The 138,716-nt window shown below is 51.5% G+C and overlaps 5 protein-coding genes and 1 long non-coding RNA gene across 13 annotated transcripts in view; 3 read left to right on the top strand and 3 right to left on the bottom strand.

The window, feature by feature from the left end:
• NR5A1 (nuclear receptor subfamily 5 group A member 1) overlaps nt 1-15,287 on the bottom strand; it is a 15,555-nt gene extending 268 nt beyond the window's left edge. The window contains exons 1-6 of the mRNA XM_062011560.1: nt 15,186-15,287; nt 14,604-14,745; nt 10,507-11,147; nt 3,639-3,758; nt 3,013-3,160; nt 1-80 (exon numbers count right to left, since the gene is read on the bottom strand). The exon at nt 1-80 is cut by the window's left edge and continues 268 nt beyond it. Of these exons, the coding sequence (XP_061867544.1) occupies nt 1-80; nt 3,013-3,160; nt 3,639-3,758; nt 10,507-11,147; nt 14,604-14,745; nt 15,186-15,287 (1,233 nt within the window). The remainder of the gene's footprint in view (nt 81-3,012; nt 3,161-3,638; nt 3,759-10,506; nt 11,148-14,603; nt 14,746-15,185) is intronic.
• Nucleotides 15,288-23,498: 8,211 nt separating this feature from the next.
• Nucleotides 23,499-106,163, bottom strand: NR6A1 (nuclear receptor subfamily 6 group A member 1). Of its 4 annotated transcripts, none has more exons than XM_062011737.1 (10): nt 106,053-106,163; nt 89,072-89,131; nt 44,379-44,609; nt 40,992-41,047; nt 38,889-39,046; nt 37,846-38,073; nt 36,956-37,210; nt 32,700-32,821; nt 30,345-30,497; nt 23,499-29,367 (listed from the first exon to the last, which is right to left on the bottom strand). In XM_062011737.1, exons 1-10 carry the CDS (start codon nt 106,117-106,119, stop codon nt 29,279-29,281), a joined length of 1,419 nt encoding a protein of 472 aa, XP_061867721.1. In that variant the 5' UTR covers nt 106,120-106,163; the 3' UTR covers nt 23,499-29,278. The 4 variants fall into 4 exon arrangements, with proteins under 4 accessions (XP_061867721.1, XP_061867722.1, XP_061867724.1 ...); XM_062011738.1 differs by having other exon boundaries at nt 37,846-38,070; XM_062011740.1 differs by lacking the exon at nt 106,053-106,163 and adding an exon at nt 96,076-96,112.
• On the top strand, nt 71,126-73,266 carry LOC133627303 (uncharacterized). The gene is made up of 2 exons (XR_009820071.1): nt 71,126-71,247; nt 72,498-73,266. It is a non-coding gene; the product is annotated as an uncharacterized LOC133627303 (long non-coding RNA).
• A 786-nt stretch (nt 106,164-106,949) lies between the features above and the next one.
• Nucleotides 106,950-115,353, top strand: OLFML2A (olfactomedin like 2A). The gene is made up of 8 exons (XM_062011832.1): nt 106,950-107,032; nt 111,784-112,047; nt 112,245-112,352; nt 112,467-112,652; nt 112,765-113,026; nt 113,123-113,347; nt 113,487-113,672; nt 113,920-115,353. The coding sequence occupies exons 1-8, from the start codon at nt 106,967-106,969 to the stop codon at nt 114,519-114,521; spliced, it is 1,899 nt and encodes a 632-aa protein (XP_061867816.1). The 5' UTR covers nt 106,950-106,966; the 3' UTR covers nt 114,522-115,353.
• A 5,844-nt stretch (nt 115,354-121,197) lies between these two features.
• On the bottom strand, nt 121,198-123,020 carry RPL35 (ribosomal protein L35). The gene is made up of 4 exons (XM_062011472.1): nt 122,816-123,020; nt 122,432-122,568; nt 121,949-122,030; nt 121,198-121,403 (listed from the first exon to the last, which is right to left on the bottom strand). The coding sequence occupies exons 1-4, from the start codon at nt 122,816-122,818 to the stop codon at nt 121,254-121,256; spliced, it is 372 nt and encodes a 123-aa protein (XP_061867456.1). The 5' UTR covers nt 122,819-123,020; the 3' UTR covers nt 121,198-121,253.
• Nucleotides 123,021-123,065: 45 nt separating this feature from the next.
• SCAI (suppressor of cancer cell invasion) overlaps nt 123,066-138,716 on the top strand; it is a 39,076-nt gene continuing 23,425 nt past the window's right edge. For 4 of the 5 annotated variants that reach the window (XM_062011469.1, XM_062011467.1, XM_062011466.1 and 1 more), the window contains exons 1-3: nt 123,066-123,477; nt 123,642-123,686; nt 135,992-136,123. In XM_062011469.1, the coding sequence (XP_061867453.1) occupies nt 123,425-123,477; nt 123,642-123,686; nt 135,992-136,123 (230 nt within the window). In that variant the 5' untranslated portion in view covers nt 123,066-123,424. The remainder of the gene's footprint in view (nt 123,478-123,641; nt 123,687-135,991; nt 136,124-138,716) is intronic. The other variant, XM_062011470.1, reaches the window with a different exon arrangement.

Below are 138,716 nucleotides of genomic sequence, written 5' to 3'. Positions count from 1 at the left end.
CACGGTGTACTCCAGCAGCGCCGCGTTGGCCTTCTCCTGAGCATCCTTCGCCAGCGTGTGGTTCTCCAGGTACTTCACGTCTGCAAGGGAGGAGGGCAGTGGTGAAACCCTGTCAGACCCACCTCCTGTCCCATTCGTGCCAGCGCCCCTTGCTCAGGAGGAGCCCTGCGCTCCTCACCCCTGCCCCGCTGCTGAAGGGGGATGCCCAAACTCCCTGGCAGCGGGAGGGCCGATGCCCCTCTGCCCTCGCTGCCCAGGAAGCTGCAAAGCCAAAACTGTGTTACCTGCTGCACCCACACAAAGGGATCGTTTCCCTCAGCCCCCTTTAACCGCTGAAGGTCGAGGAAGCGGCTGCATTAATCCCCCCATAAGCCTGCTCTGAGCAGCGTGGTAACCGGGCTCAGCAGCCTGGAGAGCGCCAGTGCCACGGCCGGGCTGCAGGGGCGGCCACACGCTCTGTGTGTGGGCACAAAGCTCTGCGGGCCCTGCCAAGATGCACTTTATCAGATCACCCTTCCCTTTTCACTCCTGCTGCACATTTGCTCCCATTGTGGCCGTCTCCCTTCCAGCCGGGTTGTTGTTATGAAATCTCTTTATCTGCATAAGGTTATTGTGCATGTCATTAAAAAAAGAAGTTATATTGATAAATGTCAAATCTATCCCCTCAGTTGGCTCAACAATAGCTAGTTCTACACGATGAACTCACCTGGTTCTCTGAAAGACCCTATTCACTGTTTAATTGAATATTTGAATAATCTTTTCATTCCTGCAAGGAATAAAGAATGTTGTCCAAATAACATTGACTCACTTCATTTAGAGACACTGCAGCAGTTGCAAAGACTGTCCTGTGACAAAGCCTCCCATCACACATACAGATATGCCTGGGATTATTTCTATGCCCTCAAGTGTTCTTCCTATTCACAGCTCCTTTTGTTTGGGAGAAGCTGCTGATAAATTGCAAACGCTTAAGGGAATGTGGGCTATAAAAGCCTCTCTTCCTCCCCTCCCCAAGAGTAGCTGCTTCATGAATGTAAGTCATGAAATCGAATGATAGGTCAATCCATTAAGGCTCTATTAAGCCCTTCTGTAGAACAAAGCTAACCTGTGCCGTCCTCATAAATATTGCTATTTTGAGAAGCCCTAATTTTAATTAAATCTCTTTACCTGCTCAGGAGAGAAATCTATTTAGAACTCAAATGGCGGCTCTTGTGAGCAGGGCTTGGCTTTGACTGTGCTGTGGCAGAGTGGTAAATGTGGAAATTCTCTTGTTAAAGGCAATTACGTCCTGCACATAATACACAGCCCCATCCTCTACAGCTGAGCCTGCGAAGGGCAAATTACTCCAAGTGAGCTCTGCAATACGGAGAGAAAAAGTTGGATTTGGGGCAAAAAGGATGGATGGGGGATAAAAAAAAAAAGAAAACCCATCGATTTGATTGCATGTCCTCTCTGGAAGCTGCTGCTCAGGGCAAGGGGAGCCGCTGCTGCTGCCCCGGAGGACACTGCTCCTGCTCACGGGGCCGTGCCAGGGGATGCAGGGCTGGGGGTGGCACGGGGGGAATGCCTCTCCTGCTGCTGAGCCCGTGGGGCAGCGGCTGGGAAGGTCCTGGCTCAGCACATGAGCCCCACCAGCTCCTTTATTTCCCATCCTGGGCACTGTTTGTGCCACACCTTATCACTGCTTCAACGGCAAGTTATCGTTATCTAATTTCTCTGGCTTTCAAAACAGCTCTGGAGGAGAAGAAAGCTGCGGGAGGAGATGCTGCAGGTGCAGGATGGGACGGCAGCACAGCTCCTGTGTCCCGAGACACCATCCCTGCCAGGGCCCCACAGCTGCCAGAGCTGCTGCTAACGGGGGCACAACCACAGCAAATCCATGTCAGATCCTTCAGACCTCACCGGCCCTGAGCCCGTTCCCTGGGATCAGGGAATGGATTCCTACATGTCAGTGCTCCCACTTAACCCCAGAGCAGCAGGCTGGCTCCTCAGCAAAGGTTACACACAGTGATGTGACCCCTCCCTCAAGCACAAACTACCAACCCCCCAGCAGTGTCTTTACGGCACAGCCTCTGGCACAGACGCTGGCACAGCCCCCCAGACAGGACCCCGTGGCTGCAGATACACAAGCAGAGGCCGAGGTGTTGGAACAGGGTCAGGGATGGGGATGCAGACTGGGCTGCCCCAAGCTGGGCTCACTGTCCCAGCTCAGGACCAGCACCTGGATGCACCCAAGCACAAGTTCCTGTCCCTGTCCCATCCAGGTGCATGGTTAGCTGCAGCCATGGAGGTGTGGGAGGTGAAGCAGTCACGGTGGCAGAGGTGCCAACAGGAGCACAGCAGCCAGCTGAGCTCCTCACAGGCCTTGCCACCATCCTTGTGCTGGGAGATGAGATCTCTTGCCAGGAGGGGGCTGAGGAGAAGGTGTCAGCACCAGTAATGAAGGCAGCCGGGTAGCCCGGTGTCCCCGTGGAGCTCAGCACCACCCACAGCCACAACACCTCACGAGGTCTGAGAGCAGGAGAGCAGCAAGGCAGCCCCAGGGACGCTGTGAGCTTTGGCAGCAGCTTCCCCAGCTCACGCATATTTTGTCTGGGTGAGGTGGGACCGTGTGAACCCGTCGCCTGGCCGCGACCGCAGGCTCCGGGGCTGAGCCTAATCAGAGGCGCTGCCCAGCACGGGCCCTCTGACGCAAATCCCGGCAGATACAGACTGTCAACAGCCCTGTTTTGCCATGGCCATATCAGCCCGTTGTTTCGCTACCCAGTGCAACCTAAACAGGCTCCAGGGCTGAGGGCAGAGCCCAGCCCCCAGCCAGAGATGCTTCAGACCCCCGAGAGCCGTGGGAGTGGCAGCTCCAGCCCTGCTCCCAGCTCCCTGTTAAAGCCCCACAGCAGCGGCGGGGCTGGGCTCCGGGAGCCTGTGCTCTCCCACCCCTGACCCCCCGCGGCAGCGTGGCCGTGTCTCCCCCCAGCTGACCACCCCTTGTCCCAGAGCTCCCCCCACGGCGCTCACCGAGGCTGAAGAGGATGAGGAACTTGAGGCAGACGAATTCCTGCCGGTCCACCTGGAGCGAGTGCAAGTGCAGGACGAGCTCCTGCGCCTGCAGCATCAGCGTGTTCAGGATGGAGCCAGCCTGGGCTGCAATGGTCGACATGTCCACCTGTGGAAACAAGGGACTGCATCAGCCCCAGACCCCCCAAAGCCCCTGCAGAGCAGAGCACCAGCCCAGGGCTCTGACTGAGAGTTAGGGGCATCAAAGCAAAGGCTGACAGGTGAAACAGGAATGCTGTTTCTCCAGGGCCACTCAAAAGAGAGGGTCCCTTTGCCAGGTGCTGGCACTGCAGGTATCCACATCTCCAAAAAACACCCCTGGGCAGAGAAGAAGCCTCTTCTCACGATTCGTCTCTGCAAGTGCAGGTGTGGCTGGTGATCTTTCCATGAGATACATCGTTCCTCAGAACCAGAGGCTGGATGGCACGACAGGATGGGATGGGATGGGATGGGATCCTCTGCACAAACCGTCCCCAAGTGCAGCAAATCAACTGGCCCACCCCATGCTGGGTTGGCCACACTGAGCCAGCAGTAAGAGAACTCCCCCCGTGCCGCGTCCTGCCCCAGGGGCCGTCCCCAGCACTCACCTCCTGGCCAGTGACCAGCAGCACGCTGTGCTCCTTGCCGTGCTGCAGCTGCCGGTACACGTGGTCAAACACCAGCAGCTCACTCCAGCAGTTCTGCAGCAGCTTCATCTGGTCGCCCACCTGGAACAGAGCGGAGCCGCGCCGCTGTCACCGTCACACCGGGGCACGGCCGCAGGCACACTGGGCTGGATGGGGCCGGGCTGTCCCGGGCCCTGCACCCCCCCTCCAACCCCCAGCCCGGTGTTTGAGGATCAGCCACACGCCAGCCCTGCAGCAGCACTGCCTCAAGCTCACACCATCAGCTGCTACCTTAGTGTTGGACCTGAGCAGGACTCATACCCGTGTCTCACCCTGAGCACAACAGAAAGCAGTTTTCTAGCTGGATGGCATCAGTGTCAAAAAAATTAACCTGTTTTCATTGCTCAAGTGCCCAGAAGCACAGCAAGTCCAGTTATTGGAGCCGTGACACGAAGCAGGGAAGTGGGTGAGGCCCTTTGACACCAGGATGAGCAATGCCTTGGCATGGACACAGCATCACTTGGGTGTTGGAGAGCTGACAAACCTTTCCCTCCCACCGAGGCCCCCAGGTGATTTGAGCTGGGAGACTTGCCCAGCCCCAGGGCTGCTTTGTGCCCATCTCAGGGAGTGCAGGGGGCATCCCTTGCCTCCCTCAAGAATCCATCTCCTCCAGGCAGGATGGGACTTTGTACTCCAGGACTCTGTCCCTGACCCTCACAGCCTGCCAAAAGCCCTGTTTATTAAGAACCTGGAGCCCTCCTCACCCCTGCTGCCTGCAGAGCACTCCCCAAAGTCACACACCGATACACAGGAATGGCAACCTGACCCTGAGCAAGCTCCCAGATGATGCATCTGATTAACAAAACGTTCATTGCAAAGCCCTGGTCTGGCTGCCGCTCTCCACATCTGCCCCAGTCTGCCCCTGCCAGTGTGCCGAGGCTGGATGCTGTGCCTGCTTGTTTATGTCCCTGACGGGGGGGACTGTGGCAGGGAGAGGAGGAGCTGGGCCAGGCAGCTGCGTGGAGGCGGCTCTGAAGCAGCTCAGGGTGTTTGGGTGGCACTTGCTGGCTCTTATCAGCGCAAGTTTTTCCCCACCAGCCACAACCTCCCTAACAACCTCATGCCTGCCACTGCCTGCAGTGAGAGGCTCGGCCCAAGACACAAAGCAGAAGGAGCTCCAGAGCCGTCGGGCTGCAGGCAGCGACAGGCAGGACGAGCTGCCAGAGCCAAGGGGAGCGTTTGGCAGCGCCCTGTGCCTGTTGTCAGGGACTTGGGGCACGCTGCCACCCACCTCGGGCAGCAGGCAGGAGGCACAGCCCTCGGCTGCCTTCCCCACTGAGAACCACCACGGGTCACTGGCAGCATCCCCTCGGCACCGCTCTCCACAGGACCCCAGCTCCTGTCTGCAAAGAGCCGAGCCCCTGCCCTGGGCAGAGCCCCCTCTCCTGCAGGGACAGGGCCGGGGGTTATCAGTAACACCTCCCTGCAGAGCAAATTCAGCGCCTGCAGAAGAGCTCTGCAGTGCCATTGTGCTTGTTGCCTTTAATAGAAGGAAGACAGATGCAGTATCACAGGACTGGATAATACCCTCGTTTTGCTGAAGAGGCTGCAATAAACCAGGGCTGGGAGATTGCAAAAGGGATGGAAGTCAGATGAGAAAGAGCTTTATGGCCTCAGTGGCCGGCAGTGCCCGTGAGCCACCAGCATTTGCTCCCCAGGTGCGGCGGGTGGCCGGAGCCGCAGGGAGGGAGACGAGGTGCCGAGGGCAGCAACGGCGGCTGCGGGTTCTGCTCCTGCCCAGCGGCACAGGCTTGCCTGCAGCACAGTGCCATGGGCACCACGGGGCTGCACGGCCGAGCCCAGCACCACGTCACCCAAACTGGCACAGGAGCCACGGCACACGGCCCCACAGCACAGACCCTGATGGTTCTGCCCAGCTGCTGAACAAAGCACTGGGGAAAAGCTCCTTCTGCATCGAAACAAGGTGGAGATTTTCTGCATAGGTGATGCCCTCAGGCCCAGGGTGAGTGGCTGTAGCTGTGGTGAGCCCTGGCAGGGAGCACAGCTGCAACCTCCAGCCCAGTTCAGTCACGGTGTTGTTTTGGAAGCTCCTTCCTGTGCCTCATTCCTGAGCCAGACGAGCTCTGGAAGAGACAGGCTGAAGGTTTTGCCCTGAAAATGGTTTTAGAAAATTAATCTTTTCCAAATGGAAGCATTTTAAACCATTTTGAGATGTTATTCCTTTAAAAGCTACTAATTGGCTTCTCCCAAACTCTGCCAGGGGGTTCAGCTCCCTCAGCAGAGCAGGGCAGGGCAGGGCAGACCTCTCCCTGCATCCCCTCAGCAGCACATTGTGCCTTGCCTGGCTGTTGTGTGGCTGTTCCTGGGAGCATGGCAGTGCCCTAGAGCCACATGGCCATGGCACTGGGGTCCAGGGATCCCAGCCCTGCCCGTGCTCCCGCTGTGCCTGTGCCCTGGGCTGGGGAGGCAGTGGGCATCCCACACAGCCCCACTCCCACCGCTGCAGGGGGCTCCTGGCTGGAGCTCAGCTCCCCAGTGCCCAAGCACCAGCCTGGCCTCCCAGCAGGAGAGGGCTACTAATGGCCACTCAGAGTCCATCAGTCCTCCCAGCCAGGCAGCACACACACACACACACTCTTGCCTTTAAAAGTTAAGCAAAGGATCTTCCTCCTTTAATGTCAAGGCTTTTCATCAGAGTGCTTTATCAAGGACCTGATGCAAGCTGTCTTTAAGAGGTGAAGTTTGTTTGAAAGCAAGCATTTAACCCATTCACAGAGCACCACAGCAGAACCCTCCCCAAGCAGGGAGAGCCCTTCCCTGCTGCCCACAGCCAAGGGGGCTGTGCTGCTGCTCTGAGACCCACACAAATGTGCTTTCCCTGCAGCAAACGGGCTGGGGCTGCAGCCAGCGGGGAGGCAGCGTGTGGGGGGCATGGCTGGTGCTGCCCTGCTGCAGGGCTCTCATGCAGATGTTGTTTTAAACCTCCTGCAACCCTCCCTGTGGCTTTGCAGGCATGAGGGGAGGAAGACCCTGGAAGGGTTGGGGGTCCCCAAACTGTACCCAAGCCAACCCAGAGCCTGAGCATCCCAAAGCCAAACCCCTGTGGGATGGCTGCACTCACTGCTCCCCACACAGCCCATCCAGAGCCTCCCCCTCCTCAGGTACTGCCCCTGCCCTCAAACATCCCAGCAATCCTGTGAGCAGTCACTCACCAGCAGTCCCACTTTGCTCAGAAGCCCTGGGGGATCCCAGAACATGGACCCTCAGCCCCTCCTCACTCAGCCTCAACACCACAGGCACGAGGAGTCCCAAGAGGCTTCCAACCAACCTTCATCCCAGGTCCCTCTCTGAGCCTCCTCTCAGGTCACTGCTGCAGGATCTGCCCCAGCAGCTCTCACACAGGTGCACAGCACAGGCCAGTTACTGGCTGGGAGGAGGATCCATCACTTAAAAGCAGATTACCATCCCCCAGGCACCTGCAGTCCTCCAAGCATCAGGTGTTAATGATCAGTGCAGCTCCCTGCCTCCCTGCCCAGATACCACCACCATGGGCATCTTACACTGAAATACCACCAAGATCAGTGCAGCAGGGCCAGGATCTCATCTCCTGACTGGCAGAGCACGCTGCTGTAGCCCAGGCTACTGCATGTTGCTGGGCTGCCTGGGCACTATGCCTGTGTGTGCCTGGGAGCCGGGGCAAGGCAGGGCTGTGCTGGCCAGGCCGGCAGCAGGCAGGGAGAGCCGTCACATTTCCCCCAGTGCAGGGGCTGCTAAACATTGCTGCAGCATCCACCACCAGAAGGAGATCTTAAATCTGCCAAAACCGCTCTGGCTGTTGGCCAGGAGATGGGGGTCAAGATGACCCACGCACGCTACAGGCAGAGAAGCGACTGACTACAAATAGGCTTCAGTGCAGCTCTGAGATCTCCGAGGAGCAGTGAGTGGGGAGCAGCACAGCAGCCAGAGCCAGGGACGTGCAGGACCCCCATGGCAACCTCGGCTCACACCCCACTGTGCTTGCTGGGAGGACGAGAAGGGGCTGGGAAGGGGATGGCACCAGCCCACGTCCAGCAGCGACCAGCTGCACGCCCAGCCCAGCCTGCGGGCTGAAACCACAGCAATTGGTTTAACGCTCCCAGCTGTTCATCCCAATCTAAAGGTCACAGCACCCCTGTGTGCACCGTGCTTCTATGTACGTGTGGCAGTAACACCCTGTAAACCAGGCAGGGCAGCAAGGGTGTGCATAAAGCACACCAAACCAGACACAACGTGAGCCTGCAAGCAAGTGAGCATGTGTGTGTGTATGAGAGAGTGTGTGTGTGTGTGTGTGTGTGTGTGTGTGTGTGTGTGTGTGTGTGTGTATTTGTCTGTGTGTGCCTGTGTGTGCATCTCTCTGTCTGTCTCCATATAGATATAAAAAAATTACATCTGAAAGGACAAAGTTGCCTGAGACTCACGACCCAACAAAATATATTTCACCCCCGGCCCATATTTTTCTTCCTGAAGAGCTGCTGCAAATCTTGCCTCAGTCCTGACACATCTCATCTAGACTCAGTTAAAGTTGGTATTTATGGGCGCCAGCGCTGACCTCTCCCCCCTGGGCCCGCGCGGCCCCGCACGGCGCTGCCTGCCCGGCCCTCCATAAACAAGCGGCCCCCAAATCCCCCTCTGCCTCGTGCCGTTATTAGTCCTGCTCCGAAGGCCAGCGCAGTCCGTAATTCTCTGCCTGGTGACACGGGATGAACGCCGCGACATCAGTCTCCGCGGCGGATTGGCACGGGGACCCTCGTTTGTCAGTGGCAGACTGACAGAATTACTGGCCCTTAAATGAAACGATATATCTGGGAAGTTAAATCTGTTTTCAATCTGACTGCCCCGCGCCTGCGGGCGGACGTGGCGTGTGAGCCGATGTCAAGAGGCCGTTAGCCCGTCTGCCCCCCTTCCCCTGGCACGGCCGAGGGGCCTGGGGGGGCTCTCCCTGGTGCCACCCCGCCGGGCGATGGCCAAGCACCCGCTGTGCCGCTGCCCCCCACCGGGCTGCTGCTGTGGGGATGGGCATGGCAACGAGACCTGCCAGGTCCAGGGGGACCTGCTGCCTGGACAGGGAGCAAAGGCGGGTCCCTTGGCCCCCCAGGGTCTGCTCCCTGGGCTCCCCGCGAGGCCTGGGGGAGAAGCCACCTGGCTGCAAAACCGCCTTTGGCAGGAGCACGCGGACGCTGGAGGTGTTCAGGCAGGGGACACCGTGCACGGGGTTTCCATCTCAAATCCTGCACCTCCTCCCTGCCTGGCACCAGCCCAGCCCAGTGCCCTTCCAGCACGGGGCACCACACCAGCCTCAGCCCTTGGCAGGGTGGGGATGGAGACATCCCCTTCACCAGCCATCCCCAGGGCTGGAGGGTGCTGCTGGCATCCCGTGCTCTGGGCACCGGGCAGGGAGCTGCCTGTGTGATGGCCATCGATCTCTGAGATCAGGATTTTACTCCCTGCTTGAGGGCTTTAGGGGGAAGCCATAAACTCTGCACTACCAGGAGTTCATTTACCGCCCCAGCAGCTGTTTGGTTTTATGTGCTGGGCTGGAGCAGAAGCAGGGCTTCAGGAGCTGCAGATCAGCTTCCCAGTGGCTTCTCTCCACATGCCCAAGGGAAAAGCACCGTCCCACACCTGGGAGGACACACTGTGCAGGGAGCAGCCGTCAGCCCTGGCACCTTCCCTGGGCACGGTGAGAGCTGTGCCCTGCTCCTGGCAGGGTGCTGGTGGCCCTGCCCCGGTGAGGCTCTGGGGCTGCCTTTCCCGCGGGAGGAGAAGCGCCTGTCGCCGTGGATGCACAGGGAAACAGCCTCTTTTGGTGGTGCAATCGGGCTGACAATGGAGTTACAAGGCTACACAGCAGCACAGCTGGGAGCTGAATTTACACTGTTTACAATATCTCCTGCAAAACAACAACCACCCTGTTCCCAAAATTCAGGCTGGACACTGATATGATTGAAACAAACCCGACCCACCCCCACAATGCCGCTTCCTGACACTGTTCTGGCGCTATTTTGAGTGGAGAGGCTTTGCCACACTCAGCCCCACGGCACCACGTGAGGTGGGCACAGGGAAGAGCTTGGCCCCATCCTGGGGCAGCCGGGCAGCCCAGCCTCATGCTGGAAGCATGGGAAGGTGCTCAGCTCTCCCACACACCTCTGGATGTGGCTCTCTGGAGGTTTGGCCACATTGCAAAGTTCTCTCTTTCATTTTAACATCAATTTGTGACCTCAGGTCAGCCCAGGCCGTGAGTGGAAAATGCCTGAAAGCTTGGCAAGGTTTGGCGGATGGCAGAAGCTGCCCTGCTAACCCTGCCCTTGGCCCCAGTAAGTATTCAGGGGCATTTGCTGGTGGGGATGGCCCATGGGACAGGGCTCAGCTGCACATCCCCCAGGGCCACTGGCAGCAGAGGTGGCTCTGGAGGGGCTCCGTGGTGGCCCTGGCCAGCCCAGCCCTGGCTGCCTGGTGCTAACAGGCACCCACTTGACAGCATCAATTTTCCTCCTAAAGGCAGAGGAGAGAATTGTCTCAGCTATAATTCCTCAACGTTACATTTTTCAGTTATACCTTGAGCCTGACACCGCAGTCACTCCGTGGCAATGGCCGCACCAGCTGCCCTGCCGTGGTGGATCTGCAGCCATCGCCCCACGCCGACGGCAGCAACGGCACCATGGGCACCTCAGCACACCCGCGGCACTGCCAGCCCCAGGGCATCACCCTCTCCTCACGGCACCCCAGCCCCAGCACCATCTGCCTCCCATCACCCTTCCAGCATCCCTCCCCTCGCCGCGGAGGCTCCTACCTCCAGCTCCTTGAAGAAGATGCAGCTCCGTGCCCACTCCACGATGGAGAAGAGGGTCTGGTCAGCCATCTTGCACATGAGGCCGAAGGTGCTGAGCTTCTCGTGCCGGCCTTTGCCTTGCTCCTGCTGCAGGCAGGCCAGAATCCGTGCCTTCACCTGGGCCTCGTCAGGCTCCAGCTGCAGCAGCTTCAGGATGACCTCGGGGATGTCGGGGGGGGAGCTGCTGGGGTAGGTCTCTGGGTACACGTAGGCGGGCAGGGACTCGTGCATGTTTGTGTAGTGGTCTGGGTACTCGGACTTGATGGTGCGGTTGGGGAAGGAGGGGTAGTGGTAGGCGGGCAGCGGCGCGTGGCTGGGCACAGTCATTCCCAGGGACGGCGTCCCGTAGGGGCTGCGCTCGTAGTCGACGGGAGCCAGGGCAGCGGGGTTGGGTGGCAAGGTCTTGGACATGGCGTGGATGCTGTGGATGGTGGAGGACAGGCTGTAGTCGTTCTGCACCGGGGTCATGATCTGAGGCACCGTCTCCAGCTTGAAGCCGTTGGCACGGATCAAAGCTTTCTTCTGCTGCTTTAAGGCACGGTCCCGCTTGTACATGGGCCCAAACTTGTTCCTCCCTCCGCGCATCCGATCCGCACGCACGGCTGGGGACAGACAGGGCAGAGGCTGCAGTCAACCTGCACGGAGGGACACCAGTGCTGCACGGGGAGGGGGCACTTTGGTGGCAAACAAGGCTTGGGGACAAGGGAGAGACCTTCCCAGAAAGCTGCTGGCAGGCTGTGCTGCTGCCAGCCCGGCCGTGCACACCACGGGTGTGACATGGCAGGCTCGGGTGCCTGGCCCCGGCTCTTGCCTTGCTGGTGTCACCCTCAGAGCCTCTGGGAATCGCGGGAAAGGAAGAGACAAAAGGCTTTATGAAAGGGGCTGGGGGATAAAGCAGCTTGCACTGTTCACAGGTCGAGGGGACAGCCCATAGAGCCCAGGCAGACGAGGGGACTCAACACTCACTTTCAATTTTATGACCCCTGACTGCTCTAGCCCTGGGATGTCCTTGTTTCTGCCAAGCCTGGGACCCACAGCCCTCTTGGGACCCCGGTTTTCCTGCATCCAGGCTGCACATGCTTCTTTGCTGCAAATTTCAGCCCCTTTCCTAGGCAGCACAGCCATCAGGTCCCCCCAGGGTCACTGCACCCCCTGGCAGGGCTGTGCCAGCTTTTGGGCAGGACACTGCCCGTCCCTGACAGATATCAGCTTTGGCCCAGGGGCTCTGCTGCAGCATCCCACTGGCAGAGTCCCTCTGACCGCCCCGGCACAGTCTCCCAGCAGCAGGAAAGCAGATGTTTCCTCCAAAGCCCAAAAGAAACCCAAGAATGTGTCAGTGTGCGAGGCAGCAGGTGCTTCTCTGCAGCAGGAGCCGCGCTCCTGGGGCTGCTGCCCCAGCCCACCCTTAGAAGAGCCTCAGCTCGCTGGAAGCCCGGAGCTGGACGGCGGTGTGCAGGGTTGGAGCACAGCCCGCAGCCTTAGCATCAAAGGGAAAAAACCCTCGGCTAGTTTTGGTCCCTGCTGACAGCAGGCGGGGTCTTGCTTTTGTGTCTCAGCTGTTACCTCTGCCTCTCTTTCGCCTACTTATCCTGAGGCCACTAGAAGCTCAGCCAGCCCCCCCAGAGAGCCAGGACACCTCCCAAACTCTCCTCGGGCAGGCTGGAAACGCAGGAGCGTCACAGGAGCAGCAGCATTTCCAGGGCGAGCAGGAATGTGCTCCCAAGGGAGCCACCCCACGCTTCCTCCCTCATTCTTTATTCATGAAAACAGCATCTTGCTGGGAGCAGGGCAGCCAGAGGCATCCTCTGAGGAGAGGGAGTCTGTGGTTCCCCTGCTCCTGAAAGCCTGCCCACGTGCTTCTGGGACACAGAGAGCTGCCCTAGGGCACTTAACTTCAGGGGTACCAGGGAGACAGCCCAGTCAGCCTGTGTGGTGGCCCTGCTGGGATACCCCAAGGACAGATCCCCAAGGGCTGAGAGCCCCTCACTGAGCAGCGTCCTCAGCCACACACCCAGTGATGCCAGAGAACACCGAAACCTCCAAAACCTTTGGGATAACACAACTCCCACCCCCTGAAACTAATGTGTTTCCACCACGGCTCGAAGCTGGGCTCAGCGATGCCCAGGGATTGCATCCCACACAGACCCTGTGCCCCTGGGCAGGGAGGCACAGGCAGGGACCTCACAGCCCCTCCGCAGCAGCCACCACACACCTTCCCCCTCTCACACGGACACAAAGGGAGAAGAGGCCTTTTAATTCCCTCCTCTGCTTTTTCTGCTGTTTGTGCCTCCCTTGGAATCAGGAACAACTTGCTGGCTGCCAGAAAGTGACCAGTGCACCCCAGCCTCTGGGCTCTGAGTGGAGCTGCCCTGGAAGCATCTACACCCCCAGCACCTCCCCAAAACCATCAGCAGTCAGCCCCCAAGCCCCACACCTGGTGCAGGACCAGCTCCCAGCCCTTCACTTGCCTCCATCTCACCACTGCTCCTGCTCACTGCCTGCTGAGCTCTGTCTCCCCTCACTCTCCTCACCCTTCCACAGGCATAGAGGGGCCCGTGGGGAGGCCTGGGGTGTGGGCAGGCTTGGGCCAGGTTTGTGATGCCCTCCCCAGAGAGGCTCCACTGCAGCTTCCTCTCGGGCACTTTGAAGGGAGCCTGTGTCAAAACTCTGCCTTAAAGCTCAGCCATCTGCAGTTTGCTTTTGTCCCACGGACACAGAACCTCAAGTTCCCTGCCCAAAAATACCAGGAGCTGAGGGAAGGTGGGCTCCAGTTTTAACCAGATGAGAAATGGTCCCACAGGAATACGACTCTCCTCTGAGTGATCCCCTTGAGCTGCAGGGCTTGGCCAAGGAGCTAACAGCAAAAATCCACCAAAAAAAAGGCTGTTTGGGAGAAGAAGCCACGGGCCACAGGAGCTCCACGGTGAGCAAGACAAAAACTACTGGAAAGGGGCAAATTGGGACCATGCCTGTGCCTCCCAGCCAGCCCAAGCGCTGCCCCTGCCTGCCCCAGCAGCCCCCAGCACCCAAATTCTCCTGGCACACGGATCAAAACTGCCAGAGCACACACAGATTGAGTCAGGGCACCAGTAACTCCAGTCCAGGGAACAAAATGAAACTGGGATCTGTTTGGAGACAGGGCTGAAAGGCAGCCCACCCCGGGAGTGTGCAAGGGCTGATTCTGCAGCTGGATGTTGTGTCTGACTCCCGCAGCTCTGCTCTCCTCCCGCCCCGGGCAGCGGCGGCTCGGCGAGCGCAGCCTCCGGATTAACGGCTCCGGGCTCCCGGCGGGCAGAGCCGGGCAGCTGAGGGGCTCAGCCCGGCCGGGCACCCGCTGCTGTCACCCACTGCAAAATGTAAACGATTTCAGGGCAGAAGAGGTGGGGGGGTGGCTGACTCGGGCCGGGGAGGGCTTCCCTCTGCATCTGCTCTTGCTTTGCAGTCACTTGCCAGCGATCTGTCCCCCTAAATGTATTTCGTTGCCCCCCGCTAAGCGTTTGCAGAAACCACAACACAGCACTTGGGGATGTTGGGGCCCGACTCTGATCTCGGTCGGAATCGACTTGTCCAGCAGGAGCGAGGTGCAGCGAGGGGGCTGTAATTGCACTCCCCGAGTCACACAACATAGCCGTTACACTAAAACTGTCACCGAGAGGAAAAATAGAGACAGGACGTGGTGGTTCTGCAGCAGTTTTGTTGCGAGCCCCATCGTTTCCAACGTTTTGCTTAAGCCTCGGCTTCTGGAAATACGTGCTTAAGGAAAACAATAATTTCTACGCTATTTCCCAACCGTTCTGCCAGCGAAGAAAATCCGGGAAAGTTGAAGCTGCAGCGGCCAAAACCCCCGGGGAAACGAAACAAAACCAGAAAAAGCAAAAGCGGGAGGCGACGCGAAAAAACGAAATGTTTTTTAACTTAGGAGGGAAAAACGGAATCGAAGCGGCCGCGGGAATTAGCGGCCCCGGGACGCGGCAGGGAGAGGGCGGCCGCCGCCGGGGGCCCCGCGCAGCCCCGCGCACCCCCGGCCCCTCCGCGGCCGCGGACCGTGCCAGCCCTACCTTCCAGGCGCATCCCCACGGTGAGGCACTTCTGGAAGCGGCAGTACGGGCAGCGCTTGCGCTGGGTCTTGTCGATCTTGCAGTTCTGGCTCTCGGTGCAGGTGTAGTGCTTGTTGTTCTGCACCGTCCGCTTGAAAAAGCCCTGCGGCGGGCGGCGATGCGGCGGGCACCGGCACCGGCATCAGCATCCCGCGGCCGGCATCGGTATCCCGCCGCCCCGGCGCCCCGTCCCCGCCGGCGCTTCCGACGGAGCCTCCCGCCGCGGCCGCGCTCCCGTCCCGCCGCCCAGCGCGAACCCGCCGCTAACGAAAACGGGCGAGCAGCGGCCCGCGGGCGGTCCCGCTGCCCCGGCCCCTGCGGAGCTCCGTCCCTGCTTCCCGCACAGCCCCGGGCGCCTCTCCCGCCAGCAGCGTTCCCCGCACAGCCCCGCTCCCCGCACGGCCCCGGCCGCCGTTCGCCGGTTCCCGCAGGGCGCCGGTCCGTGCGCAGCCCCGGTCCCGTTTCTCCGGCCCCGCACAGCCCCGGTCCCTTTTCCCCGGCCCCGCACAGCCCCGGCCCCGCACAGCCCCGGCCGGCTCCTACCTTGCAGCTCTCGCAGGTGAGCAGCCCGTAGTGGTACCCGGAGACCTTGTCCCCGCAGACCGGACAGAGCTCGTCCAGGTCCTCATCATAGGAATAGTCCATCCCCTCCGGCGGCCCTGCTGCGGGACAAGCCAGCGGGTCAGCGGGACCGGGATGGGAGCGCGGCCGCAGCCCCTGCGCCGGGTGCGGAGCGGGAGCGCGGCGCGGCGGAGACCGAGCGGCAGCTGCCGGAGCCGGAGCCCTTTATAGCGCCTGGAAGAGCATCTCCATGTTGGTGCGGGCGGGCGGCCAGCCCCCCGGGGGCTGGGGAACCTCCTCTGGGGAGAGCGGGTGGCTCACGGCACCGGAGAAGGGGTGGGGGCGGAGGGACCTGCCGCGGGGACCCAGCGACACGGGGCCCCAGGGACACGGGGCCGGGGCCACGCTCTGCCCCGCTGCTGGGGAAGCTGCTCGGCCAGGCCTCGGGGCACCTCTCTGCAGGAAGGGGTATAAAATCCTCCCTGCTCCTCCGGGGCTGGTGCAGGTGCCCCACGTCATCCCCGGGGAGCAACAAGCCCCTCGTGTCCCCGGGCATCCAGCCTGCAAGCAGCAGGGCCAACGTGGGAACCGGGAGTCTCACGGACTAAAGCACAGTTAAACATGTCTGAGCAAGAAGACCCTGCAGTCAGCCCTGTTTGGTGCACAGCCCCTGGGTCCCCGTCACCCAGCACCAGGTCCTGCAGCCATCCAGCTGCGGGGAGATGCTCACTGAGCCCCGGGAGAGCTGCGTGAGGAGCACTGGGGAGCGCAGCAGCTCCTGACACCTCCTCTGTGGCCGCTACGAACGAGGTGATGGTTCAGACTCAGCATGGGCCACCTCACAGGGAGCAGCCGCTGCCAACGGTGTCCTGGTTGGCCTGTCAGACAGCGGCTGTTCACATCCCTTCGTGTTTCAGGATTTCTAATGAGATGTTCCATGACGCCAGCGGGAGCACAGGCACAGCAGCACCCATGCTCCCAGCACGTCCTGTTTATCGGGATGCTCCCAGGCCAGCTGGCCACACGCTGCAGCCCAGGCGCTTGGCCACGGGGAGCTCAAGGCTCTGCCTCAGAGCTGGGCACTGGAGATGAATCCATCCCATCAGAGCTGACTTGCTCAGTCAGGAGACCCTTCATGGCTGCTGCGGGGTTGCAGCCTGTCCCAGCACGGGCAGGAGCCTGCTGCCAGCACAGCCTGTGCGCTGGGAGCTCTGATTTACGGTGTTCTGATGCCGAAGGAGCTGCAGGGAGGGGGTAGCAGCGCAGGGGCCTGAGGCTGTGGGTGCCTGGAGCTCCCACCCAGCTGAGGGCTGTGCTGCTGCCGGCGCCTGCGAGGGGTGGCCGTGGGGCCCACGCGGCTCATGGTACACCAGTCGTCCCTTCCCTCGCCCCACACAGCCGCAGCTCCGCGGGTGCGGCGGGTAGGAAGCGGCGCTGGCAGGGAGAGTGGCCAGCAGGAAACTGGCTCGGCAGAGCATCGCTCCAGAGGCACCAGGAATGGAGCCCAGGCTAAGAATAGCGACAGAGCAGCCCCCGGTGTGGGTCAGGCGCTGTTGGGCCGGGAAGGAGTGTTCCCACTGCCCACAGAGCCCCTCGGCCACGGCCCTCACGCTTGCCGTGAGCTCCCGGGGCAGCTGCCATGGAGCAGGACCTGCTGCCTGGGAAGAGCAGCCCAGGAGGGGCCACAGGTTGGGAGAAGAGCCGAGAGAACAGTGCGAGGAACAAAAGCAACTTGGAGCCGAGCGCTGCAGCACGTCAGCGTGGGACGGGGCAGGGACATGGACGCAGCCAGCGCCGGGTGTCGGTGGGGCCCAGCCGCCTGCCGAGCCTGCTCCAGGGCGTGGGGGCCGCCGGCACTCCCACGGTAACGCGGGGACCCTCAGCCACCCTCCCACAGCCCCTCGGCAGCCGGATCCGTCGCTCCTGGGCGGCAGCGTGGCCCAGGGGCCAAGGCTACGGCGAGGCCTCACTGCTGCCTGCGGAGAGCAGAGCCTCCATCCCCACACCCGCCGATGGGGACGAGACGGGAAGCGCAGGCCCACGCACGGCTCCCTCTTCCTCGCCAAGCCCCGCCATGTCCGTGGCGCTGGACTCGGCCACCGCCGTGCCGGGGGCTGGTGGCGGTGGCCACGAGACGGCCTGGTCACGAGCGGCTCCCCGCACACACGTACTCACCGCGAGGCGCCTGTGGCCCGCTGCGCCGGGGCCGCTGTGGCAGCAGAGCCTGGCCCACGCCGCCGGCCGGGAGCTGCGGCCCGAGGAGCCTCCACGGGGGACGGGCACCGCTGCCCTGCCCTCAGCACCACGGGCGATTTATGGGAGCCGTGTCCGCCGGGAAGGTGTCGGGGCTCTGGCTGTGCACACACCGCCCCGGGCAGGACACCGGCCAATCTCCTCCCCACGGGGGCCAGGCTCAGGCGGGATGGACCCACTTCGGTGCCTTATTGGCTTCTGTGGCCACGTGACCGTGCTGAAAAACATAATAATTAAGCTACAAAACACTGGCCATAAACCAGCATTAGAAAGTGACAGTGGAGATAAGTGGGACCCCCGCAGCAGATAACGTGCCACGGGAGAGAGCCCTGCGGGGAGGTGGAGGGCAGCGGCGAGCGTGCCAGTGCCATGGCCGCGCTGATTTACGGCCCAGGCCGGACAGAGGGGGCTGCGGACGTGGGGCAGGACGCCTGCGGGAGGAGTGGGAGCACATCGCACCCACCCTGCACCAGGACCTGCAGCCACGGCCTCCTCGGCCTCGAGAGGTCTCCTCTGCAGGGAGGGTGTGAGAAGGCTCCTGCACTCACGGGGCCCCATGAGCCCACAGCTCTGAGGCTGCCGACATGGCACTGTAGGGAAGCCGGTGCCCTTGGGCTGGGGACGTGGTGGGGCAGCCAAGCCCCCAGCTGCAGACGTGTGTTTGCTGTGTGTGTCTCCCCACACTCCAGCACCAGGCACAGTCCCGACTCACGGGCATCATGTCAGCACAGGGCTCAGGTTTGCAGTCACCCTGTGAAAACAAGAAGGTGGCAGGGCCAGGAGCTGGGGTAAGAGGCTGTGAGCGAGACCCCCTGTCCCAACAGGGCGGGGATTCACTCCCACCAGCCCCACACTGCAGCCATCCGTCACTGTGGCAGCTCCCTGTCAGTCTGCTCACAGGGTACTGACCTGAAGCAATGACAGCCCCAAGGATGAGCTGGCCAGCACAGCCCCAAGCCCTGTGCCAGCACAGCGAGGGCTGTGCCACAGCTCTGCCCGGCCCAGCAGCTGGGGCAGCACAGCAGGACCCACCGTCCTGGGCTCAGGGGTTGGGGAAAGGCTCATCCCTGCTCGGCATCAGCACAGCCGTGTGGTGTGACCACACCGAGGCGGGGGAGCAGGGACCCCCCTGCCCTGGTGCCGTGGCCGCGGGGACAGGAGCCGGGAGCTGCACAGACCTGCTTGTTTTTTCCTCGCTCTGCAGCTGAAGAGAAAAGAGAAAAACTAATGAAAACAGAGTTCTGGAAGAAGCGCCAGGCCCGGAGCAGCTTCCGCCCCGATCCCCAGCAATTATCAGCCGCATGCCAGATGTTCCGATGCGATGCCAATGTCAGAGAAAATAAATCTGTGGCAGGTTCAAGGTCCCTGCCGGGCCAGCACGCAGCGGCTGGCGGCTCGGCCCCGCGCGAGGCGGGACGGAGCGGAGGGGCAGCCGCGGCTTCCTCCCGCCGGGCATTGTTCCCCCGGGAAGCCCCGGCCTCACGCCGGCCGCTTGCTATTTTTGCAGCAAGGTGCTTTCAGGAGTAAATACGTCCCCGTTGGCCTTGGGCACTTTCCTTTGCACAGGCCCTTGCCAAGGCCGTGGCCCAGCTCCTGCCGTGGGTCAGGGCCAGCTCGCAGGTCGCGGTGCAGCCCGGCGGGTCCCGGCGGTTTGGGAAGGGGCTGTGGAGTGTCTGTGCGGGCTGGGGCTGAGCCACATCCCACTGGGTCGGTGTGAGGAGCTCAGGCACCGGTTGTGCCCAGGCTCAGCAGCAGCTTGGGGGCAGCTGTAACCAGTGGTGGCAATAGCCTCCTGCCTGTGGCTCTGCCCTCCTTCCCTCTCTGTGCTGGGTTTGCACTGAGACACGGGACCTGGACACCTCTGGCAGCTCGTGCTCACGCAGGCAGAGCAGCCAGGCGTGTGGAGCACGTGCTGAAGGCTGTGTGCAGCGCCAGGGTCCCTGCAAGGAGGTGCAGACTGGGATGACACTTTGGTGGCCACAGCACCCTAGAGGGAGGGATAGGGTGGCTCTGGGCTTCCAGCCACAGGGGTCCCCAGGGATGTGCTGGGGAGTTGACGGCTGCTGCTCAGGGCCAAGGACGGGCCCCAAAGCCACTGCCCTGCGGCAGCATTGTTATGGCCAAGGGACCAGCGCAGCCTCTGCTTCGTGCTCCTAACAGGCTCGGACATTGCCACGTCCATCACCAAACCCCAGCCATTGGCCTCACGGCTGCTCTGCCCCATCTCCTCCTGCCAGGCTGTGGTTGCGGCAGCCGGAGCCCGCGGAGCCGCAGCCGCGCTTTGGCTCCCGGCTGATGCTCAGCCTTGATGCTCAGCAAAGCATATCTCCATCCACTCAGCTTATCGGCGGCGGGGCAGCCCTCCTGCCTGCGCCACGTTCCCGGAGCGTGCCTGCAGCAGGTGTGGCCGGCACTACTGTTTGCCAGCTCCGGCTGCGTGCGCCGCCGGCTGCCGCGCAGTCCCTGACTCCGGGCCCCGCGCCGATAACGCGCGCGGCGAGGCCTTTGGTGATCGCGTTCCCCGTGACATTACCTTGTCCCCCGCATTCTTCCGATGCCACGCACGCCTGCGCTCGGGGCCGCGGGCAGCCCCGGCACACCGCCGCTCGGCAGATGCTGCGCAGGCAGCGCCGGGGAGCGCTGGTGGTCTCCTCCCGGGGGGACTCATTGACATATCAGTCACATAGTTGTGCATAATTGGGACTTGGATGCAGCCTCTCTTTATGTTTCCTCTTGGCAGTTGCCAACAACATGAAGCACTCCTGGGTCAAAATGACAGCCTTTTGTTTACTATTCCTGCTTATGTGCCTCATTTTCTTCAAGGATAAGAGCTCTTTATAGGAATCTTTATTGTGATGAGGTTAGCAGAGAAAAAGATTTCTCTCCAGCTCCCTCCCTCTTTCACAGCTGATTAGCAGGGTTGGCCCATGGGGACAGTGACACGGAGCCAGCGCTCGCCTCGAGGTGCCCTGGGCCACGAGCCACGTCTACTCTGGCTCAGTCCTGCCTCGCCAGCACATAGCTGGGGCTGCAGGGAGCTGATGCCACCAGCCCAAGTAACGCTGCCACCAAACCCAACCACCCCCAGGAGCCTGGGCAGGAGCTTACCGGGAGCACTCACCCCTCAATCGTCCCGGCCGTGGCAGCCCGTCCTCTGTCTGACCTCTGCAGCAGCAGTCAGCCCCATCAGAAATGCTGAGAGCAATTCTTGCACCTGCACTTGGCAAACCAAGATGTGAGACGTGTGATGGAGCAGTAAATGGTGACCCACCAGCCTACTGCACACAGTGGACAGTTTCAGGTTCAGAGGGACAGTGAGTGGGCAAGAGATGACGTGAGAGCAGCTGACGACAAGACGGGGAAAAGCTCAGGGAATAGACACAGACAGTGGCGGACATCAGTGTAAATCCTTCCCCAGCCCTGGGAGATGTCCCACAGAACCAGCCCAGACCCTTCCCCTGTTGCTGGGTGGCCCAGTCTCACCTCGCAGCCCTGCCTGGGGCAGCAGCCCTGGGGTGGCACTCCTGGGAACAGCAGCTCTCCTCAAGAGGAAAGCAGCTTATCCTTGAAAGTTACTTTCCGAAGGTCAAGAGTGGGACTGTGACAGAGCAGCCTGACAAACGCATCTCCCAAAGTCCTTGGGCCCGATAATGTATGTCCCATGCAATGTTGACACTAGTGATCCACCAAAGATCAGGTTAACAAGTTTGACGTTAGTGACAGTGTGATTTGTTCAGCGCTGGCTCTGAATTCATAGAGCACTTGGCCTTCGGTGATAAACTATTGCACCTCGCGCATGAGGCTGTGGCAGTTGTCACCAGCCGAGGCACCGAGATGAAAAGGAAGCAGAGCTCTAATCAAAATACAGTGGTCAGTAGAGGTTGAGCTGGAAATTGAAATGTGCTGGTATTTTTCCCACTGCAGCCCTGGCCCGCAGGCAGCCCCCATGCCCCTGCGGCGCGAGGAGCCCAGCGGCTGCCCCGCGTGTGCCGTGCCCCTGCCCCGTCCCAGCCAGCCCCACCTACGCTGAGCTCCGGGGCCGCCTCGGGGGAATGGATCCCGGGCAGTGGAGAACTGCTGCAAATACGAAACACAACAGTGAGGGCAGGAGACGTGAGAGCAGGCAGCAGAGGAGCAGGGCAGGGCAGCTCACCCCGGGACTGGAGTGAGGATGCGATGGACCTTGTGGGAGGAGCAGGGAGGGGGTGGGATGGAGCTGCAGCAGGGAGAGAAATGAGATCCCACAAGCTGGAAGGACATGGCTGCCTGCAACCAGCAGCCTGGCAGGGAAAGAGGTCTGTGGAGGCACTGGGGCCGATGAAAAAGGTCAGGGACCAGGATGGGTGGGGAGCAGCCCCATGGGTGACAGGACAGTTGCTGCTCTCCCTCCACAGCCCAGGCTCTGCTGTAGCCTCTCAGGCATTGTGCAAACACAACGCTCCAGCTCAGGAGAACGGCTGCAAGTGACTGCCACAGGCCCAGGGCAGGGCAGAACATGGCTCTATTCGGTCCTTGGGCAGCCCTGCCCTCGCTGGTGACTCGTGGGTTCACCTGCTCCACGCAGCACCCAGAGCCACCAGTCTGTCCTGTAAGCACAGCCAGGGAGGGCTGAGCCCCTCACCCGCCCGCCCTGCCTAAGGAAATGCCCTTTTCTGTGGTTACAGGCACTCGCCAAGGGCTGAGGGCAGAGACCCCTCAGAGCTTCTCAGCCGACGGACGGCAGCGCGGGTCGGTCTCTCCCGCAGCGGGGTCACAGCGGAGGAAACACCCCACCAGCAGCCAGCTCTCAGCCTGCAGCCCCCTGCCCTGCGGCTGGGGACAGGCTGTGCCCCACACAAAACGTGCTGATCACAACCCAGCAGCTCCGTGTTCAAACCCAGGAGCTCTGTCAGGGATGAGATCCTTCAGCTCAGCAGAAACACGGCGAGGGCTGCAACCCCGTGTGCCAGAACACACTTCACGGCTGTTTCCTTGCGTAAAACCTCCCATTATTAAAATAAGTGGGGGAAAAAAAATCCTAAATGCTCTTAAGCACAAGAGCTCCTAAACATTAAGAAGGAAGGATTTCCATGCTGATGAGCTCGGCAGCCCCGCGGGGGAGAGCGGGCGCGGGGCGGCTGCTCACTTGGAGCCGCTTCTGTGGCAGCGCCGCGTCTCCCTGAGAGCTGCTGCATTAATGGGCACCGAAACGCAACCAGAGAAGTGCTGCTGAGCCAGGAACACGCACCCACCTGCCTGACACACACCCCCTCACACACCCACCTGCCTGACACACACCTCCTCACGCACCCACCTGCCTGACACACACCCCCTCACACACCCACCTGCCTGACACACACCCCCTCACACACCCACCTGCCTGACACACACCTCCTCATGCACCCACCTGCCTGACACACACCTCCTCATGCACCCACCTGACTGACACACACCTCCTCACGTGGCTCCTGCAGCTTCTCTCCAGAGCGTGCTGGGCAAGGATTCCCGCTGTGTTCGCTTGTTTGGGTCCTTCCTCTTGCCTGCAGCAGCTGTGGCCATGAGTCTTGCCCAGTTGTCGGTGTGAACTCTCCTCCCACAGCATCCCCTCGAACTGCCGTGAGCTCTGGGCAGCCAGACGAGAACCCGCTGGGGGATGGTGGTGGCCTGGCCATGCCGCGTGTGCCGTGGCGGCTGCCTCAGGCTGCCGTGGTGCAACGACCAAGGACAGACACCCCATCCTCTCACCTTCTCCCCTGGGCGCTGGGCAGGGCAGGGGGAGCACCATGTGCCTGGTGCACAGCAGGACCCTGGACACCGTGCAAACCTCTGCTCCTGTACCCCCTCAGCTCTGGCCATGCAGACTCCTCCGGCCTCCCCCACTCTCAGCAGAGGCCATGGCCAGAGCATGCTACCACTGCCCAGGGTCCATCCCCACCACAGCAACGTCGAGGCCTTCCCCAGGCCCCCAGATGACTCCATCCCCCACTGTCACCCGGCCCAGGGCTGGGCTCCAGCACCCTGCCGCACGGGGGGAAGGAGCAAGCGAACAGCAGACGCCAGGGGTGCAGAACAGTTCACATTTATTAGTTCATACAGCTAACACTCGCTAAACATGCGTTCAACACTTATTGGTCACATTTCCACAGGTAGTCAAGTGACAGAGCAGAGCAGCAGAGCGGGGGCAGGTCGGCCCCGCCGCGCCAGGGGAGCCGGCCGTGCCACACCAACATTCGTTTGGTCGCAGCGTGGTGACGGGAAAGCGGCTCCCGAGAGGCGGCAGCGCCCGCTGCTCCCCGCGCCCGGCCCTGAGCCTGCCAGCGGTCACCGTGTGTCACGCCGAGGCAACATCCTGCTTCCCTGATTTACACAAGGGATTGTGGGAAAAATGTTTTGCTGGGAGAAACCATCACCTGAAGCGTCAGTGGAAGGACCCGAAGAGCAGCCCCAGCCCGCCCTGGACCCGTCCCGCAGCCGGCTCAGTGCCACACCAGCAGCTGCAGCCTCTGCAGCGGGACAGAGCTGGGACCAGCTCCGTGGCTCCACGGGCACCAACGAAAACCAGACCAGCCAAGAGCCACGTCTGCCCCATGGCCACGGGCAGGGGCTGTGCCGCACCGGAGGGACAGGGCTCAGCCCTCCCTGCAGAGCCCACGGGCTGCGCGGGGACAGGCGGCTGCAGGCTCTGCCCACGCCGGGGACGGCAGCTCGGTGCAGCAGTGGCCACGGCACACAAGTGCACAGCCCAGAGCCTTCTGGCGGGACGGGGCTCCGGAGGGCACAAAGCCAAAACCATCACCCGCAGGTCAAAAGCTGCGGCAGTAACAGGAACCGACCCGACCCATGGGAAGGGAACGGAGTCCAGTCATCACCCCCCTGTCCCTCAGGCTACAAACACTGGCAGTATTTAGTTTTTCACACAATCCCTTTGAGACGATAAACAGGATGTCACACGAGGTAGTTTTGTTATGGAAATTGAGTCAATAATGTTATCAACTATTACAAGACAGTTTATAAATTGAAAGAAAAAAACGAATCACAAAAGGCTTTGTTAAGGTTGATCGTCATCTGGTTTCAGTTTCTGTTTCTTTTTGCCCTTGGGGGCATTTCTTCCCCTGCACCATGTTGCTTCTTTAATAGACTTGTTAGAGGTCTGCTGCACAGGAGCTCTTTTTACATGTGTTTTTTCAAGGAGAAGCTACTGCCTGGATTGGCCTCAGCAGCTCCTGGCAGGGCTGGTGTGAGCTCACACCGGCACATCCTGGCCAGCAAAGCTGCTGGCAAGGCGGGTCTCAGCCCTGCAAGCTTTGATGACACTGCCCGTGGAGCAAAGGGCCAGACAGGGTCTTTGGGATACTCCTGGCAGATGTAACTGAACTAGTTTCATCTGTCAGGACCTTTCTCAAGCAGCTTGATTAGTCTACAACCTTATCAGCCCATGATGAGAAAGTTGCAGTGACTGGAAATTACGATGCTCCAATTCATAAGCAACAAACCGAGGACAGAACGCTGGGACTGGCTGCCAGGGACACATGAGAAACTGCGAGTTGCCCCTTTTCCAGGAGCTCTCAGACACACTCAGCACCCAAGGCAGGACAAAGCAATCTGGACAGACCCCTCCCAGCCACAGCAGCTGATGTGCTTTCAGCAAAAGCACCAAGTTACCAAAAACAATGCATTTTTCCTCAATTCCCCATCCAGCCTCGCGGGCACAGAGGAAGCCGTGCAGCTCTGGGACTGGCAGCAGCTCCCACAGCCCTGGCCAGGCCCTTCTGCCTCTCTGCTCTGCCAGACCCCTGGGGCAGAGCAGACCCCCAGCTGCAGGCTCTTCACTGGCCCCAGTGGCAACCTGCACCTTCAGGCTGCTTCTCCCGTGAGACCGCGTGTAAGCCTTCGGGAGGCAAACTTCCCACAAGCCAAATCAAAGGTTTTTTCCCCCCAAATCTCCATCTGGGGCTTTTGTTCAGCTTTCAACGGCTCCTCCAAACAAGTCATGAAAGAAGCAACTGTTGCAACATCAAAACCAGGGTTTCTCTGGGTCACAGTTTAAATACTTATCCCTGAGCTTCCGTGTGTTGCAAAGAACACACCGTGAACCCAGAGAAACGCCACAGCTTGACACGGACATTCTATGCATTACCCTCGATTTACACATCACCTACAACTTAAAAATTAGCTTCATACTTCAACTAGTTCCCCAAGTTTCCCCCTTTCTCCTGCCTTTCACGTGGCAGGGATGATTGCCGCTTATTATCCTGAGAAATAACAACATTTTCACAGACACCAAGCTTCATAGCTTCAAATCAGAACCAAGACAGAGGAAGAATGAGGGGTCAATAGCACATTCACAGCAGAAGCTTTTTTTTTCATTTTTAAAAGTGTACTAAAGAGAAAAGAAATTCAAGTTTTTTTAAGAAAGGTTGGTTTGAAGGACAAGACTTAAACTTCTCGAGCTGAGGTGGCTGCGGCTCTGTGCAGGAGCCTGAAGAGCAGGGACACGCTCTGCCGGGAGCAGCAGAGCGGGGACGGGCAGCGAGGGGCACTCGGCCAGAGCTCGAGCCTTTGCAGAGGCAACTGCAGGGTGGGGGCAACTGCAGAGCGGGGACACAAGCTTCTGTTCAGCTCCTGGGGTCCTGCCACCCAAGCCAGGACTCGGCCCCCTACACCCGGGCAGCGGCAGCTCCTGCTCTGTACTGGGCAACGAGCTTACTGCTGCGAACAGCAGTGAGGATTCCTCGGTGGAGTCCCTCTGAATGTGAGCCTGAGCACTTCAAATTTATGTCCCAAATCTCTGTTCAGATTAAAAGTAACTCTTCAGCTTTCCATCTGCACAAACACCATGAAGGAGAGGAGGGGGTCAGTCAGCCAATTTATCTTTCAAATCGGGGATAAAAATTGACTTGTCATGGCAGAAAATTCTACCAAAGACTATTATTGTTGATTGATTCCTCTATGACAGAAGGTCAGATAAGCAAGAGCAGATAGATACCAAAGATAATGAACTTCCCCCTACTAGCATTAAGCACAAATAAAATATGAGTCCCTGTAAACCGAATGTTACATGAAGAATGGAAGAAAAATCCCAACCTTCCCAGGGTGTCCTTCAAACCAAATTCACAAATACATCTAGCGACTGACCTAACGTCTCTACATCTCTAGCTACATTCCTACCTCCTCCTAATACCTGAGTTTGCAATGCAACACATTCACTTTACCCTGTTTAAAAAATACAAGTCGTTAGAGGACTTGGTGCAGCAGATATTAACAATGACTGTCCGGTGAGTTAGGTTCTGGATCGGTGTAGCAGCTTCCTCCTTACCTGTCAGTTCAGTCAGGCTTTGCTGCTCCCTAAAACAAATGGGTTATTTGCCAATGGATATTGCTGCCAATCAGCCTCTGTAAAACCTGCTTTATACCACAGAAAGGAGCACACTCCTGTCCATTCATCGCCGTGGATGAGCTGAGGTTTGTTGTTGTTGGTACAGCATTATTCTTGGGAGCCTATTTTGGATAAACAGAGAGTATCTAATAGATTATTTTTTTGTTGGGTATTTGGCAAGAAGATGACCACTTTTATGTACACTAATTAAACAAACTCTTATTCATCCACAGGTTATAATAATTCAGTAACTGTAGAGTTACTCCTATGCAATTTCACCAGTTCCTTGAGTGTATAAAACATCAAGCCAGAGATAACCCGTAATAAAAAGATCATATCAAGCTATTTGGAAATTAAAAGCTGAGAAATACTTTCTAACTTACAAACAGATGTACTAAAATCTTCACATTCACACTTGAGGTATAGGCTGTATGCAGAAGGCTTTCCTGAGAAACACGCGCTCGTCGCATCGTGCAGTCAGAAGCGGACGAGACTGACGGAGCCGGCTCTGGGCTGCGAGCTCTGTCCAGCTGAGCTGCTGCTGCGCCCAGCAGCTCTTACCCGTAACACCCTACTTAAATAATGAAACATGAGCAGCTACTGGACGTTTGGAAAAGGGAAACGGTCGAGCTGGAAGGTGCCCAAGGGGATGGCAAAGGCAGCGGAGCCTGGTCAGCCCGCAGCGGGGCTCCCGCCAGAGGCTCGCCCGGCCCTTCGCTAGCCCAAGGATGTGCCAAGCCAGCAGGTCACAGCATCTCCTGGGCTGCAGCCGAGGGACTGCCTGCTGGGTGATGGGGAAGGAAAGATGACTTTGGTGAAGGAGGTTTGTCTCCTGTTCACCACATTCATTTGGATCTCTCAGTAGCTTCAGTACCTCTGAGCAGCCCTCGCTCTGTGCCACACAGCTGGCGTCAGGACAGGGCAACAAGGTCACAACTGCTCCCTCCAACCCTGGAGGAACAGAAGTTGTTTCCAAAAATATTGTTAAGCCAACATTCCAACATTCATTGATGAACCCTCTTGCTACATAAACAGCAGATTCATATCTAAGGACACAGGGAAGGAAATCCAGCCAGGGCTGCCCAGAAGAGTGACCGAGTCTTTGGAAGTTAACTCACAGCGAAGATGAGAGCAGGGGCATCTCATCCAGCGTCCTCACCACCACCAAGGGCACGAAGCCATGAACTTACTTATGAGAATACTCAAGTTTAGATAAATACCAGCACCTAGCAATCCCTCAAACAACTAACCAGGTGTCATTAAGCCAGTGCTCTGTGCAGTGGAGTAGTGTGGAGGCTGAGAGATGGAAAGTCCACGCCTGGCAACACCTAGTACTGCATTAATACTATTCTTCCTTGTCAGAGGGATTCCACAAGCAGCAGAACACGACTGGATCATGCATTCTCTGAGTCCAGCAGAGAAAGCCCTACCAGAGGACACTGGAGTCCCCTGTCCCTGTTACACAGGTCACGTATAATCACAGGGTATGTCAACTGTTCCCAGAAATGGGCTGCTTGGGGCTGCTGCCATGCAGAAGCCTCCTCAGTAGTCAGATACCACCTTGGAGGAATACATTAGAAGAGGCAATCCTGACTCTCCTCTAAGTAGGTTTTTCCTGCTTTTGTGAACTTAGAATGGACGTTAAGGAAGTGATGAGAAATCACTGGCAGTTCTCTAGCAACAGGAGCACAAGTGTAACGCCAGAAGCCTGCTGTGAACTGCACGATGCCATTTCAGGGGCAGGGAAAGGCATGCAGCACTAGTGAGTCAGGCTGGGGGCAGAGCCCCCTCCCACAGCTGCCTGGAGAGGCCACAAGCCCCTCACACCTCTACCATCCTCCTTGGGCCACGATCTAAGGAAACCTGCATCTGAAAAATACCAGGGGAAAAGAAACCAAGTGGCTGGACAGACTTTTCCTCCCTCTCCACTCCCTGCCTTTTAAAAATTATTATTACACTGAAGGAAAGCAAGCTTGGCACTTGTCTAACACCCGCTTCTCCAAAACCATCCCTTGGGATCCCCCAGCTCGTCGGTGCGGTGAAGCCGTTTGCTCTCTGCCACAAACGCTTCTGGGTACACACCATGGAAAGAGCAGTGTGCGAACAGCATCTTCTCCTTGAGGTAGTCTTAGTCATCTCAGTCCCCAGCCCCCAAATACAAAAGAACTAACCCTAACAAACACTGTAACATTAAACATCTTCACATTCTGTAAACCGCTGGAGAATGCATCTGCTGCATTCATACAGAACCATGTGCATCGTGTTGAAGATCATACATTCAACTCTGTCGTGAAATAAATATATAGGAAAAAGAGTAAAAAAACAAAAACAAACAAACAAAAGATTCTTGCTACGAGGGCAGGGACTCCCTCCACCTCGTCTCCTGCCCGGCCCGCGTCTGCCCCTCTCCCGGGGCGAGCTCCCTGCCTGAGGCACAGCGTAAGGCACCGGCCGGGCCGAGCTGGGCTCACTCTTTGCTCACACTCGTCTTGCAGGAATGTAGAACAGCCTTAAAAAGGAGAGGCAGCTGCTCCAGGGGGACATTCACCATTTTTCCTGGTAAGGGAAAAAAAACAACAAACCAAAAGGAATTACCAGCTACTCCTGAATCAGATTTCAGAGACACCTAAGCCAGCAACGCTGAGGATGGTTTTACCTTGAACCTCTCAGGGAAACAGTTAATCATCCCACTGCTACATTAGACATTTGATATTCATTTGGACACAACAGGATTTATTATTTACTGAATTGAAAGCAAAATAAATGGGCAAAGTCAGATCAAAATGATTTCTCCACAACGAAGTAGTATTTATAGAAACTGGAAAAGACTAAATCCCACCTCTCCTCAAACCCCCTTGTTGATCTCAACGAGTAAATTACGAGAGCTACTCTGTGATTATTGTCTGGTTCGTTACGACGGAGCAGGATGAAGCAGAGGGAGCCTTGACATGGGGAGGCAAGTGTCTCCCTTTGCCATAACATTCAGGAACAAACAACATTTTAGTAACATCAGACCTTGCAGATCTGATTAGTGACACCACCGCATGTGAAAATTCACCTGCGGGTTTCAGGGGCCCAGAGGAGCTGAAAGCCGGGGTGACACGGCAGCGCTGCCCGCTGCTCTGCTCATCAACCACTCCTTAATTAATGGCATTGCAGGCATCTGTTCCTTATGAGATAACGACTGAAGCCAGGATTACAGCCCTTTGAGACAGAACACCTCTGAGTCTGAGAGGAAGAAAATAAAACAAGAGCTGACCAAAGCACTTAAAGGGTGGTGGGTCAGAGCAGGGCACGTCCTCCTGGGAGCAGGACGGAACGCTGCGTCCGCCCACGCCACAGGGACAGCTTGCAAAGAGCCAGTCTGGCTGGGTGAGCTGGGCTTAGAGGAATGGGACAAGCTTCAATAGAAGCAGGTCCCACACAAACATCCTCTACCAAAGTTGACAAGGATTTCACCATTAGAATGCTCTTTTGAAGGCAAATGCCCTAACTCGCGTGTGACCCCAGCGGGACAGAGCTCAGAGCGTTACCTGCGATGTACCGTATCTCCGGCAGACACATCATGAGATCCGGGAAGCGGTTGGGCTGGTGGGGGTATTTGTACTCCGTGAAGTCCTGGCACACGTACCAGTACCGCTTATTCAGCTGCTCCAGCTGGGAGGCGTTAGACAGACCCCTGATGTCTGAAAGCAAACACCATTAGAGCAATGAAAACACAACACCCCAAAGGGGCAGCAGCCTCGTGCTTACTACCGTGTCTCCAGCAAAGACAAACCGACGGCTAGAGCTGTGATTCCATATCCTGTGTGAGCTGGGTCCCTGCTTTGCAACTGCCTCCCAGTGCCCAGCTCTCCCCTGCCGCGCCTGCGCCTCTGCACGCCCGTCTGGGCACAGGATTTCCTTCCACCAAAGCCCAGCATGAGGACGGGTAACGTCCTAAGCTGCTCATCTGCAGAGCTCAGTGGATGCTCTTGGAGATAACAGCTCCAGGAACCTTAAATCCTTGCCTGTCTGGTGTAAAGCAGCTGTGTGTCAAGGCTTAGTCCTCACGGTGGATTCCGTGTAATACTTGCTCAGACAGAAACATGTTGATTTTAGCTAAATCATCTTGGCTGAGGAAAGCACTCAACTCTATAATTCAAGGTATCATCATATTTCTCCCCATCTGCTTATGAATTATGTCGTATCAGCTTTATAAACTTGTCAACTTCTTATTTCTCAACTTAGCTTTGCCAACGTCAGGCCACACACACAAAGGGAAAAGGGACCTTTCCAAGCTATGAAACTGCCAGGAGGTCCCACTGCCATCGCTCAGCGTGACCAACAGCACTGGGACGCTGCCGCAGGTCCCAGAAGGACCCAGCATGGTGGGGTGAGGAAGCTGCAGACCCTCGGTGCAGCCTCGGGATTAGGAGCCCATCTGACAGAAGAGGCATTTATCTACTGCCCAAAAGCTGACTCTTAAAAATAATTCTCAGGTATTTCACATTAAAAAAAATTGCAAACTTCAACTAAAAATAAAAGAAGACAGGAAGTTAATGAAAATACATTCTGGAAAACAATAGAGACAGCTCAAGAAGTGCATTATCCAGTGTCAGGAAACTGCCCAGGGAAGCAAACCGGAACCTCAGCCCAGCGCAGATTGAAGTGTCAGCACTATCTCCTGCTGGAAATGAGTGGGGGAGGAGGGAGCCTGCAGCACATTTACAGACTGCAACTATCTTTCACAGCACAGAAAGACTTTGGGGACATTTATTTCCAAAATTACAGCTGAACACCATCCATTTAGCATTTGCCTCTCAACAATTTCCTTCATTTACAACATGAAGAAACGTTCTGCTTGGCCCCAGCCAACAGCCAGGAAAGAGGATGCACAGGCAGGGACAGACTGAGACAACCTGCGAGAGTGGGGACAGGAACAAGCACCACTGAGGAACACAACTGACTGATTTCAAACTATTTCAGCCCACTACACTTGTCAGGAAGCGACCAGGATCTTCACAGATGTTGAAGAATTACTCTGAAGGGACTCTGAAACATCCAGGCTCTCACAGCAGTCAGGTGTCAACTGTGGCTAATCGACAGGAGGACACGGTCCCTTCTCAGGCTGAATTCTCTGCCTGCACTTAAACTTTCATCAATACTTTTCACTTTGAAGAGTTACCATTAGGTACAGAATCCAAAAAGCAGGAAGCCAGCTAAGTGATCTCAGAATATCTCCTGAAGGTAAACGTTTTAAAGAGCTGGAAAAGCTCTAAAAATCCCCAAACAATGACTTGGTTTAAAAATTCACTCTTTGAAGTAGGAAAACCAACCACAACATTCAGTAGCTGGGAGCCTCTGAAAGGTTGTTATGCAAATACTCAGTGTTTACCTCAGAGAAAAACCACCCATGCAAATTCACCGGTTTGAAAGTGTCATTTAGTGAATTGCCTGAGCAGTTACCTAAAGCAGTAACACTTTCAGATGACACTCTGTTGATGAAGTTTGTTAGCAGCTGCTGACCTTGTGTAACTCACCCAAACCTTATCCTGAAAGGTTTCACCAACCTCTCTGTTCTGTTCTTTCTCTGGTACTGGTACCTTTGGCACATGTGTCAAATGACACACTTACTGTCCTTGGGGCCTATATTTAAAGGCAATACAAACTGGCTAAGCAAATGAATTCATTCACTTCCAGGGTTTCCTTCTGTGGGTCCCCAAGTCTCCCACCCAGCACGGCACACGGTCTGCACCACAGCAAAGGCACACTGAGAGGTTCCAAAGCTCAAGTCTCTTTGTGGGCCTTGGACTCCCTCCTCCCACATCTCAGCAGGGCAGCAAAGACTCCCCAGACATTTCAGAGAATTTCCCCGTGGGGCTGGTACCTTGGCTCTGTTAACTCACCTTGGTTTAGGAAGTTAATGGCTTTCATACACGCGTACTCCTCGTTGCTGACCTTCAACTGGTTAAACTTGCGAAAGAGGTAGATGAGCCGCTCCATCACCTCCATCCCCTCCTCACTGAACCTGGGGGACAGAGATCACACATCAGCACACACAGGGCACGGGCCAGACGATTAAGGCAAGAGGCTTATTAAAACAACTGCAGAGATCTGTGCAGCTTGCAAGAGAATTAAGAATAAACTGCCATCAAAACAGCCTGAAGCCTGATGGTGCCACTGAAGTAGAAGCAAGAAGGACAATGACTCAGTTACAAACCTGAATGCCAGAGCTATTTTAGCTAAGTACCATCTCTTGGCAATTCAGTTCACCAGCAGCCTGCTCTGACAGAGGAAATGGTCTGATGGAGCCAGGAATACTTTTGCCTGCTTGCAGGCACACTGCTTTGCCTCTCTGAGCTTGTATTGCTCCAGATTTCAATGAGGACAGTGACTTTGCACTTCTGGGCTAGCAAGGGGTTTCACTAAGCAGTTTGGGGAATGAGATGAGATTTCATTTACAAATGGAGTGACATTTGTCTTGTAGGACATGAAAATATCCCACAAAACACCCACTGTCCTGTCAGATGCCAAGGGGCAGTAGGTACCTCCCTCTGCCTGGTGTCACACTGCACCTATCTACAACAGAAAGCTGCTCACAGTCACCTTATCCTTACTCCTAATGGATATTTTTGTAGGATAAAAGCACCCCTAGCAATCCTTGGAGCACTTCCCCCTGTTCAAAACACAAGCTCTCACTCTCTTCTTCAACTTGTGCATTCCACCATTTGCAAAGTCCACTGCCAAGAGCAAAGTGCCTACAATGTTTCTTGCCTGCAGAGTGTCACTGGAAACAGCCTTGGTTTAAATACTGAGGAATTACACCAACCCACATGCACCAGTGGCACACACTCCATTCATCTGCCAGACAGGTGAGGAAGCTCAGCTCCCAGAAATTCCCAGGAGTGGCTCTCGGTGCTCTCTGCACTTCCACACAGCTGCATTTACTGCCCATTCGTTATGGTTTGTTAATTTTCCTTTGCTGAGAGCTTCTGGGATGAGACATACTGCAGGGAGGCTGGGATCCTTCTCACAAATACAAATATGCATGAAACCACAAATAACCAAAACGCTCAGGGGAGTGAATCTGCAGCCTACGGTCTAAGGTCGAGCTGTGCAGTCTGAGGAACGCATGCCATTTCCTCCTCAGCTTTCCCCCTCGGATAGGACGTGCAGGATCCAATACATAAATGAAAGCACATCAAGATCCCAGCAGAAAAGCACCACTGCTAGTGTGGCCTGTCAGGGACCTGGATCCACCACTGCACCAGCCCTGGAGACCTCACCAGGCACGGCTGTGCTCACGCCCGAATCTGCCTCGTCTGCCGAAAACAAGCTGCACGTTTCTGCTGAGCGCCCGACTCGCCCAGGGAAGCCAGTGACAGAGATGGCAATGGGAACCTCCCCAAAACCTCCTGGGAACTTGCCTGGTGGAGATTTTGGGGTTGCAGAATGGAAAAGCCATGGTGCAAGCAAGAGGCAGAAGCAGAGCTGGAGGGTGCGGAGGCTGCCCGTGCCCACGCTCCCAGACCATCCCACGCCTGCCAACAGCCCCCCAGGAACACATCTCCCCGCAACAGCCCCAGTTTCAAAGAAACCACATATTGCAAAAATGCTCAGAAGTGGGTCACAAGTGTTTAGGGAGGCTTCAGCTGTGCTCTGGCATTATACAGCACAAAGAATAAGAGCACAGCCAAGAAAGCCATCTTTGAATAGAACAGAAATAGAACGTTTTTCACTGAATACCTTATTTTGGCATGTGTGTTTGTTTACTTCAAAGTTATTTGTAAAATGCATGGTGGGGTCTGACCTCAGAGAAGTGAAAACAAGCTATCTGAACTGCAGGTCACTTCTTCAAGAAAGTAATATTGTCAGCGATGAAAGCCTTGTCGGCTAATCTAAAGTTGTACAAGTTTTCTTGCTCTCAAGTTGACATTAAAAATCTTGCAGGTGCAAGATTGCAAAGCTCAAGAAGTTAATGAGCACAAAGACCACTCAGTCTTCTGTTGGGTTTAATTGTTTTTAGAGCATGCACATTTTTACCAGCCACTCATCACTTCATAAATCCAGGAGAGCTCTTCTCTCATTCCTCCAAGTTGAACTGTCTTACTTTTCTGTGCATACTTTCCTCCCCCTTTCAAACAAAGCTGTTCTGTTTTTCACAGCCCTATTTCTTCTCGAGGACTGACTCCTCCACACACTTCTCCTTGCAGTTTACACCAGGCAAGTTTCTGGCTGGGAGTTATCTGGATCAGCTGGGGAGGAGGGGGAAGGGAAGTGCTATCAGGAGTGCTGGGGGAGGTCAGGAATCTATTCATTTCATATTCATCTCCAGAAAAACAGCACAATGAAAGAAAACATTTGATCTAGCAAGCAAACAGAACATGTAGCCAGTTGTTGGAAGCGATTAAAACACAGGGGCTGGGGAGCTTATCCTGTGCCTTCAGTCATCACCTACCTAAGCATTAGCATCGCTCCCACCATTTCGCTAAATAAGAACAGAAATTAACCCCCAAGATTATCCCAGCTCAGAGGCTGCTTCAGCTGCCCGTGAGATCCAACCAACTCTAGTTTGCAATCCTTACTGATCTGTGCCAGAGCTTTCCAAAAAAAATGGGGCTCTTTGAGAAGCCTCATAAGTCAGATCTCTCTCCATAAGAGCCCCTCACAAATCCAAAGGGATCAGCTTTTCCACGAGTGCATCACACAGGGAGACTGATCCCCACGAGCCCCTCACTGCCGCCTGCAGACAGCCAAGCCCCGGCTGAGCTACCGGCACAGCAGCCGAGAGGGAGCCACACAGCTCGAGACCCCTCATCTGTGCAGCTTCCTGCTAAATGGCTTTTTTGGTGTGCATTTCCCCATGTTACTAACAACAATTAATGACACCTGAAAAGCTAAATCAGAAGAAAAGAGTGCAGAAACATTCTGCTCCCAAGAACACGGATTCTGATCCGTGCACACGCATCTCCTCTGAAGGACTTTCAAGCCACCAGCCCTGAATCGCCGGTTGCTGAAGGGCGAGGATCCTCCTTTGTCTTGTTTTCCTGCCTCTCACTCGTATTTATCACAAACCCAAAATGAAACAAAACACTTTTCTTTTGAGGCTCTGGCCAGGACAGCAGGAACAAATGGAGGGCTGAATGCAGAACAAGTGTTATTGTGGTTTTCTATGCCCCTCACCGCTCCTCGCAGGAGCAGCACCAGATGCACGATGAATGGCTGAGCAGAACTGCACGGCAGAGGAACCTGCCCCAGGAAATGAGACACCTGGGTCCAGCTCTCGGCTCATCCTCGGTCTCAGCCCCTCGGTCAAAAAAGACACACAAAGGGGCCTGAAGGAACCGTCAGACACTGCGACGGCAGAGGAGCACAGCGCAGCTTCAAACCTCTGCTCACTGCGCACTTGCACTGCCTGGTGACAGCCAAGCCTGGCAAGGGGAGAGGGCAGATGGGGCAGATGTTAAAAGGGAGAGTGAGGAGCAGTTTCCGTAAATCCCACCTATTCTGCCACAATACTGTGAGTCTGCTACCCAAAGGAGGATCTGTCTGGCACCAAGACTAGAAAACAAAACATCCAAACCGAAAAACAACACCCTGACCAGAATGATGAATGAAAGGCAGGTTCCTCAGAGCATCAGATAGCACGTACCACGGAAAAAACAAGAGCTAAGTTGCAACATCTTTAAATTTATGTAATAAAAACAGTGAAATAGCAATTAATAACGAACACTTTGATAATACAGACAACCAGCTTCGGGAACAATCTTCCCACTGGCCCAAGAGGTTTTTAAATAAGACTTTCCGTTCTGTATTTCAGGGTTACTCAAAGTGTGGTTTGTTTTACTCTCCCCATTTAAAAGGCAATTTGTAGGGCAGTGCTGGAGGACAGCAGCATTGCTACAGGAACTTCAAAAAGCACCACAGAGCACCAGGAACCTTCACCCGCAGAAGGAAGTTTTGTTTCAACATTAACCATGGCATACTGTCTAAGCCTGGAACAACCACTCCCTTAAAAACAGAGCAGGAAAACAGCAGCAGGTAAGGTGGCCATCCTGGAAGAGGTGGTTAGCCGGTCACAGGGCCAGAAGCACACACCCAGCATCTTCCCAATGGCTCCTCCATCTCCTCCTTCCCCCACGGGCTCAGCCCGACGTCTCACCTGTGCAGCTCGTCGTCAGAGGGCGAGTACTTGGAGGTGACGTCTGCAAGGTCACCAAAGATCTGCTTGCTGTAAACAGTCAGTGAGGAGAGCAGGATCAGCTCTTGCCATGTAGAGCTGAGCAGGCAGGTATAGTCCTTGATGGAGAGTTCACAGAAGAACGGCAGCTTCTTGATCCAAGCAATCTGCCTGAAAAGCAATTCATCCGCCAGACGACACAACAACGCAAACAGCTCTGCCTGAGTCACTTTATACCTGCAGGCACAGTTAATATGAAGGCATAAAAACAATTAACAGCACTGAATGACATATTGTGAAGAGGCAGTTGAACAGCAAGGCAAACACCACAGCAATTGGCCCTCAATTACCCAACGTGCCGGTGCCTGGTACCATCCAGCAGCAGGACCATGAGGGCCAGCATCCAGACATGGGCTGCAAGGGGTCCCCTAATCCCCAGGGTCACCTATCCAGCCAGCACCCAGCCTGTCAGGCATGGGCAGCTCAGCCTCAGAAGCAGCCCTGCAGCTCTTGCCAATAGACAAATTACCCAGCTTTTCCCCACCCATGTGTATGCTTATTACCAGGCCTTTTGTACAGCTACTGCAGTCTAAGGGCTGAAACCCACGGAACCTTCCCCAGTGCTGGCTCAGCCTTGCCACAGAACCCGAGAGAGCTCCACGAGCACCAGCTCGAGCCCCAGGCAAGGGCACAGGCCACCCATGGGACAGGGTCCTGCTTGCTGCCAGTACCACAGCTGGATCTTCTCCCAGGAGCCCTGCTCCCCGTGTGAATCAGGCTGTGACCACATGCACCAGCCCGCCCTCACTGCCAGCAGCTCCCGCAGCACAGAATGCAGCCGCAGGGCCAGCAGCCGTGGGCCATGCACTCACCCGTCCTCGATGAGCATCGGCGTGCCCAGCGGCTCCAGGTCCTCTGCTGACACCAACTGATTGATAAGACTGTGGGACTGGGGGTCCAGGCTGCGTGTCTGGGGGGGCAGCAGAGCTGAGTGAGCAGAGTAGCTAAAAAGGTGCGGCAGGTACTGATAGTGCGTGGACACCGGCGTCCCGATGTACTGATCCCTGAGTGCAGCGAATCCATTCAGCTCCACAGACCTACTGGAAAAGGAAAAGCTTTTTAATTAAAACATTACATCCAGCTCCATTATAAATGTACAGAGGGAAAAACCAGAATAGAAATGCCTTTGTATTTAAAGCCTGCACTGGAAATGACAGAGGGTGAGCAGATCAGGCACCTTCCACTTGCCTCAGCTTGAGCCTGGCTGGGTTCCACTTCAGAGATTCGGGAACTGCAGCTGAGCAGCCATTCAGAGCCCCAAACTGTACAAAGCATTTCCCCCACAGCCTCCTTAGAGGGCCAGAATTTAGGATTGTAAGTTAAGGATTTACACAGCCAGTGAGCAGAAGTATCTCCTAGCTTAAGATGCAACTGAAAGCAGATGGAATGCGAGCCTGAGCACCTCACCACATTTACAATCAGAGGCTGGTGTTAACAGGGACTGACATTCATGTCACATCATCAATTAGAAACTTCAAGGGATAAATTCCTTTGCAAAATATGAGCACAGTGCAGAAGAAGAGCTTACACAGAATGAGGAATGAAAAGCAATCAAGTTCCTGTGATCTGGAGAAAAAAACTATTAATGCAAACTAAGAGAGATACTTAAAATGTCATTTTAACTCAGCATTGCCTTTGTCGTGTGCTCGTGAGCATTTCACCTCCCAGTTCATTTCTTTTCAGTCCAGTGGCTGTCTTCCTTAAAACACAATTAGAGATGCAAGAATCTGCAGTGTGCTCACTCTACACAAAGATGCACTCATGATGTACTTTTCCTACATTGACCCAAGGTATCCCTTGGGAAAAGACAGTCAAGAATCCTGCAAAACAAAATGCTTACAGGAGCCACTCCCACCTTGAAGATGGAGTAGAAACGGGTGAAGGCTGGTTGCTCTCAGAAACTCCATTTCCAGGGGAACTATGGTCACTGTCTCCGTTGTTGCTCCATGACATGTTTGCCTCTCCTTCAAATTCTTGCCCAGACATAATTCTCTCGATCTCTTCCTCTGATATCTGTCAAACACAGAATCATTATGGTTACTTCAGCTGAAACAAGGCAGAGCTTCAGTGCACCTTGACCATAAGGCCACATCCAACAGAGCTGCAACCAGCCCTCACCAGGGATCCCACTTTGCCACTGCTGCAGGTATCACATCTCTCCTTTACGTCTAACAATGTGCCAGAACAATTGTATTTACAGCTAATCGTGGTGACCTCAGTGTCTGCAGCACAGTCCCAGCGATGGTCACACAGCAGGCACGAACGGACACATGAAAAGATATCACACACACAGCAATGAGCCATAAATCAGCCCCGTCACACAGTGAAAAACCTGGGAGTAATTGAGGCCAGTCCGTCGGGAACATCACTCAGTACTGGGCAGAGGCAAAGGCAAACGTGGGGGTAGGCTCAGGTTTGATAAAGCAGTTGAGAGAGGCAAGGTGACATATATAAAATTAGCCAGGAAAACATACAGGGAATCATTGCTCACTATTTTTCTCCAGATGAGAACCAGATGGCACCCAAAGGAGTAATCCAGCATCTGATACTTCACACGGGTATTAGAGAGAAACAGAGACATGAAGATAAAAGGGATTCATTTTTTTTAAACAAGTTCACTGAAGTACAAAGTTCCAAGAACGAGCTGGGCATGCTCCTGCAGAGATGCTGCACCAGCAGGGAGGAAAATGCAACACAGAAGTTTGGGGGTTTTCTTAAAAAAACCCTGTTCATGTCCCTCAGCAAGGCTGTCACTGAACATGGACAGGCCTCAGGCTCTGCATGGAAGTGAACTCTGAACATCACTTTCAAGAGTCAAACATTGCTCAGGCAGCTTACTCCAGTCTTGCAGAAGTGTCAGAAACACTTGGAAGGCTTTACCCAGGCACAGAATCTGAGGAGTGTGATAGCTACAGAGCTTCACCTCAGGAAATGGAGCTGATGATGTAACCTATGGTCTGATTCTGACCAATTACACCAGTCTCGGATGAGGCAGGGCCCACTCTGGCCAGTAGAGGCTGCGGCGTCCCCACAGCTACACTGCTCAGAGAGGCAGGGCAAAGTGCTGCCTGGCCAGGAACAAAAAGCCTGTTCCTCTTCGACAGACTCACACAGGCACTGAGAATCACCAACTGCTGCTGTTACAAATGTGATGTTTGCAAACAGCACAAAATGTTCCATTATAACTAGGAGAACGTTTGGTAGCTTGAGCCAGGCTCTCTGCTGGCGAGCACAGGCACCGTGCCCAGCGCCTGCCCCTTCCCGGCTGGCTTTGGGGGACCTCGCCAAGCAGGCAGAGCCAGCTTCTCATGGTTTGCTTTTGGGCTGGGGTGAAGATTCTTCTCATAGGCACAGAGTGAGCAGAAAATGCTTTCAGTGTTATTTCTGTTTTATTAAAATAAATAGTAAAGTTTTGCAAGGCCTCTTTTCTAGAGGCAGGCTGGAAATGGCCATCATTTCTCACGCCTGCAGTACAAGCTGTTGTGCTGAATTGCCTCACGCTTTACAAGACATCTCCAGACAAGCTGAGCCATCAATCAGCGAGACATTTACTGGGTGCCCTGCTTGCAACAACCGAAGGAATTGCAGCAGGCAGCCCGTGAGATTTACTGGGAGCTGTGGAGGGCCGGGCGTCCTTGTGCGGCTCACAAAGGACAGAGCGCTGCGGGCTGTGTGAATGCACAAAGGTGCCTGGGATGCGCCGTGTGCCCTCCAGGGACAAGCAGGCACCGACCTGTAGTTACAAATCTACACTTCATGATGTATTTCTAACACTTGTGGAGAGTCAAAGCCCTGCTCTGCCAGCAGGGCTGAGAAAGGCTCAGTCAAATCAACCCTGATCCCATCCCACGCCGAGCCGCTGCCACGGCCCAAGCCCAACACCATGAGAGGAGCTGTGTGTCAGCACAAAAGAGCAAAAGCTGAAAGGAACTATGGAGAAGTGCCAGGATATTCTCACCTGGACAGGTCCAATGCTTTTGTTTCTGCCTCCTGGCATGCCATCCTCTCTGATTGCTGAAAGAAAACAACCAAACCTTGGTGAGGAACAGTACTGCTCAGAATCCCAGAAACACCATTTTGAAGGGAATCTTTGTATCTTAAAAGATTAGCTTTGTTCATTTAAGCAGTTTACACAGAATCCTCCAGTGCTTGCCAGGGCACTGGAGAGCTTGAGCAGTACACACCATCGTCCTCACTCCAAAGAGCATAAACACCTCGATGGGCCTTGAGCACTGCTTAGGGAATTTAGTTTATTCATGTGACAGGTAAAGAAGCAATAGCAATCCTTCCTCACGATTAATTCCAGCGTGATATGAGGAGCATCACATGAAAAGCAACCCTACTTCCCACCTGGAAATAACCCACTGAATGCCCATGACTGCCTGGAAAGGCAATGTGAACACTGGTACTTCTGACTGCACTGCCCACAGCCCCTGAGCCAGACCCCACCTGCAGAGACCCCGGCTGTGCTGCTCACCACACAGAGGTGATCCACCTCCCTGGGAACCAACATCACTGCTGGCACTGCACAGGGTCAGCTCTCCTACAGCTATCAGGGAAAATGGAGGGGAGACTTTCCCCCAGAAGGCTGAGTGCAAAGTCAACGTTTATAACGGGTCACCAGAGCCAGCCATGCAGTTTCCTTTCAGAAGGGCAGCCCAGTTTCTTAGTACAGCAGCTCAGCTGCGTTTTTAAGGCTCCTTATTGAAGCTCCCTGGGAATTGTTTAAAGTCCAATTAAGGGGATTATCCTGGAGCTGCTTCTCTACCTTCCTCTTGCCTCTGTTTTTCTTTTTATTGGCAGAGCAGCTCTGCAGAAGGCGACGGTGTTTGAGGACCAGCCCTGCTCCTTGTGTGCCTCCTCTCCTGGGCTGGGTCCCCCTGTTTATCAGGTCCCAATCTCTTTCCCACCATGACCTGGCCAGACTTGGCAGGCAGCTGCCTGCAGCTGCAGGGTGACCTTGCTGCTGCCGGCCTCACCCTGCTCACACACGGGGCTGATGGAGGCCCTCCCGAAGCACAAAATCACACCAAACTTAAGGAGAAAAATCTGCACCAGGAAAGCCACACTGCTACTTGATTTCAGATATGTTCAGCTCAAATCATCCCCAGCTGCCTCGGTGCTGCACTTACAGCTCAGGGATTACAGGGGCTGGTTCAGCTAAGGCAGTGCATCGGGGCAGAGCTATGCACACCCTGCCCTTGGACCTAAACTGCCTCTCCCAAAGCAGTAACCACAAGCCAGTGAATGCAAATCACCACATAAAAGCAGCCTAATGACCTAAAGCTCTGCTAGTCTGTGGCCAGCAGCAGGGATCCTGTGGCACCCTGCAACATCCTGTTAGGAGACCAGTGACACAATTTTAACCCTTCCAATGCAAACTCTGTCACCCCCATGTAACAGCAGGTATTCTCATTTAAAATGCCAGACAGCATTCATTTAAGCACACTGGAGAAGCCACAGCACGGGATACAAAAGTCATGGTGACCTTTACCACCACACAAACCTCAGCACACAGCAAGATGAGCTCAGGGCAATGAACGTGGCTGCTTCTGTTGCACCAAACTCTGCAAAAGGCATTTGGTTTTCATTTAAAAAACGAAACTGCTGTGAAGCTAAGCTGTCACGGGTAGCTCTGCCACCCCCTCCAGGCCTTTTGGACTTCCTGGAACTATGGTAACAGTTCCCCAGTTTGGGGGGCGTTTCTCTAGCTTCCCACCGCGCTGTGCTGCCGACGGTGACTCAGAAGCCGCCGCAGCCAACCGCGCTGGGAGCCACGGGCAGCCCTTGCCGTGACGGGCCGCGCCGGGCCGCCAGGGGGCGCTGCGCCCCCGCGCCTGAGCCGCGTGTGCCGGGAGCCCGCCGACACCGACCCTGGCGGCGCCCTGCGCCGGGCCTGCCCTGTGCCCTGTGCCCTGTGCCGGGACTGCCCTGTGCCGGGCCCTGTGCCCTGTGCCGGGACTGCCCTGTGCCGGGACTGCCCAGTGCCAGCCCCTCACTGCGCCCTGTCCCGGGCACCACTCAGCACCGGGCCCCTCACTCACTGCCACAGGGACACTGAGGGGCTGCAGCGTGGCCAGAGCCGGGCACAGAGCTGGGGAAGGGGCTGGAGCAGAAGGGTGCTGGGGAGGGGCTGAGGGAATGAGGGAGAAGCGATGAGCAGTCTCTAGAGGTCCATCCCATCCCTCCCATCCCGTTATTCTGTGTGAGCACTTCATGCTACAAACACCTAAACCAAACCAACCCAGCACCACACTCCTCTGTGACAGAGCCTTCCCCATCAAAGTCCCCAAGACCATTTGTAACCAAAGCAGCCAGGAGATAAGCTTTCCATCCTGGCCCCGAGACACATTTTCAAAGGAAGATCCCAGCGGATTTGCAGTAAATTTATGGAAGTTTTAGTGTTTCTGACAGGCGGCTTTCACATGAATGATGGCACCAAAGGCATCCATAGCTACATTTAAAAAACATGAGGTGACACTGTGTGGCTGCCAGGAAGGGGTCTCTGTCCATCTGCATGTCCAGGAAAGAGCATGAGCTGGGCTACAGCAGCACCACCGTCTGCAGCCATTACCCAGGAAATCTCTGCTTTGAGTGGGTAACAGTATTTCCAGAGATGAAAAAGTCACAAGATTCGAGTGACAATTAGGGACATGTGACACACATAAATCCCAGTTTAATTATTAATTTCTGACCTACTTAAGACTTTCCATCCTGAAGATGACACCGTAGCATTTCAGCACCTCCACACACAGGGACTACGAGGGGGCTGTCCCTAACCCAGACCACACCTGACTCCTCAGCGACCTTCAACTGGCAAAACCACCTCTGATGTTCCCCATCTCCACACGCTGCTGCCAGGAGACAAGTGACATCAACCAGAGACCCTCACACCTTATCAACAGGCAGCAACTGCAGGTCTAAGCTCCCCAAAGTCCAATCTCTGATCTCTTGGGACTTCAAAAGCCCCAAAACAAAAAAGTGAGTTCACTTTTGCCACATTAGCATATTGAAGCATAGAAATAGCAACCACCTTGCTCAGGGTAATTGCAAGGACAGATCTGCCAGGAAGACCAGTAACAAACTGCCACTTTCCCTGAGAAAAGGGATCACAACAATCAGTTTTCCAAACACTCAGGTGTGCTGCTGTTCATACACGTTTCCCTCCAACACAGGGTAGTTCCGAAATAATCTTTGATCTATGTGTAACTTTGGTGAGTTTCACTTTTTCCTGTCAAGACTTTGAGAGGCAGAAGTACAATGCCAAATGGCAGCTGAGGAAGGGCAGGGAGCATCAGTAACCCCAGCCCGAGCCTCCGCCAGCACAGAGCCCGCTTCTCCTCACCTTTCCTGTTCATCCCCATCTGGAGGCATTTGAGCAGCCGGCAGTACTGGCACCTGTTGCGCTGTTTGCGTGACATGACGCAGTTCTTGTCCCGGCTGCATCTGTAAACCCGCTTGTTGCAGATGCTCCTTTTGAAGAACCCCTTGCAGCCCTCGCAGGAGATGATCCCATAGTGCAGCCCCGTCGCTCTGTCCCCGCAGATCAGGCAGGTTCGCTGATCCACCCGCTCATCTGCAAGAGAAGGGGAAAGGCTTTGTGGTCACCAAAACGGCCTCACTGAGCAATCTGAAACTCTCCCCAGGGCAGTGGGAAAGCCTCAGCACACCGTGGCCTGCCCAGACGAGGCAGCTCACCCAGAAACACCAGGCTCAGCAGCCCGGCACAGCAGGGCCAGAGGTGCCAGTGGCACGAGGCTCCTCACCGCCCCTGCTCAGTCAGCAGAGCGAGGTGTGCAGAGGTGTGCAGCTTTGAAGCCTCACAGGCCTGCCACAAATCCAGTTCCATGACTACCAATAAAATCACTTCAATCTAGAAATTCTCAATGGTGGCAAGAAGAATGAAGAAAAGTAAACCCCAAGTTTAAAAACCAGCCTCTCAGAAATGCCCTGAGTTACACAGTATATCAGAATTGAAAGCAGTTTGGGAAAGGAAGCACCATTTACATCACAAGAAGCAGTTACAACCCTAAGAGGCCACACACTGCAGTGCCTTCCATGGGCAAGTGGCCAAACCCATCACCTGGGGAAACGAGTCCCTGGGCAGCCTCCCCAGCACTACCTTATGTATTCCCTGAATGAAAGACAGAGATCAGAGCACAGAAACGGATGATGACATCTTCCCATCAGTGTGGCACACACATGCTGTGCTGTGTTGCCCTGCAAGTTGATTTTATGCCCAATTTTCAGGTTTTCCTCTGAACACTCAACAATGGCAACTTGTCCAGATGTCGAGGGGGATACAGCGATGCTCCATGACGGGCCTTGATGGATAAAGGAAAGTGGTTGAGAAGAACGGTGGGAGGTGGGGAGAGGGCAGCAAGAGAAGGGAAACAGAAACATAAAGAGATAGTACAAGGGACAGAAAGAATAATAAAAAAAGACATGAAGAGCAAGAAGGAGGGAAGGAAGAGCACAAACTCTAAACACAAAACACCTGTCATGACTACTCCAGAGAAAGATGTCGCAGCAGAGCAGGCAGAGGGAAGCCTGGTGCAGCACCGGGGGAGGCAGGGGCTGAAGCAGGATGGGCAGCTGCTCGCTGCTCTGCTCCCCACAGCTCCTGCCTTCTGGCACCCAGCAAAACCACACAGTCCCTGCAAAACACCAGCCTAACTGCAGTACTGGCTTGTGAAGATGATAAACTGGCTCAACCTCACTTCAGCACAAGACCGAGACTGGTTTTCCTCACTCATTGGATTGGGGAGTTTTCTGAGAAAAAACCATTCTTATCTCCAGGATTTCTGGAGCAGCAGGAGGTAGAAGACACAGTCAAGAGCTCTGCAATCTTGATAAAGCCTAAGCAACCTGACAAACCAGTGTGTAGCTTCTTACTGCTGGAGAACATGTAAATGCAATAGAAATAAATGAGCCAAATGTGTTAGGATGAGAAATTAAACCAGTTTTTGGCTGCAAAAGCCAAGCAAAAATCTAAACCAGCTGCTGTTATTCATAAGCAGCTTTCTCCACCGTTCAAACCCAGCAGAAACCAAACCCAATCTGTAGTAATCTTTAAAAGGTTTGTTAATCACAGCATGCAAAAACGCACTTTTCTGCAAATTTCAGTGCAATTGTTATAAAACCTTAAAATGAAGTGGTGTATGAATAAACACAGACTTTAAATAGACGTTCACAGTGTCACCACCACACTAAAACATTCCCAGTTTTACAGGACAGACAACTTCAGGTATGTGCTTAAGGCAGAGCCCAGGAATGCTGGTACAGATCAGGACGGGGGCTATCTGAGCATCTCACTGAAGGAAGGTGGCTAAACATGACTTTGTAGTCACCAGTTGCATAATCTCTACCTTCAGCTATCTGATAAAACATTGGGAGGGGGCTGGGGATTAGCCTGGGACAGAAGAGTCCTCTCTATCTGCAGGGTTTAGCTCAGCCACAGCTTAACTCCTGGCCCTTCCCCCAGCAGTGCCATAAACCGTGGGCGCTGGGGGATCCCGGGGTCAGCAGCAGCCGCTGTGCTCGCTGCCGGGCACGGGGCCGGGCAAGCTGGGGCCAAATTAGGGAGCCATGAAACTACAGCCTTCCACGTGGGGAAAGGCAGCAAAGGATGTGGTGGAGCCTGGCACTGTGCAGTGCTGGAGCCCAGCGTGTGGCGGGGCTCCCTCTGAACCCCGGGAGCGTGGCGGGGCTCCCCCTCAGCCCACACTGAGGATGTGAACCAGGGCTCATTCCCAGGCACAGATGTTTTGTTGTGGGAAGAAAAGGGCCGCTGCCTGGCAAGCATGGGAAGCCTGGGTGATGGCAGCAAGGAAGAAAGGGAATCCCTCCCTCTCTGTCCCCATCTCCCCAGGAGCAGGGTGAGGCAAGGCGGTGTGAACGGCCCCATCACCACGATACCTGCAGTGTCTCCCTGCAGAAGCTGTTCACTGGGTGAGCTTCCAGATTAAAGTTCACCCTATAACAGCAGCACACCCCGTGAACAAAGACACAGACCTCCAGGCACTAGAGAGGTGCTGTGCACCCCATAAACTGCTGCTCATGTACAACCAGCAGCTCAAAAATAATTACCTGCAGAAAGCCTTAGAGTCAGAGGTTTAAAAAACGCTGTGGGCCCCGTGAGCAGGCCCAGGCTGCTCCCCCTGCAGCACACGGGCTTGGCAGCTCCTGACCTTTGCTATTTTTCACCCTACTTAATGCAAGTGCCTTGTGCAGGGAAAGGGTGGGACAGCCAGGGCAGAGCTGCAGAAATAGGGAAGCACAGGCAAACTTGAAGCAGTTTTGCATTGGGGATGCTCTGAACTCCCTTAGCCTTGGAAATTCACTAGAATATCAGAACACATCGTAAGTACAACAAGGTGTAAGTGGATTTGCCCCCGCTGCCTCCTCCCTGGCTGTTACCTCTGTCTTTCGGACCCCACTGGTTTCAAAAGCCGTACAACACAATGTAAATTAGGAAACAGGGAAACGATAAGAAGTTTTTGCAAACACCTTGCACGTGGTTTACTTCAGAGAAAGAGGGCCAGGGAAACCTCCCCCCCCCAATTTTCCTGATGAGTCTTACATTTAACCAACTCATACACGGGATATTCTGGCTTTGTTCTCAGAACCCATTGTAGCAGGGGCCACTAAATCAAACAGTTGCTGCTACGACAAAAGCACTCACAAAAATCTCAACCTCATCTTGAACCCTGAAGATTTTTATGGCTACTCCCTCGCTAGCCCCTCCCCGAAGCCACTTTAAAGGCCGCATTGTTTTCAGAGGTCATGGGAGGTTTCATACCACATTTTAATACAATGTAAATTCTCCAAGAATATTAGGATGTTATACAAGAGTCACAGAAGATGGTGCGAGAAAGAAATCTCTGCTTGCCTATGTTTATCAGGTAACGGCAGAAGCAATAAAGCTGAATTTTAAGACTTGCTTTTCCTCTCAGCAAAACGAGGACCTTGACAATTTTACAGAGAATTCCTGTGGATTTCCAGAAGGAAATGCCTTTGAACCTGCTGAAGCACACGGCGAAGACACAGATAGCAAACACTAAAGCACATGAATGAGCACATAAAATACACAACAAATAAATGAAAGTTTGAGGACACACCCCAGCCCTCAGCGAGCCTCCATCCCTGCTCCCACCTGTACCCCCCGAGCAGGCTCCAGGGAAGCGCCAGCGGTGTCCGAGCTGCTGGGGGCACGGGGAGGGTCACACTCGCCCCTGCAGATGCAGCATCAAACCACACAGCACCTATTCCTATGCACAGACTTCCCTCAGCAGTAAGGCCCCGTGGCAGTGCAGACAGCCTGCCAGACCTGGAATATCAGTGCGCTGTAACGGAGCAGAAACAAAGACTTTCTTTCCTAGAGGGAGGCCAAAAGCAAAGGCGCAAACCCAAACCTGCAGAGGTTTAGGATCGGTGCTGGGATCGGGCCCTGGGGGAAAGCGGGAGGGAGGACTCTGAAAACTTCCCATTGATACAACAGAATATGATTTACAGCTAAGAAACTCTTTCACAGCTAAAAAAAAAGGTTATGGACAACACTCGGCGCTGTGATTCATTAATACATTTTACATCAACTGCTGATCATTTATCTGCTGGGTGACGAGCTTGCCCTATCACACACAGCTCCTGTGTTTAAACCTCAAGCTGCTGAATACCAGCTGTTTGGGGAGGGGGGGTGAGGGGAGCTCTCACACATGTGTTACTTAAATCCTCCCAAATCCCACTCGTCTCTTGCCTCTGGTGATGCCTCAAACACAAACAAACATGTTAGGGTTTCTTTTTCCCCTGGTAAGATCCTCATGATTTCTTTTCATTGTCAATTTCCAGTTTCAAGGAAACCATCTTGTTAAATTCAAGATGCAGAACCGGAGTCATTCTCCCCTCACTGCTGAGCAGGGCATTGTCCTAACAAGCCCACCCCTAAAACCAGGCGCGTCCGCTTAAAGGGCTTTTCTTTAACTTATAATCGATGAACACAGGGATTAAATTTTCTGTTCAGCAGCCCCTGGCCGGGCCAGCAGCAGCCTCGGCGGCCGAGCCCAGCGCCCGGCGCACAATGGGCCGGGGCATCCCGCTCCTGCACCCCACCGACCCCACAGATGGGGGTCCCAGCCCCACGCTGGCCGCAGGCGAAGGGCCCGGCGTCCTGCCTGGCCACGCCGGGCTCAAAGAGCAGATTGTGCTGCCCCGGATCAGGCGGCCATGGGGAGAGCCTGAATAGAATTAACCCTCTGTGAACTAAAACAAAAACATTTGTGTGCCCAGCTGGGAGAAAGGTTAATTTAAATGGACAAGCCTCCTCCAGCCCTTTAAAAAAGGGGAAAGAAAGAGGCTGCCTGCAATCTTACGCTCTGTACTGTAAGATGTTCCACTTAGAGACACACGCCAACCAAGTACTGAAAGAGGAGAAATGCTGACAGAGAAACAGCCAGCACATCTTAGTTTTGCTCTCCTCTCCAGCCATTAAAGCCAAAACCGATGGTCTCGTCCCACAATTGTTTTGTTTCTGACAAAGAAGAGTTTAGTCAAAGGAAAACCCTCGTGAGAAAACAGAAATCATTGGCTGCTCTTTTCTGGGAGGTATAAATCAAGAGCATGCAGCTGATGAAGCCCATCACCCTTTCCTTCCGAGGCTGGGATCGATCCATTTGCATATCAAAAACTCATCTGTGAGATGCAACTGCTGCGGGCAAGCTGGGAGCCCCCTTCCCTGGCCCAGCCTCCCCCCTCACCCCAACACCCAGCCTGCTCCCCAGAGCACCCAGGGCCAGCCCTGCCAGGCAGGAGCCAGCCGAGGGACCCTGCGAGCCCCCGGCCCCAACCCATTGTGCAGCCCAGGAGAACAGGCAGCAGAGCCTGATCCTTCACCGCGGCCAGTTGTTGCACAAAGAGTTTGGAACAAAAGCCCCCCGCACCAAAACGGGCCCCCCTCAGCCCAAACAGCAGCTGCGGGCACAGGCAGGAGGGTCTCGGCCGTGCTACCCACCTTGAGGCAGCCACAGATCCAGGCTGAGCGGAACCGGCACCTTCCCAAGGCAGCAACTTTCTCTAAACCAACTCGGGGAGCGCATCCAGCCCTCTGCCTGCGCCGGCCCGCTCCTGCGCGGCCGCACGCCCGGCTGCAACCCGCCGCACACTCGGGGCTTTCCAACTGATACCTTACAGAGCAGTGATGATTAAAAACTGTCTTGCCAGCCTGAAAACCATCCTCTTGGACCTCTCCAACTCGTCAAGATTGCAACGACTGAGAACGGTGTGGAATTAAGCCAATCTAAGATTAAACCGTGCCCAGCACCCCCCGCAGCCGCTGCCCTACAGGAGCCTGGGCCCAGGCACCACTCCAAATAGTGACTTTCTGAAATGTGTTACCCAAACGGCCAACGTGCCTTCCCAAAGTATTTCGTCTGTATTCTCCCTTCCAGCATAGGAATATCTTCTAAAGCGGGTGTAACATATCAGCGCACCAGCCTCAGCCCCGGGGGAAACGGAGCCGAGTCACCCAGTGCCTCCGTGACCCCGCTGCTATCAATAACTAACAATACTAAAAACAGCTCGTCCAGATGGTGAAAGGGATTAGGAAGTTTAAAATCTAAACAAATTAAGCCATAAACCGAACCGATACCGGGCTTGTGGTGTTTTTTTCCCAGCGGCACGATCCGGGCCGCAGCTGAGCGCTGCCGTGCCGGGCCAGCAAACACGGGAAGACAAGGAAAGAGCCCTGCCCAGGGGCTTCAGCGCCCGCCCCGAGCGCCCTCCGCGCCCCAACACAGCCCGGTGCCCGCGGCCGCGCTCACCTTCCATGCAGGTCGAGTCCCGCTTCATCCCCCCGGCGCCGCGCTCCTAAGGCCGCCTCATGGCGACGGCGCGGCGGGGAGCGGGGCCAGCGGCGCGGGCGAGCGAGCAGCCCGGCTCGGCCATCGCCGCCGACCGCGGGCCGGCCCTATGCTAACGAGCCGTGATGTCAGCGCCGGGGGGCGGGGAGGGGCCGCTCGCCCGGGGTCTCCGCCGAAGGCCGGTCCCCAGGCGGGCAGCGGCGGCCGCCGGCCCCGGAGCTGAGCGCGGGCACGGCCACGCGTGGCTTTCGCACCGGCTTCCCAGCACGGCCACGGGAGCCGGCCGCTGCGGGACCCAACTAACGCGCACGCCAGGAAAACACGAAGTGCTAGTGTGACATTTATGGCTTTAAGCTGGTAACAAGTGTTGGCCAAAAGCCATGCTTAGCTTTAATCCTCACTGAAACGCGAGCTCGGATGGGTGGATGGGTCCCACTTTACAGCCGAGCAAGGACAGGCAGCAACGGGCACGGGAAGGCACCGTGCTGCCCGCCAGCGAGCTCTGCCCTGCGCCCACCCCGGCACAGCCGGCAGCCACAGCCCCAGCCAGCACGCACCGGGGCTCCCAGCAGGCACAGACCGGGGACTCGGCGCTGGCGGTGGTCCCAGGGGCCCAGAGCCCTCCTTGTGGGACAGGGAAACACATGCACTTTGTCATAACACACATTTCCAACAGGGCACCAGCAACGCCACACAAGCTCACGCTCCATCCCACAGTCTTCATTTACAGAAAGGTGGTAGTTGCCAGACAAGCAGAAGCACAACCTATTCTCACATCCCCATCAGCCATGCCCAACACCAGCACTCTGGAGGAAAGCTCATGAAGCTGCTATACAACCCATTTTCTATCCTCTGAGACAGCACAGGACTGGTTGAGAAAAGTGACTTTCATCATCAGCTTCATCAAAGCTGACTTGAAGAGCAGTACTCAGATTAACATGGAAAACAAATCTGGCTCCAGAAAAAAATACACCTGCTGAGACACGCTGGGAAATCGGGGCTCCTGCCTTCCGCCTGCAGGCACGTTCTGCTGTCGGCTTTGAACTGCCGTGGTACCATCTTAAAACTGGGATGTAGTGGGGGAAAAACCCAACCACTGCCTGAACAAACACGAACAGATCAGGAAATAAAAGGAGGTGTGCCATCAGCAGGAACAAGGGATCCCTGAGTCCCTGAGAGAGCAGGTCCCATGGGAGGACTGGTGTGGCTGATGCTGCCGGGGATGAGTGAGCCGTGCAGCCCGGTTCTGGTGGCCTGAACCACACGGTGTGTGCGAGGAGATGATGGACAGGGCAGAGCTGGTGCACGCGCAGCTGGTGATGGACAAGTGCAAAGGTCAATTAAATGATTGGAACTGAACAGTATGATCTACACCAGCTTGTCAGCGAGCTGGTATTCACTTTCCTAATAGGACACAAATAAGTTCAGCAGCACTACTGCTAAAGCGGAGTTACAATCACATTAGCTGCGACAAGAAAACTTGCACTATAATGACAAAAAATGCACACGGCTTGTCTCTGCCTCTGAGCTTAGTGTCCCTGCAAGCTTTCATAACAATAAACCCATAGCTGATTTATCTGCCTGCCTCAAAACAGGTACCACTATGGCTGCACCGGTAATGGCTCTGTCAGATAGAGCCATGCATTTCTCTGCAGCTGTGAATGTTGTCAGGAAGCTCTTCTGCTCCTTCATCTTCCTCCTGGGATAAACTCAGCATTGGATATTGATCAGTTCATGTGTCCTTAGCACTTCAAACATGGGATGTCCGATATCCTGTCCCCATTGTCAGCTGGGTTTGAACAAGCCCAAACCAATGCTCACTACACCAAGACATTTAAGGGAACAGCCAAAGCCGTTTGTGCCGATGCCCAGTTGAGCCTGTGCTCCTGATGCCTATGCTGACTCCCTCCAAAATTCAGGGTCTGTTTCTGCTCCTTATCCTGAGGACCACAGGGCCGAAACCATGCTCTGAGAAACGGCTGAGTTAAAATAAACAAAGCACAGACAGAGGCAACAAAAGAGGTCATATTTCACCCCATCCCAAGCCTGAAATTTTATTGCCTTCTGGTGACATCCAGCAACGCAAATAACCCCATGTGTGTGCAGAAGCAGAGCTCAGCAGCATCCTCCTGGCAGCCTGGGCACCCTGCTCCAGCTGACCTTGCTTGGGGAGGGGGTCCAACCAGTCAGTCTCAGGTCCGTGCCGTGACTCTGCCCGTCACAGGGCCGTGTGTAAGCCGCGTTCCTGCGGGAGCAGGTGCATGCTGCAGGAGCGAGCTCTCGCAAACCACCACTGCAATGGGCCACGGCTCCCGTTTGCTTATGCTGTAAATCTGTAAAGTTGCTGTGTTGGTCCTTGACATACTCTTTGGATTGACCTCTGTTTTTTCACTTTGGAGGTTACCAAAGCAGGGCTGTGCGAGCAGCCTGCTCCCCTGCCCTCGCAGCGCATGGCCAAGGTAAGGCAGCCCTGGCTGCACTATTGACACAGCTGTTTGCAATTGTGCCTGCTCCCAAAGCTCCGCATTCTTCATCCCATGTGAGCACACCGCTGCTCCCAGCACCCCCCGGAGAAGTGTGACCAGAATGCAGAGTGCATATTTTGTAACAGCGCAGTGCCATGTGGATACAGCAATTTGAAATGAAGCAACTTAATCTTCAGGATAAGAGGCCGGCACGAAGTTGCTCACACAACTGCTGCTGGGATTCAAAACAGAGATACAACGAAAAAACACTCCACCCTGCTAATTCAGAAACAACTGCAAGCATAGACAAAAGCTGTCTGGGAAAAAGGATAACTGGCCAAACAACTTAAATCTTCCAAATTACTCAAAACTCACATTAAATACACATGTCACAGTTTGTCCATAATAAATCCTGAAGGGCAGAAAATAATTGCAGAGCTCTGGAACTGTTCTGTAAAAGGAGAGGCCAAACAAGGAATGGGCAGAGAGGGCAGGCAAAGAGACAAGATTAATTCCGTTGTCTGAAACAAACAGCCTTAAAGCAAGTTTGGTAAAAGGAAAAATACCGTGGCTGGCTCTTACTTCAGCTGGAATCAGCCAATTCCCACTCCAAAAAGAAAACGCCGATGCTACTGTAACAGACATCTAAAACTGTAGAGTGACACCAGTTCATAATAGGAAAAGCCAAAACCATTGCCAAAAACTGGACAAGTGACACCGCTGCCTGCAACAGATTTATTGTCTTGACATTAAAGCCATAAGGGACCGGCACGGGAAGCAAAAGGAGGACACAGGAAGATCTCCAGGGTATGCTGAGCAGTGGCTCATCCCGTTACCCACATGGTCCTTCTCTGCAAGTGAGGGCAGGAAAACGCTGCCTCTTGCTGCAATTTGTTCAGTGAGCTGCAGTGCCAGGCAAAGCAGGAGATGACCGGTTATAAATGTGGCAGGAGGAAAGGAAAAGATGCATGAGCATTGTGCAACACTTTCAAAGGCAACTTGCAGAATTGCAGGTGTGCTTTGAGAGCCTTTCCTTAAGCACATTTTCCCTATTTGCTTTTGGGAACAGGGGAGTTTTGCCTGGGCTGCCTGCGGGAAGTGACCCGGCAGGGAGGAGTGGAGTGGGCACTGCCACTCTCACCAAGTGCTCCCAGGCACATGCTGAGACCAAAACTCCAGGGAGAAGGAATACTCAAAAGACAGGACTTTTTTCATAAACGTAGAGTCCAACTGGAGTCATGAGGCAGCACTGCAATGGGGCAGACACTGCCAGACCAGGACAGCCAAGGTCCTCCAGGACACTCTGCAGTCACCGTCAGTTGCTACAGCAGATCCCTACAAGCTTTCACAAAACCCCAGATTTGGGCAGCGCGGGGCTGGCAGAGCTGCGTGGCCTCAGCACAGGGGCAGGCCCTTCCTCACTCTCTCACCCTCCCACCCACAGTCCCAGTTTCATAATTCTCCAGGCTCCAGCGAGGCTTTGCCCATTTTCATGACAATCAGGGCTCTGTTGTGTCCACACAGTTTGAGCCATCGGCCCCTTTGTGGCAGGAACAAAGTCCGGGCTGAGGATAACAAAACCGAGCACATCTCAGAGCTGAAGGCAACTAAACCAAGAGCTGCCTCCACATAGCCAAGCTTGCCATGTACCAAACTAAAACACTGAAGATTTGATTTCAAGCAAGTAAGGAAACAGGATGTAAGGAAACACCAGACTATTTTACCAATAAACAGTGCCACTGGCAGCATCTCCATTCTGCAGCACCGACACTCCTGAGTCCACACGTTTGATGGGTGCAGGAACAGCTCCACACACACAGGAGCCTCAGCTGGGAAACAACACCAGCACCCGTATGCCAGAACCAAGCTAGTTTGCAAATGTAGCTGAATAAATGTTATAAACTGAGATTAACACCCCTCAGCAGCCTGAGAACTGCACATGTCACCACTTTGAGCCAATGCAGAGGGAGAAGTGGATCCAGGTAACACAGCACATGCTTTCCCCACTCTATTCTCCTCACTCTATACATACAGATGTTTCAGAGAAAATAAAACAATTGCAATTGTTTAGAGAAGCCATGGAAGGAACTGCAAGAAATGGTAATAAACATCTGCCTGACTTCTGAGAAGTCCCGTGGCAACAGTTCAGTAACAGCCGTGGGTAACTCCTCTGCTCCCTGGTGTTAAACACACCAGGAGTGGGGTGTTACTAATTCTGCTGAAGGTATTCACTGTGCACACACAAAATCAGTGTGATTGGTTTGAAAGTACTAGTTTGATGGGTCATGTGCAAAATGAATCCTTCTACCAAATTCCAGTTTTATCTGTTGATTTGTGTTTTTATTTGCTTGGCTACTGAATTGACCATCTATTGAACGGCTCGCGAGAAGCATTTCATTGCATCTTGCCTGACGGGTGACAAACAGCGGAGACCCGCTCTGTATAACAGAGGAGAGGCAGGGGGGAGGTTAAGGGCTCCTTAGAGAGGTGCCTTCAGAGGAAAAAGGAAAACAAATGGGATTGCAGGCATGAGAAGTATATGGTTTTACTGCCTTAGTGGACAAGTACAAGAAAGGAGGATTGCAAAGGGAGAAGCTTTACATTTCTATGAGCAGGCAATCGAGCTCCTTTCTAAACCCTTTGCAGAAAGCACTCCCCTTCCTACAGGATGACTCCATCCCATTCTGGTAACACATCTCCTGTAACTCCCAGTAACCCAAATCAGCTCACACGGCGTCAGACCATTCTGGAAACACAGGGAAGTCCTTGGGCTGGGCGGCCGTTACCAGCGCCAGCCCCGCAGCCCCTGAGCACCTGCCAGCGCAGACCCGACCTCGCGCCCTCGAGTCCTGCTGCTGGCGGCTGTTTCTCACATGGGCCAATGTTGAGGCTGAGGATGCCCAGGCAAACCCTGGGCACAGCTCTGGGGCTTCATCCTGGCCTAGCCCACCTACAGAACTACAATCTCCTCATCCAAACTTGAAATGGGCAGCAAATGCAGATGTTGAGCGGGATGTGGGAACAGCGGAGAGCACACAGGTCAGAGGGCTGGCTGTCGCCTGGTTCTGAGAGGCAGGAAAAGCTTTTGTGCATTTCACATTTCATTTTGTGCATTTCAGCTGTAAACTGAAAAGCCAAAAGATCATTTTAAGCCTGACTTATATGGCAGTTTTACCAACTACACTGTCTGCTGCAATGGCTGGTATTTTTACTAATAACAACAGCCCAGCAGTTTGTTGTTGAACTGTTGTTATCATTCTGAGCACTGTTTCCAAATAGGCAGCAACAGTTGCTGGTATCCCCAGCAAAAAAAAACCCCAACCAGCCCCTGAGAACACATTTCCTCAAATTTCAGGCCAGATAGCAATGCAACGAGGAGAAAAACCTTCAGAACCCATGCAGCAGCTTCTGTACTTGCACCAAACACTGTCATGACTGCAGTTGCTAATTAGCTGGGTTAGATCATCAGGAATACAAATCCTGCTTGTGAACTGACCGACTGCTCCGTGCTTCTGGCACATGGTGAGAGTTGGCAACAGGGACAGGGAAGGGACGGGTTTGGGGCAGGCTTCCCGGCACCGAAAGCGTGGCAGGGGGAGGCAGAGGACGCACCGCGCGGTGAGGTGCCCAGGCAGGCTGCGGCATCACTCGCTCTGCGCGGGGCCACCTCCGAGCACGGACGAACGGGGCGAGAAAAAACGCCCACAGCTTCTAATCCTCGGGCCTTGCAGCGAGTCTGGAAGCGGTGCTACCCACAGGGCGGTGGGAGCCGGTCCCGCTGCGCCCCGGCCCCGACCCGCCATCTTGCAGGGCGCGGGCTGAGGCCGGGCCGCGGCAGCCGGGCCGGGCGGCGCGGGAGGCTGCGGGCCGGCGGCCGGGCAGGAGAGGGCAGCACCGCACCGGCGGACGGCGGGCAGCGGCTGGAGCGGAGCGCAGCGAGGGGAGCGGCGGCCGGCGGCTGCCGTGGCCGGCTGGGGGGTGTGTTACCCCGAGCACGGCGGCCCCGGTTCATCGCACGGGGACCCTGCAGACGCGGACCCCGCCCGGCCCCGCCGCCAAGCCCCGATTCGGGGGCACAACCCGACTTTCAGAGCGGCTCTCGCCGCCCGCAGGAGCCCAGGCCCACCGGCTCCGGCCCGGCAGCGCCCGCCGCGCTCCGCAGCCCCCTCGGGTGTCTGCGGGGGTCCGGACACGCACCGCGGCGGCTGCGGGGCCCTCCGGCTTTATTTCCACCGCAATCAGCCTTTCTGTTATTAGGAGCAGCTGTTTAAAACGTCCCCTTTTTTGTCGGTTTTCTTTGAGTGTGACATTTCACTTGGTGAGGTTGCTTTCTTGCTGTTCTCTTGCTTTACATGACAAGAAAAAGCTGAGCAGAAACGTCCTTCCAGAACTTGTTAGAATGGGACTAAAGCTCCTAGGCCCCAGGTACCACTCACCCCAGACAGCACGAGGTCCCAAATTAAGATGTACATGAGTGCAAATGAAAGACAATTTTCTAGACTAACACTAGGGAAAAAAAGAAATCCTCCCTCCTCCTCTCCAGTCGTGAAGCTGCACAGGGCAAACTGTGCACATGCTCGTTCCTGACAGAGAGCGGGTCTGCCACAGAGCAGGGACCGCTGCTTTGGCTGTAAAGACTGCATCGAACATGCAGTATTTAAGACAATTAGGTTTTCAAAGAAACTACACTAAACATCTCTTTCATGTGTAATCAAATTATGTTAAAGCAAACCTCATAATTTAAACCATTCCATTGGTCAGCTCCTATTTGTTTTCCCTGCACCCTCATTTTTGCTCCAGATCTGTCACATTACATTAACACCTTTCCTACTCACTGCCTACAGAAATAACAGCCTTCGACATGCCTGCACAATCCATTTGTCCTGCTCTAATTACTTTTTGACATAGCCTCTTTTGCTGTTATCTTGCCTTTTCTGACCTCTGCCTGTATTAAAGCCATTTAAAGTAATCTTTAAACTCGGTATCTGTTGTGATGTGTCTTATATGATACCGCTGGAGTAGCAGGCAGCAACGTTTGGTAAATCGAATATTTAAATCGATGGTAATACAATTATGCACTTGAGGAGGAAAGCTGCCACATATTGGTCACAGCTACAACTGGCTGCTCGTAACATGAGTCCCCAGGACTGCCACACATTTTTAGGATGGAACTGCTGTAGTCATCAAACTGTTCTACGTAACTAGGCAGCTCAGAGATCAACGGGGTCTTCTGTGTACTAAGAAATCTCCCTTAATTTCACAATGGGGAGGAAAGCAAGAGAAACTGAGAAAGTGCTCATCTTGCACAAAAAGAGCACCAACAACCTCCAAGCGCATTGAGCAGAGAGGAAGAGGAGCAAGCTGGGTGCAGCAACAGCAGCGGCTCACAAGGAAGCGTGACAAATCACACTCTTCTCCAAACCCAGAGAAGAAACCGAGAATCTCTGATCCCAGTATCCCTCTGTTTTCATCAAGCTCATTCCACAAATATGCCCTTTCTTTCTTTGCATCTGATTGACAGATGAGCCTCTAATTACCAGCTACTTCCCTGGCTGAAGCAGCAGCGCATCTGCTCTGTGCCAAGTGTCCTCTTTGGAGTCAAGAACTTATTCCACATGGTGGGACTGATTTTTTGGATACCAAGTCGATCCCTATGTACATATGTCTCACGATACAGTGTAACTACATCTTCACATGCTATTTTTCACACGATCCAGCCTCATAATAACTTAATTGATGGCAAGTCGATATTTTACTCACATTAGAAGACACTTCACAAACCTACATTTGCTCTGGTTCATTTACAGGGTAATTATCCAGCTCACACAAAGTCTGGTCTTCTAGACACAACCAGCATGGATACAAGCACAGTTCTGCTGAGAAAGCATAGCTCTATATTTTGCCTTCCAGATGACAGCACTATAAAACCAACGGGGGCCAAACCCAGAGTCAATTAAAATACATTAAATTTTATGTACACAATGCTATGATTTGTCAGAGCCATCTAAGAGATTTTATTTCTTCAAATTCCTCCAACTTTGTCCTCAGGACATTAAAAGCCCGTGAATGTTGTAGAAGGCTCTTCACACGACACTTCCCTACACACATTTTTATGTTCCCCTTTTTCTTTCCTGTCAGCAGCCCTGACCACAAAAGCCTGTCTCATTAAGGCATCTAAACATAGAGGGGACCCATGGGTCCAGGGTCAGATGAGTCTGCAACTGGTCTGCTCACAACATCCCTTTTTGCAGAGCTCTTGAATCCTCCCGTGCCATGGGATGACACCATCAGTGTGAGCAGCAGGGCAGCAGAGACTAACAGCTCTGCCTTTGTGTGACTGGAGGGCAGAGGGTGGGACAGAGCAGGGTGGGACAGAGCAGGGACTCCTGCCTTCATTTCTGCAAGACTCAGAAATTCACTTTTTGCTGGAGTAGTTTCTTGGTTGGTAAGTGATCTTCCTTCCTCACTTTTTCACATGTACCTCTCAGCTGTTTTTTCCAATACAGCTGTTTGAGCAGCTGGGATGTCCATTATCCAAACAATAACAACTCCCCATTAGCACGACCTCACTCCCAGGTTTATCAATAGCGTATCTGAAATCAATGTGCTGTGTGGATGGTGTTTCCATGAAGAAGGTAACCTGCTGGTGAGCGGGGCTGTGCCAGGGCACACTGCGCCAGCCCCTGCAAGCCCCGGCCTGGCCTCAGACTGTGGCAGGAGCAGATGCAAATGGAAACTTGCCAGTACTAAAGTTAACCCTTCTCACTTTTAAACTTTTGTTGCTGCTGTTCTTAAGTGAGAATTACATTTGTTTTAGGGACAGACATTGAGTCCTCTATTTACAATAATTCTCCACATCCAAATGCGTTCAGACCACCATCAGGGCGCTCCCACAGCCCTGGAAACACGGCAGCACCAAATGGCTTCTCTTGATGCAGTGTGTCCCCATCAGGAGGGGACAAAGTCCATAAAGGCTCTGCCAACTTTTCAAAGTCCTACGTTTCCTTCCATTGGGTCCCAAAATGATGTGGAAAACATCTTGAGCTGGAGAGCAAGAGATAATGCAGTGCTGGAGCACAGCTGATGGAACAGCTCTTTAGTAATATTGAGCCTGTGTGACACCCAATAGCAGGAGCAGGTTAATACCTACATTAATTACTGAAACGGCACGTATATACGGGACCAAAACCAACAGACGACCTGACCCGGAACCGAGACTGCTGACATTCCCAGCTTCTGTGCCTTGCAGGTGAAGAGGCTCCAAATTCCTCTGCACAAACAGCAAAGTGTCTCTTCCAGTAGCCAACTCAAAAGCAGCTGCCTGGCAGAAGCTGGGGACCTTCATTCCTTGTGCAGGAATGTCATGCTCAGAGGATACTTGATTAGAGCAGAAATTACTCCTTAACAGATGCCTCTAAATGATCTACCGAAGGAATCCACCATCCTCTGTGACTGTCCAGGGACGACAGCCCCTGAATTAGGGGGGTTGATTTCCCCTCATTAAGCGTGTCCTGAGCTGCACTCTGCTGCAATGACTGTCCTCTTTATGGCCAGCACTGCAACCTCCAGAGAAAAGCTACAACTTCAGGGAACCCGCCACGCCTGCCCAGCTTTTACAAGCTTTGCTGTGATGGGAATGTGAAAATGACAGATTACCCAAACCAAACAGACTCTCCCTGTTGTTCTCGGGGGGCTGAGGAGCGGGTGCAGCACGGCACAGCTGCAGCAGCGGGTCCCCGTGTGCTGCAGCAGGACACAGACCCAAGGCCTTCCCGCGGCTGCCGCTGCTCCGCCAGCTGAAGTGCAGCCCTGGCTGCCTGCCCGTGGCTCCCAGAAGTGCTCCCACAATGCAGCGCACGCAGGGTTTTGCTGGAGGGAACCTCTCCAACATGAGGTGCTGTGAGAAATGTGAGATGATTTCAGAGGAAGCATGTGAGATTGGGATTGGAAATTAAAACGATCTGCCTCAGCAACAGTTCCTGGGTTCCGACACGGAATGCTTGGGATGCCGATGGCATTCTGTTTCCCTGCTGCTCATTTAAGAGAAGCCAACTCGCTTTTCTAAAGTTAAAAATCTAAATCTGCGTTTGTTTTCTTAATCACATATCTTGGAAACAAGGCAAACAGAAAGCTCCTGGTGCTTACCACCAGGCATCTTATCAGCAGAAAATACGGGGCTATTTGTGCTGTGTTGTGATGACTTTGCAGCGCACGTACTACAGAAACCAGGCTTTGCTACGCGCAAGAGACGCTGTCTAAATGTTCAGGTTCACGTGTCTGAACACAGCAAGGGTGGCATACTGTGTGTTAGAACAGGCTAAATCGCATCTAGCAAGTTTCTACTCCAAATTTAGCAAATATGCTTGCACTATGTTTATGTGAGCAAATGCAAGATGTTAGATAAAGGCTGCACCAGAATTAAAACAGTCAATATTTAGTGAAATCAAGAGGCAGGCTCACACAGTTCTATAGATACAAATGCCACTTAACAAACCAGAATATAAATAGCCACGGGGCAGTGACCCTCTTATTTAAAGCAAAAAAGACATCCCTCTTTTCCTCTGTGTGTTGTCATCTTGCATATAAGTCTTGCTGAAACCTAATTACGTTACTGCTTATTATTCGCATCAAAATATACAGGTTTTCCTTATGCCCCCAGACAGCAAACACAGAGGAATCTCTGCATCCACACCTTAATACACACTATTGTGTAGAAAATAAAGTGCCCTGATCTAGTCTCATCCACCCACTAAATTGCTCTAAACTTTTCCTCGCCCATATTATCTGCCAAGTCCAGGGAGAAGCTGCTCTCTGCACTGGCAATACAGAGGGCAGGGTGACAGTCTAACATGGTGTCCTGCTGAGATCCAAGAATAGCAATGCCTTAAAAGGCAGTGATGTTGAGATCACAAGGAAAAGAGAATTAGGGCACAGCTGTGGAGTTCTGTAGGCTAAAACATAGACTCAATATGTCAGAGAAAATTAAATCACAGAGCTACATGTAATTTCCAGCCTCATTTATAACTTAGCTGTAGCCGTGCAGAATTTGTGCTGGGGTCACACGTGTGGCTGTGTTTCTGCACACAAAGAACAAAATTCATTGCAAGAGAAAAAAACCGGAGGAGTTATATGCAAACAATACAAACACCTATGTTTCAGATGGTGTTTACATGCAGTTGCAACTCAAACAGAGTTTTTACAGCCAGTCTTTGAGAACGGAAAAGCCTCAGCACCACTCATGAAAGAGGCCGAGCTCACAGCTTTACCTGCAGTGCAAAACAAAGGAAAACTAAACCAACACGTTAGCAAGCTGAATGGATCTGAAAAAGGCCTGCGGTTCCTATGGTTGTCAGAGAGGGGAAAGAGACCGTTCCTCAGAAATGAAGGTACCAAAATGGAAAACAAACTTGTGCAGAGGCTTTCTCCCCCGTGATGCTCTGGCATTGTTTTGAACACTTTCTACATATAAATTGCTACATTTGCCACAAATTTTCGTCATGCTCGAAGACCAATACTAGCCTCTCCTCTAAAATCAATCACTATCCACAAAATACAGTCTGTTATCCAATGCCAATATTTACTTTTGCAACCTGGGTCCAACTAATGAATTTTGCAGGGTTCAGGGTGGGTAACTGCAAGAGCTGTGCTTTGCCCTGGGGCGCTGGATAGCTTCTCCAGGGCCTTCTCCCCAGCTCCAGACAAAACTTCTGAAAGGCACCACCACAGAGAGAACTACCCAGAGTTGTTTAGATGGCAAGAACTGTGCATTCACTGGGACCCCATGGCTGAGAAGGTGTCTTTTCAGAAGAGCAGGACAGCCTCTCCCAGTTGAGCACCATCCTCTCAGGGAGCGGCTCCGCTGTGCCTCACCCAGCAGAACTGGCCAGACTTCACCAGGCGAGACGACTTAAATTATCTTTCTAAAGGGCCCTGAAAGCCAGGAACAGATAAGAGAGAAGATGGAGGAGAAAAAGAAGCTGTTAACAAGGGAGCAAGAGGCTGATTGGGATGAGGCATATATGGCGAGCTTTCCTAAATAACTGGTACTTGAGCTCTAACGTGACACAGAACAGCAAGAAAGCAGAGGTAGGAAGCAGCACGTAATTACAACTTTGTTTAGCTGAGTATATTTCCTGTGGAGCTCACAAAGCACGACTGCATGCAAAGCATGCAGATTTGTTGATATCAGCTACCCTTTGTCCCTAAAGAGGTAAATTATACATCTGCTTTGTATACAAAGCAGAAAAACTGTTAAAGGTTATGCTCGAGCTGCAGACAGAGCTGTGGAGCTACAACCTACAGGAGCCAGCTCCTACCAAGGGATAATATATGAAGAGATTTTTAAAGGGGTAGAGAGTCCAGTTGCCAACAGACAGGGAGAAGCTCAAACAACTCAGAGAGGGCCCCGCAGGGGCAGCCCAGCGTGGGTCCAGCCAGGACGGAGCTCTGCGGGTGAGAGCTGCCAACCCATCTCCCACTGCGGCGGTGTCAGCATGGCATGGCTTGGGAAGGAGGAATGCGCCGTGATAGCCGTCACATCGTCACATGGGGAACCAGAGAGCCGACAGTGGAGGGGATGAGCAGGAGTGGTGTGTGAATTCAGTTTGCAGTGACGGTGGGATGGCTGTTCTGGAAACTGCTGGTATTGGGAAGGGTTAATGAGGCAGCCCTGGAGCACAGGTACCTCACAGAGGGGTACACGTGCACAGTGCCATTTAATTAACAGAGAAAATGCCAAATATTCGAGATGAGTTGTTTTTCTTCAGCACAACTATCTCTTACCTACTTTAAAGCACAGCCCAGCTCATACATATGCGATGTTTTCCACAAATACCGCACGTGGTGCAGAAAACAATCCCGTAAATGAGGATGCAAAACGAGGTCACTAACTCTCTCAATATCTGCCACAGGAAGGCTGATGGCAGGCGCAGCCGCGCTGTACGCGGTGACCCGCTGCCCTCCCGGCGCAGCGGCCTGCAGCCCCTGCAGTGGGCTCGCGGTGGGCTCGTGGCACGCGGCTGCTCCCAGCGCTGCTCGCCCTGACCCACTTTCCTGCAGTATTTCTGCATAGCGACAGAGGTCCCAGCAGGACAAGCGTCACCTCCCAGCCCACAGGATTCTCCATTTCCTACTGCTTCCACTGGAAGAATGCGTCCAGCGTTTCCGTGCAAGCACACACAAGCATGGCATTACGGGTGCATGTATGTGAAATGCAGAAATCCCAGGAAGAGGAGGAATTAGAGCAAGAAAAAAATCCTGTTCTCGTTTGCAGAATATTCGTCTGAAGTAGACAGAGGGCTGTGAGAGCAGCTAAATGAATATCCATCCGACAGATCCTCCCAGCTGCTCGGGAGAAGCCTGGCCGTTCCCTCCTGGCTACGGTTCTGTTAAAGGGACTTTGCTCCTTTCTCTCTAGCTGGTTTGAGCATTCCCATCACCCCGAATCAACCCTGCCCTTCAGCTCTGACCAAAGGAAATATTAATACTCTGAGCCAACCAGAAAAATATTATTCCTTCATTAAACCTCGCCAAAGCTCTGCCACGGTGAGGAAATGCATTCACCAACTCCAAGCCCCGCACACCTCACTCACTGTCCTATTTCTTCCTCACTCAGGCCCTACAGAATTAGAGTGTACCCACTGCAGATGTACTTGGAGTCCTGATGTCATCTCAAGGCTTTTTTTTTTTCCCTAGGTGAAGCATCTGTATTTCCTGTGTTCCGAAATTTTGTGCTGAAACTATAACAAGCCAAAAATCTCCTCAATGGGAAATTTCACAAACAGAGGATTATGACTTCAGCTACAGAATAAGCAGCAGGAGCAGATGGAACTCTTCAGAAACAATGATTCCATTTTCATGCAAATTTCCTTAGTAGTTAAAAAAAGACTAAGCAGAAAAAAACCCACCAAGATATCAGAATGGTTTCTAAACGGAAGGTTTTTGAATGATGCTTAAAGCAAAGGGCTGGTGGCTCTCTCCAATCCCAAGCATTTTAGCAGCGGCCAGGGGAAAAAAAAAGCATGACAAACTAAACCCAGACTCTGCACCTCCTCGGAGTTGAGATAAGAGAAATGGAAAATGGAGTGAAAGTGTGTTTTAGTTTTTATGACTCTCAGCATCATCGTGGGCTTTGTGATAATGCATACTCCAGAGCTAATTCTTACGCTCTTTAAGAGCACAGGCTTCATTCATGAAGCAGCATGACAAAAATTCTTTATCCACTTGATGACTACAGAAGGTGACAGCCACCGAGAAAAAGACAGCCACAGGGACACTGTCAGAGTGCTAACCTGCAGCGTTCCTCTCTTTGAGCACAAGTGCTCCCCTGATTACAAGAATATAGACATGCATTTTTCATAGCTGAAATGTGGAAACTGAGCCAATTCTTTTGTTATTAATACTGGCAGCATACCCTAAAAACCAAATACAGGCGCAGAGTTAGCAGACCCCATTTCTGGCTCTTCTGCTGACTTATTATGTAGTTTTGGTGTTCTGCCTTCATTTTTTGCTCTTGTTTGCAGACAGGTAGTGAATTCAAGCTAATCCCTAACTCTCAGTGTTGTGAGGATAACCGACTTCGCACACCGCGCAGCGTGACTGTCGCTGTGCCACGCCACGGCAGAAAGCACTGCGCTGTGTTGTACACATGATGTGTTTTAATGGCAGTCACTGGTAGGCTTTGGAAAGCCCGTGCAATCCCGCTTTTAAAGGCTGAGGTTTTAAACAGAGAGGAAACTGTATGTGCAGAGAAGCAAGAATGGAATGCACCGCTACTTGTCACTGCATCCTCCCTGCATGAGGATCTGGAGGAAGTGCTGCAGCAGGGTCTCTTCCCAGATGCCAGCAGAGCTCCTGCCCTGCCAGCCGGGCAGCACTGTCAGCTGTGGCCAGGGCAGGCAGGGCTGTGGCCTTTGGCTCACCTGCTCCAAGCCGAGTGTCCATCCTGACACCGTCTTCACCCGATGCAGCTCCCAAAGCTTTGTAGTGAGTCTTCATAAATTTCTATCAACTCTGAAAACAAAATTATGCCTCCCTCTGTTTCACCTTGATTTTTTAAAATGTCTTTTTCTCCCTGTTTTTCATGCAGAGGAGCCAGAGCCAGCTTCAGGTACAACTGCAGAGTGCTGAAGAAGAGGCCTCTGAACCGTGTGGCCAATACCAAGAACACTTCTTTCTAATCTCATTCTACCTACATTTATCCCTTTCATCATGCCACTGGCCAAATCTTTTCACTTTGAATTTGCTCTCAAACTGAACGTCCCTCCTTCCTCCTCGAGTTAGATGTGCTGAAGTAATGACAGCTGCCCAAATGACAGAGCATATACAAAATAACTCGAAAAAATGGGCTCAACAAGGTTTATTTTCAAGCTTTTTCTTGCTTACTTCTTAGCAGGGAGATGTACAAGTAGAAACAATTTCCTTAGTTAACCCCTCTTTGACCCAAATTAACTTTTTCCAAACTATTTGCTTATACACCTTGTTGTACAATCTTCTCTGAATGAACTGGACCATAGACACCTTTTCACCACCCACAGAAAGGAACAGCCATGGGTAAGGATAAGAAGATAACTGAGCTGGTCTGACCAGCGCAGCGCCATGCAGCAGGATGGTGGAAGGGCAAGGTTGGGCAGTGCAGGACTCCAGGCTCCTCTGTCAGAGCCAGGATCTGCACACTCAGTCCCAAAGGGGTTTGGGCTTGCACAGCTTAATTCACACTCTTAAGAAATGAGGGCCAGGGAGGAACAGTGACCAGGACCTTACACCACATTACCAGAAGGGAGGTGCTTATGCTCCACACAGCAACTCAGGCTTTGCACAGCCCTCAGCTGCTGGAACTATTTTGTAGTGGAAAGCAGTGCTGCCCTTCATGCTGAAGGCTGCTGAACAGCTTGATAAAATGAATGGATGGTGAAACACCATATTGCCATGAACTCGTCTGAAGGTGTCTCTATCAGTTAAGCCCCTTTGCTTCATCTTCACCCCACTGTCAAACTGTATCTCTGCTAAGAGACAATTTTGGTTTCTAAATATTCCTGTTGCTGTGTTTCTCACCTACACTTGGGCCATTGGCAAAGCTACAGCCCTGCCCTCCTCCCGATGCCATCGGGGTGAGGGGCAGCCCGAGCTCGTCAGGAGTGCCAGGAAAGCCATGATTTACAGAACAGCAGAGTCCCAGATGGTCACAGGTCCTACATCCACATCAACACTGAAATTCTCTGCAGCTACAATAAAGATGATATAGGGGAAGAAAAAGACTAGTCTTTATCATTTGAGTCCTCTCTTAGCTTGCTGGGCTTTAAGGTATCAAGAGAAATGAGACACATTTGACCCAGACACTTGCCTGTCTGGGCCAGGTGTGTTGGATCTGAGCACACTTACTAAAGATTCTTCCTTCCTCCTTCCCCTGTCTTGTCACAACCTTTCTCCAGGACAGGAACTGACAAAAAGGCTCATGAATAACTGGGAGAAGCACAAGAAATAATAGCATTACCTCTCTTTAAGAAGCCTCTGCAGATCTGTTGCTTTTTCCTTTTGACTAGGGTAAATTTCATGCAGCAAAATACAACACAAAGTTGACTACAGTATTGTCAAATGTCTTGAGGGTCAAAAGCTGGGTCAAGCCTCCACCTCCCCCTCCCAGCCCCATCAGGACTGACAGGGTCCTGCAGGGCCCAGCTCCTGCTTGCAGGAACAGCCACAGCAGAACACGCTAGGCTGCAGTGCCCTTGCCTGGGGAACCTGCTCTCCACTGCTCAACAGCTCGTTTCCCATTGGGAAATGATGTTTCCCACAGATTTACTGAAACACAATTCTCATTTAACAACGTGATGGATATCCAACTGAACAGGACCAAGTGTTTTCACAATGAGAGAAATATAGTTGTGATGAGCTCAAAATATTCAAGCAACTTAAGCCTTTGAAGATCCCCTCTGACACGGGAGACAGCGGTACCTGGAGGCTGGGGTAGGATTATGTTTATATGCTATGACAAAACACTGATCCTTTTTCTAAACTAACATTTCATATTTGAGGACTTTTATATCATTTCTGCAAATCTTAAAACTGGTTTATCAGAGGACTTCTGACTGAATTACTGAAGTTTAGCAATTACCACTATCTTGTGCTAGGCAGGCAGCAGTAAGTAGCTGCTAACTCAGGGTTTCAGGCTGGAGTCCACTCGAGGCTACAGACCAAAATACTTTTCAGTAAAATTTGCCCCACTTTTTTTTTTTTTTAAAGCAAGCCTTGAGAATAAAGCACTGTCAGAAAACACACGGATGTGACATTAAAGGACTTCATTACTGGGGCACCACACGGGGCCTGGGAAGCACAGCAGGTCTGTGACGCCACGCACAGGAGCCTGTAAAAGCTCCTGGAGTTCAGGAGCCATTCAGAAGGCTCGTAAAGAGCACGAGACCCTCAAAGACACTCTTACAGTTGAATTTTTCATTTTTCATAGACAGAATCAAAGACATTGCACACTTCAGTGCCAGTGTGCCCCAAAAGGCACCACTCAGCAGCACAGCTGCACCCTGTACGTACAGGAACGCGGGTTTTAACAATAGCATCAAGTGACCCAAGAAGTGAAAGATAATCTTTGAAAGAGGAGACAGAAAAGAAGCTGACTGGGAACAGGGGAAGTTATGAGAATGTATTGTGGGCAGAACAGAGAGCAGATATGAGCTATCTCCTTCACACTCATGACAAAGAGGTGGGAACCTCTTCATCCCCATCAATAGCAGCTGCGTGACACTGATACGAGTCTGGGTCACCATCGAAGCACCACACTAACACTTTCTTTCCTCTAAAATTGCTTCCTTTTAGATGAGTTCCATGTAACTATAATACTTCTTTCTTTACATTTTCATTCCCCATTTATACATTCATCCAGCCCTTCAGAGTGAACTCTATAGAACTCTATGTCCAGGATGCCCAGCAGACACCTCTGACCCACCCCTCCCCTCCTCCATGTCCCAGGAGGGGCTCCTGATGCCAACACCACGACACGTCCAAAAACACTTGGCAAACCCGAGTTCTGTCAGCCCAACGAGTTCTGTCAGGCCCTTCAGGAAGGGCCTGAAGCACGGTACTGCTGCAGCCTCTGCCCTCCATCCCAGTGTGTGCTCGCTGCCTCAGTGAGCTGCTGATGGCAGACCCCCACGGCAGAGGAGCTCACAAGCAACAGTAAGTTACTGGAGCTGTTATTAAAAGTGTTTTAACAGCAGCAAAACACAGAGAGAGAGAATGGCCACGCAGAGAACCCTTCTATGGCACACATTTCATCTACAGGATCAGAGGCTGGAAGGGACCTGTGGAATCATCTAGTCCAACCTCCACGCCAAGGAGGATCTCCAGTACTTTGGCTTCCCCACGACAACATGTCCTCAGAGAAGAAAAAAAAGATCAACAGGTGAAAACTATCAGAGAAAGAATACTAAAGAGACTGGAAAAGAATGAGAAAATGGAAGAAGCATATGAACTTCTCCCCACTTATCTCCACAGTCTTGTGTTCCCATCGCAAACATTTAGCAAAAGCCAAGTTAGTGCATCCTCGTTACGCACGTCCAGCCCCATCCCAGGGTCTGTTCCAGCACAGAGGCTACAGTCTGTGGGCGCAGCTCGGAGTTTTGTTAGTCCAAACCCACTGAAACTAGCAAATCAGTGGAATCCATTCCTGATCAGGTGGTCTCACATGATGAAAGTCGTTTCATCATGAACATGATGAAAGTCGTTTTATTTCTGTCCTGCAATACAAATGGCAGTAGCTGTTCCTTCCGTGCAGCAGTGCTGCTCTGAACAGGGACACTTGTGAAACAGACAGAGTTGCCTCGATATCACGTACGGTTCAGAGGCAGCTTCACACACGGGATGGGTGGGAGTTGTGCAGCTGCTCTGGAGGTACCCGTGCCCAAGCTGTTTCCCAGCAGTCTGCAGCGTACTTTAAAAGCGCTGGAACCTTGCTGGAGCACATTATTGCCTTTAACTATGAAGCCGACTCATATTAAACAAATGAAATCTACGTCCACATGCTAAAGAGATGCTGCACTGGGCCGGGTAGGCAGCGACATGGTTTGCCAGTGGCCCAGGACGGTCAGAGCCAGTCCCGAGCTCGGGGGGCTCGGGGAGGCTGTCGGGAGCTGCCCAAGGGCCGTGTCACAGCCCACTGGGGACGGGTGGCCGTGAGCGGTGCCGGCCTGGGGCTGACAGCCCTGCAGAAGGGAGAACGCGCGGGGGCTGACGAGCGGGGCACCCCGTGGGTGCCGCCGGCGTGTCTCGCTCGTGGCCCGGTGCGTTTCCCGGGGGTGCATTTCAGGCCGTTTTCATCCCATTGTGCGACGGAGACACCAAATGAATCGCGAGTCACTGTTTCGGGTGGTGAGGGCGCGGGGCAGCGCTCCGGGCGCCGCGGGCTGAGCTGCGCCCGCCGGGCGGCGGCAGGTGCGGGGCGAGCCGGGGAGCGCAGGGAGGGCGCCGGCGCCGGGCCCCGCAGCCGGCCCCGGGCCCCGCAGCCGGCCCCGCCGCCGCCCGGCACCCAAACAAGCGGCCCCGCGCCCCGGCCTGCGCCCCGCCGGCGGGGGGAACCCTCCGGTGCGCGGGCGCGGCCCAATCAGGAGGCGCCCCTGCGCCGGGACAGCGAATCGGCGTCGCCGCCACGCGCACATGACCGGCTGCGCCCCTGCCCGTCATCTGGGCGCTATATAGCGGGGCGGGGGGCGGCGGCCGGGGCTGCGCGGCCGGCGGGGGCAGCGGCGGGGCACGGCGCCCAACTCCGCCGCCCGCCCGGGCCGAGGCCGCGCCTCGAGCGGCGCGGGGCCGCCGTCCCGCTCCTGCCGGCGCCAACTTTTGGGAGCGCGAGCCGAGCGCGGAGCCTTCCCCCGGAGCGCCCGCCCGCCAGGTAAGGCTTTCATCGCGGAGGAGCGCGGGGTAGGGCTGGGGCCGCCGGAGGAGCCGCGGGGGGGAAGGGGGCCGCCCCGAGCCCCGACGTGCTGTCAGGGGATTTGTATTTTGATAGATTAATTTTTTTTTCCAGTCTCATTTCTGCACGTGTTCCTTTGTTCTCCGAACAGAAGCTTTATATATATATATACACACATACGTACATCTGCTAATGTAACACAGCTGGAGGGAGCCGCTCCCTACCGCTGCCCGGGGGGGCGGGGTGGGGGAGATCAGGCGGCAGCACCCTCTCCCTTGTCCCCCCTTCTACCCCCTGCCCCCTCCGAAGAAGAAGAATAAGGAGGAGAAACTCGAGCGATTCCCCAGCGCTGGAAGTTGCTGCCGGGTCTGGGTCGGTAACCAGACACGCGTGTCGCCCGAGGGCTGGCGGGGAGGAACTGAGCCAGACGGGGACACAAAGGAGGGGGGGCAGCCCCAGACAAGTCGTCCCCGCCCCGCGGCAGCAGCGCCCGGCACCGCCGAGTCCCGTCCCGCGGGGCCCAGCCGTGCCGGGTGCTGCTGCCGCGGGGCGGGGACGAGGGAGCAGCCCCCGGTGCCCCGCTTTTGTCTCGCTTCTCCTCCGGTGGCACCTGCGGGACGATATCGCGACCGGCGACTGGTTAGCGATAGTTACGAGACACCCCCAGGGCTGCGGGGTTGAGCTCTCTAACCGTGCAGACACCCGCAGAGGTTCTGGCTTCCACGGAGCTGTACATCAGCTTTCTTTCACTTCGCGTTAATTACATAAACCATTAGCCAAACCAACAAAAAACCTCACGCGGGACAAGGAACCCCGATTTCCAGTATTCCTGCAGCTCCTGTTGGGATTTTTCTGCTAGCTCGCTCTAAAAAGAAACGGCACGTATTTGCTTCCCCAAACCATCCCCAGTTCCTCAGTGCGGCGCTTGCAGTGGGCTCGGTGTGCAATAAAAGGCTCAGTGAACGAACACTTACAAACTGGAATCTGTTAAGAAAATAATTTTTCCATAAACTTTTCCTATTGGTCTTTTAGGAAAAAAAAAAACCCCACGCAGCTCGTTTCTAAAGCTATACACAGAATTCCTCAGCAAGTTCAGAAAGTTGAGAAGGGGGTGATTTACCCTCCTTGTTTTGTCCAGGAATGCAAGATAGCATATTTTTGAAGTTAATAAGTATTAAAAGCCCAGAGGAGCATTAAAAGCGTATTTCAAACTCTTGTGCTTTCTGCAGCCGAGGCGCCGGGGTGCAGACCCACAGCCAGTTAAGCGTTTGCAGCCTCCACGCAGAGCAGAGGTTATTCACATGGCTGTTCGAGAAACTCCATTCATATATCTGACTACCTGGATTTGAATAGAAACCAGACAGCAATTCTTTCGCCCCAGCCACCATTCGCCCCGCTGGACAATAGAGATTTGTTAGCACACAGGCACAAGCCCTGGGACACAAAGCTGGAGGCAGCAGAGATGGGGGGCTTCAGTGCACAGGAAATTACAGCTTTTGATGCACTGTTGGCAGGTCTGCCGGTTCAGAAAAGCAACATGACTGTGCCATGTTTAAGAGCTCCTTACTGCCATTTTTAACCACCTAGAATGTCATAAAAGCTTTATTGTCACAGTACATAAAATCATGGAGTCCATATGGTTACTTTTCAGCTGTGGTCACTGCCCCGTGTCTGGAAGGCAGAAGCATGATCTGGCTGGAGATTTTAATTCACAGGGATGGGGAGGGGCGGAATTAAAGGAATCTGAGGACAGAAAACCTCAAAGTGTTTATAAAAGGCAGATATTGGTTACTGAGGCAGCTGGTGTCTAGCCTGAGATGTGTAGTTGTTATAATGGACTTCATTTTAATGGTGGCTCTAAGGGGATGAGGCTGGTTCATCGTGAAAGGTTCAGTAAATTCACTCCATGCGTGCCCTGTATCAGTTGTGCAGGAGGGACATTACTCAGTTGTGTCAACTTGGCAAATACCAAAATAAATCAGAACAACGAAATCCAAACGCTCGGTGTCTGGTGCCTGCCATTTCCCCTACTTTCCCCCAGCCCAGAGTTAAGATGAGAACTCCTCAGAGACAGGGCTTTAATCCGCTGATTGGAGCCAATGAGCAGAAATTATCAAGATTAGAAAACCAACCAGCAGGTTTTATGAGATGCAAAGCCTGCCTCTCACTGTGCCGGCGCCTCGGCCCAGGGCCGGGAGGAGCTTCAGTCCTGACCCCAATAGCAGGAAGGTTTGGGCTGTTCCTCCTCATTTTCTGTAAGCCTTACCTACCCTGCCAACTCAGCACCTGATAAAACACTCAGTCCGGCTCAAAATGCACACAGGTGTGCAGCACTAGAGAGCAGCCAGGAGCATCTCTCCCTGTGAGTATCACTACAAGTGCAGCAGGAGTGACTTAGCTCTCTTCTTCACCCAGCAAAAACAATGACATTGAGTTGTAGTCTGTCAGGGTTGTGAAACGTGTGGGTTTGTTATGAGCTGCAGATACCGGTATCGTAAGACACGGAACGCAAAGGCTGGGCTGTTTGCTGCTCTTCGGCATATTTTATCGATGCGATCCTTGTGACCTCAGGAAAAGGGGGAAAGTGTTTTGAAGTGAGGAAAATGGGTCCATCTTTCAGGGGACCTGGAGATGGCCAGGAAGGCTTGTACTGATGCTCTTCATCAGCCTAATTGGCAGATGACAGACATGCTTCCATTGCTCCCTTGAGCAGCACAGGGTAAAAAAAGATGTCAAAATCCCACCGTTTTTGATAGAAGTTAAATTCCCTCTAAGATGCTACAGATGTTTTGTTAATCTTACATGAGGGGCCAGCTCATATAATTTTCAGCTGCTGTTTCGTAGCATTGGAAATACAAATGTGAACACATAAATACTTCTCACAGGAGTCACTTTTGTCTGGATAATTATATAATTTCCTTGAATTCTCTCCCTGATGTAGTACAATGGCTTGGGTGTATTACTTCTCAGTAAAACTAAGGTGATAAGAATCAGGCTAGATTACAATCACGCTATTATGATTCTAATTTCTTGCTTGCAATCCCAGAAGGACCTAAAACAAGCCTTTGAACAAAAATATATGGATTATTTTTAATAAATGTTAAGGATATTGATGGCTCTATCTATAAATCACTTCTAGGTTAAATACCATGGTGGTCTTAAAATACAGCAACCTCTTCTGTAAGACTGCTAATAGTTGGTATTCATCCTGAGTCTGATTTTTAAACCCTACTCCTCAAAAATGTTGTCTAAAAAATACGCTGGAGAGTTAAATTCTGCCCTTGCAAGTGGGTCTTAAGAGTTTGAATACCGGTTAAGCACATCACTTTGAACAGAAAACAGACCAGGGAAGGTTGGCAAAAAGAGCCTCTGCCTAATCAAAATAGCCATAAAAGGAATGACTGGCCATAACCTGCCCCTGTACACATCTGCATATTCAGCTTGGACATGGGAATGATGCTGTTGTGTACATAAGAAAAGGATGCTGATGGCTCATGTGGTCAGGTTTTTGAACCACACATTGAAATAACAGATAATTCAAAAGCCTGTTTTCCCAACTCCAGGTATAGCTATTCCAATAGAAAGTGTATAAAGACTCTCAACAAAAAGAAGAAACCCGTTAACCACTAATAGACTTGGACATTGCAGCTGATGCAAAAGACCAATGTGAATATAGTCTGACCAGTCATTAATATAAAGTATTGCATTACAGGGTTAGTTGCCAATAACAATGCATCAGGTATGCTGAAACCTAGCAATAAACTTGGCAATTCAACAAAAAATGTGGAATCTTAAGAATTTCATTTTATCTTAATAATAGCCAGCAGATGCTGTACTCATTTCAAAACCACAGTATTGATTAACATCCCTCAAAAGTTTCAAATGTTAAGACCTCAAAAGACAACAACTGGCTCTTTTTCTGTTAAGGATAAGGTGAAAGCATGAGGTTTTTAATAAGAGGCAATGCGGACATACAGACTGATGACATCACCTTTTTAATGAGCTTCAGTCATTCTTACTTGCCCTGTACTGTGTGGAAAGAGTTTGAACCATCGGCAGCTGTCCTGAACCACAACACAAAGACATGAGCACAATCACCGTGAATGACCATTGCATAAAACTGCAAATTTTGAGCACGCTGAAGTGCTGCATCTCAATACCAAAACCCTTCTGCATGAACAATTAGCTGTGCTACCTAAGTAACATGCTTGTGAATGAGTCCCAGGGTAAGCTGGAGCACAGGAACTGCCTGCTGGGTAGCAGATCACTCACAACCTGCCCTGCCTTATAGCTGTGCACAGTTTGGTTTTGCAACACCACATTACTCAGCCCTGCGGTTAACCCGTCTTTGACACAAAAAGGCCAGACTGTCTGAGATGAGATGCCAAAAGGCGATTAAGGGCAGGAGGACGCTTGGGGCGGGCACAGAGCAGCACGCTCTGCGCTCATGTGTCTCCCCCCGGGACAGCTCACAGGGGCTCCTCTGCAGCACCACTCACCCCAGCTTGTCGTGTACCACAGACCTCAGCCGTGTTCTGCGGGGGTGTCGGGCACAAGGAGCTACAGAAGTGACACCATCACTTCTTGTGGAGTGCAGGCACATTGGAACAGAGCTGGTGAGGTCCAGCAAACCACAGGTTATCAATCAGCGACATTCCTGGGCCACATTTACTGATTCTTCATCTGCTGACCCAAGTCAGTTCCTACTTTTCTTTAAAAAGTCATATGAGCATCCAAGGCTTTACTGCTTGGGTTCTGGGCTTACTGGCAGTCCGTGCATGTACTTCAGCACAAAAATATACATCTGTCCTTCCTCAGGTGCAGAAAGTCCACGGTGCCTTCTGTAAATAGTGCTACACCTCAAGTCTGATGCCGTGAACAGGAAGGATCAGTCTGGTCTATAAACAGGGTTTAGCCATCCGTACTGTAATTTGCAGTCTCCCACGTTTACGTGCCCGTGCAGCTGCACACATGCCAGTGCCCTGGAGTGTCAGCACTGCCATTTACGTAATTACAGTGCCTTCAACCGGGTACCACCAGGCCTTGTGCATCCAGCTGAACTGACTGATCCGAGGCAACGAGAGCTCTCACCCAGGCACAGAACATCACACCGTTGTGAGACAACCCAGGGAAGTCTGACAGGGCAGCAGCATTACAAAATACAGTTACACAAGGACACGAGCACTCTCCCCTGTAAGTGGATGTTATGAATAGCTGTTCCTATTCAGATCTGTTTCTTTAGGTGGAGTCTCAGATTGTGATTTTGCAGATGATCAGCACGTTTGCAGACAAGGTTCACGTGACAAATACAGATTCTAGTTATAAAACAGAATGCATTCGAGTTGCCATATATATTTTTTCTGCTAAAGATTTAAATATCATGTGGCTTTAGCTTTCTTTCTGTTCACTGAATATCAAGGTCAATTAGGAATGATGTCTGGCTAGTACTCTCAGAGCAGATTAGACAGTTGCATCAAAAAACTGGGACCATGTATAGGTCATCTGTTACTGTGACCTAGATTTCTGAGAATCTGTTCAATTTGTTTTACTGAAAACGTGGTACTCCCTCAGTTCTGTTTCTCATAGCAAACCTCTCTATAATAGCAGAAAATAGCTTTATTAGATACTTGCAGACATTGCTTATTACTTCTGCTAAGACACAAAGAAAATCAAATCCATGCAGCAGACCCGTGCCTGTCATCTATTTAATTTTAAAATAACTGAAGGTTCTGAAAGGCTTATGCCTTATAATCTAAAGCATTTGGTCCACATGCCAAATACTAAGCGAGCTGAAATACATCATAGCTTAGCTTCAGCTTTGTTTGCCCTATTTCATTATTTTGTTCCTTTCAGTAACCAGTGGATAGATGCAATATTCCTGCAATCTACTTTGGAAATGAAGAACTTACTGAAACATTTGAGTAACGAAAGGCTATTCTGTGTCATCTGTGCGAGCTTAGTGGTGCCCTCAAAGGATAGCTGGTTTGGATTGCTCTGCCTGAGAGCAGAACCAGCTGTCCCCCCTGGACCCTGGCTCTGTACTCACTGAGTATGAAGATTCTGCTGTTGAAATTGGGATGCTGAGCGGTATATCCACCTATGCTTTCTGGGTTGTCATTGTGAAACCACATAAAAGCAGATTTCCATTTGGACCATCTAATGACAAATTTCCTCTCCTCTCACAGCTCTTAATTGTTCCGGTTAGAAAGCAATTACTGAAACACAGATCATGCAAAACAGCAGTGCGCTGGGGTAAGGATTTGGGAGAGGAAGGGGGGGAAGGTGTATCTTCAAATGATGGAAAATATTTCCTAAACACCAGTGAGTCCTGTGTAAAAAGAAAACTTTGAAAACAATGAAGTGATTGCAGAATCTGCAGTTCAAAGACCTGTATGCCAACCAAACTGTGGAATTATCACCAGTCTCTGTGGCTTATCCTGCTGTGAGACACACTGCCACATCATTGCACCCCAGGAAGAGAGGTACAGTCAGACAGAGGTCGAAAGGGCACCAAAACCAAGAAACTGTCCATAGATTGAGATTCAAAGATTCAAATCTCCAGTATGTTACTCCCTCATAAATTAGTAAATCTGTTCTACCAAGTCATCTGAATTTGATGCTGCTTTCATATTCAAACTTTTATCTCCATCTCAGCACACTGGGACCAATTTATTTTATAGGCAAGATAAAACCCAGCAATATTTGGGTGACGTTATCCAAAGATCATTCTTCTAAATGAACATAAGTACATTTTCTCCTTTTTGTTTCACATGATGGCTGCATTTAAATAGGCTAAATGTATAATTCAGAAAAGAATGGCTGAGTCCTCCTCACCTGGGGGTCATAGCTACATCCATCCAATATTTAAAAGCACACAAAAGCAAAGAAATTAAATATAGAAGGGGGGGGGAGGAAGTCGTTCTCCCAAGATAATGTTTGCCTGGTAACCAGATAGAAGAGAGTGCTTTCCACCAAATCATAGTTGTTCTACAAGAGTCTTTGAAGATACTTCTATTTTAGATTTTAACACCTGAAGAACAGTTACAAAGCTGCTGCTGTTCTCTGGCTGCCAGCACTAAAGCCAAAACTGCACGTGCATGAGTAGTTTAGATTGCTTGTAGACAAGGCTAAATTAATTCGGTGTGAAAATGTGAACAAACAGCAATGAAACGTAGTGGAAATTCATCCATGGGGTGGCTCAGACCACGTGTAAGGTGGGATAACGTTCTTTCCCTGCCAGTGAGGCCTCACAGGACCTGCTGTGACTAAAGGGACGAACCAAACGCAGCCCATGGGAAGCCAGCTCCGGAGTGCTGTGTATGTGGTGCCTGTTCAGCACCCGAGGAACACATACACTCCTCACTGAAAGCTCAATGCGTGGCCAGCCAAGCCAGACCTTGGCAATTAAGAAATCTCACAGCTGCTGGGAGGAGGAGAATAAGGAAGATGATAGGATGGATCATCACCTCTCTCTTTCCTGCTCCTTACAGTATCACTGTAATGTGGTTTTCTTTGCTTCAGTTATGTACAGATATTGGAAGTGAAGTCACTATTGCACTGAGTGTATTGTGAAATTGATAAGATGGCAGCATAAATTTGACCTGGAGGTGCCCTGCTGCCAAAACTGAACCAAAAGTGAGTGGGTTTTTTTAGAGGTGTTTCTTCTGAGAAGAACTCCAAGTCTTGAAATCCATCAGATGAGAATTGCTGGGTTATAAAGCTGAAAAACAGGAACTAATTATCTTCAAAGGGACAGTTATCAGTGAATCAGGAGGAGACATTATGATTATGAAAAGCAAATCCTTCATTTGATCCCTCTCCAGCCATACTGCTTCCCAAGGAGATAACCTAAGCTGTACCCAGCTACAATTGCTGATATTCCGAACTGTGAGGCAAACGGAACAGACCCAATCAGCACATGACAAAAGTCTGTATTTTTGTATTGTTACATATGGTCAGTGTGTGAACAGGGGCAGGCTGCAGCCCTTAAAATGGGGGTGGTGTCACTGGTCTGGAGCAGCAGGAAGCCACCTGTGAAACGCCCAGCTCAGGAATGGACCTTCCCTTCTGCAGCAGGGATCATGTTTTAATGGAGGCTTTAAAGATCAAGCCACAGAAACCAAACCAGTACCTTGGATTTTTCTCCTGATTACTTTGCAAGCCGTTTTTCTGATGTTTGTCAATTGCACATGCAGGTTCTGGGCACTTCTTGTATCTCAGATTGGAAATCTAAACCACACATCCCCGGGCAGGCGTTGCAGTCAGGGTGAGGCTTCGCAGCATGCGCTGGCTTATCAAAACCAAAGGAGACCTAACTCCAAAAAAGTGGGATTCTTTAATGTAATCATCTCAGCTACATTACAGATTTCAGACACAGTAACAACAGAATCTGTGCCTGACTGTTGAGGCTAGTGTGAGAACAGAAGGCATTCTCTGCCTTCCTTACCCTGAAAAAGACTGGCCAGGTCCAACTAGCTCTGGTCTCAGAGTGAAAAGTCAATCCTGTGCAAGGGAAGAGCTAATTTTTGCAAACTGTCATACTGATGAGTGTGCCAGCAACTTCCAAAATGCTAAAAGGCAGAAAACAGTCTCAGTAACAGAATCATCTGCAGTTAAGATCATGTCTCTCCTTCCCAAAAGCAAGGCACAGGAACTATGCCTGAAGTCACAGCTGATGGGAAATCTTTTTGATCTTCAGAGAGACCCAGAGTTGCCAGCCAAGAAAAGCAATCAGGGTAAGAATGTCTCCTTAAGAAGTACTTATCCTAAATTCACCACCATAATAAATGTAAAGTGTCCTAGGTCTAGAGCAATGCAGTATTTCAGCGATGAAGAATTGTTAGCATGTTTAATATACCAGAAGAGACTGTGTTATTTATATCTACAGAAGCTGCTTACCCAGCATTAGATGTGTCAGGGCATAGTACAACTGCGGGAATTCATCAGGAGGACACCCAAGATTCCTCTCTAATAAAAATGATGAATCTAATACAGACAACAATCTTCATGGCAACAAATGTTATCTTAAAAGATGGGGGATAAAAGTTCACAGGGAAGCTGTGCAAATGCATGAAAAGAAAAACGCATTCCTGGTTACTGAATGCACAGAAGCCTGTCTCCAGAAGTCTCCGTGTGTGTGCTGAAAAATGTCTGGGAGACAGGAGATGATTAGTAGGAAATATGTAAGTTTCTCCTCCTTGTTTACTTTTTTAAACATCCATTAGCCACTGTTTTGATTTTACTTTAGAGTCAGTACTGCTTTAGTGATTGCAGCCAACAGCTACAGTTCAGTAGGGGTCCTAAATATCAAGGTAGTTTTTTTCTAACAAAGACAACTTCTAAAGTTACATGAGATAAAGATACACTATTATTAAGACATCTTGGGCTGAGGTAGTTTTTGTTCTATGTACACTGCAGGTATAAGTAACTCATAAATACAGCCTGCTCCAAAAAACATCCCTGCTGGGTCTACTCAGAACAACTTTCCCTATACCACCCTTGGGCTGCTGGAAAACTGTTCTGGTCCTGAAGAAGCTCCTAAAGTCCTCCCCAGTTTGCCTGGGTGAAATTGTACTTAGTCCTTTGGCAGGTTTGGTGAAGAGGCAAGTGGGTCTTGTGACACTGTGCATCTCATCCCTTCACCTTCCACAAAAAGAACTTTGGAGACAGGAGAGCGAGCTGGAGTCTAATCCAGAACGATCGGTCCTGTGTAAGTAGGTCAGCGAGGAAGCTTCTGAGCGTGGAAATGTCGTCCAGCCCCAGCCACGCTCCTCACTACAGCAAATTCGACAAATACTGCCTTTACTCCAGTAAAGTGCTTGAAAAGGTAGAGGGCATCTGCTTCCTCAACCTGGGATGTCAGACTGCAGGAACATCATCCCTAAATGTCTTATTTTAAAATATTAACATATTTAGCAAAAAGAATCACAACCACAATAACTGTACTCAGCTGGTAAATCCCCTGCTGACTGTCCAGTGCTTTCCAAGAACGAGGAGTGCAGAATATAAACCAAAATGTTTTGTTGCAAAATCACCTCCCTGTAGTTCAAAACCAGCTTTCCATTCTTCCATAGCTCTTGAAACATGGTATGTTTCTGAAGAGCAAGTCAAACCATTTTCCTTGCTAACGCCCATCTTGGAAGTTCTGCTTCTCCCCACCAAAGCGGCCCCATTTCTGAGCCCAAGGCAGTGTCACTGTGCTCCAACCTGGCTCGTTTGTGCAGGGACAGATACTGACAGAGCTCCCTAACCTCCCCTGCTTCACTTCAGAGAACTTGGCTGTACCAGTGACAGTGTTTCTGGTTTTATTTCATTGCTTTCCACTCATCTTTTGAGAAACTTGTTCAGGACAAAGTACCATTCCAGCAGTTAGAGGCGAACTGAACGCAGTCACAACAGCCTCTGTTCCTGTGCAGCATTTCATTGTTTGCACAGTAGTAAAAGTCAGAATGTGCACACACATGCAGTTAATTATCTACCCCAGCCAGGACTGCTTCATACAGCCGAGTCCTTCATGTTCACACATGGTCTATATTCCTTCTTCCCAAACATGTAACTTCGCATTTGATTATGCCAAAGCACTCATTTATGCCTGATTTAACTAGAGATCCAGGTTTGTGTCACTTTTCTGTCTAAAATTCCACAAACCTGCTAACATCTGATACTGTGCTTTTCCCAGGCCAGTAACAGCAGTGTTTTAGGACATGACAAACAGCCATTCCACCACTGCGCCAGCTTGATCAGGTTCCCACTCAGAATTGCATTGAGACCTACACATTTGTCATTTTTAAATCCTTTTAACATTTGCCACTGCAAATTTATATCATACAACTTTAAGCTGTCATACAGTATTAAGTCAAACACCTTACAAAAGTCTAGGCTATGTTGCATCCACAAGCAAGCTTGTCAACTCAAAATGAGATCAAAATAACTTGGTAACTCCTCCATAAATTGCTGGAAACTGGTATTAACATCATTTCTCTCACAGCACTACATTCTAAAAGGACAAACAGGTCAGCTGGTCACCTTATCCCCAATACTTGTCAAGCAGTAGTCCAAGGAGCTTTTGAAGAGTTAAAAATGAAGTCTCCAGTGCTAACTAAGACTGCAGAATCTGGCCGTAACATTGCTGCTCAAATGCTCACCCAAACTTCACTGAAATGACAGCAATAACTGAAAATACTGCCAGTGATTACACCCCCTTGTCTCCCTGTTACCTCATCAAGGTGTACTTGCATGCTTCACTAATGAAGTCATTTACATCTACAAAGAAAGCACATTCTTATAGTACAATTAAAGCCTGTTACAGGACAAAGTAAACAGGGTAATCCTCATTTAGGCTGTATAGATACATACATCTGTATGTGTATATAAATACCCCCCAAGAAACAGAAAAGACTGGGAGAGTGAAAAGAGAACAAGGATTTTGTATGCAGTTCTGGGGGTAAAATCTCCAACAACAAAGGAATTGTAAAGATTTCAGCTTTTCCCATCCCCAGCCTTGCATTTACTGCCCACTTACAGCTCCCAGAGAATTATTTTATCATTTCGGAATCTGTGCAAGTCTGGCTGACAGAGCTTTGAAGTTCACGAGAGAGAAGGAGGGTGCAGTCAGGCCATAGAAACAACATTGTACAGTTTGTTTCTAATGTTCAGAAGAAATTGAGGCTCTCAAATCATGAAATGAGAAGATGAAAGTTAACCAAGTTCAAGGGCAGCAGAGGTACAAAAGGAGGAAGAAATAGTGAACTTAAGAAAAAGCCTCTCACAATGTAGTTTAAATATAAACACACTGGTTTGGTTTGTTAAACCCAAGTGTCATGCTTTTCTTGAACTTAGTTTCCTTGATTTATGTTCCACCTACCACATGTAGTCACCCTTCACCCCGAGACACTCATGAGGCTTAACGCTTGAGACTGAGCATTGCTTGTTATTAATTCAAGTGTTCTTTGTTCTTTCCACCAGCTCCTCCTCCAAAAAGATGTCAAGAAAAAGGTGAGACTAATTTATAAGAGACTTCTTTTTATTTTCAATACCAGTTGATGTTGAATGATACCATTAAAATCAACTCATTTAAGAGACCATAAGCTATATCTAGGAGCAAGCTCATCTCTCAAACACCTTACTCAGTAGATTGTTTCAAGTGCTTTATTAGACAATACACTTACTGTTAAGTTACATGTATCAGCTCAGGATATTCAGAGGCACTTAATCCCCATGACAGGAGTAGATGCTCTGAATTATAAACTAGTCTCCAGAATTTAAGTGATAAATTAACCTCACTAACTCTGTGGGCTCCACTTTACTCACAGGAAAGTTATTTCAGATGTAGCAGCAGATTTCATTTTTAACAAACAAGCTGCAAATAATTCCTCTCTCAAGCCATGCAAGCCAGGTGGAAAAGTGACACTAATTAGACAGATGCAATATGGAGATTGAAGGAAAATAAATCCCTGTTGTCACTTTTCAAGGGAAAGATGATTCATTTATTCTAGCCGGTACGTTCTCAGGCAGACTTCTCTGTATTCGGTTTAAAACTTGCAGTTAAGCTGCTCCGGTAATCTTCTACATCAAATTAAAAGTGATCTGAAGATCAGAAGGACTTCTCATGCAGTGGCTCTCTTTGGGCAGGATTTCCCACACCTCTGGACACCAGGCTGCTCCAGCTCACTACAGCAAATGGAGGAATCTAAACAGAATTCCAGCAATAAATGCCTCTAAACCTGCACATGGCACACAACTCACTCATGGTTCAGTGGTGCCGATTTGTGCTTTCAGCTGCCACAGACAACTCCAGAAAATCCACCTGTGAGTTTCTTACAGCATGTAGGACCACAACATCTCAGTAGCTCAGAGTATCAGACAAGGAAGCAGAGGATAAAAACCCATTGGGTGAGGTGTATTTTGTGCTGTGTGTCTACCCAGTAGACATGTTGGGAGCAGCGTCCTGGATGCAGCCAACATACAAAACATTGCAGAGTTAAGTTAACCCAGCTGGAAGTGAGCAACTGAAGAAGCAGCATGACCAGTCCCCACCCCACTCTCCAGCAGGTATGCCCAGGGAGACGCTCCTGCCATTGAAGGGTCACCTTAGCTTAGTGCAACCAAGCAGTTGCTGGCAGTCTGTGTGCCTGAAAGTAATGGCCCCTAGAAACCCACAGCCAGGAAGAGAGGGGACAGGAGCTGTAGAAATACAGACATTATGTACTTCAAATAAGAAGTAGACTACCCCTGCTCTCACTCTTGCTGGTTTACAGTTCTCTGCTTTAAGAAAAGTTAAACCAGCATCAGCATAGCTGTTTGGGATATGCACACCCATGGAGGAAAGGCTTTTTCACAGCTGCAATTCAGATACAGTCAAAGCTGTTTTAAGAAACACCAAGTCAACTTAGCATCCATAACTGTAGTGTTACACTCCTGCAACTCATTAGTCCTCATGGTTCCATTTTGTAATTAAAATACTCGCAGTTAAGGACTTTACAATGAAGAATGTGCAGGCCTCAGCAGTGTTTCCACTGCTAGCCTATGGAAAACATATGCATGGAAAGTATGTGCAGCCATCGGTGGATAGCTTCAGTGAACATTCAACGCTGTCGGTGAGTTTGAGAACTAGAAAAAACCATCGACCGTTGACTGTACCTTGAGGTTTATCACAAACCCTCTGTTAAACGGAAAGCCTGAACTTTCAGAGTTTCTCACATATGGTTGCCATTAACAGGTCATGATTTACAGATTATATTGAGCTACAGAGGTTGAGTTTTTGCAGTTCTACTTTCTCCAAAAATGAGTTGGTATATATAAGAAATGTTTGTTTTCCCTTAAAAAAACCAGAAACCTAAACCAACTTTATACTAGAGCAGAATTTCTGCAAAACAAAGTATGAGAGTAATGGAAGGTTTTGTGTGGGCAGCACAAAAGCAGTAACGTATCCACACCATATGGTACACTTGGAAACAAATCTGGGCATAGGATATGTTCAAAATAGCAGAATACAGGCCAGATCAGGAGTGAAACCTCATTTCCACTGGGGTTTGGGCAACTTGAGCTTTGCTGGAAAAAGCTTTGGAATGTCAGTTCATTCGCTTACAGGAACCTGTGCTCGATTGCAGCAGCTGCTCGCTCACTGGGAACGCTGGCTGAGGACTGGATCCCTCCCAGCAAGGTCCAGCTGCTCCCACAACTCACACTGTTGCTTTACAATTAGGCAAGCAATAAAATGGCCTTCCTTTCACAGGAACAGAAATCCAAATGCACAGGCACCTCAGCTTTATCTACATGGTGCCCTGTCTGTCCTGCCTGGCTGACCAGATGTAGGACTGCACACAGCAGGCTCTATTAGCATGTCCCTTCCCAAGGGTACAGGTAGTTGTTTTGCCCTCAAAGGGATTGCAGAGCTCAAAAGGAAGGACTCAAAGCACATGGTAGGGAATGTGTCTTGAGCTGCTCTAGAACAGATCGTGTAAAGTGTGTGATTTTGCTTCTGTGTAGAGTCACAGATGGGTAACACTAAATAGACACCAGTCTCAGGAGCCAGAGAAAGGCTCCCTTTGAGCACCCTTCACACCTTTGTATGATTGTACAAAATGACCTAGTGGCATTAGATACTTTGTGGATACTTTGGGAGTGAAGCCCAGCCTTCACTGAGTTACAGGACAATGTGCTGCTTGAGAACTTTTGGAAAACTTAAATGCAGGAATAGGGAAGGTTCAGTGAACATGTCATTTTCAAGCCCTTGGGGATAAATGGAATCATGAACCATATACAGTACAAAACACATACTCCTGAGTGCAGGAACCTGCACTGTAAGTGGAGCAACCAAGCTAAAAAAAAACCCCACCACCCATCTTTACAAAAGAGGCAAAGTATCTAATATTGTTAACGCAGTGGGGAAATTGAAGAACGTTTTTCTAACACTCTGTGAAAATGCACTTTCCTGAAGTCACCCAGATTTAAGCAGCCCTGAAATTGCTGTATGTCCTGAGGTCAAGACAACTGCAATACTGACTATTGCCTGTGAAACCAGGAACCCCAGAGCGCTCTGAAGGAACAGCACTGCCCACCTTTAGCATCTAATGGCTGCAATCAACATTCATTGCTGTCGGTGGGTTTTCATTTCTATCAACTCACTGATCAATGAATGCAAACTGCGGACCAGCTAGCTGAGAGGCTGCACAGCCACACAGTGCAGAGCTGTGCAGCTGGCAAGAACGGGGACCTTTGCTTTTGGCTGAAGCAGCCCTGTATTCAAGTTCTACCAACCAAGAATTGAGTGAGGCATGGCTATGACTGCCATTATCTTGCCAAAGTTCAGGACACATCATCCAGCTCTTTCATGAGTGTGGGTGCTCTTTCCCACCCAGCAGCCGCTAGGAAGACTTATCATACAAGAATGGTAAGTTCTGGATAAATAAGTATTTCTTGTAAAAAAGCAGATATTACAGGGCACAAACTAATTGTATGAAGCATTCCAGGCACCTTGTTTTCTGAGAACAAGCTCCTCTTCAACCTGCTGGTTTTAAGAGCTTCTGCAGCAGTGCAAGACAAACCCAGGCTCCAGCCCCCCAGACACTTGTGCAATGCACTGGACCCTCACAAGTCTATGAAATCTCTTTGCCTGCTGACGTGGGGGTGTTCTGAATACAGGAAAGTCACAACCCATCCTCAGCAGAGACTTGAGTTAGTCTTCCCTGTTGTTTGTCAGCATCAAGAGAGGGTGCTTCCATGCTGAATACTTCAAAAAGAATACAAAAAGCAATCGTGGAAACCCGATCCACAACTACCAGGTACATTTTTGTACAAGTCTCTACTGCTTACTGAAGCACAGTAAAAATAGTATCTTGCACTACTTGTATTTTTGCTGTGAAGTGGGTTTTTTAAAGAAAATTTGACTTGTGCAAACTCAGTTAACTTTGCATGACATACCCGTGCTCAGGAATGCCACTGTTTTTTGCTTTAATCGTGCTTGGTCATGAGACAGCAAGGGAAGAAACTTACTAGTGGAAGGAAATGTTAGCAGACATGCTAAGCATTTTTCAGAATCCATGCATGGGAAGTTTTACATGTTTCTGGCACCAACTGTTTGCTCCCTAGCAGAGATTAGCACCTGCAGACCGCCTGCCCCGGACATCAGCCAAACCCAACACACCAGGATGATGCTGAGTGCCAGCACGTTCAGTGCTGCCACTACAGAAACTGGACAGCTGAGGCTGGAGATCTCAGAACTGCCTGAGCAGGAACTGCCAGGGCTTGGCTATCGACACCCTGAGGCTCTGGCCAGCAATGGTTGTGCTTGCACAGCACTTGGGACATTGCTGTCCAGCTGTCCCACAGCCCTTCTGCAGCTGGCAGGGCCTCAGCAGCCCACCAACACTGAGGGGTTGATCAAAAGACAGGAAGACATCAAAAGAACTCAAGGAGCTCAGTTTATTTAGTTTATCAAAAGTTTATATCAATATCTTTGTAGGGAACATAAGTTTGACAAGCATTTGCAGTTCAGCAAAAGATAACAGACATGAAAGCTGTAGCTAGACAAATCCAGACTAGCAATAATACAGTAAGAGGGAAGAGAGTCATTCAAGTTCATGTTACATAGCCAGCCTTGTGTTTGGCATATACATTCTGTTGTGAGAATACTGTGGAAGACACAGCTTTGGTTTAGTACTATTTAATGTATGAGAAGCCTGAATGTAGTAAATCTGACCTATGTCAGGCTACAAAGATGCAACAGAACAGTGGCCAATAGATCTCCATAACCTCTTCATGTGTCTGAACAATTTAAATTCTCTGTATGGATGGGAAGTTACCTGTGTCCATACAAAAGGGATCAAATACACAAAAACCTAGCTAGATGCCTACAGAAGTGTGCTTTATTAATCAACAAGCAAATAACTGCACGTTTTCAACTCTGAGGCTACTATATATTCATTCCACGTGACTCTGCTCATTATAAAGGAAGACACCACATATTCTCATTGTAGAGGAGCCACAGGTCTCCAGAGTTCTCCAATAAAGCAAGTGCAAGTCCCTCAGCACGTGTCATGTAGAAAGGACAGCATCCCAACTCCAGAAGGCATGTAGCACTTGAGAACATCTCAGCATTATGTTTAAAATAAGCTGCCAGTTAATAGTCTGGCACGTTTGAAAAAGCCAGAGCTTCCAAAGTCACAAGAAAATTTGCTTTAAATAAGAGCTCATCTCACCTAAGCACAGTTGAACGTGTGCCTGTGAGTGCCAGCAGTCCCTTGTTGCCATCTAGTGGAAGACCATCCAGAAAAATGCATTTGGTCCCTCGCCCAGCCAAGTACCACTAGATGGAGCATTACGAAAGAATTTTGAATTCATATTATTTGAGGTGTCCAGCAGCTCAGACTTTTAAAGACTCAAAAAGCTCCTTACAGTGAAACTGAGGATTTCACCAGCTGCTTTCAGTTTCATGAGAAGTCCCAAGCTGTAATATTACACTGAAATGCTTCAGATACTTCTATATCAAGATAGCTTTTCAGCCCCTTAGGTGCTTATATCACCAGGCATCTGCTTTTCACCTTTTACCAATATATCTCTGGTGGCAAAAGACCTTATGCAACCTGCATTCTGCTGGTGTAAGTAGTGATGTGCAGACCTGGTCTATGCTACTTTTGTGAGGAAGATCTGAACAACTATCATGTGGGAGTCTCTACTTCCATGAGTAGCCATTAGCTCTAAAACTTCTCCAAATCTCTACCGTGAAGTATGAATTCATATCTTTGGATTATCTCAGAATGAGAAATTGTACCTCATCACATGTGGCAAAAAAAGGAGTACTTACTGCCCATGGAGTTCATAGGAAGGACAGGAGAGGAAGAACTCATCTGCTCCACATCTGTAGCTAATGGGAAAGTGAAAAATGAGAAAGTTGTGATGTGCATGTTACCAAGAGGTCTTTACTTCTGCTAACTTTCATTTACATTTAAATGGAATATGCATATCTCTAATGACCTGAGGAAGCTTTGAGAAGCAGTTGATTTTTAATAGTGTCGTCCTTCCCTCTTGTAAGATGTTTCTCATACACGTCATCTGCAGATCTACTTTTCTGAGCATTTATACTGGTAATCTGTAACTTGCAATCGTTTGAGTATGTCAACTCAGAACAGTTTCCAGCACAAAGATTCTGAATTGCATCAGCTTTAAACTGTATACAGTATCAATTTCTAAGCAGAGCATTACAGTGGTATGGAAGGACATGCTGATCTCCCATCTGTGTCCAGTGTACCTTCAAGAGATTTCTGGTAGGAGTAGAGATCCCCTTCCAAAGGCATGCAGAACACTGGCATTTGATCTCACTAGTACCAGAAACAAGTATCTTTAAGTACAGACACTCTAAAAGCTTTATTTTCTAACTACTAAAAGAAGAGGAAACAGAACTACATTCATGTGTTTTGCCAATGAAAAGCCCCAAAGTCAAAACGTGATCTGAACCAAATGCCAGACACCCTCTGAGTTTTGGGCAGCATCCACCATTCTGAGATCCAAACCAGGAAAGAACCATCCTCCAGAAACAAGGTCAGTTTTAACCCAAGATTAGGTAAAACACATTCACTCTCTGCACATCACCACAAACACCCAAGTCAAACAAATCCGTCTCCATCATTTGGACGCTAGTAGATACCACATAATTACACATTACATAATTCTCATTTAGTTTTAAGTTCCAGTAAATGCATACTACAAGTTTACATTCCTAACCACTGAACACAGGCCCAGAAGTGTAACTTCAGCCCAAAGCCAGCATTTGCCATCAGGCTAAACCTTGGGTTCCACATTCTTACAATTCCCATTTATTTGGCAGCAGGCAGTTCCCTGAAGACCACAGTTTAGACTGAAAACTGCAAATTTCTGCTCTAATTAGGCAAACCACAAACAAATGTAAACACATCAGCAGACCATTTTACAGAATGTGAAGAGCAGACATAGCTTATGTTAACTTAATCCCCCCACCATGCTTTCCTGCCCCACCTAGCAAGCGCTCTGCTTGGTGTTGCTACACAAAGCTGTCAGCTTCACTTCAACGCACTAAATACCAAGTCAAGAACAGCCACACAGACAGTGGCAGACTTACCCAGGAATGCCCTGGGTTGTTCCTGTCCTATTCTACATTGATTTATTTACTGCCTAGAACATCTAAGCGTGAATTTATAATTTCACTTGGTTCTTGTAACTCTTGCACCAGTGTTCAGAAAGGTGCATGTGACATGCCAGGCTGCAGCTGGGACAGTCACACTCTGCAGTACCAGACAGGTCTCTGGTATGCTTAACAGACAAAAGTCGATTCTGCATCTTCCCATTCTCCACCTTAATCCCATAGTCTTCCTAACATGGGAATTGCTAACCCTGAGCTCTAGCAGGTCATACATGTATTTTAGTACAAAAGATTCTTTCTACACAGTACAGCAATTCAGATTCTTGGAAAGAGTTTCATATTTGTCCCAATTTAAAGCTACATATGATTTCACATAGAACCAAGGAACCCAAAAAACAAGGGCAGCATTAAAGCCACTTTTATTGTTCTGAGAGTGGTAAGATTCAGCCTGTGTAAATGTCACTATTGAGCACAACTCAGCTTTCAGAAAGGTTGAAGTAACAAATTAGCAGATGGTCATTTAAAGGTTACCTGCTGCTCTCTGGCATAAAGAGGTCAACTGCCCACCAAGCCAGCCAGATGGCAATGAGCAGGCTCTGGGTGGCCAGCAGCAGCCTGTACCACTTGAGAAGCCATTGTGTGAGGAACAGTCACTTGGGGTAGTAAGCTACACCTGCAAACAGCTGGAAGAGTTTATCAAGTATCACTCAAAAAGCAACCGAATAACATAGATGCCTTCTGATGAGAAATTTGAGTGGTAAACATTTGGAGAGCAACAGGGTGAAAGTTTTAAATCCTATAGTTTTAGATTGGTTGCTGTAATGCCACACTAAGGGCTGTAAATAGCAGAAGTGTAACAGTATGCCCTACCTATTCTTGGAAAGGAGAATTTCAGTTCATGCTTGAAGTTCTATATTTTCATTTCTAATACATTCACCAGGGCTAGCAGTGCAGTCACAGCTGTCTGGCCCTTCAAGTATGAAGTTACTAGAATTGCCTGAATGTCCTGTCAAGTGCTCCTGTAAACCAAGCTCCTGGCAGCTGGCCGAGAGCTCACAGACTGGGTGAGCCTGGAGCATGGCAAGGCTGTGCTATCAGAAGGGTCACAATACCTCAGCATTGCTGTGCTTGTGCTACTGGCAGATGGGTATTTAAAACCTATACATCTCAAAATCATATTTCACATTCTTTTCTAAATTATATTGAAGTGCAAGTGCTCCTACAGCTCACCTTAGGTGGATTTCTACATCTCGCAGGCATGTACATTAAACTTCAAATGGCTGTTTATGAAAGCTGGCAATGCTGGTTCTGTTCTTATCCACAACCTCTCGCCCTCCCTCCAGCCCTTTTTATCTTCATAGTTACATGCAATACATTAAGCTCCCAGAAATAATTCAGCTGAGAGGAGATATGGATTAGTAAACAGCTAAGATTTTCGAAACTGGTTTGCTCTAGATGAAAAGGACAAAAGTCTGCTCAGCTATGAGGAGCAGCTGCTGCCAATACAACTATTTACCCTCTGACCTCTCCTCTGCCCAGTAAGTGAACAGTGCCAATTGTTTTCTTGTATTATACACTGTTTACAAGCCCTGGGTGGCATGAAAGGAATTAATAATTTAGCTCATGGAGCTGATGACCTTTATTGGGGTACTCTGTTTGCCGAGCAGAATCCAGAGCAAAATGCTTTCTTGAAGCCACAGGGTTTCTTTAAGAGGTTTTTACTTTACAGCCTAATTGGCCACCATAACATAAATCAATTATTTCTCCTGATTTAAGCAACAATGCTACTTATTCTCAATTGCCTGACTTCTAAATTCCCCTGTATCAGGCCTTGTTCTTTGGCTTTTGCAATTGTCTAGTAAACAAGCTGGCAAGGATTGCTTGGAGCACTCTGCAGGGTTAGGAACATTTGGGAACACTGGCCAAAAAAAGGTTATGCTATTTTGAACTCCTCTTGACCTTTGACTGCCCTTGTCCCCATTTATGCTAATTGAAAGGGTATATGGGCTACTCCTAGAAATGAACTTAGCCTGAACCTGTGACATAGCATTGGACTTTGGAGATAGCAGTGCATGAGGTTCGGTACCCCCTCTCAGAGGTAGGTACAGTAGATAACCTGAACAAATGCAGGAGTACCACAGATCAGAATAAGCAGAACATGCTGATTCAGCAAGTTGCATCATCTTCCACTGCTTCTGACCAGCTGCTAGCCTGCTGAAGATCAATCACCCACATGGGTCTGTTCAGTAAAAATGCAGTGGTGCTGGTGGGGTTACAAACAGAAGGACACTTGAATAGTAAAATCTCAGTAAACCAGATAATATTTTAGTAAAGACTGTGAAATATGCATGCTAAAAATAGGGATTCTGACTTGGGAAATGCCAGTAATGTAACACTGGATTATAGGCTTCTCCCTACAAAACTGAGGCATTAGAACTTCCAGGCAACATCCCCAAGACCTTTCAGTAGAGTTGTACTTCTATTATCCGTTAATAATTCAGGTTGGAAGAATTCTCTGGAGCTCTTGTTGAACTTTGCACTGGAAGCAGACCTAGTTTCAAGGCTGGGTCTGTTACTCAAGCTTTCAAAATCTGCAAGGATGGAGACTCCATGGCCTCTCTGGACACCTGTTCCAGTGCTGCATTCCTGCCACTAAGTTTTTATCCCCTCCCCAGAATGTCCAATAGGAATGTTCTTTGTTGTAACTCATGACCATTGTATTGGCTTTTTGCCACGTACCTTTGAAGAGCCTGGCTCCAATTTTCCTACAGCCACTTTAAAGAACTGGAAGATGTCAAGTTAATCCCCACTTAGCCTTCTCTTCTCCAAGTTAAACAAATGCAATTCCCTCAGCCTGTGTGCATCTGCCTTCCAGCCCCCAGCCATCTCAGCAGCCCTCCAGCAGACTTACTTCAGTTCAACCTGTGTTCTGCTGGGATGCCCAGAATTGCAGTTTTCCAGGTGTGATTCTGCCATGTCTCAGAGAGAATAAGCACTTCCCTCAGCCTCCTGGCTATTCATAAGCCAGCACATGAGCTGTCATCATTACAAGCACAGCCTACTCAGTCATGAGGTTCATCAGGACCCCAGGTTCTTTCTGCAAAGCTGTACTCCAACCTGGACTGCTGCATGGGGTTATTACATTCCAGATGCAGGACTTGACATCTGCCTCTGTTTAATTTTGAAACGTTTTCCTTCAGGTTATTGAGGGCCTCCAGAACAGCAGCTGTGCCCTCCAAAGTATCAATGGGCATCATCTGCAAGTCTGATGAGAATACTCCATCCCATTATCCAGATGGTGAAATTGCTAAATAGTATTGGCCTCAATATTGGCCTCAAGGACAGCCACAGACTAACTGGCCACTGGTAAGTATTTGAACTGTTGATTGCAACACCCTTAGAATCAGAGAGCAGAGTTTTCACTTACATTTGCTGTGAAACCTAGTTTGACTACAAGGATTTGGGAGACTGCATCAAAAGCCTAACTTGAGGTTAAGGTTAATGACAAAATTGTCATCTCCTCATTCAGTGATCCAGTCATATCACAGAAGGAACAAGTTTGGTCAGGCATGATCTCCCCTTGGTAAACCCATAGCTAGTATTCCAAATTACCTTCCTGTCCCTCAAGTACCTGGAAACATCTTTTAGGAGAATTTGCTCCATCGTTTTCCCAGGGATTGAGATGAGGTTGACCAGCTTGCAGTTCCTCAGATCAACTACTGCTCAGCAGAGCCAAGTTAAAGGTGATTCATTACCCCTTATCAGTTAAATTTTACTATGCAGAGACATTCCTCCCCTTTCCTCCACATTGGGTAGAGCTTCTTGTCTCACCTCAACACTGAAAACACATGCTGTTTGGAAAGAGGAGTGGGACATATCATCTCATGATAAATATTAAGCTTCATTAACATGGGAAACAATTACAATTCCTGCTTAACACAACTGAAAGGAAACATTCACAGCAGTTTAGTGTTCCACATACTCAAGAGCTGTACCTGCACTGTATTCCTCAATAAACACCATACAGACATTGTTATTTTAAATGCCTGTTTACATTCCAGTAAAATTCTGTCAGCATGCTATCTGATTTATTGATGCCATCAAAAGTCACAGGATTCCTGAAATGCCTCCTGAGACAAAAAAAAAATCAAAGCAGAGGAGATGCATGTTGCTGTGGTATCAGCTTTACCACATATGTTATGGGCTAGATTTCCAGAAGCTGCCTGTGCTTCCTGAAAAAAGTGCAGTGCCCTTCTTGAAAGCTGCCCATGCTGCTTCACTGGGAGATTTAGGGGTTCTCCTCCTGTTACATGGGGTGGGACAGATGGATGTGTTCCGAGAGCCACCACTTGGCAACTGCAAGGTTCATTGAGGCTGCTCTCAGCCAACTACAGCAGCCCACACATTCCTCTGAAGGGGGGTTCATATAAATCTTGCACCTTATTTTGGACCTTCAGGCTACAGAAAGAGAAAGCTTGGTACACAGCCAAGAAGGAAGAGCTTTTTAGAAAAATAACTATGATGAAGAAAGCTTCCAGCACACTCTAAACAAGTGACATTTAGTCACTGAGTACAAGCCCTCAGAAGAGCTCCACAAGAGGCACTGGGTATTTATGCAAAAGGGACTACACAATAACCAGGCCTGAAAACATGCCTTCCTAAGACATCTAGTTTCTTTACCTTTAAATTGAGACTCATGTTAATCTTGATTCACAGATCAACACTGAAATGTTTTACATCATTTCCTTTTGCTTTCCAAGCATCATATTCAGACTTAAAATGACATACTACAGTATCAGCACTCCAATGCAGCACTGGCAGTATCAGTTAGGCAGTAAACATAAGAAACCTACTTCCAGTTTCCAAAGAACCACATCAGTGCTTTTTGCTCCTGCATTACAACAAACACCTCTGTTTCACAGCCAGTGCCTCCCAGGATGCAATGCCCCATTCTGTGTCCATAGACATGAAGTTTTAGGTCCTCTGTACATGGGAACATTTTGGTTGAATGGAATACTGCATACCAGGCAGCTCAGGGCACCTCAATATTGAAAGATAATTGCATCATCATTCTGTAAATCTATGGAAACTATTTACTTTTTGATCCCTGATAACACATTGACCAACAGAAAGCACATTACTATGGCAAAAGCCATCTATTGAATCCACTAGAATTACCTACATTAAAACCCAACATTAACTGACATTGTACAGGACTAGAGATGCTATTGATGTTTTAGAATTAACAGCAACACAGATTAATACTTATCTCCTAATAACAGCACATTGTCACATACAGAAGATGCCAGAAATCATGTTGCAAATTAGCCAGCGTTCCCAGAGGTGAGTGGCTCTAGATGCCAACTTGTGTGCCAGGCTAGAAAAAGCTACTGTAAATGAAGCTTTTTACCACCCAGCAGGTAACATGCCCTTTTAATTCAGCAGCTAGTGTATGAATGGCACTAACAATCTGGGATCCTGGAGGAGCACTGACACATGAGTCTGAAAGCAGGGGGTTTTTTTCCCCCTAACCTCAAGGTTAATTAATTTAACAGCATTTATCTTCAAATTTTAATTAGTGAGATAGTATTACAGCTTCTAACTCTAATGGACTTCAGCTGCACATTGCCAATGTCTACTAGGACTTGGCTCACTGCACTAGCCTGGAGATGAGAAGACCAGCTAGTACTTACTAGTGGAAGAATCCTGCTCTGTGGGAGGATCTCGACAGAATCCTAGAATGTGAAAGATAGGTGTAAGCACTACACATCGAAACAAGTTTCCTCATTGTTACCACAAGTACACAAAGACTCAATCATCCAAATCAACCATGAATGTATAATCAATATTAAAACAGCATTAGAGGGAAAAACCAACTGCCTAGGTACAGTCCTACAGTGCTCAATAATGAAGCGATGGCTGGGTTGCAGCAAATATGCTCACTATCACCTAAAAGCCACTGTTGTCATTCTATATTTAAACAAAAAGTTTTATGGTTCAGCACATGGAAGTGACATGTTTTAGAAATATGATACATTCTGTATTGTATGAGTCAGCCACTAGAGCTGTAGCTCTCACTGCACATCACACGAGGAACAAATCAATGAATGAGCTTAGCATTTAATTTGTTAGTGTGGGTATATAGTGTGGTTGCTGCTCTTCCATTTTTCCCAGGTCTTCATTTCCTACAAGCTACCTGGAAGTGTTCTGTGGCTCATGATGATTGATTGAATTAAAGGCAGGTCCCTGAGATGCCTGTGGGATGCTCAGGGACTCGGGCAGGCATGCCAGAGCTGGGGTGATGCTGCAGCAAGAGCAGGCACGCAGCTTTTCAGCAGATACAGTTCACTCAGTTGGACCCTAAACTTCTCCTGGAAAACAGATATGAAAAAGGCTGGCACACTGCAACTTCACAGCCACCTGGCCCCAGACAGCACTCATAGCTTGGCATCACTATAACACCTGCTATGAAATATGAGAGTTTTGCACCCTGTTAAAAATGTTTTCCTTCCATTGATTCAAGCATCTTGCTCATGAAATTCAGTGATCTACATACAGCCTTCCAGTCTCCCTGGGTATTTCTCTTCCAGCCCTATCAATTGCTGGAGTGAAAAGCTTACATTAAGCATTTGGCCTCCAAGGGACAGGGTCTAAATACAGGCAAGAACCAAGGGAAATTTGATCCTTTTCTCCCCATCTACATCTCTGCCTACTGTCTACCATGTTTGCAAACCGTATTAGCTCCTGCTGCTTGCAATTCCAGAAACACTTCCCTTTCTCTCTGAGGCTCATTCCAGCCACATGTCTACTGCCATAAGCTCATTTTGCAGGATGCCACATCTCTTATTAGCTTTTAATTGTGATAATACATCTAAACATCTTAAAGTACATCAGAAACTGTTTGACAGCTAGAAAATATTTCTCAGGATAAAAGCATTATTCCTAACACTTGGATATTTGTTTCCACTTACATTAGGAAATTACCTTAAATACAGAAAAACCTACATTTTGAAGGAAGTTCCTATTCTTCTCAATGGGAAAATAATTTGTGTTAATTTAGTATACACTGTTGCTCTGAAGAACAATCTGAACTTTAAATTTTAGCTAAATCTAGCTTTAGAAAAAGAGTTCATGTTTTGCAGGCTTCCATGAAAAAAGTGTACCATTTTGCTTTTTTGTCTCAAGTTTAAGACACGTGATTACAAGTTTTTATAATTTTAAAACAATTGTATTCATTGCTAAGGGAAATCTGTTTATATTCCTTCTTTTGAAGCTGAGCAATCTACTAGGTGAGCAAACAAAAACATTTACAGATCAGTATTTTATACATTTCTTAAGATCAGTATAAACATTCAGTAGCTGTGATTTACCATTCATTTTTTTTATACAGCAGCAAAAATGCAGCTTAAAGGAATTAGCCTGTCAGTACATTACCTCCCCTTCTGCACATACAACACAACCCGTTCAGCTCCCACTCCAGCAAAGCAAAACACTGATGGTGAGCAGGGTGCTGTCTCCTGGGCACAGCCTCTGCCCTTCTCTCCCCAGACAGCCACCCCAGCCATCCCTCCAGGTCTACCCTGGCACCCAAAGGCCCACTGGGCCAGCACACCCACAGGAGCCACCCAGCAGCAGCAGGAGTGTGTGCTCACAACAAGAGATCACAGCCAGGCCCAAAGCTGGAGTGTACACACTTCATCAGTGAACCACTTAAAAACAAATCATCCCTGAATTCGAGGAGCTTCTGCATGTGACAAGGTGCTTGTGTTCTCTCGTGAAAGCCTGGACACACTGAAGCACAAAACAAGCACTACAGAAAGTGATTTCAACAGGCAGGGAATCAAATTAAAAGAAGTCAGGCAACATTTCATTTAAGGGACAATTGAGGCTGATGCTACTCTTGTGTGTGGGTAAGGGAAGGGATCCAGTACTTCAGTGTATTTGCTGGGGAGCCACAAGAGCCTGCCAGCTACCTGAACTGTAGCATGCCCATCTGCAAAGCCTCTCAGCACAGAGAGAGAGCTTCAGCTGATTAGAGTCACAACAAATATTAACATGCTTTTAAAGCTGTAGCTTAATTTTTAATCCCTGTGATAAGAACATCAAGGGCTTGTATTCCTGTTGCACTGCAGGTAAACAATGCAGTATCCATACAGCACAGCAATCCTCAGGAAGGCATCACTCAGTGCTTCCATCACGGCTGCTCCCTCTCTACAAGGCCATTCTTTGAGGCTTCAGACCAGGCAGCTAAGGCAGGACAAGACCCAGGCATGGCAACTGGCTACTACACATACACCCTCAGAAATACGTAGTCATACTTTGCTTTTTGACAATATTCTCAGGTTTAATCAAGGAACAGAACAAGTGGCCGCAGACAACAGCCATAGTTTCAGTTTGGACGTCTCCAATGAATTCATAAGCCACCAAAATCCATTAAAGGAAGTGTCAGATAAGCACCCAGAAGCTCTGCCAGCTTGCAGCAGTGATTTAGCCTCCCCTCGCTTGCTCCTGCAGCACTTGCCAAGCTTGTACTGTGAAGCAGACAACTCCTGCCCTGCAAAGCCTCAAAGGGAACACAGAAGTCCACCACAGCCCATGTTGGTACCAATACCACTTCTCTGGCAACTGTCTCAACACTTGACATCTTCATACTTCAAACCAGAGACTCATGAGTTCACCTCATGTTAACTAGAAACTAATCACTAAAAATCAGAGTAAGAACACTCCCACCTAGGCACTCCCTGCTGTTCATCACTGTCACCTTTCACAGATGGCCATGTTCTGCTTGGCCAGCAGTGTGAGGTCAACCACAGACCCTGCCCAAGCTTGGCAACAAGTGAAGAAAACAAGTGTAATAGCAGTGTGACCTGATCCTTTAGGGGACCACGTAAGATGAGGCTGGCTCTAGCACTGCCTTGGCAATCTGGAGAGGGCCAGCAGCACTAGGCAAGCCTGAGGACACCTGTGGCAGAAGCTGTCAGCACACTGGGGTCATCTCCACTCCACATAGCTCACTTACATTTCATTCATGCAAGCCTGCTCTGAGCACAGGGCAACTGGTGCACAAAAGGCTAGTGGCCTCCCAGAGCCAGCAAAAAACTGGCACTTCCTGAGTAGGTCTGTAAAGGGGTACAGGGCCGGGCCCTTGAAAGTTATGTTTGTTTCAAGTCTCTGTAGCTATTGAAATAGAAAATGGAAACAGACCCAGCACTCAAACCACACAGCCAAGTCTGTGTCAAGCCCCCACTAAACACACATGGAAGCAGAGAACGGGGCCAGACCGGCACCCAGGAACACTGCACAGGGCTCCTGCTGCCTCTGCCCTGCCACACTTGGAGCAGGCATCAGCAGGGCAACACCAAGCCACAGCTCATTAGGGCCATTAGCTCAATGCCTCTTATTTCCTACAAGGCATGCAAGAAATGTTTTCCTGGTGAAGGAATTCCAGCAATCTATTTGCCAATTATTTTATCACAAACATTATGGCCTTTCTCATGCAACAGCTATTGCAGAGGCTTCCATTTCCAACAAATGTTACAAACAACTCTCTTGCTCCAAATTATAGCATCTTACTAGAAAATAAGAATTCAAATAACCTCTGTCCACTTGCTAAAATAAAACATCCTACAGATTAATCAACCACTATTTACTTATATCTGTATTTTTTAACACAAGTTCCAGATAGAAGATGAAGACCAGCATCCAGAGGTGCACGTCCTTCCCTGGGATCAGTTTGCAACACAAGATATTTCAAACTTCAGGAAGTTTCAGGAAGAAAGTGATAAATTTTTAATTTCCAGATAAAACCACCATGCTGCTGTAGTTGCTGTTTATAGGATAGAGAGTTTTGGGAACAGGAGACAAAACTTTCACTTATGAGCTACAGAAAGGTAAAGAAAAAGAGTCTTGAAACAAAACAAAGCTCAGCATCACAAGAAACAAAATCTTTAGTTCAAGCTGAAGTTGCCTTTACAACATTGTTTTCTTTAACCGATTCTCTTTGACAAAAGACAGTCCTTTACACCAGAGGTATAGGTTACTACTGGTGAATAAGCACAAACACAACACTTTTTCCTCTGTCAACATGAAGGCACATTTTTGGTAGGGCCAGTGATCCCTATTTCCCACATTGTGTGATTGATTAGACTCTACTCCTTAGAAGAGTTGATTGGTTTCCTGGTGCCAGGAAAATGATTGATGAATATTTCAAGCCATGGGCCTCTCTTCCTGCTGGGTGTCCTTTTCACATGTCTCCAATGGGCCTGGGGATTTTTTTTCAAGACTAGGAAGTGTCATTTTTATGGATATCATCCTGTGACAGGGACAGTTCACTGAGCAGAGGCCCTATGTAAATCAAAGTGAAATACTAAAGGTCAACTCAAGTGTTAAGGTGACAGACCCATACAACATGTATCAGGTAAGCAGGAAAACAGAAGTGGGCAAAGAAAAACCCCTCAAAGCCAGCAAGTTAAGCAGGAGGCACTGGGTAACCACACTTGCAGCTGTGAATTGGTGGCTGCAAGGCATTCCACAGCACTGGCATCAAATGCATGCTTTCCTCTGCTTTCTTCTATTTTCTAAAACCCTGCAAAGGGCCTGTCAGAGACCCATTCTGCTGGGACCTTGGGTTTCTGCTCGTCTGAAATACACACACACTGTCGAGAAAAACCATACTAACTTTAAAGCTCAAAAGCAAGCACCAACTAAGCATTTCTAGTGAGACACCAAAGACAAGGCTAAGCTACAAACTCCCAGCTTGCACACTGGATCAGCATCATCAACATCAACCCAACGCAGAATCTCCAAAGCCATCTCCAAGCACCTTATATTTAGCACTGACTTTTCATTTGAAATCAGCCAAATATCAGTTTTTTAGGAGCATTCAAGAAGCTGATCAATCTGACACCACAGAAGTTACCCAAATCAGTGTTTTACCACAAGACTGCAAGCTGCAGGCAAGGATCACAAAACCACAGAGCCCTAGCACAACTGCTATAATTTCAACTAGTTCATACAAAACTAACGGGTAAAGACGTTCCTGCTACCAGTTCTAACTTTGCTGCTGTGTAGAAGAGAGTCAAGCCTCTATGACCATCATACAGGTGCTTTAAGCAAATGTGCCAGTGTGCTGACAAACTGGTATGGAACAGCAATAGCAAGTACAGCTTAGATGTACCAGCCACAGGAAAGCACCCTTCACACCCCAAGCTCCTGCTGAACAGACACTCGGCTCTACCTCTGGGAAAAAAAAATGACCTTAAGTATCAAGCTCCAAGTTAACAGGTTCTCTATTGCAAAATAAGCCAAGATCTGAGCTGGGCTGCTAGCCACCTTAAATCAGAGCCCCAGGAACCAAGAATGTCATATTACATTAAGTTATTTGCAGGTAAGAGTAAGCACTACTTGTGACCCATAGAAAGGATCTTCACTGCTGTCAACATCAGGCACAAGACATCTAAAGCAACAGCATACTTAGGAATAATTCTTTGTAGGCATTGCCAAACAACATTAAAAAGTCAAGTTGCAGCTGCAAGACTGAACAAATACATGTTTGGAGAACAAGTTACTGCTTGGCAGAACTTTCAGAACACAAATTCTTTTCAGATGTTCTTTACTACAACCACCACAGCCATCATTTAATCACTTAATTCTGGCTTTGGGATCTGATCAAAACAATTCCCACAGATGAACCCTATGAGTCTCTGTAGTGCCAGAGTCAGTATCAACTAAGTAGCATAAACCCTGACATCTATAGGAGCATCAGGCCCATTTACAGATTCAGAAAGAATCTCGCTGGTTAGCTCACAGTACAGCAAATCCACCACACTGACCTGAGCACAACGTGCATGCTTAGAAATACCTCCCACCACTGCAATGCTGCTGCTGGAATAACTGGTGGGATTGCACATGAAAAGAGAACTTTGAGATTTAGTCCCAACAGCTTCACAATCCTGGGTTATATTGCCATGAAAGATGTTTCATGTTTCCATCAAGACAGCACTTTGTGGTCAGCCACAACCTTGGCAAATCTTTCTCTTTTTTTTCCTGATGCATACACAAAGGGAAAAAGGGTTTAAAAAAATGTATCCTTCACACTGACCAGCCATTTCTCAAGTCTTAATTTCACCACCATCCAGGCCTACAACTGGGGTGATTAAGCAACAGAAGGCAGATATGCAGCTTATGGTCTCCAAAGGACGGGAGGGTCCACCCTTTGTAAATGAAACCTCCTTATCAAAGGGCTGGAGCAGAACTCAGATACTCCAGACACATACTGCTTTCAAGATAAGTTATTGCTAATCATTCACCAATAAAGAACTTCACTGAAGCTGCCTACCAGTGGTGTGCTTCCTCTTTCTAACAAAACCTGTACAGATCATTTTTATCAACACACAAAATCTGCAAGCCTTCTAATTAGGTAATTAGAACTATAATAATTAAGACTAAAGCTAAACCTCGAAGGATCCTCTTGTCCCCTGACTTCCCCTTCTCAATTAACTCTGCAAAGTGATAACCACTCTGGCTTAAAGGCTAAAAAATTGAAAGGATCAAAAGGCTAGTTTAATACAGCTGGAGGGAAAGAATGCATTTGAGCTCACCAGCAACCATCTGATGAAACCCTGGGCCAATTCTTTATGTAAATTACTTAATTAGAATTACCAGATTACACTGCTGAGGGCTTTATTTAAATAGGCAGTTTATCAACAGGATAAACTCTGCTCTCATTCCCAGAGAATGCTAGTGTAAATCCATTTGTTCAAAGCTACCAGCATGTAAGAGCTGAACAGTAACATTACCCCCACAAAACAAAAAATCCCCACTGACTTGCCAGAGACAGCACAAAGATGACTATTGCTTCCCTAAGACCACAGAGGGGTCTCCCTGATGGAAAAGTTCCCTCACTTTCTAGAATACAGTACCTTTACACTGTTTTATAGCAAAGCTGGGAAAAAATCCAGTTGTTGCAGTATCCCATCACACACTGCATCTGCTGAACATGCATTGCTAGGCCTGCTTTTAGTACAAAAAGGCATGCATAAACCCATTTTCCTGATTAATGATCTACAGAAGCCATCAATACCAAATTCCAACTTTACACCAAGAGGTATTTTTCCATCTTACCATCAAGTCTAACAAAGTTCTTCCTAAGTTACAAGTCTTTTCTTTCCCATTGTAGACCCAAGCTCATAATTCTACTTTTTATTATTGTCTATTTTCATTTACAAAAGCAAGAGCCATCCACAGCCAGCAAGGCAATACTGAGTTGAAATAACACTGCAGCTTCTTGTTTATTCAGAGACATTTGACTTCAGCAGCATTGCCATTCCACAACTCAATTTGTTTTTCTTACTAAGTCTTCAAAGAAATGTTTATAGCAAGTAAACCAAAACCTAACTGTATCAATGAAATAGTCTTTGTTAAGCAAAGGCTTATCTCATCAGATGCAAAGCAATCAAGCATAAAGGACCACTAAAAATGTCAGTGTGTGCCAGTAAAGTTTGGGAGTGCTGTGGAAAAAGGAAGGGATGCAAGCAATGGGGTTTTTCTTTGAAAAAATTTACATTCTTTGTGCTCTTACAACTTTCCTCTCTCTCTGGTACGAGGTTCCTCCAACATAGCCATCTACCTATCTGAAACACTGATAATCTTAAGGGAACACAAAACTGAAGTAGTTTCCTGACACTTAAATTTGTCTTCCAAGATCACACCACACAAAGTGTCCAGAGTTAGTTTAATTTTAGATAATCTGCTTTCGTGATACCTTAGTTAAAACACAATTCAAACTATGTAAAAGCCATTGCATTCATAGAGGAAAGACACAACCTGACCAGCAAACTAGTGTTAAATGGGATGCTGCTGAGAAACAATTGATAATGATGCTGGGAAAATGAATGCTCTAATTTAAAACCACCACAAAACCTTATTTTCCTTATTGCCATGGATTTGCTTGATGACAAAATGCACTTCTTACACGGAAGGCAATAGACTCAAATTGGTATGAGAAAGCCTTCACCTTATAGGTTAAGAACGTCAAATTCCCTCTCAAGTAATGAGGAATTGCCCACAACTGCTGCAATGAAATTGTCCAACCGCATTTCAAACTTATTCCAAGGCTTCTTTCACTGAAGACACCATGAACTCTGCTGCAGCAGTTGACTGGGGGTTAACAGAACCCATGTTCAGAGCTTAAGTTCATTAATGATTTTAACATAGCCACCAATGAGATAATCGTATTTCCCGTGCACCTATGTGTATGTCATACAATTTTAACTGCTTTCATCAAGCGTGAAGATGCTGTGCCTCAAGGCATGGCAAATGCTGTGAACCTTCCCTCAAAAGAAGAAATGTTAAGAGTCTTGATTTGCCATTACCATTTGCAGATATTTGTAAGCCAACAAAGCAACAAGCCAATCTTTTCCGCTCCTCCCCTGGCCCCTGCAGGCTTTAGAAAGACTGAAGGTCAAGCAGTGTCTCAACACCGTGCGGGTATTTCACATATTTGAAGGCAAAGTAGTAAAAGGTTGTTACATCATCCATTCAAAAGACTAACCACAGCCACAGGTACAGCATCTGTCACATGAAACAGCTGTGCAAGACATCAATAATTCCTAAAACTCATTGTAAAAAAAAATCAAGAGACTCTTCCCAAATCCCACATTTCTGTGGTGAAAGAGATAAATGCTAACCAAGTATTAATATTGTCCAAGATAGTAAAGCAACACACACTTCTCAAATTAAGTCAGAAAGTTCTAGAAGTATTAAGGATGAAAAGCACCTTTCATCCAATTGGGCATCTAATTCAGAGGAATAAAGTGTTCCCAGCAGTGTCACAAAGGGCCACAAGTCAAAATTACATTTGAGGGCGGCCAGAGAAAGCCAAAGCTGGCAGTGACAGAAATGGGTATGTGTTGGAAATGCTCCTATCCAGCAAACGGCAGTGATGCTGCTGATAAGAAGCCTCTTTTGTCCAAGCGCATCCTTTGTAGCAAAGACTACCTTACAATAGTAAAATGCAACTGTAAACCATAAAAAATGGCAGACATTCAAGTGCAGATGCGGTATCTACATACTGAAGTGTAAAAGGGTCCCAAATGGGGCCTATAAACGCCACATGCATCCCGCAGCCGCGGCAACAGCGCGCACCCGCCCCCCAAAGCCCTCACAGCCTCCGGCCTCGGGACCGGGCAGCCCCCGCGAGCCGACACCGAGGCCAGCGCGACAGCGAGCGCGGCCGCAGCGCAACGCGCCCGGCGCGGCGGGAGCTCCCGCGGCGGAGCGCGGCTCCAGAACTCGCCAGGCGCAAGACTTGGATGGAGAAAAAAACATAAACCGCTACACTTTCGGGAAAAGCGGCTATGTCAGCAGGACACTCGCGAGCAGCAGAACCCCCGCGCGTCCCGCACGGCCCCGCGCGGAGCGGGGCGCTGACAGCGGGGCGCGGCGCGGGCAGGGCGGGCAGCACGCGCGGCCCTTTGTTGTGCCCCGCGACCGCGGAAAGTTGCGGCCGCCGGAGCCCCCCCGGAGAGGCGGCCGAGGGGCGGCAGGCAGAGCCTGGGCACGGTACCGGCCCGGCAGAGACCGCGCCACACGGCCCGCGCCCCCCCCACCCTCCCTCTCCCCCGGCCCTGAGGGGCGCCCGCGGCCGGCCCGGACCCCGCGCTCCACTCACCGTTGCGGGGTGTCCCCTTGGCGGCGGCGCGGGGCTCCGGGAGCTCTGCGGACGGCTCCAGCTCCATGGCGGCGCCGGGGCCGCGCCGGGCCGGGGCGCGGCGGGTCTCAGGGGCCCCGGCGGCCGCGCTGCCCCATGGCCGCTCCGGGCGCTGCTGACAGCCACAGGCTCAGGCACAGCCGCCGCTGCGGGCGCCGCGCTGGGGCCGGGCCGCCCCGCCCTCTCGCGGGGCACGACGGGAAGCGTAGTCCGCGCGCGCCTCCCGGATGTACCCGCGCGGCTCCGCCCACACGCGGCCCCGCCCATCACATGGCCCCGCCCACACGCGGTCCCGCCCACACGCGGCTCCGCCCATCACATGGCCCCGTCCACACGGGCCCCGCCCATCGTGTGGCCCCGCCCTGCTTGGCCCCGCCCCCCGTCCGGCGCGCGCCGGGCTGTGCCGAGGGGCAAGTCCCCGCGCCCCGGCAGCAGCAGGAGCGCCGCGCCGCCAGGGGGCGCCCGAGCCCTGGGCGCTGCTGCGGCAGCCGGGAGCCGGGAGCCGGGAGCCGGGGGCTGAGCCCCGGGGAGGGTCGGACAGGCTCGGCCGGGACACGGCGGGGACATCGGCCGGCCTGGGAACAGGGCAGCGGGCAGCCCCGAGAGGGAGCGGGCAGCCCTGACACTGGGCACGCTGCAGCACAAGGGTACCCGACAGCCGAGTCCGAGCCGGCAGCCAACCCCGGTACGGGGCAAGCCCGGACAGCCCCGGGGTGGGCACCGGCCAGCTCCGCCCGGGCGGGACCGCGCCGCCCCCGCCGTGGCCGCTCCTGGGGCCGGTGCCGCTGCCAGGACGGGGCGGGGCGGACGGCTCCTCCCGCCGCCGGGCCGGGCGGAGCGGGCGCTCGGTGCGGGCGCTCGGCGCCGCTCTCGCCATGCGGGCGCTGCTGCTCCCGGCGCTGCTGCTCCCGGTGCTGGCCGCGGCGCCCGGCGCCGCCACGGTAAGCACCCGCCGGACCGGGACAGGGGTCGGGGATGGGACTGGGGCGCGCCCAACCGCCGTGCGCCCGCGGGTGCCCGGGAGCGGGTGGGAGCAGCCCTCCTCCCCGCGGGGCCGCTGCCGTCGGGGCGGCCGGTGCCGGTCCGGAGGTCCCGCTGGCGGCAGCGGTCCCTGCCGTGCCCGGGCCGGCTGTGGCGGGGGGTCCCAAGGCGGTACCGTGCACCCCCGACGCCTCCAGTTGCACCAGCACCGAGAGCGACAGGATCGGGCAGGAGTGCCCGAGCGCCCGCGGGGGAGAGCGGGCGACGTGAGCCCGGCCCCGGGCCGGCACCAGCACCGCAACCCGTGCCAGGGCCCTGGACCGTGCCCCCGCGCCCAGGCTCCCGGCCGTGACGGGCACGGAGGGTGTTTTCCTGCAGGAGCGGGATGTCCTGGCGAGCTCAGCTCAGCCCCCGAGTGCCGAGCCTGGTCGCGGAGCGTGGGACGTTCCCGGGGAAAGGCCGGTGCGGTTGTGGTGCTGGTGCTCCCTTTGCTTCAGGGCTCTCGGCGCAGGGAAGGTTTCGAGCGTGTTGGTGGGTTGGAAGGTGCCCAAGCCCCGGCGCTGCGGTGACGAGCTCTGCAATTAACGTCTCCGCGCCAGAAAGAACAGCCCAGACAAGATTTCCCCCGCGAAGAGGAGCGCGGGACGCGGCAGCGCAGCGCAGGGCAGCGCAGGGCAGCGCAGGGCAGCGCAGCGCAGGGCAGCGCAGGGCAGCGCAGGGCAGCACAGGGCAGCGGCAGCGCAGGGCAGCACAGGGCAGAGGCAGGGCAGAGGCAGCGCAGGGCAGCACAGGGCAGAGGCAGGGCAGAGGCAGCGCAGGGCAGCACAGGGCAGAGGCAGCGCAGGGCAGGGCAGGGCAGCGCAGGGCAGCGCAGGGCAGCGCAGGGCAGCGCAGGGCAGCGGCAGCGCAGGGCAGCACAGGGCAGAGGCAGCGCAGGGCAGCACAGGGCAGCGGCAGCGCAGGGCAGGGCAGGGCAGCACAGGGCAGAGGCAGCGCAGGGCAGGGCAGGGCAGGGCAGGGCAGCGCAGGGCAGCGCAGGGCAGCGGCAGCGCAGGGCAGCACAGGGCAGAGGCAGCGCAGGGCAGCACAGGGCAGAGGCAGCGCAGGGCAGGGCAGGGCAGCGCAGGGCAGCGCAGGGCAGCGCAGGGCAGCGCAGCGCAGGGCAGCACAGGGCAGAGGCAGGGCAGAGGCAGCGCAGGGCAGCACAGGGCAGAGGCAGGGCAGAGGCAGCGCAGGGCAGGGCAGCGCAGGGCAGGGCAGCGGCAGCGCAGGGCAGCTGGACACCGGCACCCGGCCCGGCGCCTGGGCGCTGAGAGCAGCCCCCGGGGAGGACGGGCGCTGGTGCCAGGATCACCAAAGCGTTACAAAGCCGAGATTTTCCGAGTCATTTGGTGGAACAAGATGAAAAGGCAGCTGTGGCTGGCAGTGGTTGGCGTGGGAGCGGCATCAGAGCGCGCTGTGCCGCGGTGCCTGGATGGCTTTCAGGGGTGATGCTGTCTGAAGGGTGCTGGGACGTGCACCCGTGGACCTGGGCAGTGCTGTCACCTCCTCCCTCTGTGCAGGTGCTGCCCGCTGTGCCTGAAGCTGGTTTTCCAGCCCTTGTCGTGTGGATGCAATCCCGTCCGTGGGCATTTGGGTGCCATACAAGCGCTTCGCATGGCTGTGTCCCCGTGACTGACACAGGACCTGCGGGCAGTGCCAGTGCCTGTGGTCTGGCTGCCATCGGCCATGGCCCAGCTCTGCCAGCACCACTCTGCCCTTGGCTCCCTGTGCTGCAGAACATGTTTGACACGTTGTGCCAGGACAGGGAGGAGGAGGAAGAGGAGGGTGACATGGTTTCCCTCCCGTGACGGGGACATGCCTTCCTGCAGCTGTGCGAGAGGCGCTCAGCATGGCAGCGTGCTTATCAACACAGCGTGTTTTCCTCCCAGACAAGTCTTCTGGCAGCAATCAAAGGACGGCTTCAAAGCTGGCCAAGGTTCATTGTCAAAGGTCCCGCTTTCTCCAAATAATGGTGCAAACTCGGCACTCACATGGACGTGCTTGCAAGAGGTCCCAGAGACTCAGCAGCACTGGGAAAAGCACCCAGCTCATAAAACTGGGACTGAGGGAACCCACAGCAACGTGCAGGGAAGCTCTCCCACGCCAGCCATGGGTGCACAGCCCCACTGCAGCGCTGGGACTCCCACGGAGGAGCAGCAGTGCCCACCTGTCCGTGCCCTGGGCTGGGGTCCGCAGGGAAAGAACCACTTGGAGACCCTGTGGAGCTGCAGCAGCCCCCACAAAGGCTTTTTGGGGAGCCATCAGATTCCCCCCCGAGCAGCCAGTGCAGTGTGTCAGCCTTCGGCAGGGGCTGCCTCACACCCCCATGTCCCAGCCCTCAGGGAGGGGGTCCCGTGTGGGCTGTCCCCATGGGGTCAGGCACAGCCGGGCACAGGCTGACGGAGGACGATGGGCTGAGGCAGAATGGGCCACTCAGGGGCCTTTTCTTTAAAGACTTCCTTGTTTATCACCTTTTCTGTATAAATAGAACATAGGGTTCCTGTTTAAGGAAGCCATTTGAAAGGCAGAAGGAGGTTTAATGTTACCACCCCACGCGAAGGCGGGCGGCTGCCCCGGCTGTTGTGCCGCAGGGCGCAGGCAGCGCCTGGGAAGGGGCGGCCGCTCTCCCCCGGCCCCCAGCACCCGCTCGCACCTTGACCTGGGGGGAGCTGGGTTTTGTCTTGCTGCGTGGCTGCGAGGCAAAAGCAGCTGCTGGGCCCTGTGCCACTGCTGCAGCCAGCCTCGGCCAGGGACAGGAGGGACGTGGCTTGGACTCGGGGGTGTCTGGGGAAGAGGCTATCCCTCTGTGCTGAACTGGAGCCTCCGTTTGCTCAGCTCCTCGTGTGCTGCACAGTGTCAACAGCCGCTGACGGGGCTGCTCTGGGCACACTGGCTGTGCACGGCTCCAGCCCACCCGTGCCCCACCTCAGGGGGACGCTGGGCCCTGGCGCTGGCTGTGCCTCCCGCTGCTGCGCTGCCAGGGGAGGGAGGGGACACACAGCCTGGAGCCGCCTGCTCCCACGGGAAACAGCTTCCTGCACGGGCAGCCGCGGCCCTTCCCTGCGGACGGTGCTGGCATGGGGCAGCAGCGTGGCCCCGGGTGTCAGGCTGTGCTGCAGCCGTGGCTGGTGCAGTGTTGGTGGGAATGGGGAGTCCCACCTGGGAATTCAAGTGGAGCTCCCATGGAGCACACCAGGACCCCAGGCAGAGCTCGCACAGGGCTGGGTGTGCACACGGGGACCTCGTGCACATGGAAGGACAGAGCCTGTGGCAGCACAGCAGCTGCACTAGGGGCCAGGGAGCTGCCCGGGTGTGTGTGGAGTGGCTGGCCAGGACTGGGCTGTTTGCACAAGCACCAGCATTGCCTGGGGAGGTCAAGGGGCCCCAGGGAGGTGCGAGACCCTGCAGAGGTGGTGTTTGGGGAGGGAGTCCCTGCCCCACTGCTCCCTGCTGAGAACTTGATTAGATCCTGTTCGATTTACAGCCCTCTCAGGGGCTTGGTGTTTCCCTCACAATCATCAGGACTTTCCCTTTGAAAGGGAGAGAGGCTTTTTTAAAATGCAAAATGCGGGAGTTTTTGGTGCAGCTTTAGGAAGGGAAGCCCCCATCCCTGCTGTGAGGCTCTGGGGAGATGAGGGTCCCTGCCAGGCAGGCACTGCTCCAGGAAAACAACTGCCCAGGTGCCACCAGCACATCAGCCCAGCTGGGGAGGGACAGATGGTGCCTGTGTGGCCGTGGGTGCTGCCTGCAGGGAGGATATCAGCCCTTTGGGCCTCTGCCCTTTCCCACGCCACGCTGTGCTCTAGGGCAGGATGGGAGAGCCAGAGCTGCACTGATTTCCCAGCTCTGCCACCGTTCTGTTTCCCAGGGTGAGTCAGAGTCCCTGCGGGCAGAGCTCTCCCCCTCTGGGGTCACTGCGCTGCCTCCCCCCTTCCTCCCACTCCCCTGGGTGCTGAGAGCAGGCACGTCCCCACACACGGGGCACAGCGTGGCCGTGCTCCCCACCAGCACAGACAGACCCCACGGGCACAGAGCTGCTGTCAGGGAGGGAGCAGGACGCAGCTCTCCATCCCACCAGGCAAGCTGAGCTGCAGCCTTGTTCCCAAGCACAACGGGGAGGGGGGAGAAGAGCTCCTTATTTGCAGAAACCATCTGAAAAGCACCCTGGGCTCCATAGCGTGCGTCAGGGCCATGTGTGGAAACAAGGGAGTCCTTGAGCATGTGCCTCGGGCCATTGCGGGAGTCTGGAGGGGGCCGAGCGTGTCACCACGAACAACGGCCCCTGTGTGGGCTCGGGGCTGCGGCACAAGGGCGACAGAGCACCGTGGGGCTCCTCGCCGCAGTCACTGTCACTCGGGTCTTGCTGGAGACTGGGAACCAGCTACAGAAATGGCACCACAGTACCTGGGAGCACAAAACGCTGCCGTGGCCGCAGGGGCGAGTGGCTGCCTGGGTGTCACCTGCAGCAGCCAGGTGCAGGGTGGTGGGACAGGGTGCCCCGGCACTGGCGATGCCCCACGCTCTCTGGGGCATGGCTGAGCGCCTTGGGGGCGGTGGGAGGCCTCTGGCCACGCAGCAGAGGGGGACATGGCCGTGATGGCTCGGTGGGGCCGGCAGCGCCTGTGGGGTGTCTGGGCAGGACACCTCACCGCCCGCCCCCCTCCCACAGGCGCTGGGCGAGTCGGACCAGGTCCGGATGACCTCGGAGGGCTCCGACTGCCGCTGCAAGTGCATCCTGCGGCCGCTCAGCAAGGACGCCTGCGGCCGCGTCCGCAGCGGCAGCGCGCGCGTCGAGGACTTCTACACGGTGGAGACGGTGAGCTCGGGGGCCGACTGCAAGTGCTCCTGCACCGCACCCCCCTCCTCGCTCAACCCCTGCGAGAACGAGTGGAAGATGGAGAAGCTGAAGAAGCAGGCGCCTGAGCTCTTCAAGGTATCTGTGGGCAAGCTGGGGCTGGGCCTGGGGGCTGGAGGCGCCCTCCTCACATTCAGCCCACACTCCCCGTCCCTGCCTCACAGGGCAATGGAGCACTGTGGTTCCTGTGCTCTGGCTGTGAACGTGTGGGGATATTGCAGTGGCTGTGCAGCCCTGTCCTGTGCCCCAGCCCCAGCCCTGCTCTCCCTCCACAGCTGCAGTCCATGGTGGACCTGCTGGAGGGAACGCTCTACAGCATGGACCTGATGAAGGTGCACTCCTACATCAACAAGGTGGTGGCCCAGATGAACACACTGGAGGAGGTGAGTGAGCCCCGAGAGGTGCCGTCCCCACAGCGTGTCCCGTCCGGCTGCTCGGGACTGTCTGGGGGCGCCGAGGGTTCCCCACGTGGGCATCCACCCTCTCCTCTCCTCCAGACCATCAAGACCAACCTGAGCAGGGAGAACGACTTCATGAAGGAGAGTGTCCTGCACCTCACCGACCAGATGAAACGCTACGAGAACTACTCTGACATCATGATGAGCATCAAGAAGGAGATCTCCAACCTGGGCTACCAGCTGCTGCAGAAGGACGCGGCCGCCGTCCCCGAGAGCAAGGCGCAGGTACCCGCGGGGCTGCAGCCCCTCGCACGCACGGCCGGGGCTGAGGGCGGGCGCTGGAGCTCCCACGAGGGCACGGGGCCGGGGGTGGGTCTGACCGGGCCGTGCCCCCCAGGACACGGCGGGTGGCCGGGAGAAGGAGGCGGGGCGGTACCCCAACCCCCGCAAGGCGCTGGGGGACAGGGCAGCTCCCCGGGCGCCCAAGGAGAAGCAGCTGAAGCCCGAGAAGCCCAAAAAGGACACCACCAAGGCCAGGGGGGCGTCGCTGCCTACGCCCAAGCCCAAGCTGCCGGCACACCAGCAAACCGTGGTCCGAGGCGTCACTTACTACAAGGCCGGGCAGGCAGGAGCAGCGGAGGGGCTGGCCGGCAGCCGCGGTGAGTCCCGGGAGGGGGCAGGGACACCCCCCCGCCCAGGCCAAGGGCCGGGGCTGCCCCTGCAAACGCACTGACCCCCGTCTCCTGCTCCCACAGAGAGCCCTGCGAAGGGGGCGGCCACGCAGGAGGAGAGGGACCCCCCGGCCCTCCCAGCCGAGGGGGCCCCAGCCCAAGCCGTTAGGCAGGCACAGACCACCGTGCCCAGCACCACAGCTGTGCCCAGCACTGCCCTGGCCCCCCGCCCCACGGCCCGCAGCCCGCCAGCCACTGTCCTCAGGCAGGGGACTGACAGCGCCGGGGGCCACGAAGCGCCAAACAGAGGTGGGTGAGCAGGGGGGTCCCAGCGCCCGTGGCCAGGCTGGGTCAGCAATAGCCCTGCCATCAAGAGAGGCTTCCCAGCCTGGCAGAGGCAGGCTGCCTGGGGCAGGGGTGAGCCTTCCTCCTCCCCCTTGGTGCACAGTGAAGGAGGTGGAGTGCGAAGGCACCATCGAGTCGGTGGAGCCGCCCACAGAGCACCACAGCTACGGGCGCAACGAGGGGGCCTGGATGAAGGACCCGGCGGCCAAGGACGACCGCATCTACGTCACCAACTACTACTATGGCAACAGCCTGGTGGAGTTCAGGAGCCTTGAGAACTTCAAGCAGGGTGAGTGCTGGCGGCTGAGCGGGCACAGGGGCCCTGGCTCCTCCTGGGCAAGAGCTCAGCACTGTGCAAAGCCGGCCATGCCAGGCCCTGGGGCGGGGGGCAGCTGCTGGGGACCCGTGCTGGGGAGCATCCCTGAGGCAGCGAGTGGGACACAAGTCCCCACACGTCCCGCTGCCAGCACTCAGGCCATCATGCACAGGACCCCAGTGCTGTCAGGGGTCCCAACATCTCTCCTGCTCGCTTGCAGGCCGCTGGAGCAATCTCTACAAGCTGCCCTACAACTGGATCGGCACCGGGCACGTGGTGTACCGGGGAGCCTTTTACTACAACCGCGCCTTCACCAAGAACATCATCAAGTACGACCTGAAGGAGCGGTACGTGGCGGGCTGGGCCCTGCTCCACGACGCGCTGTACGAGGACACGACGCCCTGGAAGTGGAAGGGCCACTCGGACATCGACTTCGCCGTGGACGAGAGCGGGCTCTGGGTCATTTACCCCTCTGTGGACTACGACTACTCGCAGCAGGAGGTGATCGTCCTGAGCCGCCTCGACCCCGGGGACCTCTCGCTGCGGAGGGAGACCACCTGGAAGACCGGGCTGAAGCGCAATGCCTACGGGAACTGCTTCATCATCTGTGGCATCCTCTACGCCGTGGACACCTACAGCCAGAAGGAGGGGCAGATCTCCTACGCCTTCGACACGCACACGGACACGGAGGCAGAGCTCCGGCTGCCCTTCCTCAACCAGTACGCCTTCACCACGCAGGTCGACTACAACCCCAAGGAGAAGGTGCTCTATGCCTGGGACAACGGCCATCAGATGACCTATGGGCTGCGCTTCGTGGTCTGAGCACCCAGCCGGGTCCCAGCCGCACCCCTGTGCCCTCCCCTCACCGTGCCCAGCTGGGACGCCCCGACACAGCCGGCCCCAGCACCCCAGCCGGGCCAGGGCTGCGGCGAGAGCCCGGCTGCCACCCCAAAACCCTCCCCATCCGCCATCCACTCGCACCGTGCCTGCTGCATCGCAGGGGGTGCAGGTAAGTGCAGCCCCACCACACACCCCCTCGACAACGTGGCCTCTGGGGCTGTGGAGCTGCCCCACGGCCGGCTCTGCCTTCCCTGGGCTGTGGGACAGGAGCACAGCCCCACGTCCCTGTGGCACCAGGAGGCAGTGGGTCTGTGCCGCCGGCACCACGGCAGCTCCAGCCCCGCGGCACCGCACTGAGCAGCCCCCCGCACAGCACCCGCCCCTCGCACCGCTCCCCGCAAGCCCCCCGCGCCGCATGCTCACCCTACCCACCGCTGCCCGCCCGGGCACCATGCCCTGGCCTGTGCCCTGTGGGGCGGGCAGGGCCCCCTCGCTGCCGGGGCAGGACCAGCAGCTGCCCGTTGCTATTTTAGGAGATGATTAAGATGCCTTTGCTTTCGCTGCTCAGTAGCTTGTTATTTAACGCATTCACCGTGTCCGTGCAGAGCTCCTGCTCCTGCTCCTGCCTGCGGTGCCAGCTGCAGCCCTGCCTGCACCCCACCAGCACCCTCCCCAGGCAGGGGCAGGCACACACGGCCGGGGAGCCCACGGCCCTCCCGTGCTCTGCCTGGGGCAGGGTGAGGGGCTGGGAGTGCTTTGCTTGGTTTTGGTCATTTTAGACGTGAACAGTATTAAAAAACTAACCGATGTGAAACAGGGCTGTGTGTGCCGTTGTTTGTGCCAAAGCCGGGCAGGCAGGAGCGGGCAGGATGGGCACTCACTGTCCCTGTCCCATGGCCAGGCATGCCCAGGGGCTGCTGGCCCCACTCCGAGCCTGGGGAGGGCAGCGCACATCCCCCCTGGCAGCCCCCAGGCCGGGCAGCACAGAGGTTGGTGAGTTCTGAGCACAGACCTGAGGGAATGGGCCCTGCTGGGTCCTGGGGAAAAGGGGATTTGGCATTTCCAGGTCTGAGCTGCAGCCCGAGCAGTGGCAGCAGCCGAGGGAGAGCAGCTGCCCTGACCCCGCTGCAAAGTCTGGCAAGTGTGGAGCTGCCGGGGGGCCCCGAGGGGTGAGATCAGCCCCTGGGGCCCAGCTCCTTCCCGCTCCTGTCCCTACATGCCCGGGCAGCTGCCCCTCGGCACCAGCAGGCCCTGTGCCCTGGCCAGGTGCCCTGTGGAGCTGCGGCCGGGCTCCTTGTGCCGTGGAGCCGTCACCGACAGCTGAGCCCTGGCATCGCACCGTGCCAGCATGGCTGAATAGGTTCTGATTGCAGTGACCCAAAGCCAGGGCCAGGCCTGGGCAGGGCACAGTCTGGCATCCTCTGCCCCACACTGTACTCATGCCCAGGTCCTGCTCTGGCTCTCTGAGGCCTCGACCCTGCTCGTGCCTCAGCCCCGAAGCCCCCCATGCCGGCAGCGTGGTGCATCCCTCACTCAGCCACAACTCCCCACCATGAGAAAGGAGCTGTCTGACTTTCCCCCCCACCAGCTGGGTCCCTGCCAGGCTTTCATCTAATGATCCCCAGCAAATCCCTGTCCAAACAATACGAATTTCTGACATTTTTTCATGGTAAAGTAAACTCCCAGCACATCTCTGATTCCAGGGTTTGTTGTTGTTCGGCGGGGGCTGCCGCGGCTCTGCGCCGCCTCACTGCGCCAGGCCGTGCCACACAGCCCTGCACTCCCCTCGGGAGGAAAACACGGTGAAGGGAGTGACTAAACACATGTGGCCAGAGGCCAGAGACACCTCACTGCAGTTGTGGGACCCCCCCAGCTCCCCCTCTGAGAACCCCTAAGGCTTCCCTCTTCAGACCCCCAAAAGCACCCTCTAAGAGCACGGCCCTTGCTGCCCCTGACACTGTGATAAGGAGCAGCTTTGATTATCCACCCAGGACAGACATTTGCTGGAAGAGGAGGGGTGTGGGCCCTGGGAGCAGCTCCCCACACGCCAGGCTCAGCCCTGTGCTCAGCGCCAGCAGCCGCCTCTGCTCCCACCACCAACACACCAGCAGCAGCACAACCAAAGGGGCTTTTGTTTCCCAGTGGGGTTATTGTGTTGGGTCTTCCAGGCTTCCTGGACCCTCCACCTCTCAATGCCTTTTTCTCAATCTAAAGTCACTCTGATCCCGTTTCTGTTGTATGTCAGGGAATCCCACCCTGCTGCCTGCAGGATGTGTGCCAGCTGGGCACATGGGTACGGGAGCTCCAGTCACAGCAGCCCTTTGCTTCTGGTCCTGCTCCCTGGCCATGGTCCCCCAATGGCTGGTCCTGATCTCTGGTCCCAGATTCTGCTCTGCTCCCAGGCAGAATAATGCAGGCTGAGGAGGATGGGGTCCCCGAGCAGAACACGATGTGGCCGTGTGGGTGGGGGCAGGATGGGCTCCCGTCATGCTGCTGATTTCCAGACATTCCTCCTGTGCGTGGCCGGCACCACCTCGGCTCATAACGTGATTAAAAGATTAAAATCTCTCAGTTCAGCAGCAAGCAGCAAATGAAGCTTGAGACAGGGATGCTGAGGGGCTGTGGCGCCCGAGGGCCCCGTGATGCAGACGGGGTGCCCGGGGAAGGGCGGCTGAGGCCATCCGGGCAGGTGGCTGCTGGCACCGCAGCCCTCCCTCCCAAAACCCCTCCCACGGGCACGGCCCAGCAGCCAAGCACTAACCCCCAGCCCCTTCTCAGTTACTGGCTGGGGTTGGTTTGTTTGTGGTGGTTTGGCCTCACTCCTGGCCTGGCCAAGCTGCCCATCCTGCTCCCGCTGCCCTGCAGCACCACGCTGAGCACCAGCACGGCACAGAGCCCACGTGGGACAGGGGCTTGCCCCAGGATGGGCTCAGCCTTGAGGCGGGCAAAGCATGACCCCAGGGGACATCCCCGCTGGAGCCTGTGCCTGGCCACAGCCTGTGGGCACCTGCTGAGGGTGCACCAAAAACCTCATCTCTTGCTCCATGCCAGCGCTGACAGCCTCAGTCGCTGCAGCCGAGCCATCCCCAGCTGCTCCCATGGGAGGGCTGTGTGTCCCTCCCCAGGACACGAGACATTCTGCAGGGCAACTGTCCCTTTCCCTCCATTCCTATCCATCTGGGGAGCACTAACCCGGGAAAGGAGGCAATGTGCACCTGGCAGCAGGTGGAAGCGAGTCCTGGGGCTGTGTCACATCACCCACATTGCAGCCAACCCCGAGGGCCAGCAGGAAAGGGCCCGGAGATGGGAGGTGGCAGCGGGCGGAGGGAAGGGAGGGGAGGGGAGTCCTGGGCCTTGGCAGTGCCACCACTGACTCACCAGTGGAAACAGAAATCTGTTCCCTGGCTCACTGCTCCAAGCCACCCCAGTCCCCAGCACAGCAGCCCCTGGGGGCGGTGGGGTGCACCCTGCAAACACAGAGCACAGCACAGGGGGAAGGACTGCCGTGCTGCTCTCATGGCCGGGCTCTGCTCACCCCTACACAGGGGCCCTCCCTATCACCCTGTGGGCTCACAGCCAGCCTGGCAGGGAGCCAGGAGCTCTGGCATGTGGTGGCCCCCGTCTCCTGGGAGCCCAAAGGCCACCGTTGTCCAGGAGCCCCCAGGACAGCGGGAGCAGTCCCCAGACAGTGCCTGTATTCATGTGAGCAGCCAGACCAGAGCAGCGTGGGGACAAGTCCTGCCCCAGGCTGACAAAACGGGCATTCAGGGCAGGAGCAGACCTGGGCCACCCCTGTGGCTTTGCCCCCAGGACTGGGCACTCACAACACAGGGCCTGTTTGCACCAGACACCACTCACACACAGCTGCAGGGGCTGGGTGGCACACGGAGGGCACTGCATGGCTGAGGGCACCTGATGTGCCCAGGAGGGTCTCTCCCAAGCCCCCTGCCCATCCTGCCCTGCGCAGAACCTCATGTGCTGCTCCCTGCACTCGGAACTAGGGCCTCACTGTTCTCACTCTGGAGAGCTGCTAAGGAGCCATCCCAGGGGAGGGAGGTGACAGGAGCAGTGGCAGGAGCGTGCCAAGAGCTGGGGTTTGTGTCCAAACATAGAATCCTAGAATGGTAGGGCTTGGAAGGGATCTTTAGAGATCATCTAGTCCAACCCCCCCTGCAGAAGCAGGGTCACCTAGATCAGGTCACACAGGAACATGTCCAGGTGGGTCTTGAAGACCTCCAAGGAAGGAGCCTCCACAACCCCTCTGGGCAGCCTGTGCAAGGGCTCCCTCATCTGAACACTGAAATAGTTTCTTCTTATGTTTAAGTGGAACTCTTTGTGTTCCAGCTTCATCCCATCACCCCTTGTCCTGTTGCTGACTACTATAGAAAAGAGGGATGTCCCAACCTCCTGACACCCACTCTTTAGATATTTATAAATGTTAATAAGATCCCCCCTCAGTCTCCTCTTCTCCAGACTAAACAGCCCCAGGTCCCGCAGCCTTTCCTCATACAAAAGATGTTCCAGTCCCCTGATCATCTTGGTGTCCCTGCACTGGACTCTCTCCAGCAGTTCCCTATCCCTCTTGAGCTGAGGAGCCCAGAACTGGACACAGGACTCCAGATGAGGCCTCACCAGGGCAGAGTAGAGGGGGAGAAAATCATCAGTCAAGAGAGGTGGAGTGCTGGTATTCCCACCCAGACCCTGCACAACTTTGTGTGTCAGTCCTCTGCAGCCTCTTGCTTCCCCTGGAATCCTGTTCCTGCCTGAGCTGCTGAATCAGGTCCAGGAGCAGGTCCTGCCCACTCACAGGGACACCAGCCACACTTGGCTTGTGCCTGCTGAGCCTGGGAGTCAGGAAGAGAAACATCTGGACCTGCTGAACACTTTCCAGGGCGCGCAGCCAGGGCTCCCTGGAGGGTGGCATCAGCCCTGGGCTGTGCCCTGCAGCCGCCAGTGGCTGTTGCTCCTTCCTCATCCCACCCTGGAAATTATTTATTTGCTGAAGAACAGCTTTCCCCAGGAAGTCTGCTCTAATGTTGAGGTTCATCTTCAGTTACAAGGAAAAAATAACCAGTTGGAGCCTCAGAGGCCCCAAGGCTCTGCAAACACCAGAGTAAACCCAGAGCCAGTGTTGGCCGCTGCAGGGGGTGAGTGTGAGGGTCCCCAGCGCCCCAGCCTGGCAGTGCCATGCTGTGCCAGGGGAGGACAGAGACCTGAGGTGCCTGGGGGAAGCTGCCTTGTGCTGGGTTCTGCCTGTGGTTCTGGCTACTCCTCCCCCAGAAGATCAGCAAAGCTGGAGAGCACTGCCAAACACATCATGTCACACCAATCTCCTAACAAAGGCACCACCCAGCCAGCGCCAGCACTGCTGTGAGCTGTCCTTCCCAGCAGCTCAATACATGGGAAATTCACTTCACTATACGTAAATGAGATTTCTCTCTGGTTACAACTTGTTTGAGGCTTAGAAACCCCTCAGCTATGCTAACTACAGTGACAGAATTCAGATATTTTTCCTAAAGACAATCTGGATTCAATCTAAAGACTCCCTGATGGGTAGAGAATTTCTCATGTTGGACTCCATTAGCTTCACTAACACAAACCATGCCTGCTGCAGCACTAGTGCTTGAGCAGCACAGCCTACTCTCCCTTCCATCAGAACCAAAAAAGGCCTTTGGCACTGCAACTCCATCTCTCAGTCCCAAAGAGCTCTGCAGGGGACAATGTCAAACTATTTAACTCATTCAGTGCCTCACAGGTGGAAGCGTGGCACCCTAGGACTGGGAATGCCTTCGAACTATGGAGGCACCAAGCTCCTAGCTCAGCTTCTCTCAGGCCTGGTTTCCTGATGTCGTTTGACCTCAACCAGTCTTCACACAGACACAGTGAATGCTCGAGCTGAAACCATCACCTCCCTGACACTAACACCAGACAGGAACAAAGCCTCCCCTCCTCCCACCCCGCAGCGTACACGTTGCTGTGTGCCAACGGGGCCTGTCCACCCTGCTCTCACCCAAAAGAAGCTCCCACAGAAACACACCCAGTAACCCCAGGGTATGTGCAGCATGAGTGCTGCAGCCCACACAGGCATCCCTGCAGCAGGCCCCTGCACAGCCCCAGACCCAGCATCCTGCACCCAAAATGCACCTCTGACAACAACTGGTGATGTTGAATGAAGCCCCCAGGGCAGTCCCTCCTTTTGTTCAGTGGCTGTCTGCCAGAAATCTATCAGCTGCAAGTGGAACCAAGCTGGAGGGTAACACCAGAACTCACCTTCCTGATCAGCACCTTCCTGGGAGGGGGGCTGCAGATCCCTTCCGTTTCAGTGAACCTTCTCAAATCCCCTCACTCATCTCTGTAACACTGACACAGCACAAAAACTTCAACCTTTCACTCTTGCCCTACTAAGGCCATCAATATTGACTCCTGTAAACACCTGTGCAACGTGTCCATTTTAAACTCACTCTCAGGTTAAATACTGCTGAAGCAGCCTCACAGATCTGTATCCGCCTGGTCTTCCATCAGGAAAATCACCTTAAACTGCAAGTTACATCAGTATTTTCATTAGCAAGGAAAAGTAAACTCTCTGTGAACCCTCTGACTCCTCATACACCTGACCGCTCCTTTATCCCACCGCCACCGAAAGACCACCCGTGAGAGCTCCCACACAGAACGCATTTAATGACCCTCCTCAGCCCGCACAATCACACCGCAGCTTTATGCCTTGATGGCATATTTCCGGGCAGGGTACAAACGTTCCTTTCGCTGCTGTTTCTTGGTCTTCAGGTTCTCCTCGTGCTTGTTTAACCTGCGCCGCATGGCACGAGTCTTCTTCGGCCGCAGGTCAAGAGGCTTGTACTTTTTGCCCTGTTTACAAAAACACGAACGGGATGAGTTTGAGGATGGTGAAGCAGCAAGTGGGTGCAAGAGCTCAGGGAGCAGAGCAGAGCTGCCTGGGAGCTGCTTTACGCTGCTTTTCACAGCCACCGGGGGTTACAGTCTGGAAGCTGAAGGCAATTTCTGTCTGCTGGGACACACAAGTTCATTCTGTCTATCGTCGCACTTTACTAGCTTTGACTCAGGCTGAAGCAATGTCTAATCCTACAAGTCCCAGCTAGCCACGTCTCTGGAACAGTTCCTTTTTTCTTATTCTACATAAACAAAATACCAAAAAACAGCATTCTAAAAATCACCAGATCTTACTGAGATATTGGTCATCCACAACATGGTAAAAAACTAATAACTGTAGTAGCTGTATTTCCAGAAACAGCATCTTCTAGAAAGTACACTACAGTCCAGAGGTGATGCCAGCCTGAAGACCCTCCTGGCAAAGGGAGATTCACACTGAGCTTACAGGATTCAGGGTAGTCTTGAAAAAAACCTCAAATAGTACACAAGCTGTTTGGACTTACCTTGTAAAACTTCCTCAAGTTCTCCTTCTGTGTCTGATTGATAACAGTCAAGACTCTGGCGATGGATTTGCGCACCACACGTCTGCAGGTAGAAAAAAACAGCATGTGTCAGAACATGCTGAAGGACAAGCACCGTGGATTTTAACCTCAGTAAACTGAAAAGGAATACGTGTTACCAAGGGACTTACGTTTTGCCATATTGTTGCAAAACACGAACAACTTCCAGCATGCCTCAGCTTAACATCTCCGAGCAAAGAGACGCACAAAGCGATTTTCAAGCCTACAAGTACTTGTTCCTCTTCATACTGCTTTTTTCTTCTCTTACAGTACAAGGCAACCGCACAGACTACGAAAGTGTCTCCTGACCGCAGCGCGCCGTGGCCCGCGCCCTCAGCAGCCAGCACTCCCGCACGCTACCGGCCGCCGGTCCCCCACCCCCGCCGCAGCTCCACAGCAAGTTTCCCCGCGCCAGCGCCCGCTTACATCTTGGAGAGCTTGGAGGCGGCCCCGCCGGTCACTTTGGCCACACGAAGCTGCGACAGCTCCACCTTCAGATCGTCCAACTGTTTCAGCAACTCCTCCTTCTTCTTCCCCCGCAGGTCTCGGGCCTTGATCTTGGCCTGCGGGCGGCGGACAGGGCATGAGCGACGCTCCCGGGACCCCGCCGCGCGTCCCGGCCGGGAGCGGCCTTTGCCAGGCCGCCGCGCGACTGCCTCCCGCCGCCCCTCAGTCCCCACATCGCCGCCCGCCCGCTCGCCGCCCCTCACGGCGATGGCGGGGCCAGGCCGGCAGCGCCCGACAGAGGCCCAGCGGGTCCGGGACCCGCGCGGATGCCGCCGGATTGCGGCGGGACGGGCCCTCACTCACCATGATGGCGGTACCGGCGCGGCTCGGGGCGGAAAGGACGGAAGCCGCGCGGCGCCGGGAGGCGGAGAGTGCCGTCGGAACCTACCAATCGCGGCTGGACGGGGGGAGGAGCCTGTGCACCCCCGCGGGCAGCGCGGTGGTAGCGGCCGCGGGCGCTGACAGGGAGGGCGGGAGGCGGCTGGAGCCCTGTCAGAGCTGTTCCCGCGCTGCCCGAGCTGTGGCACTCTTACCCCGGCGGGCGGCGCGGCGGCTCGGGGGCAGGTCCGTGCGCACAGGGGGGCGGGGGGTGTGCGGGGCGGGTGCGGGGCGGCGGGACAGGCCTCCCCGCGCGGTTGCGCCGCCGCACGCCTCCTGCCGCCGTATCCAGGCACCCGCGCCGTGCGCCACCGGCCCCGCGCGGGAAGGCGGGGAGCTCGTGATTGACGGCCGGCGCCGCCAATCAGAAAGGCCGCCTCGCCGTTAGCCCGGGCGCTCCCCCAATAGCAGCGGGCGGGGGCGGGGCGAGGCCGGCCCGGACTAGCGTGAGGCGGCAGCCGCGCTCCGCACAGCCGAAGCCTTCACCGCGGCGGCGCTGGCGGCTCTGCCCGGGAGCTGCGGGAGGCGGTGCGGATGGTGAGAGGAGCCGCCCAGCAGCGCTTACCCCGCACCGGCCCGGCCTCCAGGTGCGGGGGGTGGAGCAGCGGCGCGGGCGGGCGTGCCGCGCGGGCGGGGCAGCGGCGGCGCGGGCGGGCGGGAGCGGCGGCGGCTGTGGGCGCCTCGGGGCTGGCCCGGCGGCGGCGGGCTCCTCATCGCTGTCGCGCCCCTCACCGCTGTCTCGCCCCCACAGAGCTCCAGGCCCAGCGGAGAAGCCGTGTCGCAGGCGGAAGCCCAGGTAAAGCGTGAGCGGGCGGCGCGGCAGGTGCGGGCGGGGGCGGCCGGGGCCGTGCCGGGCATCCCCCTCCGGTGGGACTGGCGCCGCGTCGCCGAGGGGTCGGTGTCCAGTGCTGTGGCGGAGCGGCAGACAGCGATGGCGGGAAGGCTGCTGAGGCCCTGTGCTTGGGCGCAGGGAGCCATGCCCGCCACTGTCTTTGCTGTTGATGGAGAAAAGAAATACGATGTGACACGTCTTCTGCTTAGGCCCTGGTTCACAGCGTCACTGCAATATTTACCAAAACTGCCCTTTCTTTATTAACTTCTTCATTTGTTGTCTGATCTCCTCTCTCTCATCCTGCCTCTCCCAGCTGAGGAGATGGAGGCTGTAAGTGTGTAGCGTGCCTTTGACAGGTAGCTGCATTCCTGCATCAGCAAACAATTCCCTTTGGGTGAAATGTTGCTGGATTGTACAAAAGCTGTCTATGCAGTGCTGGATGCCCAAACTCCAAGTTTGACATAATCATCATGGATTTGTCCTGATTTAAAACTTTTATCTCAACACTTCCATCTTCACCAAATTCTTGGTTTGTGCTGGAAAATGCTCTGGACAGTAGGTGTTGAGAAATGCCCTTGGGAAAAGAAGCTGGATGATTGTTACAATTTGTCACCTTCCCTCAAATTTACTGCTCCACTATGAAAATGTCAGTACTCAAAGGCTACCCCAGGTAAAACACTCAGGATCGAGGCTGTAGGTTTTCAGAGTCGAGGTCTAATCTCCCACCACTGAACAGGACCTGTTTTTATCAAAGTTTGAGTTGCACATCTGTAATTTAATAACCAGGCTCCAAGCTTCCATGCTTAAGCTGTGTCTTAGCTAGTCTAGTGTTCCAACCTGCAAAATGGATCCTTTAATATAAAAAATTGGCTAGATCTTGCAAGAGCTGTCCAAACTCAATCCGTAAATCTCAGCACCTTGTCTGAGCTAACGCACAGCAGTGCCGCTGGACTATGTGATGACTCAAACGTGAGGATGAGCGAGGCTCCCAACATGCGTGCGTGCTCCCACCATTCCTGCGAGCAACAGAACTGCAGGGTTGGTAGCAGCCTTGGGGAGCTGTAGGAAATGAGGCTGCTGTGGATCTTGCTGTGGGAGTTTGCAGATGCAGTCACTGCCCCGCGCATCCTCTCGCCTGGTGTGAACCATGTTGTGTGACAGTTGTGGCTTCCCTTGCTCAGGCTGTCGAGGGTGCAGTTAAGAAGCATGGCACCTGACTGTAGGTTGTGTTAATAGAAAGAAAAAAGATGCTTTGTTTTCAAATCAGAGAAGTCACTTTCTTTTCGGATGTTTTGATAAAATGGATCACAATTTATGTTAAATGAAAGAAACAATGAGTCATTTAACTAGAGGCAAAAAGCGTATTTCTGCGATTGTTCTTTGCTGCCAGGATGACACAGATAGCTTACCCAAATGTGATAGCTGTGTTCCTTGCTACAGAAAAGATTAAAAAAAATACAGAAACTATACAGAGAGAAGAAGTATTTTTACTGTGGCACGAAGGAGATTGTGATCAGTGTTTCATCTTGAAATATAGGTACAACACACCATCAACATTCAGTTGGTAAACCATGTCTCTTACAAACATTGGGAAGATTTTATCACAAAGATGACTTGTTGGGCCAGGCTCTACATGTAAGAGTGATGCAGACAGCAGCACTGTGCTCACCATGCTTAGTTGGGAAACTACATCTACAAGTGATCAAATGCTGGGAGCGCTTGGCAGCAGGAGGAATACGGAACTCGCCTGTATTGTTATTAATTTCTGTGTTACTGGTTTATTTGGGGAGGAGGGTCACAAAAAGGGAGAATAACAATTAAAATCATCGAGAAGCTCATAACCTGAGTGAGCTCTGCATTGAAATGAAATTGTGCTGTCCGTGATGTTGCACTGAAGGCACAGACTTGGGAAGACGAGAGGATGGGGGCTGTAGCTCTCCCTCCTCTGCTGCCAGCGCCGCTCCTGTCACATGATGCGCCTGCACAGCCCTGTGCTCGCACTGCAGCTGCGCTCGCCATGGCCTGTGCCAGGCACATTTTGCCTCTTTTTGCTTCTATTCTGGTTTAGCTCTGGTGGCTTTAAATGGAGCTGTTGCTAAACTGCTGTGGTATAAATGGATAACGGGAATTCATTCGATCATCTGGACTCGTTACTGTCTTGGCTTGTCTTTTATTCTGCACGGTGTGATTTGGGAAAGGGAGGAAGAGTTCTGGTGTGAAAGTTTTATTCTATGCTATTGCTTAAATAGCAAAAATGTAATGGTATTTTAAATAAAAAATCCAACATCTCCCACCAGCCACCCAAAGTATGATACAGCCATCACTCATCGCAGTGATTTCTGTGTCAATGTCTTCTTTTGCAGAACTTTCCATATTTTTTTATTTCATAGAATTGTTCAGTTGGAACAATCTTTGTAGAAGAAAAACCATGACCTATACATGCAAGTCTTATAATTTTCTCTGGTATTCTTACATAAGAACATTCTGCAGGCTTGGCTTTTGTAACTGAGTTGCTCTCTTTAAGCACATAAGCTGTGTTCTGGATATGCAGTTTTAAAATGGGCTTAGAAACAGAGGTATGGAATGGGGTATGGGCTGCAGCAGAAGGAAGCAGTTTAAAGGAGTGGACCAAATTGTGTGTGGGAGCTGCATGGAGGGTCAAATAGAGGTCTGTTTCTATAAAGTATGTAAGTTAGTTGCCAACACAAATATTACCTAGCAGCTTACATGTGCTGAGAGAACACAGTGCAGCCCTGCAACAGGAATAGAGTAGAATAACCATCAATCTGGTTCCCTGAAGATGTCAGTCAAGAAAGGAAGTGTGTGATGCCAAAAAAGCCTGTGTGGAACATCAGGTCTAGTGAACTTGTCATTTCAAGTATTTTTAATTATTACTACTGTTACAATGGAGCACAGACTAGAAGCTGAATTTAAAAAAATATAATTAAAGCTGAAGTCAGCAGAAGGATTTGTCTGCTGTGTGGCGGAGGAGCGGTCCAGGAGCAGCTCCTGCTCAGGAGGGTAAATTCCCAGAGTGATAACACTGTGCAATTCCCAAGCTTGCTGGCAGCTTTCAGCTAAACCCCAGTTGGAGGAATGAAGTCAACTGAAAGCATCAAAAAGCTTTCCCTGCTTGTATTGTGTACCCTTTGTCAGAGTAAGGTTTCAGTTGGAAAGCAGCCATTCACACCTTGGCTGGGAATGCTGATGCGACATGAAGTGTGGTGGACTGGCTCGGAGGCTGGCCTCAGCTGCCACCTGGACAGTCTAGTAAATAATTGCACTTGCTAGGAAGAAGTCTCTCCATCATGTTAACGTCAAGCTACATTGTACAGTGACCTTTTTTGAATTAGTAAGTGTACATCAAAGAGTTAAAATAAGAGTCATTTCCCGAGTAAAGAAAAAACCCCTATCTTGTAACTCTGGCTGCTTTTCAGGAACTTGGCCGCTCTGGATGCGAGAGGCATGTGCTTTTCCTCCGTGCTCTAGGTGATGGCTGAGTTCAAGGGGGCCCAGATTTGGCTCAGGCAACAGTTGTGTTGGCTTCTTGCCACTAAATGTGCATAAAATGGAGCTGACTGCAATTCCCTCCTTGCTCTAACATGGAGGGGCAGCCCAGAGAGACCTGAGGCCCCGTATTCTTCCCTTAAGGTTGACTCAGCTGGGATGTGTGATCCCTGCAGCATAAGCTGTTGTATTGTGACTTGATTGTTGCTTCTGAGTCCTGGTTGTATTTTGGTTGTCTTGTCATAACTAATGCATTTCAGCCCTCTCATGCCCGTGCTTCCAAAAGCTTTCTCCCTTCTTACGGCTTACGTGTTTTGCCAGATGCACACGGTTCATATCTCATTTGCAGACTCTTCCTAGGATTTTGTGGCTTATGTGCTTTTCCACAAAATCAAGATAAAATACAACTGGCATTTTAGCTGCTCCAAGAACATTGTGTGTAAATAAACCACTAAATAGTTGAGCTTGTGAAATGTAAATACACACAGCTCAGCCCTCAGCAGCTGATGGTGTTTTTCTAGCTCCCTTCTTCCCCTCCCACCCCTGCCAAGAGTAGGTTGGCCTGATGTTCTTTTTCCTATTGCTCTTTCATACAATGCAAATGACTACTAAGCATCATGTAGGTGGTACACAGGCACCACTACAGATTCATGAGTGGAATTTGGATGAAAGGAAACACTTGCATCCTCTTCTGCAAGGTGTCTGAACCATCTTCTGGGGATTATTGGACTCTGATGACCCAGCAACTCTGCCTTGGTCTGACTTTGAGCTTCAGCTCATTCTTAGTAGCAGACTAGTTAAGTCAGCTGAAGAGCGGAGGCCCAACTGTGATGACATTTTTAGCCTTTGCCCTGTATTCATCCTGTACACAAAAGGTCATGAACCGCAGTGAAAGAGGGATCACAGAGGACACAGAATGGACAAAAGTGGAACAAATTGCCAGTGGCAGAAACATAAAGAAGAGATGCAGAAGTTTTGTGTTATGAAGGTAATTGAAAAAGGCCATGTGCATCCCACGGTGATATCACATCTCTTGTGTAGAGTGAGTCTGCCCATAGGGAATTTAGAAGACTCATGGAAAGGTGTTGCTTCCATGAGCTCAATGTAGAAGGCAGGAAGGGACGATTCTGTTTCCATGGTATGATGTTAATGAGCTGCTCTGTGTTGTTCTGGGAGATAAGATGCCAAAGCTGCAGTTCTGGATACAGACGGATGTGCTGTAAGCAATAAAAGGATTGTTAAAGGTGTATGAAGCAAATGAAAACCCTGATTGTATAGACAACGCCCTTATTTGAAGCTAAAATGATAGGATTGGCACTGCACGCTGGATAATCACACTCATTTGACTCAAACTCATTTGACTCAGAATGGAGTTGAATTTGCGGTGTGGGCTCTTTCTCTGCAGGAAGTCTTGAGACTGTTCCTGCTGAGATGTCCAAGGTAACGCAGAGGTGTCAGCTCCTGTTCCCTCTGAGGTTTTAATACGTGACAGCATTCACAAATCTTCTGGTTTTCCAATATGCTGGGGAATGAACTCTGCATTCATGTGAAAGTATTAAACTTTCTGTTTGCAGTGATGAAAGTCTTGTGTAACTGACTGTATCTGCTGTCTGTCACTTTCACTTGCTATAGCAACGTGCATCCGGAGAACAGTGCATGCGTGTTTTTATCTTGTTTTCTTACATATCCCTTCCTAATTCTTTCCCCTTTTAGGAAACAAAGTTAATGTAATTGCACAGGCTTTCTCTTTTTTGCTGCTTCTCCAAGCAGCTTTTGAATCACCAGTGTTACAGGAGAGAGTAAGATCCTGAAGATTATCTAGTGAGTAATTTTAGCAAAACGGAATGGAAGTTGAAGGAGAGTGACATGTTTAGTGCATCTACTGAAGGGAAGGACAGACAGAATAGAGTTTTCTATTTTGCAGGAGGCATCTGGACAGACACTGGTGTGTGTGGAGCCCCTGAAGCCTCAGGAAGGTTGAAACAGTTCCCTTTGCTGGGTGAGAGGGCTGAGACTACTGCAATGGGTCAAGAAAGGTCAACAGAGTCACATATAGGTCAAAATGAGACCAAGCTTCCTCTCGCTGAGAAAGACAGGTTATATATCATGTATGTGAAGTAACCGTACTCTGTTCTGCCTGTGCTTAGTCATACACACTCTAATTTCCTTGGTAAAACACCAGACAGAAAAATATGTGCCACAAAAGTCTTTGTAATGAGACTGTTTGCCTCTAGTAGTACAAGACAAGAGTTTTAATTCTAATGCTGATGCTTTAGTCAGAAGAGAGTTATTCTTTCGGTTGACTGTTTAGATGAAGTAGCTGGAGCACTGCTAATAAGTACTCATAGGTTTTATCTTCTAAATGCTCACGTGAGGAGACTGTTCAGGTTGACTGGAAGGCAGGAGACACTCAAGATTCCACAGCTGAGCAGAAGCAGTGGCTTACAACAAGATCAGTTGTGCAAATGCTGTCAGGAGGCTGCCACGTCCAGACAACTCTGCTAAGCAGCTGTAGGAAACTACCTCTGATTCTGCCTGTTCTAACTCAGCAGAGTTATACTCTAACTTCTGCATGTGCAGTGTGCTGTACAATTACCGTATCACTTCATCTTCTGTGGAGTGAGGTTTTACTTGCTTGTAAGCATCAGGTGTGGGGTTATGACCACCCTCTTGTACCAGGCAGCTGAATGGCAGGTTATAGTTATCCTGGAGAAGCAGTAAATCTGGGTAAGGAGATGTGCCAATAACACAGGAATTTAATGTATCTGTCCTTGACTTTGATTGTCAGCTCCATTTCTTTGAACCTGAGCATTCTTTCACTGCTCAGGAAGCTTGCCTTGCTGTAGAGGCCTGAGTCCCAGGACAGGGCCAGTCAGGAGTGCATACTGTTGACTTCAGCCCTCTTTCCCTTCCAGCTGAGCCTGGAAACCCTTAGCCAAAAGACCACAAACCACAGGGAAGTGGAAACACGTGTGATGTAAGTGACACATAACTTTACACACATTGGCTGGCGTTGTGAAGCTTTCATCCTTTCCCATATGTCTCCTCCTGCCTCCTTGCAGCTCCAACTGCTTTGCGTGGTCTCACCATCCTCTGGGGTGCCTGTGAGCTCTGCTACCCTGGGTGGTACAATGGCATTACATTGTGACCTCTGGTAATGCTTCATACTGAGCAAACCTGGGCTTAAGCATGCTCAGTGTTGGAAAGAACCTGGCACTCTGAGTGCAGGGCTTGGCTAGCACAATTTTTCTGCCTTGTATGGGCCAAGGAGTTGGCAGAGTCTTTGAAGGAATAGTAGGTTGTGCTGGAAGTCACCATTTTCTGACTTTTGCAGACTCTTCAGATGCTTTTCTTTTAACATGTGCTACTTAAGAAAAAAGAAAAATGGTCGTGCAAAGCAGCCCAACAGTTTCTTTTGCATAAATAAAAGCAAAAAGCATCAAACAGAAGAACAAAACCTGGTGTAGATGATATTTCTGTTTTAGCAGGGCTGTCAAAACTGGGAGAACTGTCTGATTGCAGAAGAGAAGCACAGATCTGTGGGGCTGCTGCCAGTATCAAAGAGAAGGAGAGGTCCACGCTGTGGATGTGCTACTGATTGCATTTCATTTATATTTTTCATTTGGAGCTCAGCAGTCCCTGAGGACAGGGCGATGTCACTAGCTATATTCTTCCCTCTGCTGTGCCCACTTGCTGTTTCTAATAATAATTCTTTCTCCTGTCTGTAATGCTACTGCATTACAGCAGAGTCTTTAGTGCAGGAAAGACCTCCTCCTTTCCTCAGCTGCTCATGATAGTAGTTAGTTCTTTGTACAGCACCATGTACCACCCCCTCTGGAGCATGATTCTCCAAAACCAGTGCATGAGAGAACTCATTTTATTTTCCTTCCCTGTCAGCTGGAAAAGCCAGCTTCACCTATCATTTAATGGCCCCTGTTGTCTTTTTCTTTCCATCTTCCCTTCCTATTCAGACATGTGGCGTGGCTGAGTGAAACCAGGGTTTAAATTGCAGCAGCTCCTGTCTCGTCCCTGTACCCTAAATGCTTCTTTGAATTTGAGATCTGTAGAAGAATTACCTTCTGGCAGCTTTTCTAAAGATATCTCACAGAGGGAAATTACTATGCTTTATTGCTACTCCACTTAATTCTTCACTGCTTTAATTTCTTTCTTGGTTGATCCCCTTATTTCTCTTCCTGATCATTTTTTTCCTAGAAGGAAGACTTTATTTGCCCATGATGTGATTCAGTCTGTTTCATCTATATGATGTTATTCTGTAATCATTGTGAAGATAAGTTGAACATGTAGTGAGTAAGAAACCAGTCCATTCTGAGCAGGACACACGCGTACTTTTAAAGTGTAACCTTTAAGGGTTTTCAACAGGACTTTCCACTACACCATGTACATGTGTAAATACACTGGAGAGCTTGAAAGTACTCCTGTTTACTGAGTGCAATGTGTGGCAGAGCCAGAAGATGCCTTTAATTATCCTGCAAGAGAGTGAAACTTGATCTCATTCATTGTCATTGTCCAAAGTGGATTATTTGGATCCCACTCTCTCTGTCATCCCAAAGGTGTCTGTTGTGTCTGTTCTGTCCCACAGGCAATTGTGCTTGCAGCTTCAGTTCGTTAAGAACAGAGATAGTCTCATAATTGTGGGTAACTAAGGTTTCATTTCATTCTACTTAGAACTGTGGTTTAGCTGTTTTATCATCAAACAACCCAGAAACAAAGAAGGCACATTGAAGCTTCTGTGTTTAATTTACCAAATTCTAATGGAATAGCTCTTCATAAGCACCCAGAGTCTTCTCTGTTCATTCTGATGTCTTAGATCAAGCATCTTCTGATCACCGCTCTCCCTCTGAAGGCATCAGTATACAATGAGATTAATTTTTGCATCTGTCTTGCTGTTGAGGTGCTTAAGATTGAGAGAGAGGAATACCATCTGACAACAAAAACGTGGTAGATAACATTTTTACAGACCATGATACAGGGCAGAGTTTTTTGAGTTTCTCTGAGGCAGTTCTGCTCAAAGCCATTTTTAGAATAAGCAATAAATTCTAAGCATGTTGATGACAGTATTGATTGTTTTATTCTAGGTCTAACATGCAAGTCTTTCTTTCTCATGGTACGAAGTACGTCTGGCAATGCAGATCAGAGCCAGGTAGCAGGTCTTTGGAATGCTGAATGGCAGAGATGTTTCCATGGCAGCAGTTGTCAATGAGGTTTTTTTAGTTTACTCCTATTAGTTGTGTTTCAGTCTTTTTTTATATCAGCATCCTATTGGTGGGCATAGTTTTTAGTGGAAATTAAAACCAGGAGCAGTTTTAGACATTCTAGCAGAAAATTCGCAGTTACACTAAGTACACCTCTTTGTTTTAAACCATTGTTTGGGTCGTGTTCAGTGATAGTTCTTTACAATGATACCCTGCCCTGGAACACATGGAGCATCCTGTGTTTGTGATGGTCATTATCTGCTTCAATGATATAAAATGTAGGGCTAATAATATGCAGTGGAACTGTTGCATTTCTCAACACAACCAACTTTTTACTGTCTTTGCTAAGTTCATATGACAGAGAGTTGTATCAGAAGTCTTTTATTGTTGCAGTAGGCACTGCCTGCCAGCACACAGTTACTTCTTGCAAATGAACCTGAACTTTTTGTTAAGATGCTAATTTTAGAGGATAGAGGGGCTTGTTATCTTCCACCAAAAATAATAATCTCTGTATTCTAATGGATGTTTTGTTCTCCCATCCCTTCCTCTCCTATTCGTTTTTCTCGTGCTTCGAGTTTGGTTTTATTTGTTTTGGGGTGATTTTTTTTTTCAGATCTCTGCTTTTTGTGCTTGTGGCAATTGCACTTTAACATGGGACAGTCAGGCATTTATTAATATTTTAACCTCTAAAGCAATACAAACTGAAGTCCTGATGTTGGTTTATGTGGTTGTTAAGATTTCAGCTAGCTCAGTTGAAGAGTGAAGGTGTAATTTTGCAGGTACTGTAGATTCACGTTTTCTGTGTGGAGCAGTTTGTTTTACCTGTAGGAATTATTCTCGGGAGTTTGACTGGAACTTAATTTCCTGCCTTTCAAAAAGTAAATCCCTGGCTATTCTAGTAAGTGTACTCCTTTTGTATGCTTCTTCATGCAAGTCTGCCCCTGACTCCTCATCCTGGCTACAAAATACCACATTTTAGCCTCAGCTCAGCATAATGGTTGCCTTAATACCATCTGTGCCTTGATTCCAACCACTGCTTTTTAATCTCTGAATCTATGAGTGAAGTAAAAAACAAAGGTCCTAGTGGAGTGTCTCCAGGGTACACTAATTTTTCAAGTCTCTGTGGAATGTCAGAATGTGCTTAAATGTGGTTTGTTTCCAAGGTTTTTCCACCAACAGTCTCTGATAAGAAGACAGGTTGTTCTCTCTGCTTTTGGCAGTTTCTTTCCATGAGCAGAAAAGGTGCTTTTGCCCTCTGCTTCAGTCATCGATCCAAATCCAGATAGGTCAGCTCTATCAGGATTTGTTTTGTTTTCAGTTTGGTAATCTCTCTCACTCTTTTTTGTCCCCCCTTTTTTTTTTTCCCAATTCTAACTTTCCACAAACTAGTATTATGCTAAATCCTTACGAACTGGCTGGGCTTGGAGTAGGCTTTCAAAATATACCTTAATTGTCTTCAACCTGGAAGAGGTTTTTTTAGTCCTTTCTCTGCAACAAGTATTTTTTTTGCCTTCCAATACCTTTGGGATCAGCAGGCTGTAAATATTCTAGCTAATCTTTTACTGATTGCATAAAAGGTCCCCTTTGCAGTGGGTCTGGCATGGTAACTACCATTGGTTTTGATTGCCTGCTCCAAGGCTAACGCAGCTTCATTTGGCCAGCGTTAGCAGCAGTTGGGGTAGCAGGGTATTATGACTTAAGGTTAGCATAAAAAACTATAGAAACTGTATTAAACATACTTTGCAATTTAAGCAAGCTCCTAAATTTTTGCAAATGTGTCTGAAGCTGCTCTGGAGTGTGTGATCTGCCCCACTGGAGTGCTGCAGGATCCAAAGGCCTCAACGCAGGATTTAGGTCGCCCTTGCTGCGGAGCACACGGGACTTAGAGTATTGTCCTTCTCCCTGAAATACCTGAATCACCTCCTGGCTATTCCTGGTGTGTGGTTTTTTAGCTCTCTCTGTTCACTTCGATGTCATATGTTGGTGCTTTAAGTACTTGGTGTTGCTTGTTTCATGCTGTGTGAGTGTAAATGTTGAGCGATTTCAGACACAGGCTGGTGCTTCACAGTATCCATGTCTTGCTTGCTAGGCTCATGCCAACAGCCCTTGACATTGTTCATCTTTGAACTCCGCTATATGGTCTGTCACTCATGTTGCAGGTATCTGTTGACACAAAGACACTTCCTGCCTTTTTCTGGAACTCTTGAACAAGCAGCTTGTGCAGTGCACCCAATGCCCTTCCACTAGTGCTTAGTGCACTGTCACGTGGGTGTGTAAATCAAGTGAATGTGTGCTGCATCTTGTCCAAACTGGAAGTCATGACACTGCTTGGTTGGTAGGACATGCTCTCTGATTTATCCCCAAAAGCTGGGGGCAGCTGCCACTTTTTTCTGCATTTGGTAGGCCTGCAGTGTTTGTTCAGGGAAGGATTTTCAAAGTCTGTTTGGTTATTGTGAAGGTTTTTCATGATAATTGATGAGAGATGCTTCTAGGTACTTTCAAATGACTGCGAGGAGTTGGCTTTGCCATTCCCTGCCTTGAATTTGGGCTTGTAGGTAATTATTTGTGTAAAGAGCATCCAAAAGAGCTTTTGCATAAATGGAAACTTGTTGCTTAACAAAGTGCTTACTGGAACAGGTAGAGAAGTTGCTGAAAATTAAAAATCTGCCCCATTAGATGTGTTTATCTTACACTAAAATTCTTAGAGCACAGAAGAGCTAAAGGCTTGGCAGCCATTTTCAGAGGCATGTTTTGTTGCTTGCAGCTGTGAAATCTGTAGCTCACCTTTGGATGATCAAAAGGATAATTTTCTATCTATGTATGTTTCAAGTAAGACTTTTAAAAGCCTTTCTGCCTTCAGAGACTTTCATATTTCCTTACTCAATGCTGGGATTATCTACATTATATCTCATTTTTTGGTTCTGATGATTACTGTACAATATGACATTTTGCTCATATGGACAGTAAAAATAGATCTGCAGGAATAATTGTGGGCAGTGCAAGCCATGGAATTAAACAGTCATGAGGAAGTAGAGAGGCAGCAGGATATTTTTCAGCATTCTGTCCAGAATTGCTATGTTTTAGCTCTAGAAACTAGGGAGCTACAGTTTTCAGCAGTTACAGAAGAAAATTAAATGGAAACAGAACTGAGGCTAGTCTCTCTAAATGCAGCTGCAGGATAAACACCTCTGCAGACAGGCAAATTTAGAGAGGATTTCTTTGTCCCAGTATGAAACCCAAGTACTGTTTGTGTTGCAGCCCTTTTGTTGGCAGTTTTGTGTTTGTGAATGCAGTCTTCAGAGTTATTTTATTTTGACTCTTTTACCACTTTTATTTTAAATTTTGCTTTGTTAATGAGTGCATTGTGCAATAATGAGTCCCATGCTTTGATTCTCAGCTGTTATTTTTAATGAGTGTTGAGAAGAGTAACCTGTAGGAGAACTGCATGCTCTTTGTTACCATCCCCATGGAACTGTACATGCATCTAAGCTGGATGAGTTCATAGTAGCCCTCAATTTTTGAGTAATGTGGCTATTTTCTTCCTCATAGGACTGAGTTTGCCCTAAAAGAAATCATGTCATCAGGAGGAGCTGAAGATGATATTCCTCAAGCAGAGAGGAAAACAGTGACAGACTTTTGCTACTTATTGGATAAATCTAAACAGCTATTCAATGGCTTAAGGTTAGTGCATTTTTGACAGTATTCCTTCAGGAAAGTGTTGGAACATACACTTTAGTATGTGAGTGATGATGAAGTCAGTTGTGCAATAAACATTTTGAACTCAAACCCAGTAAGTTTGTTTAGGAACAAACAATGTGCACCTAAATATGGGTAGTTTTAGACCATGTATGTAAGAATGTCTGTAGGAAGAGGATGTTCATGCATTTCTTTAGACAGTAGGGAAGGAAAAGTGAGGAAGGTGAATGTCTTTGTCACGTCAGTTAACAATAAACTGGAAGTTGGAAATTCTGTGAAATTGATAGAATTCATACTGAAATGTTGTGTATGAAGTACAGAATTAAGGACTAGATGTGGCTGTATACAGTCAACAACAAGCAAGTCCAAAACCCCACAGCCTCTATATCAACAAAAAAGTGGGATGAGAAGGATTGGCTAGGTGACAGGAAAGGAGGGGAGGGAATATTTTTTGGGACAAAATTTAGGAAGTGGTAAACACAAGCATCCAAACCAGAGCCTGTATGTGTCTGGTGAAAAAAAAAGCTTAATCTGAACTGCAGAGATAGGTAAAACCTGCATTTATCCATAAAACATCTGCAATAACATCTAGAAAGTGTCTAGCTGTTTTGTCAGCACCAAGGAGAAGGAGAATGAGAGAAGTTCAAGGAAAATAGTTCAGCATGGGTCAGTGATATAGACATCCTGTTTATGTCAATGTATCTTGAGTTAAAGATTATGTACTCAAGAACTGTTTTATTTCTAAGCTTCCCTGTAGAGTCTCTTAAGCAACATGATTTTTAGCTCCTGTCTTCTTGTCAGTTCAGCCTCTTACTGGTCTCTGAGTAATACTGTGTTTGGGCCCGTACAGCTTGCTGTTAGTCAAACACAGATGGTTAGCAAAGACATTTTTAATTCCCCCCTCAATTGATAATTCTTTCATGTGCTTTAGAAGTCCAAAACAAACTGTTTGTGCTCCAAAATCTGAATGGTAAATGGGCAGCAGAGACAAGGAGTTCTGGGTGATTGCATTCAACACCCCTTTTCAAGCTTGCTTAAAATTTTTCCTGAGTAACTGAAGAGTACAAATGAATACAGTTTGTGTCTGGATGTGTGATGCTTAAGTTCAGATCACAGATGTGGCAGAGTACCTACAGCCACCCTGTCTTTTCCTTTGGGCATGGAGGAGTTAGTACTTGTATCAGATGTAGTTTCTATGCATACCCATGGTACTTCACCAAAAAGAAACCTCCTTATCCAGCTAGATGAAAAGAAAATGGGAAACACCCTTGAATGAAATTTGGACAATAAAAGTAGAGAGATGGGCAATAAAAGTAGAGAGAGATGGGCTTCAGTAGTTGACTGCTGCATGACAGTAAGAACGTACCAGAACGGGAGCCTGCCTCTGTCCTTACTGTAACCTGGCCCAATTAACCTTCTTGCTTCTTGCACTGAACTGGACCACCATTTTACCTGTGGTTCCCATGGGCATAATGACTGGATAAAGCAGCATTATCATTTTCAAGTCTTTGTCCTGTTAGTGTTTTTTCTCTTCTGATTACTTCACCTGGAAATTACTTGGCAAGTATCCTAATTCTTAGTCCTGTTGCTTGCTTTTCCCTCTAGCATAAAACCCACATTTTATGTGTGCCTGACACCTTCTGTTTTGAAGATGATAATGGCCTTTGCTGATGTATTTTAAGCTATTTCTTGTCTCTACCATGTTTCATGGAAAAGAAGTGATGGGAGAGGAAGAGGACAGCATTGATTTCCTTTCAGAAATCTCCTTTGGGCACTTCAGCTACAGGGATCTGAGCCTATAGCTGTGTTGGCAGCTGCTTAGCTGTTGCTGCTGCCAAAAATGCAAGGGCCCTGCCTGCCACGTCTTTGTTTCAGTAGCATTTCCTTCCTCTCTTCCCAACACAGATGCCAAATACAGCATTTGAGGAAAACATATGATGGTCTGCCAGGGTTGCTGCTCCAAAATATACTTCATGCTCACATTACCAGTCATACCATCCTTTTGTGGCCAGATCTTCTAGAATAACCTAGAGGGGAGGTTGTCTTTCTGGTATCTGTACTCCTGTCTTTCTGGTATCTGTACTCCCGTCTTTCTGGTATCTGTACTCCCTTTTTGAACACCCTAAGTTATAAGTTAGAAACAACTGTTGATGAAGTATGTTCCAATTGCTTCTCTTTGTTCCTTTCTTCTCTCCCACTTGCTTCTTTCTTGGAAAAAAAAGGCTGGAAAGAGGGAGTGTGTTAAGAAGCAGTTATTTTCTTTTCAGTGCTAAAAGGTGCTTAAATGTGTTCAGTATCACAGAGAAGCTGGAAATGTTAGAAATGACTTCCCACATGGATCATACTTTCCCAGATTATAAGGTCTCCTTCCTCATTGTGCAGGCTGCAAGAATTATGACTGCTCTTCTTTCATGGAAAGAGGTGACATAGTTTAACCATTTATTTTATAGGCTTCTAGTAAGAAGCAAGTTGAATCTCTTAGTTTTGTTCCATGCTGCTGCTGATTTAGGAACAACAGGACCCTGTAAGCCTAAGGTAATGCTGCAGGATGTATCCTGTCTGTTACTGGGAAGGGACT

Source organism: Colius striatus, chromosome 19 (genome assembly GCF_028858725.1).
Source record: "Colius striatus isolate bColStr4 chromosome 19, bColStr4.1.hap1, whole genome shotgun sequence".
Classification (NCBI taxonomy): domain Eukaryota; kingdom Metazoa; phylum Chordata; class Aves; order Coliiformes; family Coliidae; genus Colius; species Colius striatus.
The sequence above is the reverse complement of the archived record's forward strand: the minus strand, read 5'-3'. Positions and strand labels throughout refer to the sequence as shown.

Coding starts and splice junctions, on each gene's coding strand:
- NR6A1 (XM_062011737.1), bottom strand. CDS start 106,119: ATGGAGCTGGAGCCGTCCGCAGAGCTCCCGGAGCCCCGCGCCGCCGCC. Junction 44,610..89,071: donor TCCTATGAACTCCATGGGCA/GTAAGTACTCCT, acceptor CTTCTCTTGCAG/ATGAGCGGGTGGATCAGCGA. Junction 30,498..32,699: donor CATTAACTTCCTAAACCAAG/GTGAGTTAACAG, acceptor GTTTGCTTTCAG/ACATCAGGGGTCTGTCTAAC.
- OLFML2A (XM_062011832.1), top strand. CDS start 106,967: ATGCGGGCGCTGCTGCTCCCGGCGCTGCTGCTCCCGGTGCTGGCCGCG. Junction 112,048..112,244: donor AGGCGCCTGAGCTCTTCAAG/GTATCTGTGGGC, acceptor CTCCCTCCACAG/CTGCAGTCCATGGTGGACCT. Junction 113,027..113,122: donor GGGGCTGGCCGGCAGCCGCG/GTGAGTCCCGGG, acceptor CTGCTCCCACAG/AGAGCCCTGCGAAGGGGGCG.
- RPL35 (XM_062011472.1), bottom strand. Junction 122,031..122,431: donor GCCTCCAAGCTCTCCAAGAT/GTAAGCGGGCGC, acceptor TTCTACCTGCAG/ACGTGTGGTGCGCAAATCCA. Junction 121,404..121,948: donor ACTTGAGGAAGTTTTACAAG/GTAAGTCCAAAC, acceptor TTTTGTAAACAG/GGCAAAAAGTACAAGCCTCT.